The following is a 144,179-nucleotide window of genomic DNA, read 5'->3' as shown; positions in this document are numbered from 1 at the left end:
CTCTTGTGTTCAACTAATCGTGTTTTGATTTTTCTTGTTGTTTGTCCCACGTATGAAAGCCCACATGGGCATTTCAACATGTAAATTAAATTTGAGCTGTCACATGTTCCATTCACTCTAAGTTTAATTTTGGTACCTTGTGACGGATGGTTTATTTTGTTGCCCTTAATGATTGAATTGCAGTTCCCACAATTATGGCATGGGAGAGTACCTTTGTATTCTCTTGTTTGTGAAGGTGTTTTTTGATTCAATAATTCTTTGATGTTTCTAGTTCTTTCGTACGCAAATATTGGATGGCTGGTGAAGAGTCCTTTAAAATCCTCTTCTGTGGAGAGTAACGGCCAATGTTTAAGGATTGCTCTTTTGATTTGATGGCTACGAGTGGAATATTTTGATACGAATACTGTCCTTCTTTCTTGCTCCTTAATGGTTGGTGTGAGTAGTTGATTTCTGTGTAAGATCTGTACTCTTTCGGCTGCCCGTATCAGGGTGTTCTCAGGGTATCCTCGGTTTTTTAATTTGTTCATGGTCACTGTTTCTTGTTCTTGAAACTTCCTTTGTGATGATGAAATGCGTATGACACGGAGTAATTGTGAAAATGGTAAATGTCTTTTTAATGATGGTTGATGGAAGCTCTGATAATGGAGTAGATTGTTCCTGTCTGTGGGTTTCTGATAAACGCTGGTTTCTATTGTGCCTTGTGTATTGGTTACCATCACATCCAAAAATGGTAATTGGGTTGTACTGTGATTGTGGGTAAATTGTATTCTTTGATTCACCTGATTGAGTTTCTGAATCATGGTGCTGAGATCCGAAATTGATCCTCTCCATAGGATGAAGATGTCATCAATATACCTCTTGTATAGGATGAGATTTTCTTTCCAACCGTTTTGGCTCAAGATATGATCGGTTTCAAACTGGTGCATAAAAATGTTGGCATATGCCGCTGCCGCACAATTTCCCATCGACGTTCCCGAACACTGGGAAAAAAAATCATCTTCCCGCTGGAAGTAACTGTGGAACAGTGTGAAGTGCATAAGTTCCATGAGTAGCACTTGTAGATTTTTTTCTTTATCACTGTTCAGTAAAATCGTTTCTACTGCAGTGAGTCCAAGGTTATGCGGGATGGAAGTATAGAGTGCTTTTACGTCGATTGTGCACATGATCATGTCGGAGGTAAATGTAGGCTTGTACTCCTCCAAAATATTCAAAAAATGAGTGGTGTCCTTGATGTACGTTGGAATTTTTTGAACTAGAGGCTGTAGGTGTTTATCTATGAATTTCCCCACCGGTTCATGAATGGAGTTAACCGTTGAAACTATTGGTCGACATGGTGGTTGGTGGGATGTTTATGTATTTTCGGAATCATGTAGATATAAGGGATGGATGGGTTTGATTTGATTAAAAATTTTTTTTCTTTGTTGGTGATGATGCCATTCTCAATGGTTGTATCAATGATTTTGGTAAGAATTTTGGTAAACTCTTTAGTTGGATCACTCCTCATTTTCATGTAGGTGTCTTGGTCATTTATGTGTTCTTTCACTCTGTTTTTATAGAAGTCAGTGTCCATGATGATGAGTGCTCCACCCTTATCGGCTTGTCATATGGTTATGTCCTTATTATCTGCAAGATTTAATATGCACTGACGGTGTGAAGTGCAAAGAGGTGGGAAAAGAGGGAGGGAGGCCATCAGCACCAAGTTAGTCCTTATAGAGCACTTTGTGCCATGTACCTCACACCCGTAGGCATCCACGCCTTCCAAGTGCAAAGGGGGGGGGATTCCTCCCTCTAATGGCACTTCTGTCACCAAATCACATCATGCCTCAGTCCTTCTGCCTCCAAGCCAACTATGCCAACTGTGATTCAGTCATGTCTCCGCGATGTAAAAGCAAGCAATAGACAGATAAGGGATGAATACCATGTTGCATTTGCTTCCCCTGGCCCAACCTCCGCTAGATGCAAGTAGGCTGGGGCAGCATGGGTAGCCAGGTGGGCAAAGGTCAATGGTGTGAACTCGCACTTTTGGCTGGAACCGGAGGGGTGCTGAAGTGCCTTGTTGAAGGGTGTCTCAAAATGGCTCTTCTCACCTGGTTTGGCTTCTCTGTTTCATCCATAGGGTTTCCTGCATCTGAAGGGGTCACACCATTCACCTCAACCCTACAGAGACACCTCGGAAACTCATTGTTAGGTGGACCTCTGGAGCATCACTGCACCAAACCGTAAGGGCGTGCAAACTGCCATCCTTGGTACAATGCCATAGTTTCTCTGATCTCACTTGCCTCAGAAAACATGTGCAGCAGCCACCTTGCCAATGCTGGTCTCGGATCCAACAGTGCACTAACTTTACCTTTATCTCCGGCTAAGATCCAGTTGAAGAAAGAGATGGCAAACAGCACCAGTATCTTGACCCAATGTTTGATCTTGATCAGAATTGTAAAGAATGCATGGGCCAGTTGACAGAGTGCCACTGAGATACGTCCACCATGTTTGCTGAGCATGCCATGCCTCTTGTTAACCTACTTTCAAAGGGATAGGACAAATCATCTGTTTTCTAAACAGCACTGGAGTTATTCTATAAAGATCTCCAAATTATTGCTCAGAGTAGTGATATATATGAACAGGTGCTGTAAGGAATACGAGGTGAGAATATTGCCACACAATTAATGTGAAGGTGGTGAGTGTAGGGAGCTCCTTTAAAAAAAATAATGGCTGTGGTGTGCCTTCTCCTCGATCATTAAAATGTTTTTTTTCACGTTCCTCTTCATTAAATTTATGTCAACCTATGCTCAGTGTGTAGAATATTCTAATAACATTATAGCTCTTCAGCCTCAGGGTGATCCCGTCATTAATGGACCTATTTCTATTGATAAAGCCCTCAGCATGCATCTCAAGCACCTGACTAGACAACAACAACAACAACAAAGGAGCTTATAAAGCGCCTGGTGACGCCATCACGGCGTGTCCCCGCGCTGTGGAGAGAAAGTCAGGACCGAAGAAGGGTATTACAGGGGAAACAGGTAAGTTTTTAAGCTTTTCCTGAAGACGGTCTCCGAGTCTGCTAGTCTAATCTCCATAGGGAGAGCGTTCCATTCCCTAGCGGCCATAGCCCGGAAGGAGCGGCCACCCATTCTGGCTTTCCTGATACGGGGTATTTTGAGCAGGCCAGTTCCCCCAGAGCGAAGAGCTCTATTGGGCTCATAGGGAATAGCTAGGTCACTCATGTAAGGAGGTGCTTTTTGGGAGATGATCCTATGGCACATTAAGAGTGCTTTAAAGAGAATTCTTTTTTTTATAGGTAGCCAGTGGAGAGTGTCTAGAGCAGGTTTGGAGGGTGCTCTCTTGGGAAGTCTAAGAACTAAACGTGCTGCTGTGTTTTGGAGGACTTGAAGTCTCCTGATGTTGTTTTGAGTTGTTCCAAGCAGAAGCACATTCCCATAATCTATCCTAGAGGTCACTAGAGCCTGTGTCATAGTACGCCTAGCTTCAAGGGGAAGGAGATCAAGGGTGCGGTTCAGGGTCTTCATGACCCCATAGCATTTTCCGACCACCTTGTTAACGTGACAGTCATAGGATAATTTGGGATCAACCCAAATCCCCAGATTCTTGGCCGCTTCACAGGGGGTGGGTAAGGGCCCCAGACACGAAGGCCACCACTCCTTGGTCCAGCTCGTATCCCTACCTCCCATGACCAAAACCTCTGTTTTCGAACCATTAAGCTTCAGGCAGTGTTGGGTCATCCAACCTGCCAGAGCCTGCATGCAAGATTTAAAGTTGTTTGCAGAAGCAGAGGGGGCTTGGGATAGGGAGATGAGAAGTTGGGTATCGTCGGCATATGAAACTAGTTCAATGCCGAACGATTGAACCACTTCAGCCAAAGGGGCCATATACAGATTGAACAGGGTAGGGCTCAGGGCAGAGCCCTGAGGTACCCCCTGTTCCAAATCAATGCTTTCAGAGAGAAAAGCGCCTCTCTGAACCTGGAAGCAGCGATTGGTGAGGAAGGCTTTAAGCCAGCCCAATGCTTCCTGGATGACCCCGGCTTTGTTCAGACACTGTAGCAGGATGGAGTGAGCCACAGTGTCGAACGCCGCACTAAGGTCCAGCATTATAAGTGCCATAGTCTGTCCTTCATCTACACCTGCCCGTAGGGTTTCGGTCGCTCTCAGAAGGGCGGTTTCGGTGGAATAACCTGACCTGAAACCTGATTGGGAGTTGTGGAAGGCAGTGTTAGACTCTAGATGGGCCATAAGTTGGCTGTTAGCTATTTTTTCAGCCACCTTTGCCAGGTAGGGTAGCAGAGAGATGGGCCGGAGGTTTTCCAGAGTGTCCTGACTGATGTTAGGTTTTTTCTTTATAGGCAACACAATGGCTTTCTTCCATTCCATGGGGAGGGTAGCCGTGGAAAAGGAGAGTTGGAGGATGTGCCTGAAGTGTCGCTCAAGGACCTCCAGACTGGCTGCTAGTATCTTGGGGGGGGCAGGGTCCCGAGGAGAACCAGATTTAATGTTTTTGCAGATACTAGTTAATATAGTAGTGTGAGGAACAGCAAAGCTTGTCAGGCATTTTTTAACATGGATAAGCTCCAGATTTTCAGTGAAGTCAGAGCCTGATGGCAGGTCGGTGGAGAAATTAGAGTAGATTGTGATAATTTTATTGGCAAAGTATTTGGCAATATCATTACATTTCTCAACTGAGTCATTATGGGTATTGCTCTCGTTGGTGACTACCGAGATTTCTTTAAAAATTTTAAAAAGCTCCTTAGAGGAGTTTTCTGCTTCACCAATACGGATCTTATAATGTAGTGCTTTAGCGGAGCGTATCAGTTTGTAATATCTCGCTTGCTCTTTCTTATAGTGGTCTTTTGCTGTGGGGCAGAAGTTGACACGCCATTCGCGTTCCAGTCTTTTACAAGCGGTTTTAGCATCTTGAAGTTCAGCTGAAAACCAATGGGATGGTTTTCTCAGTTTCTTATTGGCCACTGATCTACGGATGGGAGCGGTCTCGTCAAGGGCAGTTAGAATAACATTTTTTATGCAGGTATAGGCGGTCTCACAGTCGGAACCATTAGGGGGTCCAGCCATTTCAAGTCTATCAGTAAACGTGTCTAGGTTAAAATGTTTCCATTTGCGACATTGATAAGTCTGCAAGTTTCCGTTCTTGACTTCAGTCTCTGTCGCTAGTAAATGTAGGGGAATTACATAATGGTCAGACCAGGGAATGGGAACTGGAGGGAGCACTTTTACTCCACTCCAGTTACCAAATACGGGGTCGAGTAGGTGACCTTGTCTATGGGTAGGGCTCTGATGTTTAAGATCTAGATGCAGAGAGAGTAGTTCTGCTTTTAAGCAGGCGGCGTCTTTATCCCCGACGTCGTCAAAGTGTAAATTCATGTCGCCCAGTACCAGGAGTCTAGATTTCCTTAGAGCGAGATGAGCTGTGGCCTCTATAAGGCTGGTGGTAAAGTCAAACAGTCTGCCCGGGGGTCTATATAAAAGGATGCCAGAAAGGGAGTATTTAGGACCCACTGTGATAGTGAAAGACCCAGCTTCGCAGTGATCAATATTCAAAGGAGATAGAGAGCATTCCAAAGGGGCTCTGACTGCAATGGCTATTCCACCACCCCTACCATCCTTCCTATCAAGCCTGGCGAGGGAGTAACCTGGAGGCATCGCCTCGATGACGTCAGGATCAGAATGTTCATCAAGCCAGGTTTCAGTCAGTAATAAAATCTCCAAAGCTTCATCCTCAAGGAGGTGATATATTTGGGTACTATGTTTGCTGAGAGATCGACAATTAAGTAGTGCAGCTTTTAGTACGCTATTGTGGGGGTTGTCGGAGGAGCTGGTTCTAGGAGTGAAATGGCATGCAGAACAGTAGTGTAAGGATAACGCTTTCATAGAGTGTAGGCAGGATGACGTAAGGTCCGGACGTAGATTAAGCAGAGTTTGTTTATCATACCGTAGTCGAGGGGGCTGTGGTTGACCAGGGTCCCTGGCCCCGCGCCCCGTCCTGTCGCGGACGGGCGCAGACGGGCTGGACTTTGGCTCGACTTCGGCTCGCTTCCGGCGCGCCCGCTGCACGCGTCCGCTGCGCGGCCGCGGTCCTCTACACATTTATGGGAGGGGTAGGGGTGACTAGAGCGCGGATGTTGCAGCCCTGAGCCCGGAAGTGTTGGGCTCCTCCTCCACCCTCCGCAACAAACGTCCAAGATGGGCGCGGCGGAACGGGGCGGGAGTAGACAGTCAAAGGTACCCAAACAAATGATGTCAGCCAACAGGTAAGGCACAGTTACAAAGTTAAACACAACAGTACACTGATCAAAATAAAATTAGCAGAAGTCGCTAAGTTTAAAAACGCTAGTGAATCAGCGCTCACAGTGCATGCTGTGTGCACAAGCGTCAGCGGATCGAGTCAGCCACTGCCACCGGCTAGACTCCTCTCCACAGCGCGAGTGCACTCAGTCAGGGTATTTTATAAAGTTACAATACAGCGCGACTAGAGCGCGGATGTTGCAGCCCTGAGCCCGGAAGTGTTGGGCTCCTCCTCCACCCTCCGCAACAAACGTCCAAGATGGGCGCGGCGGAACGGGGCGGGAGTAGACAGTCAAAGGTACCCAAACAAATGATGTCAGCCAACAGGTAAGGCACAGTTACAAAGTTAAACACAACAGTACACTGATCAAAATAAAATTAGCAGAAGTCGCTAAGTTTAAAAACGCTAGTGAATCAGCGCTCACAGTGCATGCTGTGTGCACAAGCGTCAGCGGATCGAGTCAGTCACTGCCACCGGCTAGACTCCTCTCCACAGCGCGAGTGCACTCAGTCAGGGTATTTTATAAAGTTACAATACAGCGCAACTAGAGCGCGGATGTTGCAGCCCTGAGCCCGGAAGTGTTGGGCTCCTCCTCCACCCTCCGCAACAAACGTCCAAGATGGGCGCGGCGGAACGGGGCGGGAGTAGACAGTCAAAGGTACCCAAACAAATGATGTCAGCCAACAGGTAAGGCACAGTTACAAAGTTAAACACAACAGTACACTGATCAAAATAAAATTAGCAGAAGTCGCTAAGTTTAAAAACGCTAGTGAATCAGCGCTCACAGTGCATGCTGTGTGCACAAGCGTCAGCGGATCGAGTCAGCCACTGCCACCGGCTAGACTCCTCTCCACAGCGCGAGTGCACTCAGTCAGGGTATTTTATAAAGTTACAATACAGCGCGACTAGAGCGCGGATGTTGCAGCCCTGAGCCCGGAAGTGTTGGGCTCCTCCTCCACCCTCCGCAACAAACGTCCAAGATGGGCGCGGCGGAACGGGGCGGGAGTAGACAGTCAAAGGTACCCAAACAAATGATGTCAGCCAACAGGTAAGGCACAGTTACAAAGTTAAACACAACAGTACACTGATCAAAATAAAATTAGCAGAAGTCGCTAAGTTTAAAAACGCTAGTGAATCAGCGCTCACAGTGCATGCTGTGTGCACAAGCGTCAGCGGATCGAGTCAGCCACTGCCACCGGCTAGACTCCTCTCCACAGCGCGAGTGCACTCAGTCAGGGTATTTTATAAAGTTACAATACAGCGCGACTAGAGCGCGGATGTTGCAGCCCTGAGCCCGGAAGTGTTGGGCTCCTCCTCCACCCTCCGCAACAAACGTCCAAGATGGGCGCGGCGGAACGGGGCGGGAGTAGACAGTCAAAGGTACCCAAACAAATGATGTCAGCCAACAGGTAAGGCACAGTTACAAAGTTAAACACAACAGTACACTGATCAAAATAAAATTAGCAGAAGTCGCTAAGTTTAAAAACGCTAGTGAATCAGCGCTCACAGTGCATGCTGTGTGCACAAGCGTCAGCGGATCGAGTCAGCCACTGCCACCGGCTAGACTCCTCTAGACTAGAGGGCTTTCAATGACAGGTACAACCCTTGACATGGTAGTATCAAGCTATACTATAATTCTTTATGGAATACTGAGTTTAATTCAGCTAATCAGAATGCATAGAATGCTGACTTTAAATTCTAATGTTTATTGCATTCTAAGCTCAATGAGAGTGTGACTCAGGGGTGTGGAACAGATAAGAATAGTTGCTCTATTTGTTGGTGTGTGCTGTATGAGATTTGGGTGGCTGTTAATAATGGCCATATTTTCTGCAAGCAGTAAGGAGTTAAAATGTGTTAACTGCCTTTCTTTCCTCATGCACTCTCACCATGAGATGAAACTGAACAATTATGAGTGGTTATTGTACTTAGCCATACGCATTAACTGCAATTAACCTCCTAGACACAGGTTTTAACAACTTCTAGAGGCTTATCTGCTTGACTGCTTTAACTATGGGTTTTCAGGCGAATTTAAACCTTTTTTCATAGGTACTCTAATAGAGAAAGAGAAGTCATAACTTCACTTTGTGTTTTTCTGCCATTGTTTTGTTGATACAATGCATACCTCTTTGTTGTGTACATGCCTGCAGGGGCCAAACCCCTGCTGTCTATAGCATTCAGCCATAAGCAGTCAGGTTTCACCACAAGACCTGGCCTTGGGCCCGGGCCCTTTGCCCAACCCAAAGCAGATGCCCAGTGTCCTGTGTACATGTTATTTACTAATGTGAATCAAGGATTGGGTTTATGGCATTATCTATGTCCAGACCCTGATGCCAAAACTCCATTTGCGACCAACTCCCAGCATGCATGGACTTTGCCCATGTGCACTGGGGTTGGCAATAGGGCTGTTGCCAATGCAACGGGTGTTGGCCACAGGCTAGCACTGTAGCCAAAGCACATTATACACAGCCAGGGCTGGTCCTGGCCCAATTCATCTTACAAACAGTCCAAAACTATGTCTATTAGGGTTGAGTATCTGATGGGTTAGGAGCGGAATCTGTCCACAGACAAGCAGACATGCCCTGCATCCATTTTAGGGGATAGCCGTCCACAGCTGCATATAGTATTCTGCTGTGTGCAGCAGTAGTTCACAGCAATACCTCACATTCTGCTGGGGTTTACACTGTTTCAACTATTACACAGTAATATAATTTGTATACTAGTATTACAGTGTAACAGGTTGCAGACAGTGATTACTATGATCTACTATGACGACTACTTTAATCAAACAAAATTGGAAAATGGCCACTGCACCCTTAAGCTAAAAAGTATTGCAAATAAGGTGGGAAAAAAAGAATTATGGGTGAAATAACTTTCTATGCTACTGGAGTAGTATCCATTGGATCAGAATGTTCTCTTTGTTACCAAATGAGGTGGTGATTACGATGTCAGGTAGACCAAGGTGAAAACAGCACCAACTGACCTCAGGTCAGCGGGCCCGACTGCCTAATCACAATGCGACCGAGCACTGTTCGGTTGCATACTCCCAATTCTTTATGGTAGCTCATGCAATGGCCAAAAAAACAGCTATAACACAAGCTCCCATAGAAGAATTGGAGTCAGTGTTGCAGGGATGAACATGGGGGCACCATACGTGCACCCTCAGTCCCCAACCGGAGGCTACTGAGGCAAGGGGACCCTGCTAGTGGCCCCCATACTCGCTCTCGGACAAAGCTTTTCATGTTGGAAAGCCCAACATGGAAAGCCTGCTGGAGACCAAGGCCTAGATGTAGGTCATTTTATTTTACCACTTCTTAAATACCGAATTTTACCAATTCGGTATTTAAGAAGTGGTAAAATAGAGGGGGGGGGGGTGTAGGTATTACAGATTCGGTAAATACCGAATCGTTAAGATTCGGTGTTTAGCGATTCTGTAAATATCGATTCGGTAATGCCCATTGATTCCTATGGGCATTGAAACCCATAGGAATCAATGAGCATTACCGAATCGGTATTTACAGAATCGGTAAATACCGATTCCAGCAAGGGTGCAGGGGGTGTCACTTTGACACCCTCTAGCACCCCAAATACAGGCATGTGTGCCCTAAGGGCATGTCTGTCTGTCACATGGCATAGGTGTGCATGCACACATGTGCAAGCACACCAGGATTCGGTGTTTTACCACCCAATTGGATTGGGTGGTAAAATACCGAATCTGAAAGGCCTTTGGGACTCAGAAGAGTCCCACCTACATCTAGAAGTTACCGAATCGGTAAAAATACCGAATCGCTATTTTACCGATTCGGTAAATTTACCGATTTGGTAAATTTACCGAATCGGTAAAATTGGCCCCCTACATCCCAAAAACCCATTTACCGGTCGGTAACGACCGAAATCGGCCGTTACCGGCCGGTAAATGGCCACCTACATCTGGCCCCAAGTATTGTAATCCCAAGGCGGAAAGGCTGCCCTTTGGGATTACAGGCCATTCTCGATGAGCCCGTTGGAAGCAAGCCGTAATGACCGGCAGGTTTAATTTCTGACCAAAAGCATCGTAATACAGCAGTCGGAAATTAAACAAAGATACGGCCTGGAATGGCTCCGACTGATGGTTGGAGCCTTTCCGTGCCGCATCGTAATTGGCTCCTATGTTTTTGAACCAACACAATTAAGTGCCATCCTCCCCGGATCAACCATTGACCATTTTCCTGCTGTATGTCAGCCAGATTGGTAGTTTGTCCTACAATACCCTTTTCCCTTCTGGGCACTGCATTTTCCCTGGATGAAGTCATGTCTAACTCTCAGGTGTAGACACAGGTTTGTTGTACTAAATGAGTATTTTCCATACCTTCCCTAAAAGAGTTCCATTTCACCAAGTTCAAAACAGATTTTGCTAGCATTTATTGTTTTTCATCTGGAGAATGGGAGAAGTGCTCGAATGACCAAGAGTTCTTAGGGATTTCTCCCTCTTCTAATGGGTCTTTAATGTTAATTGCATCTCCGGAAGGTTCACTGCAGAAATACCAATAGTGTGAAGTGTGATGAACTTCCAGATGATTCCTGCTGTAAAGCTTTCTTCTCCCCTAAAGCAGTAAAAGTCATAATGCTCTCAAGTTGAACAGAGATGTTTCTGTGACACCTCTAAAGCAGAATTATATCAATGCACTATGGAAGGGCTTTTTTACTTTCTTCTTTTTGTTCTAATGAAAGAAAATTAATCTGTTATCCAGTCAGTTCATTAGTTTGCTACAATTTTGTGAGCTTTCTATATCACACAAAGTTTTATGGCAGTTCGTTCCCATTTCAGCTTTTGTGTTTCTGGGTCTAGGCCCGCTAACTTGTGACATTAGGGATGAGTCTCAGAATAGTTCTACAGTAGAACTGGACTAAAAGGCTGACAACCAAAATATTGAGAAGGTAAGTCTATAAGTATATGTTTACTGTGCCTATCTCTACACGTAGCTTGAACACACACACATCCACACATAAACATACACACAGACACAAATACACAGCACAAATACATCAATTATAAAAAAATGAGACTTATGTTTTAAAACGTTTAACATTGATCTTCTTAAAAAATTGTTTATCAATTTCTTTTCCTAAAAGTATTTTTTCAAATTAGTGAAATCAAAAATTATGACTTTTTTATTGGGTTTTTAAAAAATTATAGCTCTAAATATGTGCTCTAAATTTACAAAGCAAATCTAAATCATTATAATAATATTTTTCACATTTTTGTATGATCACCCCCAATTTCATGGACTGATGCTGCTTTTTTTTTAATCTGAGGGTGCCCTGAGGCTTGCTAAAAAAAAACTCAGTGCCATTGCTCTTCCCCTTAAAAGGCATTTTTGTGAGTCCCTAATATATGGTACAAGCGGTACTCAGGCCTGTGAGTTAAAGTGTTTATTATGGACTGCAGCATGTATTGCTTCATCACAAGTGTGACAAAGGAAAGTATGACTCCCAGCCTGCCATTACTGACTGGCAGGGCAGTTTTCAACTGCAAACTCTACTTTGCCATTTAAAGCCATGGCAAAGTCCATACCTTCCTTTTTAATATTTATAAGTCACACCTAAGGATAGGCCTACCTATCCCTAGGTTTATCAAAAAGTAGGACATGTAGTTAATAACTTTACATGCTGTTTGTAGAGGGCTATTCGGGAAGGCGGGGGTCACAGCTCCAATAGTATAAATAAGTTATGTTATGTCAAAATGATTTGTATGGCGCAACTAATCACCCATGTGGTTATCCAGGTGCTTCAGCAGATGTGTAGGTGTGGAACTAGGGTGAGTGAACCACAGAATTAGTCGAAGAGCCAGGTCTTCATCTTATTGCAGAATTCAATTAGTGAGAAGGAGGCCCGATGTGTTGAGGGAAAGTTGTTCCAGGTGTTGGGTGTGATGTAGGAGAATGCTCGACCTCGCGCTCTGCTTTTGTGGATGCGAGAGCTGTGTGCAATTGAGAGTGCAGCTGAGCACAGGTGTCTGGTGGGTTATTGAAACTGAAGGGGGTTGTTCAGGTATGTTGGTCTGATGCTGTGCAGTGCCTTGTATGCATGCATGATGAGTTTAAATGTTCTGTGTTTGTAGATGGGGAGCCAGTGGAGCTCTCTGAGGTGTAGTGAGATGTGGGTGCATCATGGTAATTCGGGGATATGTCTCACTGCGGTATTCTGGATTGTTTGGAGCCGTTCCAGTCTCAAGTGTAGGAAAATATCTATTGATGAATACCCTCCCAATCCCCTTAAAGTGGTACAGTGACATAAATGCACTTGCTAAATTAAGGCCACCCCCCAAAGAGGACGTTCTCAGTCACAACCACATGACTCTTTTCCTTTCAACATGGATATATATTTAAATAGTAGTTGTTGCACTTTTAAGGCAACATTAAATTAAATGTTTTCTGTATAACATGCTTAAGAAAAACAGCATATTGCACAAAGCAAACAGCAGAAAGAAATCAGGCCCTTGATGTGTGATTCCCACAAAAAAAACAAGCATTGACAAAACCAGCAGTTCTCACTCTAATGAGCTAACTTCTGCAAATAGTTATGAACAAATCTTGCTTGCACTCATTAGCACATTAAAGACAGCCTACTGGCTTTGGCAATGGTTGTCTTTATTTATTTTTAAATCCAAGTATCCGGGTCCACATATCCGAAACAGTGCAATGGATCCAATGTTGTGTTGAAAACTTAGCACTTTTATTTTTGTTTTTGGGGAACAGTGTCTATCTTTCTGCCACCTCTGCATCCTCCATAGGATCAGTGGATTGTTCCCCTCTCCTAACAAGCACATACATATTTGTTCTGTGACATAGTGTCCACAGGCGTGCCCAGATACCTCGGATTGAAAAATGGCAACTGTACAAAACAAAAACAGTCATAGCTAGTAAGATTGAGGGGATTTGCAGTGTCTTTGGATCTGAATATCTCTCTTTTGACCAAGTGAAAAATGTTATCTCATCCAACTGTATTAATTAATTTTTCAAATGTAATTGACTGATTTCAGCAATTTAAAATGTCTGCTCCAATTGTCAAGTTAGCTCTAGTTTGCATACGTCATTTACTACCTATTTAATTTAGCATTTTTATTTAACACGTTGAAGGGATTTTCAGCAAACCACAAAAGATCACAACTTGGAACAGACTACTTCACATTATCGCCATTTTGGGGAAATCATTTCTTCACGTTTTGCTATAGATTTGACAGTATTTTTTTCAACTGGAAATTAACTTAGGGCTTTGCACATTTTAGGGCTCTCCTAAAAATGTACTCATCGCTATTGATCTTCACGTCTTCTTGTACTGAATCTAATTAAGGACTGCTAAAACAGATTTAACATTCACATTCTTAACTAAAAGTTACATAAGACACATTATATGCAATGCGATCAAACTCGGTAAGTTTTACAGTGGTGTACAACAACTGAAATCTTGACAAAATAAAATAATGTGCCATGGGTTTGACATTCAGAAGTCCTTTCTAAAAGGTTTAATGTAAAATGAACAGTTAACATTAGTTGTCGTCTCTAAATCTAAGTGCAACAAAACAACAGTTTTCTGAAGTGTTGCAGTGTTTGAGCAATCACAAGGTTGTTTTTGCTGTAATTTCAAAATCATCTCAGCAGGGGGGTTTCTAAAAGGTTCTCTTTTCCTGGTATCCCACTAATTCCACATTTTGACATTATTTGTCCACCTGTTTTGGTGCTTGTCCACGCAGAGGTTACACCTCCAAGTTCAATTGAAGTGAAAAAATAAAATGTTTTCTCTTTATTGTTACACTCAACTACCGATTAATCTTTTTGTCTATCTGCCCGACTCTCATTATTTGCTTTCATTTGTTACAATGATGGCAGCGTCCTTAAATCACACTTTAAAGTCTGCGCTCCAACAAATGCAGCGCTTAAACTAAATGTTTGTTTTGTAGAGCAATACCATCAGATGTTGACTCAGATAGTTGATTTCCCTTTCTCACTATTCTAATGGTGTAATTTGCAATATGTGAATTAAAGTGATTTTACGGACTTGTATGAATTGAAGATTAGTTGTCTGAATCTCAAACTGCACTTTGTAGTATGTTTTGTAGATCTATAAAAATGTTTAACACCTTCGCTGTGGTGCTAATTCCCCTGTGGCGCTGGGGGGAGGGGGGACGCGCGCAGCACCACGGTGCTCGTGACGAGCTCGGCTCGTCACGCTGCACGGTGCCGCTGTGCACAGCGGGGGAATTAGCCCCGCGTGTGAGCGCCGCGCGTGTCATGATGAACTCAGCTCGTCATGAGCACACGGCCACCGTGCCTCATGTCGAGCTGAGCTCGTCATGAGCATGCAAGTCTCAGTGCATTGAAGAGTAGATATTAGTGTTAAATTTGAGTGGGGGACAGGGAAGGGCTTTGACAAAAGGGCAGATGTACTCCAAAGGAAGATGGGATTAGAGGGAAGAAAGAGGAGTTTCGGGAGATTCAGAGAGGACTATAGGAACACGTCACCCACATGCTCAAAATTAAGCCAATCTCTATACTTCGGGGTTGAAGACATGTAACAGTAAATTTACACCAGAATTTGTGAGTACCAAAGAGTAGTAAACTTACTTCATAGTGTAAATTACTCAAAAAAGTGAGCTACCATTGTGAATTAGGCCCTCAATATTTATTTCAGGACTCTATAACACTGTGGTTGGTGTGTCTAAATGTGGGTGTGTGTAAATAAACATAGATAGATAGATAGATAGATAGATAGATAGATAGATAGATAGATAGATAGATAGATAGATAGATAGATAGATAGATAGATAGATGTACCATCAGATCAGAATATAGAGTATAGAATGGGGGAAATGTGCATAGTAGAACTAGGGGCATGACTAGAAGTAAATTAAACAATAGATCAGAAGGGAAAGGGTGCAGGATGTCAAGGGAGATTCAAGGAAAGCAGAAGGGTAAATGAGGTAATAAAGGAAATGGGCTGTGTAGAAGAAGCAAAAGGAAAGTTAAAAGAAGAAAGAGGACAAGTGGAACATGAAGAGAGATCTTATAGTTTAAAAGGGCAAAAGAGTATGTGAGTAAGTATTTTATTAAGCAATAAGTTTTAGAAAGGAAGTTGAGGAATGTGGAATAAAGACAATGAAAGAGAGCATACGAGGATATGGTGAAGAATAATGGGTAGTAATTTCAAAAGGGCAAAGCAGAATTGGAAACCTCAATATAAGGTGAAGAGACACTGGAGAGAAACAATAGTGCTCCTGTGGACTACTGCCTACTCTACTCTTAAAAAATGTTAGTAATATTTTTAATTGTTTTATAAATGCATCCCATTTTCCTTTAAAGAAAAGGGATTGCATTTAAAAACCAAACTCTTTATTTAAAAATTAATCACAGGCATGGTTATCTGATGACCTCAACTGGTCACAACCCCTGTGATGGCTGTGATTCCTAGTGTGTTGCACTTTGCAACCTACCTCATTAATGTTCATAAGGTATGTTGAATTGTGACTCACTAGGAAATTGTATTTTGCAAACCAACCTGTAAGTGCATAGGTTGGTTAGCATAATACCACATTGGTTGCAAAAATACTGGTCACGAGTTCCAACAAAAAAATTCTTGACTGGTTGAGCATGTTACAATTATCAGGGCAACCGTTGGTGGGCAGAAAATTCATATTTCTCCGATTCAGATCTTTTCCCGACAAAACTAATGAGCTTCAGTTGGACTTCATCCAACAGCTATCTGATTTTGCATTGTCTTTTCTGAATACAGGCTGCTGCCTTGTCTGCAGGAAGACTTTTCCCTACATTTTTCAAACTAAGGGCCAGATTTATCGAGGGCTTGCATTGCCCTAGTATCACGCAAGGCAATGCAAGCCCTTAAGTGAGACTTACTATGCCACGCAGAGCGACCTTGCTTGGCTCTGCTTGGCATAGTAAATCTGGAGTAACACACAGGAGCACATGTCTCTACCTTACGACAGTCTGCCTTGTGAAGGTGTTCTATCGGTATAGTGGGCGTTTTCTCACACGTTCATGGTTCATGGTATTTGGTGCATTCCCAGATTTACTTACACAAGTAAACCTGGGACTGTGCTATGCCTTCCAAGGTGAAGCGTAAACATTTTCCTCCTCGTTTTTATCTCTTTCTACTTGGGCTGCCCCCTGCAAAACACATAGAAAGAGAAAAATGCCTTAGAGGATTGCTTTTGTGCAGCAAAGTGTCCCTTCCTGCACAGAAAAAGCATGGTTGTAATAATAATAATAATAATAATAAATTGAATTTATAAACCGCCTGGTTACACCATACTGGTGTGTCCCCATGCTATAGAAGCCAGCGTAAAGCCGGCACAGACACAGACACACTTGCACCATGGCGCAAGGGTTGCCTGCACTGGCTCTGGGAGCACTTAGCGTGCCAGGGCAGGAAGAGAGCAGAAACGCACCATATATTAGTTGATATGGGGAATTCCTGCCCTCTCCCTGTCACGCTAAGCGGAGTAGCAAGGTGTCGTGCTGTGTTTCATTGCATGGCTAGTTCATAAATCTGGGCCTAAATCCAAAGTTAAGTCATTGACTGGGCTGTCCCACTTGATGTATCTAACCTCGGGCCCCATCATGGTTCCCCTCCAAGTGCGCCTAGGTCCTGGTCTACAGCAGCCATAGACTCTCATTGGGGTTTAGTGCTTTTATGATGCCTTTTTCATTTAAAACTTCATACCTCCAGTTCTCCTTATTGGATTTTCGTCATTTTATTATTTTGTTTATTACATTTCAATCAATCAATACATCAAAACATTTATAGAGCGCGCTACTCACCCGTGAGGGTCTCAAGGTGCTGAAAGGGGGGTGCTACTACTGCTTGAACAGCCAGGTCTTGAGGTGTTTCCTGAAGGAGAGGTGGTCATGGGTCATTTGTAGGTGTGCGGGGAGTGAGTTCCATGTTATGGCGGCCAGGTAGGAGAACGATCTTCCTCCGGCGGTGGTTCCGCGAATCCGTGGGATGGTGGCGAGGGCGAGGCTGGCAGAGCGGAGCTGGCAGGTGGGAGTGTAGAACGAGAGGCGGCTGTTGAGGTATTCGGGGCCCATGTCGTGGAGCGCTTTGTGTGCGTGAGTGAGGAGCCTGAATGTGATCCTCTTGTTGACAGGGAGCCAGTTCAGGTTTCTCAGGCGGGCGGAAATGTGGCTGTGGAGAGGGATGTCGAGGATGAGTCGTGCGGAGGCGTTCTGTATGCGTTGTAGTCGTTTCTGAAGTTTGGCGGTGGTTCCTGCGTATAGGGTGTTTCCGTAGTCCAGTTGGCTGGTGACAAGGGCCTGGGTGACCTCTTTCTGGTTTCGGTGGGGATCCATCGGAAGATCTTTTGGAGCATGCGCAGGGTGTAGAAGCATGATGACGAGACGGCGTTGACTTGCTTGGTCATCGTGAGGGAGGCGTCCAGGATGAAGCCCAGGTTGTGTGCGTGGTCCGAGGGTGTCGGCGCGGAGCCCAGTGCTGAGGGCCACCAGGAGTCGTCCCAGGCAGAAGGGGATTGTCCGAGGATGAGGACCTCCGTCTTGTCTGAGTTCAGCTTCAGGCGGCTGAGCTTCATCCATTCTGCGACGTCTTTCATTCCTTCCTGTAGGTTGGTTTTGGCGGTGGCTGGATCTTTGGTAAGGGAGAGTATCAGCTGGGTGTGTCGGCGTAGGAGATGATGTTGATGTTGTGTTTGCTTGCGATGGCGGCGAGGGGGCTCATGTAGATATTGAAGAGAGTTGGGCTGAGCGAGGACATTTCACTCTATTTTACTCTATTATTATTGGAGTGGGATTATTTATAGTTTGGAGTTTTGACCATATTACTGTTTTGGTACTGTATACATAATTTACACATTGCCCTAAGCATAGCTGATCTATGCTATATCTACTGGGGGGTTGAACTCAAATTTATTTAGTGACTTTTGCGGGTTCACCCAGACAAGTTAGTGTTATTATTGCTTGAAGTGGGCTACCACCCACTCCAAATGACAATCCACTTTCTTACAGTAGTGTTTACAGGTGAGAACCAGAACTTTTGTTTTGCAGTACCACACCGTAATTGTAGGTGAAATTTAAAACTTCCTTCTAAATTGACAGCCGAAATGGGCTTTTTGGACTTTTAATTGGCTTTTGGTCTTAATTGGGTCATTTGTGAGTTTTTTCCTAATATGCAGTCTTGCACTCAGTTTTCGCACTTTAAGGCAGTGGGAAACATGGAAGTCGATCTGGGTGCCCTGGCTACACTTACTGTAGCTGTGATGACGGCCCACTGCAAGGAAAGAGAGCTCAAGGTTAACTTAAATGTTAATAAGGGGCAGTTTAGAAAAGCACTCAGGGAAGAAGCTCACTAAACATAAATCACCTCAGAAGGGTATTAGGACCAGAGCAAGAGGAGGAGTTTCTCCCAGGATCACGATGATCTGTGTTGTCCAGGGCAGGGAACAGTGTGTTCTTCTCTCAAAGCCTGACACCATCACAGCTGAAACCTCACAGCTACTTGCTATATATCCAGTAATTCCCCAGATATTACTCCTGGCAGCCAGGTTAATTGAGAGGACTTTTAGGTTATAATTGCCAGCTCTTGCCCTGAAAGAGAAATGGGAAACCCTGTAATTGGAGGCGAAACAGGCAGCAGCAGCTTTAGTGCTGGGGAAGAAAAGTTTCATCTTACTTTAGAAGGCCATGCTGGTGCATGAGAGGAGTCAGGGGAGGATGGACATTCAGTTCTAGCGAGGATCAGAGTCTAGTGATGATGGTGGCAATGATTCAGAAGTACCTAAGAAAGGTAACTACAAGGCCTACATCCCAAAAGACAAAGGGACTGACTAACAAAGGTAAACTTACATTTTTATCAGTTTACACTTACTGTATTAACTTGACCACTTTATAGTATTGAAAAACTATGAGTGTAATTTTACTATAGGCAAAATTACTAGTAGTAAAATTACACTCATAGGGCCAGATTTACAAAGGTAAACTGAGACAAAAGTCTAACTTTGCGACTTTTGATAGTCACAAAGGGTATTTACGAGTACTATAGTTAGACTTTTTTCTCAGTTTAACTTAACCTTTGATCTTAAGTTTTACTGAAAGTCGTAATTTTGGACTATTGTCTCAGTTTACCTCTGTGAATCGGGCCCAAACTGTGGTAAACTTACTAAAAAGTGTAAGCGTACCCTTGACAATCAGGCCCTGTGGGTCTGATTCACAAAGGTAAACCTACACTTTGGAGTGAGTTTACACCTGCTGTTGTAACTTCACAATGTTTGGGACTTGCAAACTACTGGCCTGATTAACCAAGGCAAACTTACACTTTTGTATTAGTTTACTATATTTATGACATATTCTAAACAATGAGTTAATAGTAAGTTTATTACTGCGGGTACTCTACAGTAGCCGCAGAGAACTTCATACATGAAATGATAGGCCTATGTGCTGAATTCCCCACCCTGACTGTGGAATCCGCGCAATCATAAACTCACTATACATTTGTAGTTTGTGTATAGCGAAAAGACAGTAAACTTACACAAATGTGTAAGTTTAGCTTTGTGAATCAGTCCATTAGTGCCTCATTATGTAGTGGGGGACAATACTGATAAATACTTTGCACTTATTACGTGGCCATACATTTGTACAGAGCTCCAGAGGAACACTAGGGGCTTTGCCTGTGTACTCACATTCCTGTTTTAGGCAGGGACGCTCTAATTGCAACTGACCAGGTTAGATATAGCCCCATGAAGAGACCCTAACAAGCACATTTGGTTTTATCCAAGAAAAGTGTCACCTGAGGGTCAGGGATTCTTAGAAGCAGTAATGCCCCTCTTGGTAGGATTTGGTGAATTTGTCCAATAAGGCACTTGATGGTTGGGTGAAGGTTAATAAAGTAAAGGATTATGATGCACTATATAATTTGATTATGAAGTGCAGGCGCACATCTTCAGTAATTGTTTTACAGATTTACCAGTACCTGATAGTTTCTAAACTCACTTTTCCTAGGCACCTTGTAAAGGAGGTGGAGCACTGGCTCATCACCAGAGTGTCCAAGAAGGAACAATGGGGGGCCACAAGAAAGGAGTGAGTGAGTAAGGATAACAAAATGGAGTTCCCTGAATGGCCCCAAAATAGTTTTTGGGGAAAGGATCACCCTACCACTTTTGAGCAGAAGAAGGGGGAGTTTCAGTTGAAGAAGCCCATGGTGTCATATTACCAGGCCAGTTACAATGACGGTCTGCCAACAGGGTATATGAAAGGTGACTCTGTTTGTCTAGAAAGCTGGCCAAATGTGGGAAGTTCCCAGGGATTGTCAGTGTAGAGCTGGGAAAGAGGTTGGCCCAGTGAGAACTGTGGGGTGGATAGAGGTTACACTAGTGTACCTGGGTGAGAAGTAAATGGAACCCATACTCATCATCCCTTGGGACTCTAAGAAGCACAAGCAATGGCCTTCAATTAATGGAAAAAGGGGAGAGGCTCTGTGAGACACAGGCACCACCATGTCTACTGCTAGGTATCATTTGGTGCCTGCGGAGCAAATCTTTCTCAATGTACCCCACCATGTGGTGATTGCTGGCAGTCAGGTCAGCAGTCAGCAATCACCATCCTGGTGCTCTGGTTTTCTAGGAATGGGGTGAGGTCTCTCATCCTTTGAAAGAAGCTGCTAGCCCTGCTATTCCTGTAGGATGTCTGCTTGGGAATGACCTGGAGCATACCATCCAGAATGAGGTTGAGCTCAAGGTCCATGCAGAGATTTTGCGATTGCCTGAATGTGTGCTGTTGACCACATAGTCTGTGGTAGCCAGGCATGGGAGTCAATCAATCAATCAATCAATCAATCAAAGCATTTATATAGCGCGCTACTCACCCGGAGGGTCTCAAGGCGCTAGGGGGGGGTCCGCTACTGCTCGAACAGCCAGGTCTTGAGCTGCTTCCTGAAGGCAAGGTGGTCCTGGGTCAGGCGGAGGTGGGTCAGGAGGGAGTTCCAAGTCTTGGCGGCCAGGTAGGAGAAGGACCTTCCTCCTGTGGTGGCTCTTCTGATGCGGGGGACGGCGGCGAGGGCGTGGTTGGTCGATCGAAGCTGGCGTTTGGGAGCGTAGAAGTTGAGGCGGTTGTTGAGGTATCCTGGGCCTTGGTTGTAGAGGGCTTTGTGTGCGTGGGTGAGGAGACGGAAGGTGATTCTCTTGTTGACCGGGAGCCAATGCAGATCTCTCAGGTGTCCGGAGATGTGGCTGCGACGGGGGATGTCCAGGATGAGTCGTGCTGAGGCGTTTTGGATCCGCTGGAGTCTTTTCTGGAGTTTAGTGGTGGTTCCGGCGTAGAGGGAGTTGCCGTAGTCCAGACGGCTGGTGACGAGGGCCTGGGTGACCGTCTTCCTGGTCTCGGTGGGGATCCACCGGAAGATCTTACGTAGCATGCGCAGGATGTTGAAGCACGACGAGGAGACGGCGTTGACTTGTCTGATCATGGAGAGGGAGGAATCCAGGATGAAGCCCAGGTTGCGTGCGTGGTCTGTTGGTTTGGGTGCGCTGCCTAGGGCGGGGGGCCACCAGGAGTCATCCCAGGCGGAGGGTGAAGATCCCAGGATGAGGACTTCCGTCTTGTCTGAGTTCAGTTTCAGGCGGCTGTTCATCATCCACTTGGCTACGTCTGTCATCCCTTTGTGTAGGTTGGCTCTGGCGGTGGCGGGGTCGTTGGTGAGGGAGAGGATCAGCTGGGTGTCGTCGGCGTAGGAGATGATGTTGAGGTTGTGTTGGCCTGCGATGGCTGCGAGGGGGCTCATGTAGGCGTTGAAGAGGGTTGGGCTGAGCGAGGAGCCTTGAGGAACGCCGCAGATGACTTCGGTGGGTTCTGATATGAACGGGGGGAGGCGGACTCTCTGTGTCCTTCCGGTGAGGAACGAGATGATCCAGTCCAGTGCCTTCTCCTGGATTCCAACGTTGCTGAGGCGCTGCACTAGGGTGCGGTGGCAGACAGTGTCGAAGGCCGCGGAGAGGTCTAGGAGGATGAGGGCCGCTGTTTCTCCGTTGTCGAGCAGGGCTTGGATGTCGTCGGTGGCTGCGATCAGGGCGGTCTCGGTGCTGTGGTTGGCCCGGAAGCCAGACTGCGAGGGGTCGAGGGATCCGTTCGTCTCGAGGAAGGCGGCCAGCTGCTTGTTGACGGTCTTCTCGATGACTTTTGCAGGAAACGGGAGCAGCGAGATGGGACGGTAGTTCTTGAGGTCGGTGGGGTCGGCTGATGGCTTCTTTAGGAGAGCGCTGAGTTCGGCGTGCTTCCAGCTCTCCGGGAAGGTGGCGGTGTCGAAGGAGGTGTTGATGATGTCCCGTAGGTGGGGTGCGATGACAGCGTCGGCCTTGTTGAAGACGTGGTGGGGGCAGGGGTCGGTCGGAGATCCGGAGTGGATGGAGTTCATCGTGCGGACGGTGTCTTCGGTGCTGATTGGGGTCCAGGCGCGGAGGGTGGTGGTGGGGGGCGGTGGTTCCGTTGTGGCGTGCGTTGGTTGAGTGCTGAAGCTGTTGTGTATGTCCGCGATCTTGTTGTGGAAGTAGGAGGCTACGGAGTTGCAGAGGTCTTGTGAAGGGGTGATGTCGTTGTTTCCGGCTTTGGGGTTGGAGAGCTCTTTAATGATGTTGACGAGTTCTTTGCTGTTGTGGGCGTTGTTGTCCAGTCGTTCCTTGAATGCTGTTTTTTTGGTGGTGTGGATCAGTTGGTGGTGTTTTCAGGTGGCGAGTTTGAGGGCAGTCATGTTGTTCGGTGTTGGGTCTCTGCGCCAGGCTCTCTCGAGGGCTCGTCAGTTCTTCTTGGAGCTCCTGAGTTCGTCGGTGAACCATGGGGCTTTCTTGCTGCCGGGTCTGCTAGGCGGGGTCTTCAGAGGGTCGAGGTCATCTGCGCAGTTGCTGATCCACTTCATGAGGTTGGTGGCCGCCTGGCTTGGGTTCGTTGCGCTGGTGGGAGGGCTCATGTTCAGGGAGGTGGCGAGCTGGTCGGCTGTGATCTTGTTCCAGCTTCTGCGTGCAGCCTGTTGCTGGAGGTGGTGGTGGATCGTGGTCCTTCCTGAAGCTGAAGTGGACGCAGCTGTGGTCCGTCCAGTGGAGTCCGGTGGCGTGGCTGAAGGAGATGTCCTTGCTGGAGGAGAAGACCGGGTCAAGCGTGTGGCCAGCGTAGTGGGTGGGGGTGGTAACCAGTTGCTTGAGTCCGAGGTTGGTGAGGTTGTCCAGCAGGGTGGTGGTGTTGCGGTCGTTGTTGTTCTCCAGGTGGAGGTTGAGGTCCCCGAGGAGGATGTAGCTAGCGGAGAGGAGGGCGTGCGGGCGGATGAAGTCGGCGATGTCTTAGCTGAATTGTGTGCGTGGTCCCGGGGGTCTGTAGATGAGGGTGCCTCTGAGGGTGGTCTTGGGGTTGATGTGAATCTGGAAGTTCAGGTGTTCGGCGGGAGCGAGGGTGTCGTCGGTGTTGGTCGTGACGCGGATGGTGTTCCTGTGGATGATGGCGATGCCTCCTCCCGTCTGGTTGATGCGGTCCCTCCGGATGATCTTGTAGCCGTCCGGGATGGCGATGGCGATGTCGGGCGCTGCGGAGGCGTTCATCCAGGTTTCCGTGAGGAAGGCGACGTCTGGGGCTGTGGAGTCGAGCAGGTTCCAGAGCTCGACAGCGTGTCTGTGGATGGAGCGGGTGCTGAGCAGGATGCATTTGAGGTGGTTGCTGCTGCTGCTCGGCTTGGTCGGCGCTGGTGTAGTGCAGGTCCTGATGCAGGAGAATTTGCAGGGGTGGCAGCAGAAGGGTCCGTGGGTGCGTCTCGGGGTGGCTTGATAGCAGCCCGGGATTCGATCGGCGTTGAGTGCGTGGAGTTCGGCGGCGTCGTAGGTCCTGAGGGTGGGCTGGTGTTGGCGGGAGCCAGGGGTCCCGGCCCTGGGCGCGGTCCGCGCCTTCGGCGCGCGTAGGGCACGCCCGCTGCGCGTGACCGCTGCGCGTGACCGCTGCGCGTTTTCCATTCTGCCATAAGTGGAGAGTGGGGGGGCAGAGCGAGGGAGGGGCAGCTGGGAGGCGGGAGCGGGGAGGGCACAGAAAGGAAGAGGGCGTGGCCACGTGAAACGGCGGTGGGAAGCGGGGAGCGGGGGGGAGGGCACAGGGGGTACAAGCACGAGAAAAACAAAATACTAAAACAATAAAGTACAGGAGTCACAAAACAACAGTGCAAAATACAAAACCGGGCTACAGAATGCTACCTGGTATGGCGGAGCCGACACAAGGGGAGAGAGCGCTCACAGAGTGCGAGCGTTGCCTAGCAGCAGTTCAGGCCGCAGAGGAAGGCGGGCCTGCGGGGCAGAGGGCTGAGCGAGGCTGCGAGCAGCAGCGAGGGGAGAGGGCACCGGCACAGCTGGTGGCCGTGCGGCACTGGAGTGTCCTGCGAGTCAAGAGGTCCTAACATGTTAAATTACTTAACTGATGACTTCTCAAATAGCATCATTGATGACATCACTGATAGCAAAATAGTCATATGCAGCATGAAGTTACTGAGTGTAAATATATGGGCCCATAGCATGGAAATAGCATAAGCCCTGGAGGCAAGGGTGATTGTGCTTGGCGAAAGTTAGATGGTGCACTGTGTACAAATCACTAAGTTTGGGATACAAACAAAGTAGAGCCTGAGTGCATCTGATATAGGTTGTAAATATATGTTTTAAAGTAAGTTAAGGCTTAAAGCTGAAGACTGTTCCAGAAACTCTGTGAGAAAAGTCACAGCTTCTGTAGACAATATATTATCCACTAGAGGATATCTGGGAATCTGCCCATGTTTAAATAAGTGTAACACAGTGCTATAGACAAATTCTTTATAGAAAGGATATTTATATAATGTAGGTCTTTATTTCTATAACTTTGCTGAAGATTTTGAAGCATTGAAGATTGTTGAATACTGTTAAATATAGAAGTGTCCCACTTAAAAGTGGTTTATCTCACACTAGTGTTATCAGCATGGCACTATGGTTGCATGTCATTGTGTAACAAGTATGACAAAGTCGTAGTCGCACTCCTCGTAGTTAGATGTGATTGTGGTTGGTAACGTAGATGGTGCTATCGAAGTGCAGCCCTCTGTGCTCAGGGCAGTTACAATTCCAAAAGCGGCATATCCCTTAGGAGTGACGTCCCTTCGATGCACTCAGAAAACAAATGTTCATCTCATTCATTCAATACAGTTCAATAAAGTTCAATAAAGTTCTTCCACAAAATGCCAGATGCTTGTTCTTTGTTTTATTTCATGGTCATTATTTCTTGTTTCGTCATTACTGCATAACGTTATTCAAAACATTCATCATAATTGTGCCCAATGCATTTCGGGCATTTGCCCTTCGTCAGGGGACTTCATTAATGCTGTAAATTCATAAAAAAGGTAACGTAAGTTCAGTGAGCTAGCATTCTACTTTAAATCTAATCGCATATTTACACTTCGAAAACATGCAAGAGGAGAATAGGAAGGGCAGAGTTATTATTATTAAAGGCTTTTATAGCGCGCTCAATTACTGAAATAGTATCCTGGCGCGGGATGTGAAATACAAGCAGACTGTTAGGGGAGGAGAAAGATAGAGAAATCAGAATCAGGTGCCTACTACCAAAGTTTAAACAGATGGGTTTTGAGTCTTTTCTTAAAAATCTCGATTGACTGAACCGATCTAAGTGTGAGAGGAAGGGCGTTCCAGGCCCTTGCCACCCTAACTGAGATCGATTGGCCTCCTATTCTGGCATATTTGAATTTTGGGACAGCCATTAGGCATTGATTCTCTGACCGAAGGGAACGGGATGGGATGTATAGGGCAAATCTTTTCCTCAAAACACTGGGGCCAGTCTGATGAATTGCTCTGAACGCAAGTACTAGCATTTTAACCCCTTCAGCGCTGATGACAAAGCCAGCTCGTCCAACTTAGTCAAGGAATACTTGAAGTGCATCTGTAGATTAATTTTTGTAACACAGCACTTATTATTTATGTATTCTTTTGATTGGTTGTTTTTGACATTTTTTGAAACATAGGTGTCTACAATGAAGTACCTTGTTTAAATGTCTTTATGAGATTGACTGTGCATTATTGTTGTACCCTTTTTAAATGAAAATATATCTTTTTGAATACATGATTTCCCCGTGTTCTCTCTTGTTTTCTCTTTATCACTATATATTAATTATCGTGAGAAGTATGATTGATTAACAGCTTCCTTACTAAATTAAGATCGAATATCAGTGATGGATTAATTTCTCACTGACAAATATCTAAAAATAATCAGTGAAATAAATTCCCTTGTAGGCACACTATACCTATCTATACCAGTCCTTACCCAAGCCCACAAGGGTTTATTGGGTTCCCACTTCACTTTGTCGGTATGTGTTTTAGGCAATACTGAAAATGGAAAATGTTAACAGGCAGAGTGATTGTTCCATGCATTATCCATTCAGTAGCTGGTTTCTCTGCTACCGTAAATGGCAATCTTTCCAGTTTTTCAATGCTCTGCACCGTATGGTCTGCTCCCCTCTGTGCCAGTTTGATCTGTTAATCAGTGATATCAAATTCTGAAAACAGTGACATGGTATTTATTAAACGCCAAGGCACTTTGCCTGAATTAAGGTTTTGCAATGACCAGCCTAATAGTATGATAGAACGTAATTGCAATTGACCATGTACCAACATGACCAAGTCCTGTTCCATGATGTCTATTGCAGAAGAAACTATGCTGTCCAATGAATATATCGTGAACGATAGACCCATTGTCAACCACAGAGAGAGTTTTGTCTAAATTAATACAATCAATTTCTTGTATTATTCCTGCAGTCTCTACTTACGTACTCTTCCATGCTTCATTATAAGCAGCATAGATACCGGCATATTAATAAGCTTATGATACGGTTTTCTTGGTCCTAGCAAGAATTCCACAAGATCAGCACCATCTTTAAGTAAAGATAAGTGTTTCTTTACATCCTTAAGGGTAGATCTTTGTAGCCAATCAAGGCAGAGCTTCCTTACACTGCATATTTTTACTATTCCAGGATGCTGTCTTTGAACATATCTTGGGTCTGGCCTATTGAATGTGAAACCCTATGTTTTGTTCAGGAATCCATCTTGACAGTTGTTTGTGTCTGTGGGCCAGATTAACCATTTATTCCAATCTGGATCTGTTCTGTTGTGATACAAAATAGTATGTACGTCGACCTCCCCCTCTGAAGTGTTACTACTGTCAGGTGTAGGTGTAGGTATGGACGGATTGTTCATGTCTTGGATCTTGGCTAATCCAAGATAAGACGTCTGTTGGACAGTGTCATTCAAAAACATAATTTGCTCAGGGAAGATACAGGCTCTAAACATAGCGTCTATCCCCTGCTCCTGCCAATCTTTTGTACCATAGACAGTTTTTGTCTCAATGTTGTCTTTCCAAAAGTCGAAACCTAGTTTAGACAGTTGTGCATAAAAGGCTTCAGAATAAATCTGCTTGGTATTTGTTAACATACTTTTCATTCCTATTTTGTTTACACTTTTAAAGTAAAATGATTGAGCATTGGATACAATGAACCCTGAAAAGTATTCAAATTTCATAGCAAAAGTTATTGAGTTACCCTTTGGTGGCGTAGGACAATGTTCCCATTGGTTATACATTAAAACATTTCTAGAATTTGCAAATTTGTGCAAGAAATGATGACCATAATGATTATAACAATACATTTGTTCATAGACTGATGAACCTTCTAAATATTCATGATTTGTGAAAACTGATGACATTTCTAGATAAGACATCATATTATTAACAGTCTCGAAGTCCCAATCATCAGAAAAGGTGAAACAAAGTAACTTAATGAAATCTTGAATAAATGTGGAATCTTTAACAGCTCAGACAGGCCAAAAATGTCATATTCTGATTTGTCCCAAGCTATGCCACCTGGTATAGGAACGGCTGTGATGTTCACTGATGACAAGTCTCTCTGTTCACAATGGGGTGATTTGTGTGGCTTGAGGAGTAAGTTGACGTTCTTACTTGCTGTGTCCAATTTGACATATCTTCCATTTATCAGCATACCCAGAGTTATTACCAGAGTCAACCAAAGTAGAAGAAAAATTATTCCCAACACAATCCAAAGTTCAATCCATGGTGAAACCAGATAAGTCTTTTCCAGGTGATGAAAAAGGTCATTTGCTTGTTCTTTGAAAGTTCTTTTAGCTGGGGTAGTTTCAGGTTCGCTGGGATCCTCAGAAAACGTATCAAAGTTATTGAAATAGCCAGAGGCAGTTCTGTCAATTGTTGGGATTGCATCAGGATTCGTTGAAATCGCTGGAACCGCTTGATCACTTGTTACTTCTTTGTAGACTGGAGCTACTTTGTTGTAGACAGGTGTTTCTTGACGTACTGTTATTTGGGTCTCAATAAGTACAAGTTCCTTAGCTTTGCTGCATTGTCCTTCTTTTCGCACTGCAGATTCCTCAAAGGTGAGGAGTCTCTCAGTTTGAACCTCTTGGATTGTAGCTAGAGGTGCCCACCTGCTACATTCGCGGAGTTCACTTAGCTTACTGTTTAGTATCGGCCACATAGTGTGGTTTTATCAGGTTGATGGACACAAACTTGTTCTCCTTTTTACCAGCAAGGGGCGGCAGTAATACTGTTCTTGATCCATGGATTGATAGGACAGGTACTGGTTGTCTGTAAGAAGGCACAACTTTCTTCTTGTCCGTGATCTTTTCTCTGGCTAGATCACCAAGCTTTGGTATCCAGACAGGCCTTGCTGGGACGGTTGTTTTTTCCCCAGTGGTGGTTGGCTTCAGGAACACGTTGCTTTGTTTCGTTCTTAATTTGTTTAAGTCCTGTAAAACAGCAGAACGATCCTTGACATCAAATTTCTTTTTGTCCAACACTGATGTCTGACAATTAAGTTTCGCGACCAACATTCTTGTCCCAAAAAGGACCTCATATGGAGTGATACCCCCTAGAGAACTTCTTGGCAAGTTGTTAAGACTATGTTGGACACTTATTAGATGTTTGACCCACCCATCACCCAAACAAACCTAATACCCTAGCTGTTATAGATTGTTTTATGTCCCGGTTTTTTTCTCCACAACCAAATATCCCTCAGGATGGAATGGACTACAATACCGCAATGCAACACCCAAATTGGCCATGGCCTCCTTGTAAGCTCGATAGCTAAACGCAGGGCCCTGGTCAGAATGTAGCATGCCGATTGCTTATGTGCTGATAAAGACTCGCAAATCTTTTATAACAGTCGAGCTTGAGCCGAGCGCTGAGTCCACATCCTAAATGAACCTTGTCTTAATATTTGTGGGACATCATTCGTCCACAGGACGTCTGCGTGTAGAAAGTCTAATGCGGTCTAACAAGGGTGTCTGTACTGGGCAGGCTATGCTATAGTCAGGTATCTGGCGGTGTTCTGTGCTGCGATCTCTATTGCAGTCTATCCACTTAAAGAAAAACATATGAATGTGAGCATTTATCCCTGGCCACCAATATGTCTCCTTTACAGTTAATATTGTTTTAGAGATCCCTTGATGTATCAGACCCTCTCCCAAATGTGCTTCGTATATCAAAGCTACTCTACATTTCCTGTTTGGAAATACTCTATCCCCCACTCCCGGGAGTCGAGCAAAAGGAACGCTGTTTGCATCAATTATATATGATTATTTGAGTGGAAATTTATTAGGCAACACTTCCCCGCTGCCTTTGCATGTAGCATTGACAGCCAGCCTTATTTCGCTGTCTATTTTAGTTTTTGAACGAGTGATTGCAGCTACGGAAGCCGTTTGCACAGCTGTCTTCGTGGCTTCATCAGCCAATGAATTCCCTTCAACGTGAACGCCATCACGTTGATAACTCAGCATGTGTGTCACGTGAGTGTTTTGTAGTCCTTCTTGTAAGAGCACTATTAGTTCCCAAAGCGTTTATGCTTAATTGTGCCACCTTTTGCATCTTTGAAACCGTTTTGAAGCCTATTCTGTAAATATCCATTGTAAGATTGGCCACAATAAAACAAATTGCACACTGTGAACTGTGTTCTCAAGTGCCATCTTGAATGCTTGAAATTCAGCTCGCTGAGCTGTACAATCTCCTAAGGATTGAGTTTTAGTGACCATTGGTCTAAATTTGCCATCACGCCAATGACGATTAAAGATTGCACAATCAGCACTATAGGCTTGTTTACCCCGGTAGCGGGTTGAGCTGATCCATCAGTATAAATTATACATTCAAACTGGTCAAGAGGGAGAATTTCAGTAGGCAGAGGACATTGTTGTTCATATTGTAGAAATACTCGTGTTTTTAAATAAGGATCAAAAACATATTCAACATCTGTTGCTGTAAGAGAATTAACCCATTGTATGCATATTGGATGTAAAGCTTTAGCATTAGGAATGCTCGCTTTTGTCACTGCTTCTAAGGCAGGTACAGGTGTCACGACCATAATTCGTTTTCCCTGTGCGAGGTCTCTCTCCTTTGCTACTGCAGTTTGAACAGCTCTCAGAATTTTTTCTGTTGAAGTGAACTTCAATTTCTGCTTGTGTGTACAAATGTGATTTGTATGCTATTGGTACTTTTTCACCTTTGTTAAAAGTTAAGTAGGTGAATCCGCATTGACCCGGAATTATTCGGATCACTAAGTTGTGTACCTTTACGCATGTGTGCAAATGTTTAGTTGCTAACTTGTCAGTTTGGAGTGAACACAAAATTTCTGTGTGTTTTTGTGTCCAATTTACTGTTTTGAAATTAGGTTTGATTAATTCGTAGAGAGCTTTAACCCTTTCTGAGCAGTTTAGAATATGAGTTCTTCCGAAATTCAGGAATCCTAGAATTGACTGTAAGTTCTTCAGCATTTTTGGAGGTTGGAGCAGCGCACACTTTTCTAAAAAGTTGGCTGCCAGGCTTTTGCCTTCACTTGATAACTCATATCCTAGGAAAAGGACATTAAGATGGGCAATTTTTTATTTTTTTTAATTGAATTTGTACCCTTCATAGGCGAACCCTAATATAATGGTGTTCACCCTGTTCAAGTGCCTGTCCAAGTAACCATCTGTCAGATAGATGTCATCGACATATGACAATGCCTCGTCATCATAGATTTGTAGTAACTCTGTTACCCTTGCTGAAAATAACCCAGGACTATTCTTAAATCCCTGAGGGAAACGACAGAAGTGACGCTATGTCCCTATAATTGAGAAAGCTGTCAAATACCTACTTTCAGTTGCAATATTTTGACAAAAGAAACCGTTAGAAATATCTAATGTGGTTTTATATTTTTTACGCACAATGTTATTCATTAATGCTGTACTGTTTGCATTCTGCACTGCAAATGTTTTGCAACAAGAATTTAGATGTCTGTAATCCAATACTAGACGATATGTATTGTCTGGTTTGGAAACAGGAAACAAAGGATTGTTCATTGATGAGGTGCATGTTTCAATCACCCCCTGGTATTCAAGTTGATCTAAGATCTCCTTGACCTGTTTTTTAGCTTCTTCCTTACTGGGTACTGCCTTTGTGCAGTTAGTTGATTTTTTAATTGGATTTTATGGTGAGGTGAGTCCTCATCCCATCCTACATGATTTTTGTATAATGCTGGAGCTTGGGCTACTGCCCATTTACTGGCATAAGTAGATTTTAAATGTATAGGAATATGATTAGAGAAGACTGGCATAATGATGTCTTCGCCATGTGGGCACTCCTTGACAAATTGTGGTGGCCAGTCTTGTTCAGCTAGAAGAATATCATAAACCTTAGAAAGTTGCTTTAAAAGAGTGCTTTCACTTTTCCTGGTATGTCTCCCTTCATCCGAAGTATTATTTCATATAACCTATGTGGAGAACTAACCCTGGTATCTGCAGTTTCAACTTGATTGAATTAATTCAAGTCCACTGTCTCCAGAAGACCCTTCAGGTTCTGGCGAGCTATTGTGACTTCTGCTGCGCTGTCCAACATTGTCTGAGCCCATTCTCCCTTCTTGAATTGTGTCCTCAAGATCCTCGGCATGTCAGATTTTTAGACCTGTCACCTTCTTTTTTGTGATTTTAGGTTTTATGTTTTTCTGAACATGTTTATTGCGTTTGGACTTCACGCGTTCTTCCTTGTGTTCTGACCATCTTCTTCTTTTGGATTTCTGTGACGAAGTCTGAAAGGTACGAGAGGAACGTGTATCAGTATCTTGATATCTGTCAGGTTTATTCTAATTATCCCTATTACTGAGGTTATACCTCCTTTCAGAGGGCTCCTTTTGAGGAGATCTACCTCTGGAATGAGAATGCTTCTCTTTAGAAGTTTGTTTGCTATTTTCCGACTTCTTTTTAGAAGGAGTAGAAGTGTTTTTAGAAAATACCTTTTCAGGACTTTCAGACAGCTGTGGTTTCACTGGTTTACCACCCAAACTGTCTCTGCCTAATACTTCATAGGATTTTTCAATTATTCTGGCTAGTTCCTGTGGTTGCTCAATTACATCAAATTCCCTTAAATTCTGGCGGATCACCACTGATGCTGCTTCTCCTTTAATATTAGCTAATATTATTGTTGAGACCTGTTTGAAATCTTTCAGGAGTTTCATACCCAAATTTAAAGCAGGCTCTTCCCAGTGTTAGTATTGAATCTGTTTCAGGACGTCTGGTATTACCGCCATAGTCGGAACACCATGTGTTTTAGTGTAGATTGCAGCGAAGACTGTACTCCAAGTAGTGCAGTCCTCCAGTTGTGGTGTGATCCCCATTGGTAACTAGATCGTTAAAATTCTGTGTTTCTCATGAGGGCTAGTATTAGGAAATATGGCTTTGATTTGAGTAATTTTTTTAGCTATCCAGAATGGAATTTGTTCACATTTTGTAGGTAATTTACCTATGACTGAGTGTAAAGTCTGTGGTGTAATTATTAGTGTATTCCCCTGGTAAGAGGTAAGTTGTGGAATAACTACTGCAGGTTGGACTGTGAGAGTCTTCATGACATATTGAACCAAATTCTGATTAACTGTTTGAGTTGAGTTAGTAATTCTGCATCTGACATGTCGTCAATGTCAGGATTGAGTGTATAGCCGGCTAAAATCGGCCATGTTGCTCCTGGTCTACCTAGTGGACCGAGCATGGTAATATGATTTAAATGTTTTAGGGCGCCTTTAAACCAGAGCTCATGCACCTGGTATGTGAGTGGAATTTCAATATCCTCAAAAGGAATGTATTCCTCTGGTGGATCATCTTCTTTGTAGAAGTGAAACATGTGTGCTACTGGATTTGCTTCTGGGAAGACTATCCATGAATAGAATACCTCTGTCTGGTGATATTCATGTGCCTCTATCACAAAAACTGCCCTACCACCTCTTGATGTTAGGCCATGTTTTATAAGTTTTATAGTGATGGCTTTCCTTAAATGTTGAGGAATGACTACAGCATTCTCATCGGTTTCTTGGAAACCTGTATAGTTTAAAGCTTATATGGCGTCATCGTCTGTAGCTCCACTGGCCCCTTGATTATCTTTGTCTGCCATTTTGTTGACTGAAAGTTTGCAGAGCAAGTTTCAAGAGAACAAAGGTAAGGTGCACAATATTTTGGAACACTGTATCCTTCAACGTTCAACAAACCAAAAACTAATACATAGGGTTTTTCATCCTACTCTGCTATCGTGGATATTATCTTTTACCCACTCCAGACGTCTATTGGAGTATTATGGGAAAAGGGGTCTCTGACAGAAGCACGACTGAGTTACTTCAGTATCTAGCGTTAAATCAGTGCTTTACCAAACCGTTGGGCGCCATGTAGTGTAGTTCGTATATTCACAATAGGCTCTACGCATTGGAATGATATACACTATAAATTTGACAAAGCACTGAGGTCATTATGTCTTTATCGAGTATACTAAACTTAATAGTGTGTGCCAGCTAACTCAGAGCTCACTAGAAACTTTTTCGAGTAAAGAAGAAGGGATTAGTCTCTGATAACCGCATAAACATGACAACCTTGTTTCCCCTAGAACCGGAACAATATCTTCAAAGCCGTGGAAACAATAGATAACTATTTCACTCAGTCAATCGTGCATGTTTCGTTTCTAAAGAGTTGGACAGAAATAGAGAGACGGGCGTTTCAATAAAAAGGGGTTTATTGAACAGTCTTTTTTCTCATGCAAGAGAGATGAACTGCTACAATCGTTAGACAGAATGCGAAGTATAATGCGTACAGCGTGAACAGTAATATAAAATAATGCTGTAATTGCATTGTCTGTTGCTATGACATATATAAAAATACATACATAAATAATACAGGCTAAAATACTCAACTGGTGCTTCTAAAATACGCCTACCCCGGTGTACCTAACCTAGGTCTAGTACGAGGGAAGAAGTAGGTTCTGTCTTTAGCATAGGTTTAGTTTTGCCAAGAATTGCCAAAGGTTTCTCTAGGTTCTAATCAGCTCCATACCTTAGAATGAGAGAGGTTGGTATCTCTTTGCCCCGGACTCGATTTCCCAACACCCTGCGAGGGGAGTCAGAAACACTGGAGCTGGATTCTCGGCAGGAGGATGACAGCTTCTGGTCAGTGCGTCAGCTGGAGAGTTGGCTCCTTTGGCACTTGCGGTAGCAAGCTGTGTCGTGCAAGTAGGTAGTCGAACTGCGCTGAACCACACCGTGCTTTGCCATAGCAAGTGAAGGTATATTTATACCTTGAAGGTGTTTAGGAATGCCAGTATTGATGTAAAGTCGGGCATATGAACGTCATGAATGAACCCCTAAGGAATAGATGTTCATGCATAATAAATGAGTTCTTGGAGAAATCAATATCCAGGCAAGGGGAAGTACCTAACTGCTTAAGAGTCTGGTTTTCCAAGAAATCGTTGTGACGTAGATGAACGGATGGAAGTAGCCATGCCTGTATTTGGGTAGCTTGGACTATGCCTAAATAAGGACTGGATTTCTATGCTTATATAAGGGCAATACAAATTGAACCTATATAAGGGCATGAATCGGGAACTTTATTCGGAATCTAAAATCGAACACAACACCCACTCCACTTTCTTATGTATGACATTACTAAATTCTAAACATGTTTAACATATCTAAAACATATGTACACGGAGTATGAAAACCCACCCGAAACACAAAAAATACATAAAAAAATGGTTGTACTGGTTGTATTAGATGCATAGGTGTATACAGACATTAAAGCAAGGTTTCATTCTAAGCATATATTCGAAATTTGAATGCTAACGAAATGAATCATGAAAATATACATTTATGAAATGGCTCGTGAATACAGAAGAAAAAAGGCTGAAACCATTTCATGTCAGGTTTACCTAAAACTGTTTGTTTGTGGACAAGCGTCATATATTGTCTCTGGAAGTATTCAAAGAATGCTTGTTCTCTATGAATAGTTCTACTTTAAGCAGATTACTTGTGCCAAAAATGAAAAATAAAAATTTTGAAGAAAAAAAATAATCATAGGATAAAGTTCTTTGTTTTCAACAATGAAGATCAAATTCAAAATCTCTCGGGACACTGTGTGCTGAACTCAAATGTCAGTGCTAGTGCTTGGAGAAAAAATGAAATCCTCTAAGTCTGTAAAAAAATTGTCTATCATTGTAGGTGATAGTTGAATTACCTCGTCCAGAAGATTAACCGCACATAGATGTGAAGCATCGCTGTCAGCATTGTTCGCATTAGCAATGTTCGAATCGGATGTTACCTGCATGCCTGCAGTTTCCTCTCGTACCTCAGCATCAGCTTTTTGCGTCTGTGAGATCTCAATGAATGCCGTCATCAGAATTGGTAGCCGCTGGGGACAACGCTGTACATGGGCCGTTACCGCATCCAGTAAAGTATCCACATCCGTTGGCATAACTGATGGAAGTGTCAGACAGATGTCTAGCACGCATTCTTCTCAGCATAGCAGGCAGCGTAGAAAAAGTAAGATGCAATCTTGCCAGATTAGCCTGAATGACAGAAACCATGAGGTATGTAATTCTCGTAGACAAGATAATCCCAAAATTTGGACGATGCGCTCATGACACTTCATCTCCACTAGAGCTCTCTCTATGGTTCTTGGAGTGGCGCTGGTGACTTGACTTGCCATATCGTAGCAGAAGGAGCAAAAATAGTATCCCTGCAATGAGTCCCAAAAGGAGGGGAAGTCCGCCAAACACAGAGTGCAAGAAGTTTGGAAATATTCTGAGAACTGCTTGAAAAGGTGCTAACAGTTCGGAACATACGTTCTTAAACAGATGTACAATACCGCTCGTATCAGACATGTTTAAGATACGACTTAATATTTTCGAGAAATGTATAGGGCAGTTTGTAGTTAAGAGGGCATGTATCTCGGCAGAAGTTCTTGCGACTTGTAGATGATAGATCTCTTTGGCCGAGGTCAGTGGCAGAGTTTTTTGCCAAAGAATGGCTTTCATTCAGCTTAAAGTATCAATTTGTATAGAAGAGACGTCAGTGAAGGCCATAAAGGCGACTCCCTGTCTGTCTTGGTTTTTGGAAGCAATACTTGCATACAGCAAGTGACCCTGGCTGACACAGTTACTAGATATGGTATACCTGGCAACATGCCACAGCAGCTGTGATTGTTCAACATGAGGTAACTTCCATTTGAAAGTTGTCCAAAAATTGGATAAATCACTGCAGCTGGGGAACCTTGCAGGTGACAGGATAAGTTGTTAGAGGAACCATCGCAGGCCCCATGTAAGTTTCTACACTGACAAAGGAGAGATCCGCTTAATGCGTTTCCACAGTTTTTACAGCTAAGAAACTCTTCCCGCCCCCCACTCCAACATCTGTGTGTGGTGTACGGTAATTCCCAGGATGTCTTGATGTATTCTTTACCCAACCTTTCATATGTGCCTGCTGGTATGTGTTTTAGATAGGTATAGTGTGCCTACAAGGGAATTTATTTCACTGATTATTTCTAGATATTTGTCAGTGAGATAATAATCCGTCACTGATATTCAATCTTAATTTAGTAAGGAAGCTGTTAATCAATTATACTTCTCACGATAATTAATATACAGTGATCAAGAGAAAACAAGAGAGAACACAGGGATAATATGTATTCAAAAAGATAAGGGTACAACAATAATGCACAGTCAATCTCATAAAGACATTTAAACAAGGTACTTCATTGTAGACACCTATGTTTCAAAAAATGTCAAAAACAACCAATCCAAAGAATACATACATAATAAGTGCTGTGTTACAAAAATTAATCTACAGATACACTTCAAGTATTCCTTGACTAAAGGGATTAGGGAGGTATAGTCGACGTTTCGATCTTCTTGGTGTAACTCTTTCAGACCATCTTCAGGACTATGAGATAATATAACAACAAAGGACCCTTAAAATAAGTCGTTCCTGAGAGCCTGTGTTCCAAATAGGTTTTTAGGAGAGAGGGCACACTGCTTTTGGGACCATCCGTGAGACAGGAAAACAACTTTCTGCTGCTCAACATAAGGGGCCGTAATTGAGGGTCTCTTGAATTCGTACTCCTCACTTATGTAATGGTGTAATCGGCGGATTTCAGAGAAAATTTGGAAAAAAGAAGCAGGTAGCAAAAACCGGGTGAGCATGCATGCATGCATGCATGCTGAAGGGAAACGGCAGCCGGTTTTTGCTACCCGTCAACTATACCTCCCTAATCCCTTTAGTCAAGGAATACTTGAAGTGCATCTGTAGATTAATTTTTGTAACACAGCACTTATTATTTATGTATTCTTTTGATTGGTTGATTTTAACATTTTTTGAAACATAGGTGTCTACAATGAAGTACCTTGTTTAAATGTCTTTATGAGATTGACTGTGCATTATTGTTGTACCCTTTTTAAATGAAAATATATCTTTTTGAATACATGATTTCCCCGTGTTCTCTCTTGTTTTCTCTTTATCACTGTATATTAATTATCGTGAGAAGTATGATTGATTAACAGCTTCCTTACTAAATTAAGATCGAATATCAGTGATGGATTAATTTCTCACTGACAAATATCTAAAAATAATCAGTGAAATAAATTCCCTTGTAGGCACACTATACCTATCTATACCAGTCCTTACCCAAGCCCACAAGGGTTTATTGGGTTCCCACTTCACTTTGTCAGGATGTGTTTTAGGCAATACTGAAAATGGAAAATGTTAACAGGCAGAGTGATTGTTCCATGCATTATCCATTCAGTAGCTGGTTTCTCTGCTACAGTAAATGGCAATCTTTCCAGTTTTTCAATGCTCTGCACCGTATGGTCTGCTCCCCTCTGTGCCAGTTTGATCTGTTTATCAGTGATATCGAATTCTGAAAACAGTGACATGGTATTTATTAAACGCCAAGGCACATTGCCTGAATTAAGGTTTTGCAATGACCAGCCTAATAGCATGATAGAACGTAATTGCAATTGACCATGTAGCAACATGACCAAGTCCTGTTCCATGATGTCTATTGCAGAAGAAACTATGCTGTCCAATGAATATATCGTGGACGACAGACCCATTGTCAACCACAGAGAGAGTTTTGTCTAAATTAATACAATCAATTTCTTGTATTATTTCTGCAGTCTCTACTTACGTGCTCTTCCATGCTTCATTATAAGCAGCATAGATACCGGCATATTAATAAGCTTATGATACGGTTTTCTTGGTCCTAGCAAGAATTCCACAAGTTCAGCACCATCTTTAAGTAAAGATACGTGTTGCTTTACATCCTTAAGGGTAGATCTTTGTAGCCAATCAAGGCAGAGCTTCCTTATACTGTATATTGTTACTATTCCAGGATGCTGTCTTTGAACATATCTTGGGTCTGGCCTATTGAATGTGAAACCCTGTGTTTTGTTCAGGAATCCATCTTGACAGTTGTTTGTGTCTGTGGGCCAGATTAACCATTTACTCCAATCTGGATCTGTTCTGTTGCGATACAAAATAGTATGTACGTCGACCTCCCCCTCTGAAGTGTTACTACTGTCAGGTGTAGGTGTAGGTATGGACGGATTGTTCATGTCTTGGATCTTGGCTAATCCAAGATAAGACGTCTGTTGGACAGTGTCATTCAAAAACATAAATTGCTCAGGGAAGATACAGGCTCTAAACATAGCTTCTATCCCCTGCTCCTGCCAATCTTTCGTACCATAGACAGTTTTTGTCTCAATGTTGTCTTTCCAAAAGTCGAAACCTAGTTTAGACAGTTGGGCATAAAAGGCTTCAGAATAAATCTGCTTGGTATTTGTTAACATACTTTTCATTCCTATTTTGTTTACACTTTTAAAGTAAAATGATTCAGCATTGGATAAAATGAGCCCTGAAAAGTATTCAAATTTCATAGCAAAAGTTATTGAGTTACCCTTTGGTGGCGTAGGACAATGTTCCCATTGGTTATACATTAAAACATTTCTAGAATTTGCAGATTTGTGCAAGAAATGATGACCATAATGATTATAACAATACATTTGTTCATAGACTGATGAACCTTCTAAATATTCATGATTTGTGAAAACTGATGACATTTCTAGATAAGACATCATATTATTAACAGTCTCGAAGTCCCAATCATCAGAAAAGGTGAAACAAAGTAACTTAATGATATCTTGAATAAGTGTGGAATCTTTAACAGCTCAGACAGGCCAAAAATGTCATATTCTGATTTGTCCCAAGCTATACCACCTGGTATAGGAACGGCTGTGATGTTCACTGATGACAAGTCTCTCTGTTCACAATGGGGTGATTTGTGTGGCTTGAGGAGTAAGTTGACGTTCTTACTTGCTGTGTCCAATTTGACATATCTTCCATTCATCAGCATACCCAGAGTTATTACCAGAGTCAACCAAAGTAGAAGAAAAATTATTCCCAACACAATCCAAAGTTCAATCCATGGTGAAACCAGATAAGTCTTTTCCAGGTGATGAAAAAGGTCATTTGCTTGTTCTTTGAAAGTTCTTTTAGCTGGGGTAGTTTCAGGTTCGCTGGGATCCTCAGAAAACGTATCAAAGTTATTGAAATAGCCAGAGGTAGTTCTGTCAATTGTTGGGATTGCATCAGGATTCGTTGAAATCGCTGGAACCGCTTGATCACTTGTTACTTCTTTGTAGACTGGAGCTACTTTGTTGTAGACAGGTGTTTCTTGACGTACTGTTATTTGGGTCTCAATAAGTACAAGTTCCTTAGCTTTGCTGCATTGTCCTTCTTTTCGCACTGCAGATTCCTCAAAGGTGAGGAGTCTCTCAGTTTGAACCTCTTGGATTGTAGCTAGAGGTGCCCACCTGCTACATTGGCGGAGTTCACTTAGCTTACTGTTTAGTATCGGCCACATAGTGTGGTTTTATCAGGTTGATGGACACAAACTTGTTCTCCTTTTTACCAGCAAGGGGCGGCAGTAATACTGTTCTTGATCCATGGATTGATAGGACAGGTACTGGTTGTCTGTAAGAAGGCTCAACTTTCTTCTTGTCCGTGATCTTTTCTCTGATTAGATCACCAAGCTTTGGTATCCAGACAGGCCTTGCTGGGACGGTTGTTTTTTCCCCAGTGGTGGTTGGCTTCAGGAACACGTTGCTTTGTTTCGTTCTTAATTTGTTTAAGTCCTGTAAAACAGCCAAACGATCCTTGACATCAAATTTCTTTTTGTCCAACACTGATGTTTGACAATTAAGTTCCGCGACCAACATTCTTGTCCCAAAAAGGACCTCATATGGAGTGATACCCCCTAGAGCAGTGGTTCCCAAACTTTTGACTCCTGAGGACCCCCATTGAGTCACCACTGGAAGTCGGGGACCCCCAAGCAATTTGTAGGATTTAAATTTCAAACATTAAAACAGTAATTCGAAAAAAATGAACACACGTGTGCACACAAAACAAATACTTGAATAACTAATGATTTTAGGGAAATATTTACAAGCCCCTATCACCATGGAAAATCACTTTTTGTGACGTTCCCAGGGTGATAGGGGCTTCGTCTTATTTACAAGGCAGCGTTAAGCCACTTAACGTGGCTTAACGCTGCCTTGTAAATAAGACCCCCGTTCACCCAATGCTTAGCATTAAAGGGTGGGCAGTGGGTGTTGCAGTGGGCGTTTCCCCTGCAACACCCATTGATTTTGACACTCCCCCCTAATTACAAGGGCAGCGTAAATGGGAGGCAGCGCCAAAATTGAGACCATCACTTTTTGCGACGTTCCCGTGGCGATAGAGGCTTCGCCTTATTTACAAGGCAGCGTTAAGCCACTTAACGTGGCTTAACGCTGCCTTGTAAATAAGACCCCAGTTCACCCAATGCTTAGCGTTAAAGGGTGTGCAGTGGGTGTTGCGGTGGGCATTTCCCCTGCGCCTAAATTGAGACCAGGGACAACCGGATCTTAACTTGGGGAAACAAGGAGAAATGCTTAATTTCTACTCGTCTAAATGCCTTGGATTGTTTATCTTCAGGAAGGTGACCCTTCCTGCACCTCACCAATCTTTAAAAAGAAAATGTTATTTTATAACTTTCATGTGTGCTGCATTAAGCAGCGCACATTGAAGTGACAAAACGACACTTCAAGATTGTTTATGTCCAGGAAGGGGGACCTTCCTGTACATAAACAACCTTCCCCTGTTAAGTGTAGGGCCAGCGCAGGGGAAACGCAGGGCTGCACCATATTCCTGTAAATATGGTGCGGCCCTGCGCTTCTGAAGTGGCAGAGTGTGTTGTTAAGCCAAGGTGGCTAACGACACTCTTCGCCACTTCTGTTGTATTTTATATTGAAAGAATTTGCAAGAAAACAAAAAAAGTTAATGGGAAGGTTGGTGCTGCGTGTCCGTGACTAACTTTTCAATGGTTGGCTTTATTTTGCAGTACAAGGCACCTGCTCCTGCCAGGGCCAAACCGGAACCCCCAAAGCAGCCCTTGGCAAATGATTTCAGACCAGTCCACGTACGGTGCACACCAAGTGCAGTGAGTGAGCCTGACCACTACAAAGGCGACTTTGGGTGGTTCTCCCCCCAAGCATTAGGAAATAATGGTGCAGTCTACAACACATATCATTATATATTGAATTGTAGTAGCTTGTCAAGAATAGTAAATGAAGACCTGACTATGCACCAGAATACGACAATCTTTCTGGGGGTTCTTCAATAATTCCCCCACTATCACCCTCCAACAGTGCTTCTCATCTCTCCATAGCCCCGCTCTGTCATGTGTATTTCATTTTTTATAGCATCTCTCATACCATTGTAGGATGTCAGAGCACTTTATATCACACATATAGAGACAGTGAATCATACATGTAAATCAGTGTATAGAAAATGTTCATAAGGCAAAGGGGACTACAAGGTGTAGAATTCACATGTCATTCATAGTGGTAGGCATTTTTAAAGAGTGCTTGTTCTGGAGAACCACAAACCCTGGATTCAGAAAATAACAGTGGTTAGCATGGAATTTAACAATAAAAATGTAGTTCCACCCAAATAAACCTTTTTAGCAGCATACGGATAATGAAAGACTGGAAAAAAACATAAGTTACTAACTAGCAAGCAGCTCTTTGATGACAGTTTATAGGTCTATTTTCTAGATTACAACTATCACTTATGAACTGCAGAGTAACGAAAGAATCCCTGTGGCAAAAGCATTAACCCACTGACCTATGCACATAAAATACTGTTTCTTAAAATTCATTGTACACTTCCTTGCAGTAAGCATATTAACCCTCTGTGCTACATTGGATAAGTCAAACCTGCCACCAGACAAAACTCTCATCTCTCTCCAGCAGGGACATTAATCACTGGCTTTATCTCGACACTTTTATTGTTCTTTGAAAACTGCTAATTAAACAAGATACTTTGCAGTGCTTTTAAAACTGCTGCCTGCGGACCCCCTGGGAATGTGTCAGGGACCCCTGGGGGTCCGCGGACCACAGTTTGGGAAACACTGCCCTAGAGAACTTCTTGGCAAGTTGTTAAGACTATGTTGGACACTTATTAGATGTTTGACCCACCCATCACCCAAACAAACCTAATACCCTAGCTGTTATAGATTGCTTTATGTCCCGTTTTTTTTCTCCACAACCAAATATCCCTCAGGATGGAATGGACTACAATACCGCAATGCAACACCCAAATTGGCCATGGCCTCCTTGTAAGCTTGAGAGCTAAACACAGGGCCCTGGTCAGAGTGTAGCATGCCAATTGCTTATGTGCTGATAAAGACTCGCAAATCTTTTATAACAGTCGAGCTTGAGCAGAGCGCTGAGGCCACATCCTAAATGAACGTTGTCTTAATATTTGTGGGACAGCATTCGTCCACAGGACGTCTGCGTGTAGAAAGTGTAATGCGGTCTAACAAGGGTGTCTGTACTGGGCAGGCTATGCTATAGTCAGGTATCTGGCGGTGTTCTGTGCTGCGATCTCTATTGCAGTCTATCCACTTAATGAAAAACATATGAATGTGAGCATTTATCCCTGGCCACCAATACGTCTCCTTTACAGTTAATATTGTTTTAGAGATCCCTTGATGTATCAGACCCTCTCCCAAATGTGCTTCGTATATCAAAGCTACTCTACATTTCCTGTTTGGAAATACTCTATCCCCCACTCCAGGGAGTCGAGCAAAAGGAATGCTGTTTGCATCAATAATATATGATTATTTGTGTGGAAATTTATTAGGCAACACTTCCCCGCTGCCTTTGCATGTAGCATTGACAGCCAGCCTTATTTCGCTGTCTATTTTAGTTTTTGAACGAGTAATTGCAGCCACGGAAGCCGTTTGCACAGCTGTCTTCGTGGCTTCATCAGCCAATGAATTTCCTTCAACGTGAACGCCATCACGTTGATAACTCAGCGTGTGTGTCACGTGAGTGTTTTGTAGTCCTTCTCGTAACTGCACTATTTGTTCCCAAAGCGTTTATGCTTAATTGTGCCACCTTTTGCATCTTTGAAACCGTTTTGAAACCAATTCTGTAAATATTCATTGTAAGATTGGCCACAATAAAACAAATTGCACACTGTGAACTGTGTTCTCAAGTGCCATCTTGAATGTTTGAAATTCAGCTCGCTGAGCTGTACAATCTCCTAAGGATTGAGTTTTAGTGACCATTGGTCTAAATTTGCCATCACGCCAATGACGATTAAAGATTGCGCAATCAGCACTATAGGCTTGTTTACCCCCGTAGCGGGTTGAGCTGATCCATCAGTGTAAATTATACATTCAAACTGGTCAAGAGGGAGAATTTCAGTAGGCAGAGGACATTGTTGTTCACATTGTAGAAATACTCGTGTTTTTGAATAAGGATCAAAAACATATTCAACATCTGTTGCTGTAAGAGAATTAACCCATTGTATGCATCTTGGATGTAAAGCTTTAGCATTAGGAATGCTCGCTTTTGTCACTGCTTCTAAGGCAGTACAGGTGTCACGACCATAATTCGTTTTCCCTGTGCGAGGTCTCTCTCCTTTGCTACTGAAGTTTGAACAGCTCTCAGAATTTTTTCTGTTGAAGTGAACTTCATTTCTGCTTGTGTGTACAAATGTGATTTGTAAGCTATTGGTACTTTTTCACCTTCGTAAAAATTTAAGTAGGTGAATCCGCATTGACCCGGAATTATTCGGATCACTAAGTTGCGTACCTTTACGCATGTTTGCAAATGTTTAGTTGCTCACTTGTCAGTTTGGAGTGAACACAAAATTTCTGTGTGTTTTTGTGTCCAATTTACTGTTTTGAAATCAGGTTTGATTAACTCAAAGAGAGCTTTAACCCTTTCTGCGCAGTTTAGAATATGAGTTCTTCCGAAATTCAGGAATCCTAGAATTGACTGTAAGTTCTTCAGCGTTTTTGGAGGTTGGAGCAGCGCACACTTTTCTAAAAAGTTGGCTGCCAGGCTTTTGCCTTCACTTGATAACTCATATCCTAGGAAAAGGACATTGAGATGGGCAATTTTTGATTTTTTTAAATTGAATTTGTACCCTTCAGAGGCGAACCCTAATATAATGGTGTTCACCCTGTTCAAGTGCCTGTTCAAGTAACCATCTGTCAGATAGATGTCATCGACATATGACAATGCCTCGTCATCATAGATTTGTAGTAACTCTGTTACCCTTGCTGAAAATTACCCAGGACTATTCTTAAATCCCTGAGGGAAACGACAGAAATGATGCTATGTCCCTATAATTGAGAAAGCGGTGAAATACCTACTTTCAGTTGCAATATTTTGACTAAAGAAACCGTTAGAAATATCTAATGTGGTTTTATATTTTTTACGCACAATGTTATTCATTAATGCTGTACTGTGTGCATTCTGCACTGCAAATGTTTTGCAACAAGAATTTAGATGTCTGTAATCCAATAATAGATGATATGTATTGTCTGGTTTGGAAACAGGAAACAAAGGATTGTTCATTGATGAGGTGCATGTTTAAATCACCCCCTGGTATTCAAGTTGATCTAAGATCTCCTTAACCTGTTTTTTAGCTTCTTCCTTACTGGGTACTGCTGTTGTGCAGTAAGTTGATTTTTTAATTGGATTTTATGGTGAGGTGAGTCCTCATCTCATCCTACATGATTTTTGTATAATGCTGGAGCTTGGGCTACTGCCCATTTACTGGCATAAGTAGATTTTAAATGTATAGGAATATGATTAGAGAAGACTGGCATAATGATGTCTTTGCCATGTGGGCACTCCTTGACAAATTGTGGTGGCCAGTCTTGTTCAGCTAGAAGAGTGTCATAAACCTTAGAAAGTCGCTCTAAAAGAGTGCTTTCACTTTTCCTGGTATGTCTCCCTCCATCCGAAGTATTATTTCATATAACCTATGTGGAGAACTAACCCTGGTATCTGCAGTTTCAACTTGATTGAATTAATTCAAGTCCACTGTCTCCAGAAGACCCTTCAGGTTCTGGCGAGCTATTGTGACTTCTGCTGCGCTGTCCATCATTGTCTGAGCCCATTCTCCCTTCTTGAATTGTGTCCTCAAGATCCACGGCATCTCAGATTTTTAGACCTGTCACCTTCTTTTTTGTGAATTGAGGTTTCATGTTTTTCTGAACGTGTTTATTGCCTTTGGACTTCACGCGTTCTTCCTTGTGTTCTGACCGTCTTCTTCTTTTGGATTTCTGTGACGAAGTCTGAAAGGTACGAGAGGAACGTGTATCAGTATCTTGATATCTGTCAGGTTTATTCTAATTATCCCTATTCCTGAGGTTATACCTCCTTTCAGAGGGCTCCTTTTGAGGAGATCTACCTCTGGAATGAGAACGCTTCTCTTTAGAAGTTTGTTTGCTATTTTCCCACTTCTTTTTAGAAGGAGTAGGAGTGTTTTTAGAAAATACCTTTTCAGGACTTTCAGACAGCAGTGGTTTCACTGGTTTACCACCCAAACTGTCTCTGCCTAATTCTTCATAGGATTTTTCAATTATTCTGGCTAGTTCCTGTGGTTGCTCAATTACATCAAATTCCCTTAACTTCTGGCGGATCACCACTGATGCTGCTTCTCCTTTAATATTAGCTAATATTATTGTTGAGACCTGTTTAAAATCTTTCAGGAGTTTCATACCCAAATTTAAAGCAGGCTCTGCCCAGTGTTAGTATTGAATCTGTTTCAGGACGTCTGGTATTACCGCTATAGTCGGAACACCATGTGTTTTAGTGTAGATTGCAGCGAAGACTGTACTCCAAGTGGTGCAGTCCTCCAGTTGTGGTGTGATCCCCATTGGTAACTAGATCGTTAAAATTCTGTGTTTTGCATGAGGGCTAGTATTAGGAAATATGGCTTTGATTTGAGTAATTTTTTTAGCTATCCAGAAAATACAAAAATATGTGGTGTAATTATTAGTGTATTCCCCTGGTAAGAGGTAAGTTGTGGAATAACTACTGCAGGTTGGACTGTGAGAGTCTTCATGGCATATTGAACCAAATTCTGATTAACTGTTTGAGTTGAGTTAGTAATTCTGCATCTGACATGTCGTCAATGTCAGGATTGAGTGTATAGCCGGCTAAAATCGGCCATGTTGCTCCTGGTCTACCTAGTGGACCGAGCATGGTAATATAATTTAAATGTTTTAGGGCGCCTTTAAACCAGAGCTCATGCTCCTGGTATGTGAGTGGAATTTCAATATCCTCAAAAGGAATGTATTCCTCTGGTGGATCATCTTCTTTGTAGAAGTGAAACATGTGTGCTACTGGATTTGCTTCTGGGAAGACTATCCATGAATAGAATACCTCTGTCTGGTGATATTCATGTGCCTCTATCACAAAAACTGCCCTACCACCTCTTGATGTTAGGCCATGTTTTATAAGTTTTATAGTGATGGCTTTCCTTAAATGTTGAGGAATGACTACAGCATTCTCATCGGTTTCTTGGAAACCTGTATAGTTTAAAGCTTATATGGCGTCATCGTCTGTAGCTCCACTGGCCCCTCAATTATCTTTGTCTGCCATTTTGTTGACTGAAAGTTTGCAGAGCAAGTTTCAAGGGAACAAAGGTAAGGTGCACAATATTTTGAAACACTGTATCCTTCAACGTTCAACAAACCAAAAACTAATACATAGGATTTTTCATCCTACTCAGCTATCGTGGATATTATCTTTTACCCACTCCAGACGTCTATTGGAGTATTATGGGAAAAGGGGTCTCTGACAGAAGCACGACTGAGTTACTTCAGTATCTAGCGTTAAATCAGTGCTTTACCAAACCGTTGGGCGCCATGTAGTGTAGTTCATATATTCACAATAGGCTCTATGCATTGGAATGATATACACTATAAATTTGACAAAGCACTGAGGTCATTATGTCTTTATCGAGTATACTAAACTTAATAGTGTGTGCCAGCTAACTCAGAGCTCACTAGAAACTTTTTCGAGTAAAGAAGAAGGGATTAGTCTCTGATAACCGCATAAGCATGACAACTTTGTTTCCCCTAGAACCGGAACAATATCTTCAAAGTCGTGGAAACAATAGATAACTATTTCACTCAGTCAATCGTGCATGCTTCGTTTCTACAGAGTTGGACAGAAATAGAGAGACGGGCGTTTCAATAAAAAGGGGTTTATTGAACAGTCTTTTTTCTCATGCAAGAGAGATGAACTGCTACAATCGTTAGACAGAATGCGAAGTATAATGCGTACAGCGTGAACAGTAATATAAAATAATGCTGTAATTGCATTGTCTGTTGCTATGACATATATAAAAATACATACATAAATAACACAGGCTAAAATACTCAACTGGTGCTTCTAAAATACGCCTACCCCAGTGTACCTAACCTAGGTCTAGTACTAGGGAAGAAGTAGGTTCTGTCTTTAGCATAGGTTTAGTTTTGCCTAGAATTGCCAAAGGTTTCTCTAGATTCTAATCAGCTCCATACCTTAGAATGAGAGAGATTGGTATCTCTTTGCCCCGGACTCGATTTCCCAACACCCCGCGAGGGGAGTCAGAAACACTGGAGCTGGATTCTCGGCAGGAGGATGACAGCTTCTGGTCAGTGCGTCAGCTGGAGAGTTGGCTTCCTTTGTCACTTGCTGTAGCGAGCTGTGTCGTTCTAGTAGGTAGTCGAACTGCACCGAACCACACCGTGCTTTGCCATAGCAAGTGAAGGTATATTCATACCTTGAAGATTTTTAGGAATGCCAGTATTGACGTAAAGTCGGGCATATGAACGTCATGAATGAACCCCTAAGGAATAGATGTTCATGCATAATAAATGAAACAAATTGAACCTATATAAGGGCATGAATCGGGAAATTCATTCGAAATCTAAAATCGAATGCAACACCATGACCTGGGGGAGTGCTCTTCCAGTGGAACATATATTCCCATATAGGCATTGTTAAGAGCATAGCCTGCAGGATGTTCCTTTGAGCTTACCTTCCCAATGCTCCTTTCAGGTATGGCTGGTAGGTAGTGGCTTTATGTGATGTTTCGAGCCCCACTGCTCCCAGGATATTTCTGAATCCACTGATGTCCTGCTCCCTTGACATGAGCTTGCTCTGCTCTTTTAGGGTCCTCTTTTGATGATGTGTTGTTACAAGTGGATCAATTAAACACTTTGAGGTCACGTTCAGTGAGTCTGTATTGCTGCCAAGTTACCTTGACTAGCTACTTATATTATCCTGGAAAATCACTTGCAATCACCTCTCATTTAGTCTGGATCTGCCCTGTGCACATGATGATTATATTTAATTAAATCATGTTTGCATTTTATGTCTATTTTCACTAGGCCATACTCTAGGTGGATCAGAGTGCATCTTGTTGTTTTGGGGAGGTTGAATATTTTCCTGTATGTAGATGTGTGACAGAATTCTAATGTCTCTATGAGCAGACCGGGGAACACGAGGTGTCCATAATTTATGGTTGGTAATAGTTTAGCACACATTACTCTTCGTATCCCCTGCGCCAAGTGACTAGTAAATTTGGTTAATGAAAACGTGGTTTTAGCTGCTTTTTTTCCTGCCAAGTCCTTGGCATGCAAGAATGATTTGTTGGTGTCAGACGACCAGATGCCGAGGTAATTGTATTTGTAGACCATGCTTATCTTTAAGGGGACCAACTGCAATTCTAGCTGATGTTTCATTACTCTTTGACAAGAAACCAGGACTTTTGTTTTTGCAATGTTTGCATGCAGGGCATTCTAGTATTATATGAAGTACACTCAGGGCCATCTTCATTCAAATTCATGTTTGATCCAGTAGCACCAGGTCATGCGCATACTGAATAATGGGTAGTTTGGTATGACTTAACGTGGGAAGATATTTCCCTACAGCAGCTCTGCACCTAAGTCAGTTGTGTATAGATTGAACAAGGTGGGAACAATGATGCACCCCTGCCTCAGGCCATTGTTCATATATAGTTTGTTGCCTTGGCATTGGTTTGAGTTATCTTAGTCTGGAACCAGGTGTCAGTGTACAAAGCTGTAACAGCTGCAGGGAGTTGCCTTGGTATTCCCCACTCCGCTAATTTCACCCAGAAGGTGTTCCGGTTGATACCATAAATGTAGAACTATAATTGACGAACAGGAATAAAGCAGAGGCGTGGGTGATTCAGTGGGTCACCAGGTAGGAAAGAGCTATCATTTTGTCCATAGAAGATTAGTAGGGCCTAAACCCAGTCTGATACTATGGGATGATGTTGTTGCAAATATTCCAGTCCTCCAGCTCATGCAGGAGCACCTCCGCGAAGGCCTTACCATCTCTGTCTAGTCGGGCTATTAACCTGTAATTTTCAGATGAGGTGTTGGTCCCATTTTTATGAATAGGATGGAAGATGGAGTCTTTCCATGATTCCGGAATGTCATAGCCATTCACCTGAACTCCAAGATGTTTCTCTGGGGAGACAATAGAACCCTACATCCCTTGGGACTTTACAAGGTAGCAATGACAAAAGTAACATCACTTTATCAGGTAAGGTCCCAAGGGGAAGGGAGTTTGGAGGGGAAAGAGAGAGATAAACAGACTGCATTGGACCATGGGATGTCTTATCATTATGCGGATGCTCATGTTGAAGGTCAGGGGTCTGGCGAGTGCTGTACCTTGGAGCAGCTGTTTGGGAAGTGCTGGATTTAGGAAGACTAGTGTAATCTGTAGACAACAAGACTCAATAAGGGTTTGGTACAAGAGAGACAAATAACCCAGACTCAGTAGACATCTGACTGGTAACCAGTCTCAAAGTAAGCATACAAGTCTTATTTAAATAGTTCCAGAAGAGTCCTTCAATTCCTATAACATTATTGTCCATGCATGCTGTGGGAACCCTTCTACAACATAGTTCATTTTTATTTAGCACATACACTATTCCTTTAACACAATCTGCAATTTGGTAGACTATGTCTCTGCTCCTAAACGTTGCTGAGTACTTAGATGCTGTTTGTAACAGTCTGCAAAATCAGGGTGCAAATAGTTATGCTAAGTTTATATCTTGGTATCAGTGATAGAATTGTACTTCAGTGAATTTCCAAATTTGCATGTAGTCCATGGGAAATGTGCTCCCATCAAGCCCGCCAGCAGTAATCCGCAGTACAATTCTATCACTGATACCAAGATATTAATAAGCCCGAAGGATGTTCGGAAAAATTCTTTTTCTTGAACCAAACGAGTTGGCTGGATGTCTTTCATGTGTAAATATTTGTTTCAAGAGAGAAAATTTGGGATTGGAATGGTTTCTGAATTCTGAATCTGAATCTTACTGGAAATAAATATATAAATACTTTCCTGGTGCACCAATCCATCCAAAGTATTTTCTATCTGCGACTCAGTGGCACCGAACAATGGCAGGTACAGGAATTGCAGTGAACAGGACGTCACTTTACTGAAAGGTGGAAAGAGGTGCAGGATCTGAGGTCTGTCCTTGGTTACTTGGATTTCTTTGACTTTTGAACAATGAACACTGCATACCAATGAACATCAGTGAATATTTACCAATTAACACTGCATATGAAATACCACATGAAAGTCTCAGGGAGAGGGCCACACTCTTAATAATGCAAGAAGGGGAATTTACCTATGCCTCTAATGTTATTTCAGACAATTAATGGATGAAAAGGGTAAACAAAACTTTATTAGTTTTTCCTGACACTTTATTTATGTCATTTTGTTTTTTAATTAATTGATGATCTTAACTTTTTAGTTTGCCAGAGAAAGAACATTATCAACTGAACGTCTTGCCATACAGTTGCAAATTGGTGAATCACAAAACATGAATCTTACAGTGAAACACAAAATAACATACAAATATATGCCAGATACGAAACAAATACAATAACAATTTTCACACAAGTAAATACACAGTTGCCAAGGAAAAAAGAAGAAAACAATTATGTATTCAATTCCCAGGGGGTGAGAAAAACTTTTTATGAACACCCCGAAGCCCTAATCAAGTTTCACATTCAATCTTTTCAATTGATCAGGGAATTAATGCCTTCTGGCAAACAAATGCCGTTATCGTTAAATATCTTTAGCGAATGAATTCCGTTGCCGACGCGTTTCAAGTCCTGCTATATGAATCACAGGACTCTCATCAGGGCAGGATAAGTCATTTCCGTGGTGAACTTTTATGTAGCCAAAGTTGCGCTGACCTTTAACATGTCGTCAGTGCCGTGGGTGTCACACTTTATCCTGTTGAACTAGGCGACGTGCTGTGTGGCCGTCATGATTTTCAAATTATGCTCGGGGTACCGATTCTTCAGTTACATTTTTGTCAAACGATGGAGGTGGAGCGGAAATGAATACCGCTGCTTGTCGGTTTCCTTAAAGTCATGTTTCCTGCAAATGGCAACCAAACTCTTAATAATGGCATGGGGCTGGAGGTCATGACACTGGCTTTGAAAACTAGACCCAGTTAACTCTTTTTGTTAGTGGAACGACATTGGTTGGTAATGGTTCACCAGCTGGGAAGTGTCTCCTGTGTGTCGCTGCACTCACGATGAACACAATACTTAGTGGATGATGGTTGCTTTCAATGCTAGGTTAGACTAGGTATGTCTCACATTTGCTTATCTGGTTCTTGCTTAAGAAGATGTAGTCCAAAGTTGATATACTTTTGAAATTGGGCTTTAGTATGTACTCTACAATGTCTTTTTGGTCAGCCAAGCCCAACTCAAATTCACTCATGCAAGCTTCTAATATGATGTGGGTTCAATCCCTGCCATGTTTCCCATGTTAGCATGCTTTGAGTGTTACAGTCACCTGCCAGTCTGCACTCATGACCAGGATTCTGGCAGAAGAGAGTTTTTATCTGGTTGGTGCTATTCCACACGTTCTCAGTTTGCGCGTCTCTGTGCGGATTGACGTACAGGTTTACCATCATGACGGGAGTGGATAATCCATCCATTGCCAGGTCTTTGAGTTTGAGGACCTGCACATTGCAGGAGGAACCTGCAAATCCAGTTTCCCGTAAGTGGAGCGCCCTTCCATTGGTCTCCCGACAGAATTTTCTTTTGAGCTACTCTGTGGGTTTCATGGTACCCGGCGATTGAGATAGGCACGGTCGACCTCGTTTCTTACAGGAAAAAGATGTCCCCAGTGGCCAGATATTCTATGTTATTTTTATTGCCCATTGAATAATTTAGGACTATCACATTCCAACTTATCTTAATCGAGTTGACTGGGGGTGAGTGCTTGCAATGTTCAATACTCCATCCATCTTCCCCTTTGGTTTTGCTTTGTTTGCCCTAAGTTAGCAGGGTATGCCCAGACGTGGGTCCCTTGTTCACTTTGCCACTGGATTCAAGCTAGACTGGCTGATGACGGCTGATTAGCCGGAAACCGGTCCCAGGATGCTTGTTTTCGGTCCAGGGAAGACATGACTTGGTAGTTCGGGCTGGACTGTTTCCATGAAGCACAGGGTCAGACTGATTTGCATATGGCCATGTCTGAACTGGGGTGGCGGAGTGAGCTAAAGAATGATGATGGATTAAACCCAGATCAGTTGACTGGGGGTGAGTGCTTGCAATGTTGAACACTCCGTCCATCATCCCCTTTGGTTACTTTCTAAAAGTGGTGTTTTTAAACACAGAATGTAAAAATCACCTTCACTAAAATATGTATTTTTAACATTCTGAGCTCAGACATACAAAATTCATTTTTCTACCATGTTCCCTGGGTCAGTTAGGATTATCAGATGTTATAATCAAAAGGCACATTCTGGCCTGTGGGGACAGGTAGCCTTGCAATAGTGAAAAACAAAATTTTCTGTAATTCACTATCAGGACTTGCCACACACACCAAGGCATGTCCTACCTTTTACTTACAGTGCACCCCGCCCTTGGTCCTACCTTAGGGGTTACTAACATGTAGAAAATGGGAAAGTTTAGGGATTGGTAAGTGGGTGCACTTACCAAGTCGACATGGCCGTACTAGACTGCACACAGGCTCTGCAATGGCAGGCCTGAGACACACTTTACAAGCTGCTTCTGTGAATGGCACAATCTTTGCTGTAAGCCCACTAGCAGCATTTGATCTACAGGCCATGGGCACACATGGTGCACTGTACTAGGGTCTGACAAGTAAATCAAATAAGCCAATCATGGAGTCACTTATCCATTACAACACTCTACAATAGGGAGCACTTGCACCGTGGCACTGAATAGCAGTGGCACAGTGCCCAAAGCATGTAAACCAGCGAAACATATCAAAAACAGAGGAGACAACAGCGGAAAATGGAAGGGAGACTCACACCAGAGGTACCAGGTTCAACATTGAGGAAGTTTGAGTGTTGCGCAGAGTCCATCGCAGCATCCTGGGTTTTCCCAGGGGATGGAGCGGCGTTTCTTGAGGCTTTAAGTTTCCGGCTCATATGAGTTGTCATACTGGTAGTTGGCCTGGTGATAAAACATCACCTACACTAAAATGTCCTGCCTTTATGCAGATGTGCAGAGTTTGCTCCATCTGGGTCATCAATCTGTGAGATGGATGTGTAGATAGGCGCGTTTGGTCCACATTCTCGAATAATATGAGCCTAGTCTTGTATAATAGCTTTTGGGCTTATGTCCCTAGCATTCATTTTTGATTAGATCTCTTATGATCCCTGCGTCTCTTGACGGCTTGCTTGGGTTGTGGAGATTTGTCAAGTATTTTCTTTTTTCCACTGCAGTATCTGCCACCTCCATCATCTCCGCAATTATTGATTCTTCAAGTCTGGGGCTGGCTAAAATATCAGAAATGGAGTGTAGCTCCTTGTGTTGCCTTTGCGCTTCTGCCTCTAGTTGTTGAATAGTTTCCCTTGTGATTGTCCTTATCCTTGTGAAATACTTATGAATGGGATTTTTGGTTCAAATGGGCCATACCCTTGAGGTGTTCCAAGCCTAATTTCCCCTATTCAACCAGGGGCAGTCCTCTTGCTAAGCTGCAGTGCGACTCAGGTTCAGGCTCGTGTTGGTCATGTGTGTCATTATGAGCCATATGTTGCCTCAACCTGCCTGATACAGATACCCTTGTCGTTGCCCTTACTGTGGACCTTGCTATAGATCTTGGTGCTGCTTTTCTCTGTTCTTTTCTTGACTTAGCAATGTGCCTGTAAGTCTCAATTACTGTGTAGGAGAGTTTCCAGCTAGCAGAAAAAACTTGAAGGCTGCTGTGTGTCTTGCGTACCTGGTTTCTGAGTCTTTGTGCCGTGGAGTGCACCGGCAGATCTACTGGTGTCTTGGTGAAAATGGACATCATCCAGTCAGGACGAGCAATTGCTGCAGTGGCTTAACAATTTGCCATAGAGATTGTGATGGTGTGGTGAAAAATGCAAGGGGAGGGAGCTCACCTGGGCCACAGGCCGCACCTTAACCTAGTTGGGCCGCTTTTGTATCAGTGGGCTCAACCACACAGTCAAGCAACAAGGCCTGCCTTATTGACCATTTATTGTCCCCTTGCTACCATTGTCACCAACTACAGCCACTTCTGCTGCCTCTCCCTTTGTTTGGTGTTGATTTTTCGAAGGATCATTCACAGCCTGCCTCCCGCTCTCACTGCTGTCATGGGTAAGACACTTGGTGGGGTGCTGATGGAGTCCTGAATCATGCAGGGGGCTTAATGCAGTAATAGGCTTTGTGCCTTGTGCCTGTTCAGCATATAAAGCCTATAGAGCACTCAATCCACAGGTAATAATGGTCTTATCTGGGTCTTTCAAGTTGTGGCTGTGTAATTTTTGTCCAGTGCCTGAAAGTGTCTATCTATAAAGCACCAGATCCACTAAAAAACTAGTAAGCAGGTGCTGGTAGAGGTTGATGGGGCCTAGTGACGAGCGTGTGGGCATGTTGTCTTCTTAACAAGGCACAAGGTGCCCTGGCCTACCGCTGGCCGCCTCCGCACTCCTTGAGGAGTCTGCTGCCTAATGCCTGCCTACTCTCTTCACCCCATGTGCCCTGGACCGCCATGAACTGCTGCCCAGTTGCAACCCAATCCACTCTAGTTGACTTTGCTCCACAGCCACTGTTTCCGATCTCTAAGCTGCAACTGCAAGCGGGCCAGAGCAGAACCAGTGGACTGCGTGGATAAGCAGGTAAGGCCAATGCTGGGAAAGACTGTGAGTCCAACCCTTCAAACTCCTGCAGCCCAGCTGCCTGGCCCCAGTTCTACTCTGTGTTCCTGCACTCCTTCTCCTTTTTGATTCAGGCCTGTGGCACACCCATCTACTTCCACTATTCCCCACCAAGCTAAAAGTGGTATTCAAGGCAAAGACTTATTTCTTCAAAAAGCTGTACCAGGTATGGTTCTTGGGTAGTGGAATGGCATCTTGGAGAAGTCAGGGGAGCTTTGGACTCAGACTAGAGCAACACAGATGAGCACAAGCAGTCAGACCAAGAGAGCAACAGCACAGGCGATAGTACCGATCAAAGTCCGGGAGAAAGTACAGCGGGATCATGACCCAGACTGTTGAGGTGATGATGACCTGGGAGGAGGGAAATTCCCTGACTCAGAATAAGTCCTGTAAAAAAACAAATGGATCCACCCTTATGGGAAAGTATAAAAGCGTTCCTCCTACAATGGTGGAAAGCACACAGCTTTGTTTAAATATCCCTCACCCACCAAAAGGACCCTTGGTGGCATGCTCATTATCGGGGCCTTCCCGCCCACTGTGGGACGGGGCGTGCTACGACCTATGACTATGTGGGAGCACTGGTTATGAAAAACAATACTATATGTGGTGTAGGAGTGTGATTGGAATGGTCACCTAACTGAGTGTGACTAGAGTGACTTATATAAGTTGATAGTGAGCTGAAGCTGGGGAGTCACAGACATCAACCTTGTTTTACTCATTGTCCTGTCTATGGCACTGAAGCTTATGTTAAAGAGGCAATGTTTCATAGGAGTCACAGATGCTTCACAACTGGAAGCGTGAGTTGGGGGTGCTGGTTGACAGTGGATTTCATGTTCAGTTGGATTTTGAGTTTGTTTTTGGTATAGGCAACTGTATTCATTGTATGCTAACATTCCATAAATTGCTCTCCAGATGCCCTGCTCCTCCAGGACACCCACATACTGCACACACAATGCAAATTCACTGAATGACATAGCTGTACCAAGATTTTCCATTCAGGTTTTACCCAGGATTCCAGGGAAGGACCCATCCTTTCCTGACAGTCAATGCCCAACTGGCATGACAGTGAACCACAAAGAACTCCTCAGGTGTTTTGTGATATTAACCTATACTCTTGAGGTGCATTGATTGTCACGTGTGAATCTGTATGCCCCTACCTAATTTGTTTGAAACTGCCCTTCAATGGGAAGGAGGTGATTTTAATGCCCTCATGGACCGAGCAGTAGATGCCAGTAGGTCTATTTCTACAGACAGGCCTACATAATTGTTATAGTGGGTGTTGACGCTGGGGCTCTGTAACACCTCGCAGAGGTGGCTTATGGAGGAAATGTGATACACTTACCACTCAGCTCTTCATCACTACTCCTCCAGAATACACTACATATGTGAACAAGATTTCTGGCCAGGTGGAGAAATGGGAGGCCAATAACTTATTCTGTCAAAATAACTGAGGTATTTGTCTGCTCTAATATGAAATTGTATGGAAAACAACACCAGTCCAATGCAAAAATTGAACACCCTATTTAAAGTGCCCTTCCCAGGTAATCCTGCTCACATCCTGTTTGGCTTCAATTAGATCCAACCATCCCAATACTGAAGGCTATAGTTTAGATGACCTCTGGCAAGATCCCAGTCCAAATCTACCCCTGGGAGAATTATTTGGAAAATATGCCTCCACTATAACCCCCTACATACAAAAGATGTTTCAAGGAAGCATTACTCGTTGGCTACTATTCTAAGATTTTAAAACAGGACAACTCCCAAGTTAGTGCCTGCCTTACTGACAAATCTCATTGATCAATGTTGAATCCAAAATACTGGCAAAGATTTTTGCCAGCAGAGTTATCAAAATAATACATTCCTTAGTCTACAAAGATCTATGAGGTTTCTTGCCTAGACGGAATATATGCCACTGTCTATGGTGGCTACATATAGACCTTTCCCAAACAGAGTAGCTCCAAGGCACATTGAGGCTTGTTGACATCAAAAAGGCCTTTGATACAGTTCGCTGTCCATTTCTGCTCCACATTCTCCAAAGGGTGAACTTTGACCCACAAGTCCTGAAATATATATGTCCATCCTTTACGCTGTGCCATAAGCTCACGTCAGCAGTCCTCTCCTCTCACTTTTCTATAGACAGAGGTACCCAACAGGGTTCTCTACTCTCTCTCCTTCCGTTCATCCTGATTGTCTAACCACTTTCGGAGTGGAACTGGGGACATAAAGACATGTTTATACAACAGCCACACCAAAATGTCCCTAGAATAATCCAAATCCTGCAAACATATGCAGAAGCATTTATTGTCAAAGTCAGCTGGAGGAAGTTGATATTTGTCCCGATAAGGGACAGCCCCCTGCCCTCTTTGGTCTAGTGCCAAATGTGTTCTCTGGGGGACCAATCTAAGTGTCTAAGGATGTAGTTGACCACTGATCCATGTTGAAGTTGGGTCTTGGATGAGGGCCCTGTGCACTGATAAACAGAGCATTATCTGGAGAGGTGGACAACACTTTCTATTTCCATAATGGGATCAAGCACACGTTTCAAAAGGATGTATGATGGTACAATGCGGTACATAACACCGCAGTACCATCACAACGCAGCTTTTACAACACAAGTCGTTACCACGACTTGCGCTGTATGGTGCTGGACTTAGGAATAGTATGATTTACTATTCCAACTCCAGCCTAGGTACAGTAGGGAAGGTGTTGGAATAGTAAATCACACTATTCCTTAGTCTAGAGCGCCCCCCAGCGCAAGTTGTGGTAACGACTTGCGTTCTAAAATCCGTGTTGTAATGGTACTGCGGTGTTAGGACCGCGTCATAATGGTTGTTTCCCGCTTCAAAATATTGATTTACCCTGCTTTTGCTACACCTTCCAACCGATCCATACCAAAGCCCTCCTCAATTTTTCACTCAGGTCACTTAGATACAATCACAGGTCAACAAATTCCAATGGGTGGGTGGCATTTCTAAAGTCGTGCATCAAAAATTGTTCAGGCTCTAATCAATGGTGGGTTGGTAGTTGTTGATACCCTTATGCACTGGTGGACCTCAAAGTTGACCCTGCTTAATGGATGGGTGTTCTCAGATAGTCAAGACCCCATGGTGAGGCAGGAGATCAGTACTATGGAGAGCCCCAGTCTTCTTGCCATGTTATATGAAGTGACCAATCCACATACACTACCAGGCATGGCTAAGACCCTCTTCTATGTTGACACATTGCACTGAATTATATGGGTGGCAGAAAATAATTACAAAGGGGAACCCTCTGTTGCAGGTTAGCTTGCTTGCACATGTAGGGAAATTGAAAGCTTTTCATTTTTGATACCTAATTGATATGTCAATACTGGATGACATATGGACCATTAGCTACATTAAGACATTTGAGCAACTAACTGCTAAATTATCACTTCACAAGTAACAATTTTTTCAGTGCCTAAATTTGAGGCATGCTCAGGAGCAACAGAGATAAGCTGGTAACTGTTCAAGAATGTAATGCCTTAGCACCCAAGCTTGTAATGGAACTTGGAAGGAGCAGTATCACCAGACTACTTATCCTTGGTAATACTGTCACCCAATCATCTAAAAGAATTACGAGAGAGGTTGGACTCAGAGGCAGGGCCACTGGAAGAAGAGGATTAGACAGATGCCAGGAAGGCATCATGTGAGCTGGTCATCCCTGCATGCCTTAGACTCACACCTTTCACAAAGAATGTATTACTGTCCAGTATGGTCATGATGCATGGGTAGTTCTCATTATTCAAACTGCACATGTTCAAAGCAGGCAATTGGCACTTTTCTGCATGGTGTGTGGGAATGTCCGGTTATTACACACAATATTGCAAACAAATGCACCAAAGCTAAACAGAGTGGTGAGCAAATTGATTGACTTCCATCCGAAGCTAGCCATACTCATATAATGGAGAATTTGCAGGATCCCAGGTGTTCATACAGTTTGGTGGACATAGGTGTTTTGGATGCTAAGTGAGACACTGCACGCTGCTGAAGAAGTGACTCACTCCTCGCAGTTAGTGAATTGTTGAGGGATATGGACTTGGGCACAGCAGCAGAGGAAACAGCATATGCAACTAGAGGCTGAGCTAAGAAATATAAACATATTTTGGCACTGTGGTGAGACCTTTCTCATAAAATTCAACCTTCATTATGTCATGTACCTTAATCTGTTCAAAGTTGTGTAATGATGCCAAGCATGAATATAAAATAGCAATCAATCCTGTAATCACTTGCTCTTCCTGCCATGGTGTCCTTGATTCTCATGTTGCAAATTAAAACCATTGAAAGAATTGAAAAATATACAAAGGTTAACCGAGGACAGTGGGCCCGATTCACAGAACTAACTTAAGACAAAATCCTAAACTTACTACTTTTGGTATTCACAGTAGTTAGGATTTTGTCTTAAGTCTGTCTTGAGTCTGTCTTAAGACAAATTTAAGACAAAATCCTAACTTCTGTGAATATCAAAAGTAGTAAGTTTAGGATTTTGTCTTAAGTTAGTTCTGTGTATCGGGCCCAGTGTCACTAAGTAGTAAGCCATGGTGCACATCCATCTGACGTTACTAGGGCTATGTGTAATTTTTCCCCTGGGTCCGCCATGGCTAGACTGGTGGTCCTACATGGGAAACTGAGTGTAAATTGAGATATGATCGCACTGCCCTAAATAAGGTTGGTCGACTGTCTCATTGACCTGGAGAACCACTGGATAATGGGCCATCAGTTCAAAGGTTTCAGTCAGCTGAGCCAGTTGAGCCTCTGCCGTTGGAAACTCTGAGGTGTTCCACCTCGAACTGGGGTGGGGAAACAACAAGGTGGGTGGATGGCGAATATCATTTTCGCCAATATCCTTATGTACCGCAAGCTTCTACTAATTTCTAGAGGAGGCCCTTACTGTCTGCATTAAGAGGTTCAATTCAGGTTTTTTTCAATATAATTAACTTGTTTTCATTGCCTTTCCAGTTCCTGACTAGATTCCAATTCAGTCTCTGATAAATGTGCATACAATTTCAAATTTCTTCATTCAACTATGTTAATTATTAGGACGATTACAACATATCTTCCCTGAGACATAAAAATACCATTACATGAAGGGCACTAATCTAGTGCTAGGTGTGGACAAGGCTTATACCAAAGGTAAAGTACCTTAATTTACAGACATGGTAATCTAAGTTGACATTACTACAATGTCCTTCCTCACTATTGCTCAACAATAATGAAAGAGCATAGTTGGTTCTCATCTCCATTGATATTTTTCCACCTATCAATGTCATTCTACATCTCCTGATAATATAACTGACCGTTTACACAATATGGTAGGCGCCTATAAAGTGAGACCTATCGCCAACATAGACAATGTGGACTTATATTTAGCATTAGATTTGGGAACTCGTTTGTGCCCCTAAATTGAGTGAAGATTGATGGCTTTGGTTAACACTGCCACTGCCATTTTTGAGGTGGTAGGGTGCAACTGTGCTAGTGGTGGGCACGTACAACACTTACTGAACCATATATTCACTGGCAGTATCTATGGAGGGCTGGCTGTTGGAGCCAGTGTCTCTGAAACATTCTGGGAGACCTTGTACTATCAAAGGGACCATTGTCTAGGGACTTCATATACTCAAGTAGTGCCAGAAAATACCACAGCAGTAACAGGTTTTTCCCCTGCACTTCCCCATAAAACTGAATATCCATGTTACTTGCCAACGACGAAGTAAGTAAGTAATGGACTTACAGAGTGCACGAATGCCGAGGCGTCTTGGCGCTAGGATTTGCAGAGAAACGCGGAAAAAACAGGGGAGGCCAGTATCATAAATGGAACTTTGAAGCATTATCCTTTGCCTGGGCCAATTTGCCATTATAGGACCATATCTTTTTGGAACAGTGAGCATTGAGAGATTAACTTGTAATTTAATGACCTATTTAGAAAGAATGCTACCATCAACCACAGAAAGTAGACGAATGCTCATTGTGTAATCATTTCTCCATTAGTTACACACTAGTGTGAGTGTTTCTTTCTGCACTCTGGCTGAGTAATTCCTATAATTTATTCCAAGTTTGTTTAAGAACAACAAAATTATAAACCTATAAAGAAATGAATTTCTTCTTCAGCTAAGGAACAATGGATCTAAAGTTAATGATTATTTCTAAAAATCATCCAAGCGCTGCCATCCTCTGTTATTAATTGCAGCTTTCTATATTGTTTGCATCAACCTCATGTAGGGGAGTAGGAAATTTGTGGATAATATATGTTTCGGAGGAACTAATGGTGCTTCTTTCTAAAAGAACAGCTGAGCGGCTGGTGGCAAATCGTGTTCTTCATTACTAAACTCCACAAGTCTGTCTTAACAGTTCCTGATACTGGGTGATTGTAACTAAAGCATATTGTTTTAAAGAATAGTATTACTTGTAGTGAGTTTAATGCAACTTTGTAAATATAGTGATAGAGATAACTAGAAACTAGGCATTGCATAAAAAGTCATAATTTGTTTTACATCTATACACAATAGGTGACATTAAAAATCCTGAGTGATAGAATTAATTCATTACACCCATCCCACACATTATAAATATGCATTGGCAATTAAAACATCTAAATACTAAGTCATATTTATAAGCAGAAAACCACCCTAAATAAATATTTTGATTTACACTGGCGATTAATAGAATAGTTAGATGTTCAAACATGCTACAGTGTTGTTTACAAAACAAACATCATTGGCCCAACTCATTTTTATGAGACATTAGCCAAACAGTTTGAAAACAATTTAATATAAAAGTTACCGAAGCGCTCTTACCCTCAGTAAACAATATCATCTGAATGACAAATTATTTTAAAAAAAAATACATGCCATAGACAAGGTCATTTTTACTTGTTTTGCTCCATGTTTTCCTTCGAACGACACCGTTAAGAAACAATATTGTTTTCCATTCAGTGGCAGCAGGGGGCCGGGCTGTCATTAGGAGCGCACGTGCTGGCTTGATGTGTGTTCAGTGGCCATGATATCAGATGGAGGGTACAAAATCTTAAATGTACCTTTTCGATGTAGTCAAATGAACAGCGCACGTGCGTTGTTATCCGTAGCAGTAGTAGAATGAATGATTGCGCAGTAACAAGTACACGCGTGGCTCTGGGTCCTGTCACATAGTTAAAAACTGCAGGTTAAGCAAATCACCATAGGGACTCCGGCTCCCAGTCTGCCGCTCACCTCAGTGGATTATCAAGCACGCACCTTTCATTTTTAGCTGCATTTCTTTCTAAATACCTCGCCATTTAGCAGCCCAAAGGGAACAGACACATCAGTAACACCTTCTATGCACTGTCGAGTCCCAGCTTGAGCACACTAAACCCTGGCGCCTTTTGAAATCTTTAAAGCCAATCACACATTAGACGGATTCTGTATTGCAGGCCCGGCTAGCTGCACTTCAAGACAAAAACAATATTTCAAGCCTTCTGATATACACATGTCACTTCTATGTGACAAATGGCTTGTATTAATTAGGCGCCGGGCTTGGCGAGATTGCTGTTATTAACCGAGGGAAGATGGCTTGAATTTAATTGTGTGTGACATCAAAGTCAAGTGACTGATATTTCAAGCATCATTTAAAATGTTTGATATTGCAATCATTGTACTCGCATAAAGACTGGCGGAAAATATAAAGGAGGATGGTGAGAAAAGAGCTGGAATATATTTGTACAATGTATTTCGAGACAATGATCTCAGATGATATGGTGGTTTTCACTCAGTTCGCCTACTACAATACGCAATGTGCCTTTCCATAGTAGATACTGAATAAATATATATATATATATATATATATATATATATTCACTGAAAAAACCATAGGTTAGAGACCATATATAGTTAGGAATTAGCATTTACAAAACCTTGAAAATTCACTGAAAAAACCATAGGTTATAGACCATATATAGTTAGGGATTAGCATTTACAAAACCTTATTTTACTCGCACAAAACCATTGAAATTCGCACACCCGCAATCCACTGCTGATGATGTCACATATTACATCATTCATGACATGGTCAGTGACATCACTGATGACATCACTGATGACAACCCAAATGACATCACTGATGACATCACTGATGACATCAATCATGTGATAATACGATCAACCTCTTCAGACTCTAATATAACCTTAGATACATTCAGAGTAAACAGACACTCACAGACTATCACTCATCCATGGAGTTACTCACACACCTACTCAGTCATGCACTGAATCAATCACACCTCCATTTCCTCAACTATACAGTTATACACACCTTACTTATTGAAACATATTCTAACACATATTTACTGTCTTATACAATCACTGATACAAGTTCACAATGATCCATACAGCCACTCACACATTCACTGGCTCTTATGCACAGTTATTTATATATGTCAACTCTCACATGTACTGTGTTTTACATATGTACTTACTTTGACATGTAGCACTGAGATATCCATTCACTCACCAATACACTCATGCACACAGTCAACCACCCATACAGCTGTTTCCACATGCACTTTTGAACCCATACATCTAGTGAATCAACTGCTCACACATCTATGCACAGAGTCACACACTTCCCAGCCACCCCCACACACACACTCAGTCTCCCATACAAATACTTGGGCAACCAATCAATAACCCATATAGTTACTCATATAGCTACTGATCAACACATGCAGCAGTTTTCAGAACAACAGACATAATGATGCCCAAATTAAGACAGTTTAGTCACCAACCCATGCTCTCAGTGAGACACATTTAATCACTCACTCATACAGTCAGTCATGCACCTACTAAATCCTTCATCCAGACACTTATACATCCACTCATTTTTCAATATGTAAGACATATTTTAACTTTACAAAAACATACAGTCACTGGATGTCGTCATCAGTGATGTCATCAGTGATGTCACTGACCATGTCATGAATGATGTAATATGTGATATCATCAGCAGTGGATTGCGGGTGCGCGATATATAGTTAGCGCAACTCACTATATATGCGAATTTCAATGGTTTTGTGCGAGTAAAATAAGGTTTTGTAAATGCTAATCCCTAACTATATATGGTCTATAACCTATGGTTTTTTCAGTGAATTTTCAAGGTTTTGTAAATGCTAATTCCTAACTATATATGGTCTCTAACCTATGATTTTTTCAGTGAATTTCAATGGTTTTTTAATAGCAAATATGAAAAGCTGTAAAATGTATTTTTCTTGTAAAGGAAAAATATATTTTATATATTTTTGTATTATATTTTTTTAAATTAATTTATATTATAATTTAAATTATTTTTTATTTTTTCAGCCGGTACGCGAACCGGTAAACGTCCCGTTAGTGCAAGTACCACGTTAGAAAGCCACATCGTGACGCGTCGCGTAATCACAACGTATCGCGTTACTGCGTAATGCGCCTTATGACACCCTTCGTTAGCGCACCCGGAAGCGCTCTGGAACGCGAACCAAGGCGCGAAACGCAGAGCCCCGGAAACGATCCGAGGCGCGGCGCGGAGCGCGTAACGTAAGCATAACAGGTCATGTGACTAGTTCATAAAACTTTTCATTGGTTCATTTTACTTTTAGTTTCCTAATGATGGAACCTTTGATCATATGACGTAAAATAATCACTTTTCATTGGTTTACAACATTTTTTTTTCCCAAATGATGAAAGTCCCACTTTTTTTCTTCACTCCGACTTTCATTTTTATGAGAGAAAGACCTGTTTTTGCGTGCTTACTCATGGCATCTGTAGTAGCTGCAGCTGGTGGCTCCTCTCCACCTCCACCACCACCAAAGAAGAGAGGTCGAACTGGCCAGGTCATCTTCCAACAAGAGGAGGAAGAAGAGGAAGACGAGGAACAGGAGCAAGGGACAAGGGTTTTTTGGAAAGAAATGCCAAGGACGTCCCATGTTAAAGTCAATTTTATTTGGCAATTTTTTTCTTTGCCTCCACATGAAAAGAAAGTAAATGCCAGATACGTTACCTGCCTGATCTGCCACGATCAACTCTCCAGAGGGACCGGAAAAAAAAAATACAGTTATGGTAATTATACCATGCATCGACACATGGAGAGGTGGCACCCGCTTAATTATAGTGCTGCACAAATGAGAGATTTGGTGGCCAACCCCCGACCTGCCAGTACATCCACCAATGAAGTGGCACTGACAGCATCAGAGGCAAGGGAAATGGTCCCAAATATTCAGAAGAACTTTGGAAAAATTAAAATGACATGTTTAGATTGTGGCAAATTAATTTCATGTGGACAGATGAGTGTTACTCTAATAAATACAGCATATGAACATCATCAATGTTCAAAACGTCCCCGAAACTAAATTTTCTTTTTTTTTGGTTGCTCCTGTTGAGCCCTTTGTACTGAATCATTTTTGTTTCCCCCCCCCTCCAAAAAAACACAAAAAAAATATAAAACAACAAAAAAAAAAAAAGTTATTTTCAGAACTACCTCCCCATTATAAAAAAATTGCTAGAATGTTTAGCACTCTGGCAACCTCTATTTTTTTTGGTTCGCTTCCCCGTTTGCTCCCCGGTACGCGAACCGGGAGCGAACCAAAAAAATGTTGTAAATGTACATGTATTTATATAGCGCAAATCACCGACACGGTATCTAAGCGCTTGCTTAGGGAACCCGTCCTGGTATTCCCCTGTGAGATACCCCAGCAGGGTATACACAAGGTGAAAGCCAGGCATCCCGCCGCGAGGGGCCGTAGTGGAGATTAAGCAAGCTATTGCCCAGAGTCGCAGAGTGTGACCCCGTGAGTCGAGTAGGCACCGGAGCGAGAATTATCGAGTCTGTGGAATTTTAGAGCCCGAGACCCGCTGAGGCGGGGAATCGAACCCTGGTCCACAGCCGATCTCAGCTTCCGGGTCTGCCGCCTCTAACCACTGAGCCACACTTCTCCTGAAGAGTAAGTATAAGGGAAGTAAACAGAGAGTAATGTTAAAAGAAAGACAGCTATAGGGAGTAAACCAGAGATACTGTTTAATAGATTTATTTACCGAAGAAAAGATGGAAGAGGGTATAATTGTGAAAAACAAAATAGATAAGGAAGTGAAAGAAAAAAAAGAGAGTAGAAGAATAACAAAGAAGAGTTTCTTAGAGAATATGAGTGAATGTTCAAAATAAGATTAAAACATGTGGAATAACAGAGAGAAAAAACAGAAAGCAGAAAAGAAGAAGTAACAGAAAAAGAATAATTGAAACAGCAAAGATATGTAAATAACATAGGGCCATATTATCAACATAGGCAATAAAAGTTTTGCAGCTTTTATCGGCAGAAATGTGTCGCTAAAGCCGCTTTTGTGGCAGAAAACTGCCGCTAAAACCACTTTTGCAGCAGTTTTCTGCCGATAAAAACAGCAATAATTTTATTGGCTGTGTTCATAATATGCCCCTTAGTGTGCTTCAACTACACAGAAAAAGCATAATGAACAAGTAGTGAAAGAGTGATCAGTCAAAGACACTGAGAGTAATAGAGATGGAGTGAGTGAACAAGAGTGAGGAACTATGAGAAGAGAGGGACTGAGAAAAGGAGTGAAAGGAGTAGAGTAAGTAGGTAATAGAGAAAGGAATGAGGGAAGTAGCAAAGGCAGGAAACTGAGGGTTAAAGAAATGAAGCTGTGGAACTAATAGTAGGTGAATGTCATAGAAATGTAACGAAAAGAGTACAAAACATTTACCTTATAATTGTCGTTAACTTACTCACTTGTTATTTTTATACTTTCAATCTGTGAAAGAGATAACAAACATTTGAAAAATATTAAAACATGTATTTAAAAATTAGAAAAGACAAGGGAAAAGATTGAAGGACAAACAGTTTTTCAACAACTTTGACACTTACAGAAGCTTCTGCTTCTCCAGGCCCCCTACACAGTCCTAAAGATATACATTTTAAACTAACAGTATCTTGATGCAGATGAAGTGAGGCCTATCTTGGAACATGGTGCATCTTTTGCACTGCTGTTGTCTCACAAAAGTGACGCAATGGCAGCGCAAAAGAGGTGCACAATCATCATAAAACTGTTCCTAACATTTTAAATGATTGTTTCATGATGGCAATAAGGTGTGTCCTATCCAGACGTTTGTTTCAGGTGAGGCCTACTCAGGGTTGCAGATCAAATTTAGACTTGTTGAAGAGTACAGAGGAGATAATACATGTGCAGGCCAACCAGTAAAGTTCAGACTTCCTCTGTTTCCCTGGACAGGCCTAAACTTCATCTGCACAATGTGATTCGTAATGTTAGGAAACACAGGTAATGTATTTGAAAAACGTGCAATTTCTTTTGCTCATTTCACAATCACATCACTTGTGTTTCCTTTGGTTAGGTATCTCATTGTGCAGATGTAGTCCAGCATATGAAAGAGTACGCACTGCATGCAACAACTTTGACACTTACTGAAGCCTCAGCTTCTCCATACCCCCTACACAGTCCTAATTATATACATTTTAAACTGACGGTATCTTGCTGGAAATGAACTGAGGCCTATCTTGCAACATGGTGCATCTTTTACACAAAAGTGACGGAACAGCGGCGTAAAAGAGGCACACAGCCTTCATAAAACTGCCCTTAACATTTTAAATAATTGTTTCTAGATGCTGATAAGGTGTAACCTATCCACAGATTTGTTTCAGGTAAGTCCTACTCAGGGTTGCAGATGAAATTTAGGATTGTTGAAGAGTATAGAGGAGGTAATACATGTGCAGGCCTACTAACAAAGTGAGTCATGTCCACTGCACTCTTGAACAAATGTCAGACCTCCTCTGTCTCCTGGAACAGGCCAAAACCTCATCTACACAATGTGATGTGTAATGTTAGGAAACACAGGTAATATAATTGAAAAACGTGCAATTTTTTTTGCTCATTCCACAATCACATCACCTGTGTTTCCTTTGCTTAGGTATCTCATCGTGGAAATGTAGTCTATCATATGAAAGACTACGTAGAATGTGAGCACTGTATGCAACAACTTTGACACTTACAGAATCCTCACCTTCTCCATGCCTCCTACACAGTTCTACATGTACATCATAAATACAAACAGTACAGAATTAATTATACATGTTAAATGGTTTATTTTTGCTGTTCTCAGAATGTATCAAATTTCACTAAAAACAGTGACTTGAAGGTATTCATCATATAACAGCGGGGAAAAAAAAACACAATCAAAATGATTGTGTTTAAAAAACCCATATAACATAACCAATCAGAAATCAGAACTCCTCAAAAGTAACTTACTTTCCATGACGTCGAAGGATGTCCTATGAACAGCTTACACTCGGTTGTGCTGTTTTTATTTTTTCAGCCCGCCACTTTCTGAAAGAAAACCTCCATCGTTTTGAAAAATATGTTACATACAATAAATGACTTCTCGCTCTCTACCACACGTTTCCACAAGGCCAAATCATGTAAGAGCCATTTATAACTCTTGGAATTCTTGTAAGCAAATCCCGTCATTTTGTATTTCCGCAACTTTCAGAAAGAAAATGTTCAAGATCACTTTCACAATCCTGGACTAGTAATATCTTACCCTTCTTGCTCACTCATGTTCTACATTTCCTATGACACTGATACTGCTTACTATGAAGCAGACTTACACTACCTCTATGACTACAACAATTATTTAATTCTCTACATCACTTTTAATCACAAAGCAATATAAAACAGTAGACAGCATTGCAGACTTACATTCCCTCTACTCCATGTTTTGATTGACTGCTTGAATTAGCTTATAAAAAGAAACAGTTTTTCTGAACTCATTCAAAGTGCAGTTATTTTTCCATGACGTCAAGTGTTATGGTAAGAACTTATGTCTCTGTACTACACTTATCCTCAAGGCCAAATCGTGTAGGAGCCATTAGAACCTCTTGAAATTCCTCAGAGCACATCCCGAGATTCTTTCCCTAAAATTTTGGTTTTAAAAACACCAGGTGAGAATTTTTATGGTCATACGGCAATTTGTTTTTGAAAATTAAAACAGAATCGTTGCAGAATGACCAGCCATTTCTAGACTTTAAATAAGCTGTGTAATGTCCTGATGTTATTGAAGGACCGTCATGATATATAATTGCTGCAGTTACAAAAGTCCTTCCTGATATTGACAACTGCGAAGCCACAACATTTTTAATTAACGTTGTCAATTTTGTTCCATCAGGCCTACATCGTTGGAACATTAAAATGACATACTGGCCATATGTTCGTATTATTAATGTTGACATCATTTCAGATTTACATTGGCTACACTCCATGTTGTGATCAGCTGCTTTTACTAGCTTATTAAAGGAGACTGATTTACTGTCTGGCAAAGTTAAATATATAAATCTTTCTGAGTCTACACTAGTAGTACTTGATACCCTACAGTTCTCGCAGTCATGCTGCCATTGATAAAAAAGCCCAAACAGGTGATCTACATCTACACCTTCAGCATGCAATACATCAAGCATATACATTAAAAACTCCTGACAATCTTGCTGAATATTTTGAGAGAATTGTGTTTGACCTGAACATCTGTCTAACAGATTTCGAATTTCAGACATACTTTCTATTTTTGTTTTATCAGTGCTACATTTCTCTAACACAGAATTTAACAAACTGCAAAATCTTTGATCAGAATTGACCACAATCTCTTCTTTTACATTTTCTAGAGAAAACAAAACATTAACCACTACATTAGCATAGCAGTTGACACCAGAACTGTTTTCAAATTGAAAACCAACAACATCTTCAACAGAATCCTTTTTGTTTCTGCTTATAATTTCAGGTTCATCGACTTTTCGTCTTTTTGCTACAACCTCCCTAGTATTGGTCACATTTCTTCGTTTCCGGCCTACCACACGTTTCTCAAACAAAGGATATTGAGGCAAATGTGGCGCATACTCTCTTCTTAACCTATTGTATTCCTTAACACAATCTAGATCCGCACAAATGTTTGTGACATCACACTCAATCAAGTACAATCCCGATAAAGTTCTAACTCGTGACAATGCCACATATGCCATACCCTCTTTGAACACAGAACTGCCAATATTCACCAATGCACTGTCTACACTTAAACCTTGCGATTTATGGATTGTCACCGCATATGCCAAGCAAACAGGAAACTGCTTACGGCGAACATATAAGTCTTTTACAAGCAAAAATCTAGCAGAACAACGACCAATTAGCTGTACTTCCTCAATGCCATCAAATTTAATTTTTAAAAATTCAATTCCATCTCTATTTCTGTATTTCACAAAATCAACAACATTACCCATTGATCCATTTACCAGACCTCTTTCAACATGTAAATTCCTTCTTAAAATTATACGGCAATTTAAGCACACATTCAGAGACTTTTCAAAACCTGCAGTTTTAGATATAGTCTTCTCTAATGAATCCAATTTTGATTTCAAATTCTCAGACAAAATAATTGTTGATCCCATATGCTCTACTCTGTCAATAGCTTCCAGTTTCACAATCTCTTGGTTTTCTAAATGCAACATTTTGTTGTTGAAGATGGCACATTCTGCAAGAGTTGGCATCAAACATATTCCAGATTTCTTCTCAGTAATTTTCTGAAAAATATTCTCAGGCACAACGTCTTGTTCTGGATATAAATTTGACAGTAATCGTGCATGTAAAGCTTCCTTCCCATGCTCGGTCACTTTTCCAATTCTAACATCTTGTAGAATATTCTTGTAATCTTCATCCTTCGCCTGACGCATATTTTCATGCAGTTCAGCACAATTGAAGTTTAACCATATATTGACGTTGCCAATGCTCCCTAGGCACTTCCTGGTATCTTCATGCATGAGCATTTTGAACACAGGTTGTCCTTTCACTGGTGTCAGCTGCAGAAGATCTCCGAAAACAATGATGTGTTTGCCTCCAAATAACACATCATACTCTGTTTTGAGAACTTCTTGCATTCTCAAATGCACAAAGGCAAGCATGACATTGGAAACCATGCTTACTTCGTCAATGATAAGAAGTTTCATTTTCCTCAAGACTCTTGAAACTTCACAACAAGCATCTCCAGATAACTTGTGGTATTGTAATTTGTTGTCATGCTCCACTGGCAGCATCAGTAGACGATGCAAAGTAATACCTTTAATGTTATGTGCTGCCAGTCCAGTTGGAGCGGTGACAACACAAGACAGCGATGACTCAGTCCTTTCCTGCAAATAACATGAAATTGCTTTAATGAGGAAACTTTTTCCAGTTCCCGCTTCTCCACTCACGTACAGTCTAACAGGCTTCAACCACGTACATGAGCACTCTTTCTTCTCATGACTTAATCCATGATCAATTTGCTTGGTAACTTCGTCATATATTTTCCTCTGCTCAACGTTGAGTTGTCTTTCCAAGTCTTCTAAGTTAACCGCATCCTCCTGAGCATGTGCCATGGCTCTTTCCACTTCATTCATGGCAGTGGCAGCTTCATTTTCGATAACAGGTCCTCCTAGTGGATCCTGACTCAATGAAACAGAACTCTGACTGTCCTGAGAACTGTCTCTGGCAATCTCGGCTGCAATCGTTGCTTCCTGCTCGATTTCCGCATTCAACATTTCTAGATATTTGGGAAAAGCAGGACATTCTATGGTCTTCTTGGCGGCAGTGAAAGAGTCTTCGTAACAGAGGAAATCTCCAAGCAGTTCCTCTTCTGCACGCCAAGGCTTGAAAAGTTGCAAAAGTGCTAAATAGAAAAACTCCTTTTTTTCAGGAGATTCACCACTCAATTTTCGATGGTTTACCAAGTGGCATTTTCTTTGCTTGACCAGACATCCCTCACTTCCAATTACAGCATACACTCCTTTCTCAATATCTTCTTTGATGTTCCTCTTGAATATGTAATTTTGTAGAACCTCATACAGACAAACATTCTCGAGGTGACTGCTTCGATTTGGATAATATGTATCCAACATGTTGGTCTTCAAAATATCGGTACTGTTTGGCTCCTTTTCCGCCAAATACTCAATTTCCCGCACAGGTTTCAGAACTCGATTACGCGTTGCAGCAAGACCAAGACTCGCCCAAACGATACTCCTAGATTTGGCATAGAGACTTGCTGAAGACAACCGGTCAGAACATTCGTAAGCTCCGATTTCTCGATGTGACAACATCTTCAGACTGAAACTGTACAACTTCTTACTGAGGCTCTTTTCATGGGAAATGTCCTCCCACATATCCTTCAATTCTGTCTTTTCTTTTTTGGTGATGTAAGATGTCACATACCGAGCCACAGCCATACAGTTATCAGCCACAAACTGTATATCCATGTTAGCATTCCACATGGACAAAATCACTGGGTTGTAGTCGTTGATGTACTTGGACTCTTCGTTCCTCTTCAAATTGTATGTGTTTTTAGGTGATTTCTTCATCACATTATGTCGCAGCGAAGACATCAAACTGTTCACTCTTCCTTTAGAAATCACCGGTCGTGGAAAGGCGAAACGACATTTGGTGTAGAACTTGTCCTTGTTTCTGAATTTACGACGACAGTACTTTCCGCAACGATGGCTTTGGAAGCGTAGAACTTGTTCTCTTAGGCTTTTGTCCTCCTTTGCGTTTGGAACAGCACATGTAGAATACTGTTCTATGAAACTCATCACTAAGTCTTCTGGATCTGTTCCAAATTTAGGTGCATCCTTGATCCACATTAGCATATGTATATGAGGAGCACCTCTTGCTTGGTACTCCTTTCTCCAGAAGAAATCCAACACCTCTCCAAGAGGTGGATTTCTCTTGTTCATGATGAAAGACATCATAGCTTCAAATCTATGATTGAAGTACCTGCATACATTGACTGGATCCAAAGAGCACAGTTCTCCGGGTGTCTTGAATTCGATGTTTTCAATGTTTCCATTTGCCTCTCGTAGAAATTCAAGTAAGTCTTCCCAGCCATACTCGGCACAGCTCAGAGTGAGGAACCATGTGGGAGTTCCTAAGTTCCTCAGCATACATTTTAAATCACCATGACGACGGTACCAGTACTCATTAGTACCACGCTGACACGCCATGAGATTAATCAGGTGACAATCCAAAATACTGTCTTGGACATTGACTTTATCCATTAAGTCACTTGCCGAGATGTTTTGCATGTGTATACCACTTTTCAAGATGTGGTTCACTGCATATGACAGTCCAGACAGATCGCTTTCAAACAGGAGATGAAACAAATAGGGAATGCATTGTCGAAACCTAGCATCTCCTGCATACAATCGTAAAGTCCGGTATTCAGAAGCAGGAATTTGATGAGGTCGCTCATCATATCTTCCTCCCTGACCTGTTGGAAATAGCTGTGGGAAACACCGAGCTTCCAAACTTTCCTCCCAAACACTAATGGGACTCCCTTTGGCTTGTTTCATTTGAAACAACTCAATAGCATTCCCCATGATTTCCTTGGAATGCAAAGGATGAACACTATAATGTTCATATATTTCTTCACTTTTAGAGGGTTCTACTTTCTCAATTTGACCAGCACACAAATCGCTATCCTCTTCCTCACTTTCTTCCTCTTCTGCAACATATACATTCTTATAGTACTTATTATTTTTTTCAAATACAATGTTGCCTTTTTGACTTTCCTAACATCCACTAAATCTTGCCATATTTTCTTATTCTTTGTCGGAACCCCATTAACTAAGATAACCAGAGGTTCCTCTTCCACTTTTTCTACTCCAATTGTATTAATGTTTTTCTTCAAATCTAGAGGCAAATAAACAACTCTTCCCTTTAATCCTCTCTGTAAATTCGATGGAGGCAATTTCCCTGTCTTTGGCTCCATTCTTACAATAGCCTGAAAGGGATGGATACTTTGAATCAAAATAGATTCATAAGTATTTAAATCCTTCAATTCAGAAGGAATCTCAACCAATTCCAGATTATTATGAACCGCTCTAGCAGGCATCTGGTTTTGATTTAATTTGTTACAACAATAAGTACACACACGTTGATCCGATCCCAAATCAAAACAATTTTCTACCATCAAGTATGTTGCGAAATCCTTCCATTCACTATTATTTTCCCTTTCACTTTTTGCATATAAATCCACTAACTTAGTCTGATTCTTATAATAAGTGCGTCGACAACACACACAAGTGAAATTAGGCCTCTCACTTGATTTAACCTGAAACGTGGCAATTTCCTTCTGAAAATTATCTGTACTGGAAACCTGTACACTGTCCTCCACATTACCCTCTTCTTCTGGGTCAATTTCAACATTCTCCTCTTTACTTCCAAAGTAACAAAACTCAATTTCTTCACAAATATTCTTCACATCTATTTCAGAACCATGCAAAAGAGCAGCGCATAATTGTTTAAGCATAATTGCTGGACTCTTAGCATAATACAACATTCTAACTAATTTCCTCACTTTATTATGATGCACTGCTAGCATCCTGAAATGATGAAAAACACTCTGGCATACTCTCCTGGAAAGACAAGCCAGTGAATGACCATGCAAATCTGTCACTTCTCTCACTCTGCAAGGATCTAATTCTTGCAACAACATCATTTTCTGCTTCAAACTTTTCTTATTAAATGTCCGTACAAAATCACAAAGCAAATTGATGGAATCCTGTCGTACACTGCAAATACTACTACACTTCCAGGTGTACACAGGACTCTTAGGACGTCTTCCTAAAACCTCATTACCTAACACCTCTTCTGTCTCTGTTGTCACAAGTTTTTCTTTTTCAACTGGACAACCATCTTTCACTTCATAAGCTCGACCACTGGTGTCAACTGCATGCACCAAATCATTATCCTGGAAATAACTCTCCTCATTGAAAAATGCCTCACAACTTGAACTATGCATCCATTCTCCAGAAATAACTTCACAAAAATTACTACGATTAACTATTCTCTTCCAACTACTATTTCTTTTGAAATCATAAATTGCCTTGTTTAGCTTCCTAATTCTATTGATTATCAAAATAAATAACTTTCGCTTTATTTCAAATGCCTGATCAATAACTTTCTCAACTTTTTTTTTTCTCTTATAAAAAACCACTTTGTGTTGACCTTTCTTAATATTTTTTAACAAATTGCCAATTATCCTGTTGCGGAACATTCGTCTACGAATGTCCCTAAACTGTTGTTTCCTTCTACTATCATGCACAGAGTTATCTCTTGCTCTAGCAGTAACATTTTTGATTGGCCTTTCCTTTCCGTTTAAATTGCTTCTCTTTTTCTGGACTAAAACATTTTCTGTACTACTACTTTTTTTTCTACAAATGTTTCTTATGAATGTTTTCGTGGTCTTACCCGGTACTTTCTTGGTGACTTGACAAGTTTTTTTTGTAGAGGACTGCTGCTTTATTTCATGGACCTGCTGTCTTTGACGTTTTGCAGCCTTTTTAATTCTATCTTTGGTTGGCATTCTCAAATTTTGAAATGATCTGCAGTTGAATCTGTGGTAAAATATAATAAAAAATGTTATTAACCACTATTACCAAACAGTAAATCAATAACGGTCATCAAAAACTTAACACACTACTTGACATTTTTACATAGAATATTTTTTAGTGCTTTGGCAAATTTAGAATACACAAATAGCAGAAAAGAAATGGAATGCTTCTTCATTTTACCTGTGCTGTTTTATATGTGAATCTGATCTAATTTTATGAGCATATTTTAATATTTTATTGAAGACACTACACATAACCTGTTTTTGAAGGTGTGTTTAATTTTAAATGAAACGGTTTACATTTTTACTTTTCATTTATTATAAATTTTAAAAATAAATGTTTATAGTTCCATAGGCTCAAGCACGTCAGCTTCCCACCCTATATCATACAATTCTGACAAATCGGCATCCTCATCATGTTCTTCATCATCCTCAGGATTTAAATCATCCAAGGGATCTACTTCCACTGACGTTTCAATTACAAGTTCAATGATAAGGTCAAAATCAACTGATTGCTGATTGTCACTCATGGTTGATGTTGTCGTTATCTTTAAAGAAAGAGAACAACAATGAGATGTTGCAGAGTAAGAGACAAATCTCAGAGATTATAATAGTAAAATTGTTTAACAAGAGTAACATTTTGCAGCTATTATTTAGCCATGTCCAGCAATGCTGAGGAGGTGAGGCCTATGTCCAAGTTTTCAGTGAACAGGACTCATCTCTTCTTAACCTTGGATAAGCCTCACCGACTCTGTGTCCCCTGCTCATACTTAAATGTACAGGGGCAGATTTATGCTAAGTGGCGCATCCCCACGGATGCACCAGTTAATGTGCACCGCTGCTCTGCCACCCATAGTGTGCCGAATTTACAATGTGGAGCACCATTGAGCAAAAACAGCACAGATGCGTCACGCATCTGTGCCTCAAAAGCAGCACATTGCAGGAATCACGTCATAAGCGCGACATGTCTACTGCAATGCACAGGAGGAACCCTCACATTGCATGGTGCATCACTTCTTATGCCTGTTTCAAACAGGCGTAAGGATTTGATTCAGCAATGCTATAAAGCTGACTCAGTGAAATCTTCTAAATTTCACTGTGTTAGTTTTACAGGGCTTTCATGCAAATTAATGCATACCTTGCAACAAAACACCTATATGAAAACTGACACAGGTTTCATGTGGCACAGGACTTTACAGCATGACACATCTGCCTAGATGCATCAAGTTGTAAATATGTCGCCACATAGCAAATCTTTTGCACCGCCGCTGCGTCACAAAAGTGACGCACAGTGACACAAACGATTTCACAATCACATCACCTGTGTTTCCTTTGCTTAGGTATCTCATAGTGCAGATGGACTCTAGCATATCAAAGAGTACACAGAAGTTGAGCAGTGTATACAACAATTGTGACATTTACAGAAGATTCAGCTTCTTATCTTGTTGGAGATGAAATGAGGCCTGTCTTGCAACATGGTGCATGTTTTCCATCACTGCTGCACGGTTTCATGTGGCACGGGACTTTACAGCATGACACATCTGCCTAGATGCATCAATTTTTAAATATGTCGCCACATAGCAAATCTTTTGCACCGCCGCTGCGTCACAAAAGTGACGCACAGCGGCGCAAAAGAGGCACACACCTATCATAAATCTGTCCCTAACATGTTAAATGATTGATTCAGGATGACGATAAGGTGTGGCCTATCCAGAGGTTTGTTTAAGGTGAGGCCTACTCAGGGTTGCAGATTAAATTTACGCTTGTTGAAGAGTATAGAGGAGATAGTACATGTGAAGACCTACCAATGAAGTAAGTCATGTCCACTTCACTCTTGAACAAAGGCCAGACCTCTTCTGTGTCCGTGGACAGACCTAAACCTCATCTGCACAATGTCATTCGTAAACTTAGGAAACACAGGTGATGTAATTGAAAAATGGCCTGTCTTGCAACATGGTGCATGTTTTGCATCACTGCTGCACGGTTTCATGTCGCACGGGACTTTACAGCATGACACATCTGCCTAGATGCATCAATTTTTAAATATGTCGCCACATAGCAAATCTTTTGCACCGCCGCTGCGTCACAAAAGTGACGCACAGTGATACAAAAGAGGCATACATGGCTATGTAAGTTAAATAATCAAAATCTAAATTTGCCAAGCACAGATGGGGGCGTATTTACAAGGACCTTGCACCACGAGGAAATGTCTTTAATTAAAATGAGAAAAATAACATCAGAGAGACTCAAATGCCTTTTAAATATACCCCAAGCAACGTATGAAACTCTAGCACTACATATCAAGTAAACTAATTGATTTCAAAAATCGTTTTTAAACACGTCATCTAAATCAATGATATACCTACATTCAAGGGGAAATGACTTAAAATGGCCTAAGACACATGAAAGCGTTTTTTTAAGGCCCTTGCACCATTTCTGGGTCGCTTTTAACATGGCTATGTTAGTCAAAGAATTAAAATCTAAATTTGCCAAGCACAGATTAGGGCATATTTACAAGGACCTTGCTCTACGGGGAAATGTCTTAAATTAAAATGGGAAAAATAACATCAGAGAGACTCAAAGGCCTTATAAATATGCCCCAAGCAACCTATGAAGCTCTAGCATTACATATCAAGAAACCTAATTGATTTCAAAAATCGTTTTTAAACACATCATCTAAATAAATTATATACCTACATTCATCGGGAAATGACTTACAATGCCCTAAGACACATGAAAGCGTTTTTTTAAGGGTCACTTTTAACATGGCTATGTAACTCAAAGAAACAAAATCTATTTGTAAAACACTTGACACAAAGCAACATTTTAAATACAGAACTTTCTTCATAATTTTCTCCCTAAAGCATACTATTGTCTATCTAAATTAAATGAATCTTTTCTCACCTTAGCAAATACTTTATGAATTTCAAAACAGTCTCAGAAACACACCAATTTGTCTTCAGCAGAGCAAAAGGTATGCACTCCAGAGTCTGCAGCTATCAAAAGCACAGAAATGCTGTAATTCTTCACACATATCTCTCATGTCACCCAATCAAAACTCTTCCCTCACTTTTTTCAAATCAACACCCTTCCCCCCTCTACCCTTTCTGCCGTTTTTGCATAGCAACCACCTCCTGAAAGACCTCTGATGTTTGCAAGTTCACACAACAATGTTTCAATTGAACTCTGAACTCTCAGTGCACCTGCATATCCAGTGCAATCTTTCATAAAATGATTTTTTCTTGACCATTCAAATTACATCTTTCAAAAAACTCATCCATGCACCCTAACTTTCTGTTTTCAGCAATCAAAATCCACCAATCACTGCTACTGCTTCCTTAACACAGAAACTCCACAGTTTTTTTCATTTTAAACTCTTATTTTTCCAACTGCCCTTTCATTGCCACACTTCATCTGACTGCAGCAGAACCTTCTCTCACCATGTTTTCTGTCTGGATTGTTGGACATAGTTACATCTATTGGGCTCAGAGGTATGCTGAGAACAGAAATTTACCTAACCTCAATTTACAAGATGTGGAAATTAAGTGGTTTGGCCACAGAGGATTAAAATGTCACCAATTGATACCATTGGTGAAAACCTTTATGCATTTGCCTAAACCTGACCTGTTAATTTTGCACTGTGGAGGTAATGACTTGGGCACTTTGACTGGGGTAGGTCTGGAAATGCTTTTAAAGGACACCTTTGAGCAATTGATGGCACTTTTTCCTCAAACTGCCTTGGTATATTCAAATATATGCCAAAGACAGAAATGGAGGTGGTCAAACCAATTTTGTCCACAAATTGAGAAATCGAGGAAGCATGTAAACAAATCTGTTTCAGCTTACATGAGAGACCATGGAATGGGCTCCATGTACAACAATAACTTGCGTTACTACATGCAAGATATCTACAGAGGAGATGGAGTTCACTTCTCAGATGAAGGGAACAGAGTTTTCATTCTGAATTTAAGACTGTGCATTGGTACCTACTTATAAGTACCTAAATGTACCATAAACCCAAAAGCTCTTCTCAGAGCTACCCTACATCTGATCACTCACAATTATTATTTTACTCTAATTTTTTTAAATAATTTTCAACAAAGTACGCTCCCCGGAGCGCTACCCGGTACGCGAACCGGAAGCTAACCGCGCAAATTTTTTTTTAAATTTTTTTTTTTTTCGCACATATGGGCCTCCTCAGCCATCCTCAGAAAACCTAGGGGGTCAAAATACGTCTACCGTGTCCCCTTCTACCCATTCTAAACATTATTTGCCCTCCATCTTGTATCTTAATTCGACCGAAACACAAAATGGTGGACTCCCGTAACGCTGGGAAGCGCTCCATTAAAAAAGGTGGGAAAGTAATTTACAGAAGAAACCCTGGAGACACTTTCACCAAATATAGATTTGCTCATACTACATACCAATCCCTACCATTTTCACAAATTTGGTTGGAATTCCATTTAGCCATTTAGCCTGTAGACCTCTCTAAATACCCTGCGGTAAATTACTTCACAAAACACATCTGAAGTGTTGGAATTGACAACCAATGAAAATGTTACTTTCTTTTCCATTTTTTTTTTCCTGACATTTGATTGGTTATGTACCTAAATATAAAGGAAGAGAAGGAAACACAGCCATTTTGACTACTACTTCCTGGTGTACATTTCAATAGGATTTTCACTAAAAACTTCAACTTCTTTGTAAAGGTAAGTTGTTATTTTAAAAACTGAAGTATATTGTGCACTTTAAGTTAATATGGTAAACTTTTTCTGATAGTTATATACTATCCCTCTGTAGTAGTTATAGATTTAGATAGACTTCTCTGTTATAGTTATGGATGGAGTTAGGCTTGTCTTTTATAATTATGAATTTACTTACGTTAAATCACATACACTTTTTTATTATCCTACTTCCACTCTGATACTATACACTGCCCAAAGATAAATTCACTGTTAAAAACTGCATATCTAAAATTAATCCCAACAGTGCCCTATCTCTACTAATATATATTTTTTTATGCAAATTTCAGGCAAAATGGAAGGCAAACAGAAAGTATCATTTGAAAATGTCCTTGCAGAGACCAACGAAGAAATCATTGATCCAAATGATATTGAATTTATGGATGAAACTTGGGACCAAGAACTACTGCAATGTGTGCAATCAGTAGATGTCCTCATTTTACACACTCAAACATTACAAGCTATGTTCAATGAAAATAACGACATTTCAGACAGTGAAATGCTAGACATGTTATTAAATTTTGAAACACAATCACAATAATAAATAATTGTTTAAAAAAAAAAAAAAAAAAAATAATCAACAACAAACAATCAATTAACATACAATATTTGAAAAGTCTATCATTCTTTTTTCCTTATAGTACGCTCCCCGGGCCGCTTCCCGGTTCGCGAACCCGGCGCTCCCCACGCAAAAAAAACAAAAAAAAATTTATTTCTTTTTTTGCCCCGCGGGGCCCTTTTAAAGCCTCCACATCAAACCTAGGGGGTCAGGGAGGATCTACTATGCCCCCTTATGGTCATTTCCCCTTTGTTTTGGCCTCCTCTTGTCTCTCGATCCTACCGAGAGACAAGATGGCGGCCGCTCCGGACTGTTTAGAATGTTGACAGACACCGGAGAAAAACAAAAAAAAATGTATTTCTTTTTTTGCCCCGCGGGGCCCTTTTAAAGCCTCCACATCAAACCTAGGGGGTCAGGGAGGATCTACTATGCCCCCTTATGGTCATTTCCCCCTTTGTTTTGGCCTCCTCTTGTCTCTCGATCCTACCGAGAGACAAGATGGCGGCCGCTCCGGACTGTTTAGAATGTTGACAGACACCGGAGAAAAACAAAAAAAAAATTATTTCTTTTTTTGCCCCGCGGGGCCCTTTTAAAGCCTCCACATCAAACCTAGGGGGTCAGGGAGGATCTACTATGCCCCCTTATGGTCATTTCCCCCTTTGTTTTGGCCTCCTCTTGTCTCTTGATCCTACCGAGAGACAAGATGGCGGCCGCTCCGGACTGTTTAGAATGTTGACAGACACCGGAGAAAAACAAAAATGTATTTCTTTTTTTGCCCCGCGGGGCCCTTTTAAAGCCTCCACATCAAACCTACGGGGTCAGGGAGGATCTACTATGCCCCCTTATGGTCATTTCCCCCTTTGTTTTGGCCTCCTCTTGTCTCTCGATCCTACCGAGAGACAAGATGGCGGCCGCTCCGGACTGTTTAGAATGTTGACAGACACCGGAGAGCCAATCAGCTTCGCTTCGCGAAGTTCCGTTACGCGTCAAGTACGCGAACCGGAGCGCTACCCGGGACGCTGTCACAGATATATATCTTTTTTTTAACGTTAATTTCTCAAAATCCACTGGAGCACATATATTGAGACCTAGCAAAGGCACATCGGGCTAACAGTCCCTACAATTTTGCCAAGTTTCGTGCAAATCCATTCAGTCGTTCGGGCTAAAAGTGAGGCCAAACGCCCTATGGAAATTAACATGGGAAAAACGCGTTTTGGGACCCCCTTTTTTCTCAGCCCCCCCTTGACGAACCCCCCCCAAATTTTCAGGGGCTGCTCAGAAACAAAATGTTCCATTTTCCTGAAAATTTCAGCCAACTCCGTCCACAAACGCCAAAGTTATTAGACATAGAATTTTCAAAAATCCCATAGAGAAAAAATCCTAACTATATATACCTACTGGCGACCGCCAGTAGGTAATATATATATATATATATATATATATATATATATATAGGTTTTTTTTTACCTACTGCAGTCGCTTGTAGGTAGGTATAGTTAGGACCCTGTTCCCATAGAAAAAGCATTTTTTGACTAGCCTATATTTTTGTTGCCGTTTGATGAATCTTTCCAGAAAAAAGTGTCATAGTGAGCTTTGTTGTACATGGAAAGGTTTGAGTTGATCTGTCAAGCGGGGCCTGAGAAAGAGGGGTGTAAAAAAAATGTATTTTCTCATGTTAATTCCAGTAGGACCTTTAGACAGGCCTGCAGTCCGCACAGCTGTACGGAATTATACCAAATTTGGCAGAAAGGTAGATTGTGCCTTTTGGTATTTGGTTTAAATCCATTCAATAGTTCTTGAGAAATTTAACAGAAAAAAGTTAGTGAAATTGAAGCTGCAGAGGGGCCAGGGTAGAGGTACTCTGACCCCATGTTTGACAAATGACACTGCTAATGAAACAAGTTATGTGTTGAAAATTGATTTTTTTGACTATGTGTGAAATTCACAAATACGCCGTGACCAATGGCATGGCCCCTGTGTAACGCCGTGGAGAGGTGGCAAATACCACTATGTCTTCGCAAAAATAGGCAAAAAAAATAAAATAACGTACACCAACCCACCCTCAATTTTACTTATATGCTCACACACACAGTCAGAAACACTCATGCACCCAGTGACAGACTCATTCAGCGACTCATACACTCATTCACAGTCCCACTCAGAGACTCACACAACCACTTGCAGACCCACTTAGAGACTCATGCACCCACGCACTGACCCACAAAGACTCTAATGTACCTACTGACAGACCCACTCAGTCATTGATGCACCCAGTGACAGACCCGGTCAGAGACTCATGCACCCAGTCACATGCCAACTCAGACACTAATGCACCCAGTCACAGACCCACTCAAAGAATGAGACACCAACTGACAGACCCACTCAGGCACTGTTTCACCCACTCACAGACTCATTCAGAGACTAATGCATTCACTAACGCCCACTCAGACACGAAAGCACCCAGTCACAGACCCGGTCAGAGACTTAGACACCCACTCACAGACCCACTCAAGGAGTCATGCATCCAGTAATGCACCTACCCAGAAATTGATGCACCCACTCACAGATGCACTCAGAGACTCATGCACTCAGTCACACGCCCCTTCAGACACTGATGTACCCAGTCACAGATCCACCTAGAGAGTAAAATACACACTGACAGACCCACTCAGAGAATGATGCACCCACTGACAGACCTAATCAGAGACTCAGACACCAACTCATAGACCCACTCAGACATTGATGCATCCACTGACAGACTAATGCGGAGAATCAGACAACAACTCAGAGAACCGCTCAGAGACTGATGCATCCTCTCACAGATTAATTCAGAGACTGAGACACTCTCTCACAGATGCACACACACACTGATGCACTCACTCACAGAGCCAATGAGAGGGTCAGAGGCACACTCAGAGACCCACTCAGACACTGATGCACCCACTCACAGATCCATTGAGAGACTCAAACACCCACACACATATGCATGCAGACACTGATGAACCCACTCACAAAACGACTCAAAAGCTCAGACATCCACTCACAGACCCCTGCAGAGAGTGTTGTATTTAGTTATAGACCCACTCATATTCTTATCTAGTCACTCAGAGACATATACAGACTCTTACACACTCAGTCATAGACCAATTAATATTCTCACTGACACACCCCACTGAGACACACATGCATGCACTCAAAGATCTACTCACAGACTGATAGAGCCAGTGATAGACCCACTCAGATACTTACGCACCACTCACAGAGCCACTCAGTCATTCATAGGCCCACTCAGAGACTCACTAAAACACAGACGCACCCAGTCACAGTTGCCAGTGAAACAGTCATACAAGCTTTGACAGACACATTGAGGGAGTCAAACATGTTTTTTAGAGTCATTTATATAGTAATATATATTGTTTAATGCTTAGAATCACTGTTTTAAGTTATAAATGTTGAATGTGCTGTTGGCTAGTGCATGTCTTCTGTTGTTTTGTGATTTCATGAGGTATTCGCAATCATCACGATGGTGTCGCAAATATTTTTAAAAACTGAGAAAACAAGATATTTATAAGAAAATGAACACCATTTTGGGAACTAGGGTGTCTCTGATAAGATTTTTTGTGTTCATTGTGTGTATATGACAGCTACTCATAAGACCGAATGCAGAGTTTCAGGTTGTTTAGAAACACCATGTTGCCTTAGTTTGTAAAGGTAACTTCATGACTTCTATTGATCCCATGCATCTTGAAACGCAGGTTGTTGTTTGCAGATAGTTTTTTTTTACATCAACAGTGGTCCCATGCAAAAAAGGATACGAAAAAGCAATGAATATAGACACAATGGAAACTATATTGAGTAGTATGACCTGTCCAGCCGGACAGAGGTCAAGAATTTTTACTGTACATTTAATAAGTCACATAGAATACCTTCAATTCTTTAGAGTAGGACACAAGCCTGTGCCCCTACGCTTACAAATTGGCAAAGTGAGAAGGTAGTGAAGGGACAGAGAAGAGTATTTAGGCAGAGGAGAGCGATTTCTGTAAATACAACAGTGACAGAAATTCAGTTTACACCATTACAAGCATAGCACATTCGGTATACATTTTAGGTATATGGTGTTTCAACAAGTCGACGGCGTTTCGATCCCATTTACAAAATCACAGGGATCATCATCAGGACAAAAGGTATGCCTTAATAATACAAGCCACAATAGCCTAAGGAAGGGGTCTCCAAACCGGTCCTGGAGGGCCGGATCCATGCCAGATTTTTAAAATAACTACATGTATCTCAATGGGGATATCCAAAAAATCTGGCATGGATCCGGCCCTCCAGGACCGGTTTGGAGACCCCTGGCCTAAGGGGAAAAGGAAAGATAGAAAAATATTTTTAGAAACAGATCATGTAGTTGTATTTGAGGAAATAGTGGGGGTGATATCTAGTGAAAGTGAGATTAAAATGCACGCATCGTGAAGTGCTGATTTCTCATTCGTTCAGTGTCGGCAGAGATACAAGAGTACCAATACACATTGCCGTCAAATACCTAGCAAAACATAGTGGAGGGCGGTGAGGATCACGGGTGAGTACCGACTTGTCACATGCATAACGTGCTGAAGAATGGCAGTGACGTAATTACCGGCGTGTCTCAGCAGAGAACAAGGTTGTAAGGCCAGGGATAATTAAGTAAGACGGACACAATCGTAAAAGGGCACATGCATAACGTGCTGAGGAATGGCAGTGACTAAATTACCGGCGTGTCTCGGCAGAGAACGAAGGTTTAAGGCCAGGGTTAATTAAGTAAGACGGACATGATCGTAAAAATGGCTACCTGGTTGACTGCGAGTGAAACGGTCAAGCAGAGTAATATGGCGGGACATCACAGCATCTAGAGTGAAGGATCAGTGATTTATCAACATGGAACCGGGAATTATTTGCTACCCGTATAGGAGAAGAAATTATTTCTTACCAGTCACTATAAAGGTGATGTCAAACACCGGCCAGGGCTCGGTTATAGAAGAGTTGTTACGCGCGATAGGGCAAACAATCAGGTCATCATCCTAGAACAGATTGAGCAAGTAAAAACCGAGGTCGGACATGCACTAACACAAAATAGCTAGGAGCAGCAGTGAAGCTTACCCGTTTGGGGGTGAAGGAAGCGATGAGCCTAACCCGAAATAGGGTGTAGGTTACGCGCTAGCGGATGGCTTGGTCGCGTTTCACCGAGCCTGGTTGGGAGCAATGCAGAGGAGGAAAAGGGGGTCAGTATTCCATCTGTTGGAGGAAACCACAGAGCAGTCTTACAGCCGTCGTAGGCACTTACCGATTGATCAGGCTTCGGATGTCTTCCCTGGCAGTAGCGGTTCCATACTGCGAACCAGGAAGTTAAAACAAAAACCAATTGTGGAAAAGTAGGCGCTGATTGGAAGACGGTGAGCCAATCAGAAGGGCAGAAATAAGTGTAGGACAAGACGGTGGCCATCTTAGGTGAGTGAGGGCATGCACAAAACTCATGCATTGACGCAGTGCAAAGTAAGAGCAAGGGAACATTGATTAAAATAAGCAAGTAAAAATAAGAAAATACTGATATCTCAGAAAGAAGTAACCCACATTACATTAAATTAGTCCAATCCTCTTGCAGGTTAAGACCAGAGTTCAGACTGTCAGTACTCAGGATCCATTTGAGCTCCTCCTTATTCAGCATTTTGGACAAGTCACCTCCTCTCGCAGGTAGAATTACCTGACTGATTACGGTCCATTTGATTTCATTCTCCGAGTGTCCTTTATCAATAAAGTGTTCAACGAGGGGAGCATTTGCGGTTTTACACCTGATTCGACTCCGGTGTTGGGAGATCCTCAGTTTAATCTTTTGTTTTGTTTGTCCCACGTGACACCGACAAAACAAAGTCGCGACAAGAAGAAAGAATAATAACTCTCCAAAGACTTACAGGAGAAGAAAGCGACCACTGTGCAGCTTTACAGCCCCTCGCTGGACATCCGGACGGCGATCATCGGAGGGGACGAGGACAACCGAGGACGCAGGGGTGCTGCGAGACGACGCTTCGCAGCAACAATGATGATCAACTAACACCGGGGCAGACTCAGGTCACGTGAGAGAGCGGACCCCGGGAGTGCGGCGATGACCATCCGACTTCGACCACGCCGACAGCGGGACAGCGGGATGACCTCTGCGATGCCCCTTGGGTCGGGAGTGAGACCGGAGGAGGAATGATGACCAAGAGGATGTGGCTCGAGCCGTGAGAAGAGCGCGGACCCCCGAGGTGACACCGGGCAGAGACAAGGGACGGGAGCTGAATCGGGGGAAGGCACACCCCATAGCAAACTCCCGACGATCGCGGAGTGAACTCAGGTCTGCAGCAGTCTATTAATTATCTAAAGAGAAATCCCAAAACCGGCGCGCCTGACCTTAAAATGGCGGCCGCCTAGGACGAGTGTTGATCTGAATTGGAAAAGCTAAGACAGAGAAGGAGGACTAACAAATTTCTCCCGAGGCAGGAAGGAAGGAGCCATCCCTGACCTCAACATAATACAGGAGCAGGGAAAGAGGACTAATGAAGATTCCCTCAGGGACAGGAAGGAAGTAGTAATCCATGAACCCAAAAAGAGAGTGAAAAGAAAAAGAGGACTAAGACCGAAGGAGAAAGAAAGAAAGGGTGTAGGGCACAGAAGAACACCCAAATACGGCAGACATCTCGGAATGTAGCATACTCCAATGAATATAGAGGAAACTAAAGGGGAAAAAAAAATATACAACTGGAATTTATCATGGAGTATCACAATCTCCACGACTACTTATTACTAGTATACCAATATTGATTTGCTTATATAATACTAATGTCTTAATATGGGACCCAACGACAAATACTGCTACTAGTAATTTAGGTAAGAGAACTACAACACCAACTGGAAAGAAATTCACGTAGTCTTTAGAGAAGAGCCTACACAAGACCAACGAAGAGGAACAAACATGGACGGAATTTACATGGAGTCTGAGGGCCGGAATGCCCAGACCATAAAATATCCAACTAAGCTATCCAAAAATGCAGCAAAAAAATTCAAACATAACTTCTTGAGAAACAACCCAGACACTCAGATATCTGACCCCTACTTTAGCATAGATAAAGGCACTATTATGAACAACCTGATATTCTTCACAAATAAAACAGCTAAATGGCGCAATGCCTTTACAAGACTGCTTAACACTAAAACTTTAAAAAATATCCCACATGAACAAAAATGATGATCTCACCGTCAAAAAGATTCAAAGCGGAACTATGCATCACCATATATAAAACCGGAATAGTGCTGGTTCAAGCAGCCGACAGTGAACTAAACGAATTCGACAATGTATTTCCGTCCTTAAAGGAAGCTCTTGAGGGCGCAAGATGTCAACAACACCGGACCACACCAGAAGGCACTCCTGATAATAACAATACTATCAACAGGGACGGCAATCGAATTGGAGGACAACAGGACCAAGCCACAAGGGTAGGAGATAATATGGATATTGAAATAGGAGTGACAACATCTGAAAATGGGACAAAAAGGAAAGAGAGGCCCACGATGTATGCGAATACAGAAAAGAACCAACTCCAAAGAGAAGAGCCATCGCCGATCTCTAATGAAGAGACGTCATTAGAGGGTTCAAGATATCAACTACACCAGACCTCACCAGAAGACAATCCTGACCTATACAACACTACTTCTAGATTCGGTCTAAGAAATGAAGAACATCGGGAGCAAGCTACAAGAATAGGAGACAGATTTGAGATTAGAGAGACAACATCCGAGAAGAAGTCAGAAAGGCCTAAGAAGTCCACAAGAAATATGAATAACAAACAAGACCTATTCCTAAGGGAGGAAGTGATGCCGCCCCCAAAACAAGAGCCACTGCACTTAACGCAGACATCTCCTACGAGAGAACATTTCAACGATAACCGGGAAGTGAATAAAGTAGAAGATATCAACGACCCCCTACCTCTTTCTGATACCACACAAGAGACAGCTAGTACTTCACCCACAAATGCAGCTCCTACATCACAAAATACAGACAACACAACTCATACCACAGGTACTGACAATCTTACCGAAGATAAAAAGAAAGGGGATGCGGACAAAAGAACTGCTCAGAAACATAGGAAAGCAAATTGCAAATCTCGGAAAGAAAGGCTACACACCCCTAAGAGATCTCTCCAAAATCAGAACGACATCAAAGAGCTCCAGAAACTAATTGGCAACATGGCGCAAGACATACTTAATACTCGACAAGCAACGGAAAAAATACTGGAAATGACGGTAATCACTCAATCCAAGATCACGCACATCCAAAATCTGGTTCACTCCGCACAAAGAAAAAGCAACGAGAAGGCCATGCCACTATCATACAGGCACAACCGACCAGTTAGGACAAACTCAGGGTCGAAGGAGGAGACCCTTGCCCTGCTCCGATCATATGAACCATCAAACTACAAGAGAGGGGTGAGAATCAATACAGTATCGATTGATCCCAATAGATCACTCAGACGGAATGAAAGAAAACCCGACCTCAATAACTTACAACAAATTAAGCTAACTGCTGAAGTGAATGACTTGAACTCCAGAATCTCAGGGAAACCTATGAAATGCCTTCTATTCAACGTCCGTTCTGCAACCAAACATGCATCAGACATAGCAGACCTCATCATCAACAAGGAAATTGATTTAGCAATTCGTACAGAAACATGGCTTTAGGAATCATCATCTCCATCCATGGATCTCTTAGTACCGCCCCGGTAAAACATTATAAGGCTGGATAGACCAAAGAAGATAGGAGGTTTAGCCTGCATTCACTGATCGGATATTGAGATCAACCAATTGCACTCCGACCCTATACAATCGTGTGAATACCTAGGTCTTAATATAAGATCAACAGACAACCAAAGATGCAACCTACATGCGCTTTACCACCCACCAGGAGAAAACGCCAAGTTCATTGATCAGTTAATGGAGATCATAACGGCCAACTCTAACTCCGACGTCAATAACATTTTCCTAGGCAATCTCAACCTACACTGGGATGACTGCAATGACAAACTGGTCAACGCGCTCAAGGTCTTCCTCTTGGAACTAAACCTCACACAAGTATGCACGCAACCTACACACGTGAAAGGTTCAACGTTAGACTGGATTATATCTAGAAACGAAGGCACATCAATCCTCTCAATAGACCCGTGTGACTGGTCTGACCATCATGCCATAACATTCGTGATACCCACTTTTAAAAAAAGCAAGACATCTCAACCCATCAGGCACAAAAAATGGATTCGAGAGACTAAAGAGAAGAATATTGAGCTACTAGTAGAATGCTGTGAGAGAGACCTACAGCCACCTAGCAACCTGCAGAAGGTAAGCGATCTGACAGATGTCGTATGTCGTATACTTGTAAAGCGCACAGCTGCCCCAGCAAAGGGGCGTCCCGGCGCTGTATACCGCTGGGGAACCCGTCCTGGCTTTCCCTGTGGGATGGTCCCTACTGGGAATCCCCAAGGTGGAGACAGGCATCCCCGGCGTTGATGGGGCCGTTGTGGAGATTAGGCAAGCTAATGCCCAGAGTTGCCGAGTGGGACACCAGGTTAGAGTAGGCACCGAGGCGAGAATTGTGGAGTCCGCTGACCCTGGTCCACGACCCTGCCGCGTCGGGAATTGAACCCTGGTCCCGGGCCCACTTCTGCTCCCGGGTCTGCCGCCTCTAACCAGTGAGCCACACCACTCCACAGATCACTACACTACATCAATTGAGAAAATTATCAATAACACCATGCCACTAAAAATGAAAAGAATCACAGAGAAGATAAAAAATCCATGGTTTAATTGATTGCTAAACGAAGAAAGACGAAAACTGAGAATGGCTGAAAGAAAATGGAGACAACACCCATCGTCTCCGGAGTTGAAAGCCCTCAGAAATTCAAATTGTTTATTATGTTTTGGCTCTCAACCGAGGGCCACATAAAATGTACAAAAATACAAGCAATATGATGCATTATACAAATAAAATCTATCCAAAAAAATACCTAAATTGAAATCAAGCTAACATACACAACAGAACTGAGAAAATTGACAAGCCAAAAAGCATCTCCATGGATTATGAATAAATAGCTAAAAAACCTTTAAAGAATTTAAAAATGTAGAAGCAGAACATTTCATTGGGGGGACAATAAAGTGCATGGACAAAATCATTCAGAGTGAGAATGCCCAGACGGAGACAAATAACTTTTAACCATCGAGTGCGCAATTTACATAGCGCCGGGCAAATCAGTAAAACATGCATACAGTCCTGAGTATTCAAATTACATAGATTACACAAAGAGGAGGTGCCATACCATTTAGATAACAAAAGATTTAATGGTATTAGGTCGTAGCGTAGCAGAAACCAAAATCTACGAATACCGTGAGGAAGGGACCAACGCACATAAAATTGTGGCTGCTTCATCAGATAAGTGTCGAAAAGGATATCTGCATTCCTTTTTCCACGAATTAACTTTTTATCCGATTGGAAGCAAAGGTCCCAAGAGGCTGCTTTTAAAACAAGTTTTAACTGAAAAGGGGAATACACAAAAAGAGTGGTTTCATCTAATTTTAAAAGAGTTACGGCTTTTCTAAAATTACAAACCAGTTGAGAAAACTCTTTGAAATTACCCAATAATTCACTTTTGAGGAGAGCTCTCAATGTCCCGACTTCTGCTCTCGCAAGACAGGCCACCCATCTTACTAGGGCACATAATCCCTGTACCCAACTGCTCCTTAGACCATAGTCGAGCCTGCAGGCAGACAGAGAGCAAGCAGTATTTAAGGAAGAAAGCGATCTTAAAAGTTTCCCCTCAATCTTATGGCAAAAGTCCCACTTGTTCACCTCTATTAACTCAATACCATAGAGAATAGTTGCAGGGATTTTTGATCTATACACTTCCAATAGAATCGGAAAGTGCCGTTTCCCCGTTGCATGGTATAATGAGTTTAAGCCTTTGCCATGGGCTAGAGCTTTACGAGAGCAATGCTCTATATGCAGCTTCTCACTCAAATTAGCCGTAACGATTTTCCCCCCAAAAATATAAGACTTTACAACCTCCAGTTTTTGCCCCCCGATAAACCAACCAAAATCTGCCGCTCGACACCTCTTCTTGCCTACTATACACATGACTTTACTTTTGGTTATGTTAATCTTCATGCAATGAGCCACAGCATAACTATGGAGAGCATGCAGCCGATTTGAAAGTCCTTTGGGAGTTAAATCAAGAATAAGAACATCATCGGCATACATCAAACAAGATATTGGGGTCCCCCCCACCAGTGGGGCGATGCCCTCTGTGGCAGATAAAGCGGCGGGCAGGTCAGCCGTATATAAGGAGAACAGGAGGGGGGCTAATAAACATCCTTGTTTAAGGCCATTACCCGATGGAATTGGGTCAGATAGCCCCCCTTCACCCCCGAGCAGGACCCTACACCAAGTCTCTGTATGGAGAGCCCGCACCAACTCCAACAGATGAGACGGAAGACCAAGCGCAGCCAATTTTCTCCACAGGATTCCACGGTCCACTTGGTCGAATGCCGTGGAGAAATCTATAAAAGCAGCGTACACTGCCCCCCGCCTCACCTGTACATATTTGTCCGTGACCACATGAAGAGCGGTAAGATTATCCAGCGTTCCGTGGTTCCTACGGAAGCCAGTCTGTTCAAGCGGCAGGATATTATTTTCCTCAACCCAAGCGGAAAGGGATACTAAAAGACATTTCGCAAAAACCTTTCCAATTGAATCGAGGAGAGCAATCAAACTGTAATTACTTGGGCAATCCCTAGTTCCCTTCTTAAAGATGGGGACCAGGATACTCCCCCTCCAAGAGGCGGGTACCGTTCTAGAGATAAAGCAAGCTTTATACAAAGGGTACAGAATTTTACTCCACCTTACAGGATCCTGTTTGAGCACCGTCATGGGGAGTTCATCTGGGCCCATTGCCCCGGAGACACGCATATTTTTTATGGCCATCTCAATTTCCTTTTCAGAAGGATAGTTCATAAGGCCATCTGCAGTTAAATCGATAGTGATATCATCACCTATAATATCATCACAGGCGATAATATCAGAAGGACAATTCCCTGCATAAAGGTCCCGGATATAAATGGACCATACCTCTTCCGCTATAGGAATAGGGGAGGGGCTCAATCTAGACCCACACCCCTTACCAATTATTGCCCAAAAATCCCTAATCCTACCGTGAGCAACAGATTCCCTTAAGTCAATCCAGACTTTGTCTTCCTTGCCCTTTTTTAGTTTTGACTTAAGTCTGCTTCTCTTTCTTTTTAGCCTGGAGATCTCTTTTCCACGTTCCGTACCTCGATCTAGATATTGTTCCCGGACTAAATTGTTAATTTCTTTATTTAAGATACACAGTGTACTAGGAACTGCAACCCCTCTTCTCGATCTTGAAGATTTATTAGCACAAGAAATAATCTTCCGCAAAAATTCTTCAAAGAATACTATTTCATTTCCACGCCACTCATTTAAAACTAAAAGGGTATCGGATAGAAAGTCCTGCACCCCATTAATGGCTGATGAATTCCAAAAGCACCTTCCCGAAGAAACATGAAAGGCAGGATCACCGCCTATAAGGGACCACGGTGCAATAGGCAGGGAATTTAAGGAAATAGTTACAAATAGTATAGTATGATCACTCAGAGGGGTAGGTATAGTCTTAAGGTCAAGAATAAATGGAAACAGGCCATAGTCAGCGATGACATAGTCTAAGATGGAAGACCCAAAGGGAGACTTATGAGTGAATTTAGCAGGGACGTCCGACGGGAATCTCCCATTTAGTATAAGCCCATCGACAGCCAATAATTCTTTTAACAGGATCTTCCCTCTTTTATTTGTCACTGACTTTTCAGGAAAGAGAGCTTGGGGAACAAAATACGCCTCTTCCTTGGACTTATTCCTGAAGAGCTCCAGACTAACGTTGGAAATCTTACAATTCAGATCGCCCACAATCATAACTTCCGGGGGAAGTGGAACATTTTTAATTTGGTCAACATAACGAAATACCTGCTTCATTAACACATTAAAACGCTCTTCTGGAGGAATATACACATTTAAAATCACGATGGGCACTTTTATGCCAACATTAAACAGGTTTTCAATAGTTATAGCCTGGAAAAGTTTACTGGAATCAATATAATGGGAGAATCTCCATTGGAATTTATTAGATAATAAACAGGCAATTCCCCCCCTGGCGTGCCCTTTCTTGGAAGGGGCAGCAGGCACTTCCAAGACATAATAGTCCTTAGCAACATTCAACATATTGACACACCAAGTTTCCTGTAAACAAATCACATTAGCTCCTAACGAAAAAAGAAGTCCAAATTTCTCTGGGCTGCTATGAATCCCTGACGCGTTCCAGGAAATAATTTTCAGCCCTCAGAAATATCAGGAACCAATATAACAAAAAGATCATCAACTCCAAAAAAGAATTTATAAGATCAGAACTCGATAATGCCAAAAACAGACCGAAGAAACTATTCGAAATCTTAAAGCAACAATCAAATAAACTAGCAAAATCTGCCCATGAGAACACGAATATACTACTAGGCTGCGAAGAATTTTCATCATTTTTCACGGAGAAGGCCAAATCGCTCGAGAAAGAGCTCAAGAGCGCTGCAGATAACCTACCCACTCAACCAGTATCTACGATGGATATCAGCTTGAAAACAAACTGTAAGAAGGCCAAAAATAAGGCACAATGGGATACCTTCGAGTTATATGACCAGAATACCGTCGCCAAAACGCTCTCGGATATCAAACCGAACAACCACTATCAAGACCCGCTACCAGCGAAATGCCTAAAAGAAATCAGACATATTGTGGTACCAATCTGGACCAAAATTATAAATGCATCGCTAACACAAGGGATCCTCCCGGATTGCCTGAAAACAGGACAAGTCGTACCCATAATCAAAAAACCTACAGCGGATGCAACAGACCCGAATAATTTTCGTCCAGTGATCAACACCCCTTACTTGCCAAACTAATTGAGAAATGCGTGCAAGGCCAACTGAGCCAACACATCACCAACTTTTCCCTACTGGACGATTACCAATCAGGTTTCAGAGCAGGTCATAGCACAGAAACAGCGATCCTCCATATTGTTGATGACGCCCTACATGCCCTAGATCAAGACCAAGCATGCCTACTGATTCTCCTGGACTTATCTCCCGCGTTTGACACTGTAAACCATGAAGCATTACTGACCAGGCTGCAAGAGAGGATGGGAATATCTGGAAATGTGTTGAAGTGGTTCGAATCATTCCTGCAAAACAGAACACAGAGATTCCTGGTCAACCAAGCACTCTCATCATCATGCCCTAACTCAATTGGAGTCCCTCAAGGATCGACTTTATCCCCAGATCTATTTAACTTGTATGTTGAACCTCTTACAGAAATTCTCCGTAATTCACAGATATCCTATCACATGTACGCGGATGACACGCAAATATACATAAAGATCGTGTCCATGGAAGACATTGAACGATTGAACGAGACATTAAAAATGACATTGGAATGGCTAACAACCAATCATCTGAAGCTAAATGCGAACAAAACTGAGTTCCTATTAATCGCACCACCAAGAAACCACACGGAAATGAAGGAATGGACCAAGCTGGTGACTGCGCTAAACTGCTCCCCTACCCTAGTCAACTCAGCGAAATCGCTAGGAATCACCTTAGATGAGAACCTCGACATGCAAGCCCACATTAAGTCAATGGCTAGAAATGCGCGTTTCCACCTGAACTACTTAAGGAAACTGAAACCATACATATCAGAGGCGGATCTTAAACTGGCAGTCCAATCATTAGTTGTTTCAAGGATTGAATATGGGTGCTCCACCTTAGCCGGTCTACCAAAAATGTCCACAGCACAGCTAAAAGCTTGTCTCAACGCAGCGGCAAGACTTATCACTGGATCGAGGAAATTTGATCATATCTCTCCTCACCTGAAAGCATTAAACTGGCTACCCTATGAAGCCAGAATTCAACTAAAAATAGCATGTATCACCAATAAAGGGCTCCACTACAACACACCCAGATACCTAGCAGGGAAAATTGAGCTATCAGGGGGAAAGAGACCAGCCAGGAGTGCCAAGGAGCTGCTGCTGCGACCAGCCTTTTTCCGGAAGAAAAAAACCTACGATCGAGCATTCTCGGGAGCAGCCGCCAGAATTTGGAACTCACTACCCCCAAACATTAGGAAGATTCAGAATACAGGAACATTTAAGAGGGAAGTGAAAAGCATTTTGATGAGTAAATACCTTACATAGTGAAGATTGATGATCACTGATTGGAACTATTGTTGTCCTAATTCATTGCATCAACATAACTAAAAGGAAAAGATGCTGACTTGATCAAAGATAATGCGGAACACTGATTCGGGTCAGGAGTCTCTCCTGAGACTTAGTTGTATCCTTACTATTACCTCTTGCTAATACTTATACGCATATTTTGTATCCTTCCTATTACATCTTGCTAATATGTATACGCATATTTACCTAATCTACCTCCTGAATGCCTTATAACTACCTACCTCATAGTTATTCTAAGAGTGAACCATATGCTATATATCCTAACCTCTAATCTAACTCTTAATGTAAATGCTCATGCTATGTAAATGTATATATACTCCCAACCCCTAATGGCATATAAGGATCTACCTCAGTATTTCACACAAGTATCTACCTCATATTCTGATTGACTTTAAAAGTGTTACTACATATGTGAATTATAACCGACCTCATACTGTGAAGCGCTCTGATAACCACGGGTCTTGTTTGCGCTATACAAAACTTTATAATAAATAAATAAATAAATAAATACATAAAATCATGTCAAATGGGCACAGAATTGCAAAAATCAGATTACAACTGTTACAGTTTGTGAAGGTTATAAGTACATTGCTGGTGTCTTTGAAAACAAATTCCTTACTTTCAATGCAAAAATCACAAACCACACAAGAGCCACATTAAGGGGCCGATTATGATGGCGGACGGACCTGAGTCCGTCCGCCACCAAAGAGCAGGAGGGAACCTCCGCATTGCCTGCGGAGTTCCCTCCTGTGCAATTAGGATGTCACATCCTCTATTTTTACCATTGCGGCGGGTGCAGCTTTAAGCTGCATCCGCCGCAATGGTAAAAATGCATACATTGCATTTGTATGCAGAAAGCGACAGGCACTGTGCGGTGCCTGCCGATTTCTGCATACAAATGCAGGGGGGTACCATAGGTACCCCCCATGTGCACCCCCCCCTTCACCTAGGGGGCCCGCAACGGGCCCCCGCAGTGAAGTTACATATGCTTTTCCACGGCGGAAAACCCGCCGCGGAAAAGCATCTTTTAAAGCCCTTCCTAATATGGCGGACGGTGTCTGAGAGACACCGCCACCATATTAGAGCTTTTCCGCCGCGGTTGTAAGCCAACCGCGGCGGAAAAGCTGCGGACGGAAACCAGGACCCACCAGCCATCCTAATGTGGCGGTGGGTCTTTGGTGGGTCCGCTGCGGTTTTTCCGCATCCTCTGGGCCGGCGGTGGCTTCCGCCGGCCCGGAGGATGCGGAAAAACCGCAATCATAATAGGCCCCTTAGAGTGTCCCCTCAGGGGAGGAAGTGACCATAGGTCAATCAGGGTAGTATTGGCTGTTTTAGGAGGTGGGAGAGCTGCCCGCACCAACTGATCTTTTAAGTTTTTACTACGTTTGAAAGCGAATAGGGGGGTTTCTAGCGACAGGTTCCCTGAGTTGATAACATGCCAATTCTTTTTTATACTTTTGCGTATTTTGTTTGACACAGGGGAAAAGGTCGTAACACAAACTAATTTATCGGATGCTTTCTTGGCTCTAGGTTCTAGCAATGTCTCCCGTGGGCAGTACCAGGCCCTTTTCATGGCTATCTTAACAAGACGACATGGGTAGCCCCTGAATCTTAGTTTATTCGCAAGAATATTAGCCTCATGAAAGTAGTCAGTTTTTTGGAAACAGTTTCTTCTCAGTCTCATAAATTGGGAGTAAGGTAAACTATCCCTCAGGGCTCTAGGGTGGCAGCTACTGTAGCTTAGTAATGTATTCCTCTCCGTCGGTTTCCGAAACAGAGAGGTAAAGAGTAGGCCATCTTTATGTTGGATACATAGATCCAAGAAGGGGATACTTGTTTTGCTGTGAGTTAGAGTAAAGGTAAGTCCGTTACGGTTGTTGTTCAACCAATGTAGAAAGGGAGGGAGGACATCAACAGGACCACCCCATATCATAAAAACATCGTCAATATAGCGTTTCCACATATGGACGCCTTGATGGAAAGGATTGGTGGCTGGAAGGATGGTATCGCATTCGAGCCAGTCCATGTAGAGAATTGCCAGGGTAGGGGCAAAAATTGCCCCCATGGAAGTCCCTTTAATCTGTTGGAAATAGTCGTTTTCAAACATAAAAAAGTTCCTAGTAAGGTAGATTTCCAACAGCTGAATAATGAACAGAATGGGTACCGGATGTGGACGGGGTCGCCTATTCAGAATTTTTTCCATAATAAAAAGGGAGTCTCTTTGAGGGATGTTTATATAAAGAGACTCGACGTCTAGTGTGCACAGAGTTTCGCTATCAGGGTCAAAAGGGTGGTTTTCAGTGAGATTTATCATAAACATACTCTCCCTGACATAACAGTTTGTAGTAGGAACAAAATCTTTCAGAAAAAAGTTTACATAATGACCAAGAGGTTCCAACACAGATCCACAACCAGAGATGATTGGGCGTCCTGGGGGATCAATCAGGCGTTTATGGATTTTCGGTAGTGTATATATGACCTGTGTCCTAGGGTGACTTACATTAAGGAAATTGAATTCGGGTTTGGAGATGAAACCGGTCTCAAGTGCATCAGAGGTCACCTGCCTTATCAAGCCTTGTAGCTCTTTAGTGGGGTTGGTTGAGAGTCTGCAGTAATGGTCTGTGTTGGAAACCTGCCGTGATAGTTCAGTTTTATAGCTGTCTAAATTCTGTAACACAATACCACCCCCTTTGTCAGCAGGCTTAATAATCAAATCATTCTTGTCACGTAGTGATGTGATGGCATTTTTCTCATCGAGAGTGATATTGTAAGGAATAAACGTGTGGGTTTTGGCTAAGTTATTAGTTTCTTTGAGCATGACCTTTTCAAAGGTAAGAATCTCCTTTGGGATCATGTTGGACGTTGGGGAAAAGGTCGAAGGAGGTCGGAACGGGGTTACAACAATTTTTGGTTGGGATGGGTTCTGTTCAAAGAATGCACGCAATCTTATTTTACGGAAAAATGCCAGCAGTTCGGATTGAAGTTCCAGAAAGTTGGGGTAGGTGGTAGGTACAAACGAGAGTCCCTTACTAAGGATGGAGATCTCTTGAGAAGAGAGACTATGGTCAGACAGATTGAATAGTGGAATGGTCATGTCTGAAGTACCAGGATTGGTTACCATTGATAAAAATTTGTGTCTCGTTTGTCGTTCTCCGGATGGGTTGTGCCAACGGGCTTGCTGTTTCACCCTGCCTCTCTTGGGTGCCTCCCCCCTCCCTGTTCCTCTCCCTAAGAAATGGGGATTAGGGTTGCGGGCAGCAGTACTCGGGCCTTCACCAGCATCAGAGTTATCAGATGAATCAGCTGAGGAGTCAGTAAACCCCACTACTGTGTTCCTACGGTTAAATCGTCCCCAAGATCTAGGATTCTGAGGGTTTTGGCTGAAATTACGGTTCGTATAAAAATCTTTCTGAAGATACGGGTATGTTCTTTCTGGGGTAAAGGTTTTAATATCCTTTTTCACTTTTACAGATTTTTTATTCTGTTCAATGCGGTGGAATTCAGTTATATTCTTCTCGATTTTGGCATCAGTGATAGTGTCGTTTTCAGAGATTTGTTTCTCTAGATCTTTAATAATATCAGCTAATTTCTTGAGTTCATCACCCGCTGTTTCAATACCCAGAACTAGCCAGTGTCTGGAGCACGTCGTTCCTATATGGCTAAAGCCGGTGATGTACCTTGGGTTATCAGTAAAGACCCTGGGATATTTCGCACCTGTAGCCCTAGAGGAATGGTTTTGGACCTCAAATATTCTGTGAGCATTAGCGTCATCAATTCTAAGCGGACACATTTTTTCTTCTGTTTTTCTAGGTCATCTAAGAGATTTGAGCTATCAGCCACTGTAGTCTCATCTTGATCTGTAAATAGCGAGCGTCCAGCACAAATTATGTCAATATACTCGTTCGAGTATAAAGGGGGTGGGTCAGACATATCAGTATATCCGCGTGGGAAGGAAAAAAGGTTGAAGTATGTCAATAAGACCTACGAAAGGGCAGAGAGGAAAGTTTCCCACTCCTAGAAGTGGAAGGACATAAGTAGCCCTTGCAATCATTCGATTGCGCAAATTGCTGACTCGTATGGGTGCCCTTGTTGTTCTGGATACGTTGTTTGTAGATAGAGCCCAATTTTTGGTCTATGAAGAATGCAGAAATTATTTTATCAACATGTTTCCTGGTTTTGTCAATCTGTGGACAGAATTGATTTGCCCACTCCCATTTCTGCCTTTAGTATATGTTGGAATACACCAAGACAGTGTGAGGGAAAAGTGTCATAAATTGCACAAAGGTATCCTTCATTAGGATTTCCAGTCCTACCCTACTCGTTGTGCCTAGGTCATTGCTACCACAGTGCACAATCATGAGGTCAGGGGGTTGGAAATCCACAATGGTTTTAACCAAAGGCAACAATTGATAACACTTTAATCCTATCTGACCAATCCATTTAATATCCACATTAGACAAACCCAAGTCTCTGTTCAAGCCACTCCTTCTAGCAGCTTCTCTAGCGCAGAAGACATAGCTGTGGCCCACAATACACATTCTACAATTTTGAAATGAAGCAGCAGGAGCAGCCAGGAGAAGGCTAGAGATGAATGAGACAGTTTTCCAAATGAAAGGCAGTTAGAATGGAGATGTTGCTAAATAGGTGCACTGTAGTGTTAAAGTCATAAACCTATGAAGGTAAATATGTTTTTTGACTCCCGTTTTATTTCACAAATTCATCGCTTTGTGATGAAGTCCCTATTACACACAAAAAGGCATCTATTTTGGTGGTCTTTGTAAAAGTGAGTGAAAGGGTTAAGACATACTAATCAATGAGAAGTGCAGTTACACACTAAATTATGAATTCAGCAGACATAGTTACCTGAGCTAACTATAGCTTACACACCTGCAATGTATTCTAATATTACATCACTCATGACATGATCAGTGACATTAATGATGACTTAACTGAAGACATCTCAAATGACATCACTGATGACAGTGATATCACCAGTGATGCCACTGACCATGTCATGAAGGATGTAATATGTGTGGTGAAAAGCAGTGCATTGCAGGGCCCTGAGTTATAGTTAGCTCAGGTAACTATAGCTGCTGAATTACTCTGTTTTTGTACAAGTGCAATCTGATCCTAACTATAACGTTCCTGTAACCTTTGGTTTTTCATTGAATATATATATATATATATATATATATCTATGTCTATCTAGTCCAAAAGTCTTTTCAATGAAAATTAATCTACTCTGTCTGATACTCTAGATATAGGATCACAGGACCCTATGGGCACATCAAGAACCCTAATTTAGCAACTAAACACAAATGAGAAATTGTTAAAAGGGGAAATTAATAGGGTTTGGGAGGTGATGTCTCTAGAAAACTACATCGAAGTGAGGAGGGTCCCTAGGTGCCTGAGGATATTAATTACCCCCACATATCAGAATCCAATCCCCAAGCTTCTAGAGGAATGGTTCACTCTGATGTCTTCTACATGTAAGAATTGATGGGTCTATCAGCTAAATATGCCACTGTGGCACCGGATTGGACAATTGAGGAAATAATCAAAATAAAAGCGATGATTGATGAACATCCTGAACAAGAGGAGATAAGAAAGTTCATATCCCTCATGGATGCAGATTGAAAAGATATGAAGATGGAACTAAACACAAGAATAAAATGCAGATTTTTGAACGACAAGCAAGATTATGCCCAAGGCTGGATTCTAACCTTTGGGCATAAATTCAATGATGCTATTGGCCAATATCAAAACGTGGGAGCTTTGCATCAGCAGGAGCTGGCTACGTCCAAATCAAGATCTGATAACTACTATTATGTTATGTTATGTTATGTTAAAAGTGCTTATATAGCGCAACGTTCACCGGATTGGTTTCTTGGCGCTTCCAACTGACCACTTACTCAACTGACCTTGATGAGCAAAAACTCATCAGGAAGACAGGAACCTGTCTCCTTCACAGTATTGGATAAGTAGAGTTTTTTACAAAGCAATCAAACTATTCTGTGAAGGCCACCCAGAGTAAGAGGAGGACACAGAAGAGAAGGAAGACAACAAAAAGAGGTGAAAGAAATAACAAAAGAAACATTGCCGCATGGGAGACTCACAAGGCAAACAAAGAAAAAATAATGGATGAGAAGGCCTTGACTGTTATCAATTTGTCCCCCCATAATTTGACTCCTGATGAGCAATCCGTATTGGAATTGGGCTTGACTTTCTGTCCCACAGCGAACTTTGACTTTTGCAGAACTAGGATCGATATATTTTTATTTATACAGAAATTAAGAACTGAAGAATGTGTTCCTTCAGAATCCTAAGAAAATAGGATCTGACCACAGTTCTGCACTAGTCTCGGTTCAAAACACTACTGCTGTTGATCTGAGTCTTGGTGACATAAGGGGTCTCGCTACCTTGGTGGAGTTGGAGGGTGATTCAACAGAGTGGGACAGCAAAAGAGACTTTTTGAAATCTCTTGACATAGAGCTAAACAGAACCATTAGCTCACCTTTCAAACCCAAATCCATGTGTAACCCTCTCACACCACATGATATGATCAATACATTCCATGAAGTAGTGATGAGAGATCTTTTTAAAATATGGCATGCTACCAGGGATAACTATGCATCTAATATCACTGGGGCCAAAGGGAAACCCTTAATATCCTACAGAATGGTTGTAGCTTTGTGATAAAGCCCTCGGATGAGGGAGGGAATCTGGTGCTTTGGGATATTACTAACAAGTACAATCAGGAGGCTTTTAGACTGTCCTGCGATGATTGCCAACCAGCCAAACACTGCGGGAGCGAGGAAGAATCCCACTCCTCTTTCCTAACACTCACCGCCAACACCACATATAAATACAGTGATGGCAGGTAGGTACAACGGAAGAAGGTGGGGAACAAAACACAACCTTTTCGGATATCTCTGAACCAGCAACAGCAGACCAATGGACCCCAGAGCACCTGCAGAAGGTGAGAAGGAAAAGAAACAAAAAACAGATGTACACCATACATCCAATTGCATACGTGCTTGCTCAGGCTAAATGCGCAGGGAGCCAAATATAAATCTTACCTTAACTATAAGAGTCCAATCTTTTGCTCTGTGTCAAAAAGGAGCTTTGAGGATAGGTGCTTCCTTATACCCTGGTTCAGATTTTCTTAATTTGGTATAGACTTTTCAAATGTCAAACTGTTCCATCACAGAGACCAAGAAAAATAGAACACCTTCTTTGGTCCTGTTACTCCGAAAAAGGTTAAAAGGGTAACAAATGAGTAAAAAACGCCAAATTTACAATGGTGAAAAAACCCCTCTATCTACATTTACAAAAATATCGGGTGCACCCACTCTCACCACGCTAGAATCGTCGTGGGAGATTACATAAATCCCAGTACCGTCCGTCAAAACAGAGAAGAAGAACAAAAAAGCTTCCTCGCAGAGAACGCAGCCGCGTAACCCTGACAGAGGAATCTGCAGCTAATAGGATCCCCTATATCAGCGGTATATGCACAATATTAATGTTCCCAAAACTGGAGCCATATCCCAAGTAATAGTAAGAAAAGACATACGTCTGTCTTCTTAGATCCTCGAAAAACACCAGCAAACTCCAGTTGTAAGTCCCGTAACAGCAAAAGTATCATAGCTCCTCTCGAGGGAATCCATAAACCGGAAGTCAGGCAAATCAACTCCAACAGGAACCCACGAGGAATCCTGAAGACTTAGGAGAGACCATCCAGGTCACAGGACCGGGTAAGAAACCAAGCGCCGACTCTACAGGAGCCACGCTATTCAACAGTCCCTACGCCTGCCATGCAAGCACGCACACCCGGACTGCAGGTAAAGGGAAATAAAGAATGAAAACCTCACTAACCTAATTCCCAACAGAGACAACTCGACCACAGCAGGGACAATGAAAGGACCAACATACAGGCCTACAAACACTCTGTAGACACATATGTTTCAATGCTACAATGATGAAGAGACAATGGGTAGCTCACCATGGAGGAATAATAATTTTTCGCATGTTAAATATCCGGTGGTCCCCTGATTTTATTGATAGCCTAAGATTCATAAGGACAAGGTGAACCCTCCTAGTAGACCTATTGTTTCTGTATCTGGTAGTCTCCTTGAATGCACTTCCATGTACCTAGACTTTTTCCTGTTGCCTTATGAACTGGCTTTGCCATTTAATTGTAGAGATAGCCCTGACTTTATCACCAAGGTCCAAAAAATTCCCTGGTAATCACATTACTTTTTGGTCACTATGAATGTGACCGCATTATATGCTTGTATTGATCCCACTTTAGGTATCAAGTATGCAAATTCTTCATCACAGGTAAACCTATCTCAAGATTTGATCACTCAATGATATTACTTGAAATGTTGGAATTTTGTCTCGCCAACAACTTTTTTGTGTTCAATGACCGGCAATATCATCAACTGGTCGGCACTGCGATGGACAGTTGCTTTGTACCAAGCTATGCCTGCACTTTATGGGGTGGTGGGAGACCAACCGTATGTAGCGGGAAGAGAATGAAAAGTGGACAAAACACATCACACTATGGACTAGGTACATAGATTTATTCATCATATGGGAAGACCTGAAACATGATTTGGAAGATTTCCTAAAACACATTGAAGATAATGACTTAAATTTGTCATTTATCTTCAGGATACATCAGACTAGAATTAACTTTCTAGATGTCTTGGTCGAGATACATGATGGGCAAGTACACACCAATCTTTTTAGGAAAGAAACAGCAGAGCAAACTACAACTGAAGCACCGATGTTCTGTATGAGGAAGAAAAGAGTAGGATGATTTCAAGATTCAGAGCAAAAGGTTATCCTGATAAAGTCCTGAGAATAGCATGCGAGAAGGCATTCAAGGTGGCTAGATACACTCTTCTGGTCAAGAGAAAAAAACAGGAGGGCAACCAGGAACCAGTGAGACTTATCACCACTTTCAACAGTGAGAGTCAGTAGATCGGGAAAGTAGCTGCCAGACACTGGCACCTTGTCAAGAGTGATCTGATCATTAACAGAGTAGTCAGCCCATCTCCACAAATAACCTATCGCAAACCTAAAACATTACGTGATACGCTTGTACATAGCTACCCCAACACACACATCAGGAGTGATGGTTGCTTACATGACCATAGTGGAATTTGTATATGTGGCAGATGCAAGGCTTTTAAGAGAAGTAGCAACATGAGAGCTTACAATGCTGCCACTGGAAAACAAAAACAAACAACCAAATTCATTACCTGTGGCAGTGATTTCTGTATCTATGATCTTTTTTGACCTTGTGGTCTTCGATACGTGGGAAGCACCATAGGCCCCATGAAAAAACATATTTTAGAACATTACAGGTCAATCAAAAATCGTGATCATGCATATCCTGTTGCTAGACGTTGGGCTACGATGCATCAATGCAATCCTGATTTGCTTGTTTTCTTTGCTGTTGACAGGATCAAAAGGACTGTCAGAGGTGGAAACAAAGAGCGACATCTGCAGTAAAAAGAATCCGAATATATCATTCTGCTTGGCAGCAAGTTCCCAGGAGGTTTGAATGAGAGTAAGGAGCTTCATATACACATCGGCTGATGTGGTACTTTACTGAAGTTTTTTCATTCCATCTTTTCTCTAGTTCTGGATGATTCCCTCCCTTTTGTCCCCTTTTCTCCCCAATTTTGTTCCCCAGTTTGTGATTATTAGAGGACTCTCCCTCCCAATGTTTCTTGAGGGACCTCACAAAATGTTTCTTTTGGTCCTCCCCCATGGACCCTGTGCCCGGTTTATACAACTCCGGCCTACCCGGCTTGAGCTGATTTTCACTAATATATTAACTTTATTGCGTTAATGGGGGGCGGAGCTAGCCGCGCTTAGAAATGGCCGTGCCGTAGGCGAGCTCTCTGGATCGAGCCACAATCCTGCTAGAAATCCTGGGTTGAGAAGTGCCTCAACACGCTGAATACACCTACCTGCTAAGCGATCTGTCTCGGCTACCGACTGGTACCATCCTTGGAGAAAAGGGCCGGCATCGACGCGAAGGCGCCGCCACGACCCGGGTGTGAGGAGGCGCCATCCCCGACCGTGTGTGATCACGTACGAGCTACTCGAGCCCGCGGCTGCGCGAGGGTGCTGTAGGCCGTGTCGGCCTGCAACGGACACGGAGTACTGCATTCGCTCCTCACCTGCAGCCCACTGGCGGATCGCGCTGTGCTCCTGAGATACTCTCGTGCAGCGGCGGATGGTGCTGGAGACAACGAGATAGAGGTGAGGAAGCGCTGCGGTGCCGATCGGACCTGGCTCCACCATCTCTCCCCAGCAATGCGGGCGGCACCTGGACACTGGGCACGCTGCATGTTGGACTACTCCTACTCTTCCACTCTCCTGAGGGGCCGAGCTGGGGAATCACGCACACGGCACTCGACAGTGACCAGGCCTGCCTGCCATATCTGCCATATTGAGCGCCAAGAAACCGATGGTGATAGTGCGCGTTATAAATAATTTTTAAAGTAAAGGTAAAGTAAAATATCCCCCAACACTGAGTGTCTGCCTGCTGGCGTGATACTTTGTGCGGACCCTGCTGTGGTGGCCGGGACTGGCCGAAGCACTCTCCCAAACCTGCCCTTCATCCCTGACGACAAAAGCCTGCGGAGGGTCGGCGCTCATTCGCGCCACAGTCGGGTACTGGCTGGAATACATTGACTTCTACCTCCACTAAGTGCTATTCCCCCTACTCGGCCGCGGCCTTACTATTGAAGCGTGCGGGGCTGGGATATACGGCAGTAACCCACGCCGACAACATGGGCAAACCAGAGAAAACACAAACGAAAATACAATTTGATAACCAGAGGAAGCTGCACACATCATCTGCCGACCGCCAGACGCCGCCCTGGGACTCTGTGCCCACTTCTACGGCTCAGACAACGCTGGATGTGCAGGCCATGTTTACCGCTATTCAGTCCACCCTTACCAATATAGATGGAAAGAGACACACTGACTTATCGGGTGGACCGCATGTCGGAACTCTTGGACAAAGAGGCGGAACACATGGACATGGCGGAACGCCGAATAACGGAGACTGAGGACGCAACGCAACAGCTCGAATTAAAACATAAGAAGGTGGACGCACTCTTGCAAGGCCTTGCGGCTAAGACGGAGGATTTAGAAGCGCGTTCGCGACGCTGCAATCTACGTTTCCTGGGCATCGCGGAGATGACACATATAAACAACATGGAGGCATATGTTGAGACTCTCCTAACCACCATCTTAGGCAAGGACATTTTTTCTGCGGTATTCATCGTGGAACGGGCGCATCGCACTTTGGCGCCCAAACCGGCGGTTGGAGCTAAGCCGCGCCCTCTCATAGCCAAACTGCTGAACTATAGAGATAGGGACGCCGCGCTCCGGCAAGCCCGCGAGCTCGGGTCTCTCACACATGAGGGCATGAATATCTCAATATACCCGGACTTTACGTCTCAGGTGCAAGAAGCCAGGAAATAATATATGGACGTCAAACGGAAGCTGAGAGAAAATGATGTTCCGTATGCAATGCTCTACCCGGCGCGTTTGAAGGTGACTCTTGATGGGAAAAGTGTGATCTGTAACATGCCGAGAGAAGTAATTAAATATCTGCCAGCCAATCACCCACATGTCCTGAGATGCAAATTACCACGGGGTCAACAACACGAACAAGATCCCCCTTCAGATGCGGAATAACTATTGTCTATTCGCTGGCAGTAACTTACTTGATGCAGCTGCCGTATACCGGAGGACATGTCTGCACACCTGCACATACTGGTACATTGTTGATAGATTGTCTATGTGTAATACAATTGCTGCAGCGTTTATAGAATTGTGCCCAGAATGTCAGTTTTGTTCGATTTTAGGTGGTGATATGTTATCCAGACTAGAATACTTGCTATGTGCACTAAGACCCAACTATCACTAACTCGCAATAACGCGAGAGGCTTGATCACCCAGCATACCAATGCTGGGCCCTTAGCGGGCTGCGACCGGCCCCCCCTGTGTGATCCACATTACCTGTCCGGTTTGAAGTTCCAAGTTCGTGAGCATCTTGATGTTTTGGGTGCTTACCTGTGTTTTATTATGTTCCGGGCAGACTGATTTGGGTATAGGCTTTGTCATGATTGGGATGACGGAGTGGGTGGTGGGTGGGGGAAAGGGTTTTACTATGGTTGATGCTGTCACAAATTGCTTCTGCCACAACGATGTTTCAGGTACTAGATGCTCCTATCTCGGTTGCAATGATACACTACGCCTACAGGTAAGGCGGAAATGCTCCAATGGTTATGGGTAGACGCTTAAAGTTAATGACATGGAATGTCAGCGGCCTTAACAGTCCTAAGAAAATCAGGCAGGTATTTGCTTATTTAGACCGTCATGCTATAGATATGGCGCTCCTACAAGAAACCCACCTCCTCCCTGGGAAGGCTAAAACACTGGGATACCGCTGGGCTGAACACTCTGTCTCTGCCACATACTCCTCCTATGCTCGTGGGGTGGTGGTCTTGGTGCGTCGCGGGGTTCAGCTTCACTTAGAGAGCACAGATGTAGACCACAATGGTAGATTTGTTATCGTTACTGGTACACTGCGCGGCACTAGAGTGGGAATTGTAAATATATATGGTCCAAATACGGATGACCCTGATTTCTATTTGTCTCTGTTCACCAAGCTGCGCGACCATCCCCCGGTAAAATGGATCTGGGGTGGAGATCTGAATGTTGCACTTGATCCTGCTCTAGATCGCTCGCATGATACTATTGAACATCATAAACGCGCAGCGGACGCTCTCAATCATGGCATTGACGAATTTAATTTACGGGATGTCTGGAGAGACCGTCACCCTACACACCGAGAAAGCACACACTCCTCCGCAGCGCACGCCAGTTGGTCACGGCTTGATTATTGGTTGTTATCAGAATGGGCCTCTACGTGGGCCACTGATGTCACACATCTCCCTAAAACACTGTCGGATCATAATCCGGTGGTCCTGTCCCTGGCTATCCCAGCATACACCCCCCACCCGTTCAGATGGCGCTTTAATACCTCAGCGCTTGTTGACCCTCTATATAAGGAAACACTACACAAGGCAATAGAGGAATTCTTTGCTATCAATGGCAAGTCTGTAGATAGTGCTGGCACGCTCTGGGAAGCTTTTAAGGCGACTCTCCGCGGGGTATGTATTTCCACTACTGTGGGAATCCTGAAAGATATTAGAACACAACTACAGAACTGCGTGAACGATATTCGGCGGCTAGAATCAGAGTTTGACTCCACACAAGATAGAGGGAAGTTGGCTGACATACGTGAGGCAATCACACGATACAACGAACTAGCGGATGATGAAATAAAATACACGTCCAAGAGGCATAGGGCGCGCAGGCTGGGAGAAGGGGGTCGCCCCGGTCGGGTACTGGCACAGAAGATATGCATGCAAAATAAGCAACAATTGATTACGCAATTAAAAGATGACCAGGGAGAATTGCACTTTGACACCCCTAGCATCTTACACACGTTTGTCACCACGTACCGTGAATTCTACACCACACAGCACACGGCCACCGAGTAGGAAATATTAGACTACATTGCAGTGTGGCATTGGCGTGGCTGTCAGACTCACATCAAGTATCCTTGGCATTACCTATAACAGTGGAGGAAACTCTTGCAGCTATTAAGTCCTTACCGAATGGGAAGGCCCCAGGCCCGGATGGGTTCACGGCAGAATTTTATAAGGCATATGCGGAGGACATCATTCCTCACCTCTTTGAAATGTATGATGAAGCCCACACTAATGGCGCTCTCCCACAAACGCGGAGGGAGGCAATTATAGTAGCGCTCCTCAAGCCTGATAAAGATGCCACAAGGGCGGACTCCTATCGACCCCTATCGTTAATAAACACGGATGTCAAAATATTAGCGAAAATAATTGCTGTGAGATTGCAACCACTCAAGCCCTCGATTGTGCTGCCTGATCAATCGGGCTTCATCCCGGACAGATCCACCACACACAACCTGCGCACGATCTTTGCGCTCATGCACCAATTGAGGCCGGACCTGCAAGCAGTGGCGGTGCTGCTGGACGCAGCCAAGGCCTTTGACTCGGTGGAGTGGACATACATGTTCGTGATACTGAGACAGATAGGCCTACCCTTACGTCTACTAACCTGGATCAAGTTGCTGTACACAGACCCCACGGCCCGAGTGAGGGTTAACGGCTATGTCTCGGAGTCCCTACCCATACAGCGTGGCACCAGGCAGGGATGCCCACTCTACCCGTTACTCTTTTCAATCGTACTGGAGCCGTTGGCCTGTAAAATACGCCAAACTTATGCTCACACTGCGCTTGGATTCCGCCTGCGACCTATACGCATCTCGCTCTATGCGGATGATATGGTCCTCTACCTGCGAGACCCAGATACTAACTTATCAACTGTACTCCGTGAGTACGTGAAATTTGGCAGACAGTCTGGCCTCACTATTAACTGGTCCAAATCTGCTGTGATTCCGTTGACCACGTGCACAAGTCCTCCGCAGATGGATTTCCCACTTGTGTGGCAAGATGACCCAATTAAATACCTGGGTGTGTGGGTGCACAGAGATGTGGAACTAGTCATCCGGAATAATTATGGCACAGTGGTTGACCACATTGAAACGCAGATACAGAGGTGGACAACAATCTCGCTCTCACTAGCTGACAGGATCTCTCTGTTGAAAATGGTAGTGCTCCCAAAGTTGCTATACCTCTTTGTTAACATACCGATCACTCCTCCCTCTTCGGTCTTTGCTAGACTCCGCTAGGCGTTTGGACAGCTTATTTGGGCAGGGAAACAGGCGAGAATCAGTCTCCGCACTCTCACTCTCCCATACAGCGCAGGCGGCTTCACGGTACCTGATGCTTACATTTACTACCTATGCGCGCAGGCGCACTTTGCATACTATTGGCACCACCCAGTACGGTATCTGCCACATCTAGCAGTTGAGGAAGGGGATACACACCCGATACCACTCACTAGCATTCTATCCCACAGTAGGCATCATCTAGCGGCACGGGAAATAAACACTCTCCGCACCACAACTCATGCTTGGGAACGACTTAGCACATTAGCTCATAAATCTCCTATCTATGCCCCAAACCTCCCACTGGCGTGGCATTCCGGTCTCTCTGTTACGATGGAACGGAATAACATGTCCATACTAGAACAGGCAGGCTTCTCGACCCTGGGAGACCTCTATCCCAACGGATCGTTTATTACGCAAGACGATCTTTCATATATTAGTAACCAAACCCCACTCTTCCGTTTCCTCTACTATAGACTGCGGGCCGCGGCTCGAGAGTTCTACCCCTCCTTCCCCGATGAACCCCAAACCCTTCAATCTTTGCAGTTGCTAATCGCTACACCCACTCGCGCTCACATTCTATCCAAACTATACAGACAAGTTCAGGATGAAATTGGTGCTAACACCGATCCGATGAGAGATAAATGGTCTACAATGCTAGAGGCCCCCCTCACGGAAGAGGACTGGACGACTGCTTGCACACTGACCTCGCTCCTCACCCCGAATGGGAACCTGCGTATTATTCATTATAAATATTTACACGAGGTATATCACACCCCCCTCAAGATGTATAAACTTAAACTGCGTGATGATGCAAAATGTAAGCGATGTAATATGAATGATGCGGACTTTACACACCTAGCATGGGGCTGCGCGAAGGTGCAGCAGTACTGGATCAAGGTCACTGCCCATTTGATGAAACTACTGTCCTGTGAAGTTCCATGTACTCCTAGGGTGTGTCTGCTGGGCCTAGATGTTCCACTCAGGGCGAAAGGCAAGAAACTCATGGATATCTTACTGCTGCTGGCGAAGCGCAGACTCTCTATACACTGGGGCGGCAGGCGTGCCCCACAGATTAAAGACTGGCTGATTGACGCTGCCTACTGCAGGGACAATTTCATGATGTACGCAGAGGAGCTACCAACTGCATCCAAACCCTCTGACATTTTCGGCCCGCTCTCGGAGTATTTGCGCACCAACCCAGATCTAACTGAAGAGACTCCTGACACTCCGACTTGTTTCTAAGTCGTAACTTATGCCATTTCTGACAGTAAAGTACCAGAGAATAAGTGTTTTGTATAGGATGACTACATGAGTTCATAATGATTGCCAAACTGAGATTATAGATATTGTATTTTGTATATCTCTTGAATATTGCTTGTGTCTGAAGTGTGACATGTATCTGTTAACTGTGTTTATGATAAAACTGAAAAATAAAAAAAAATTATAATAAAAAAAAAGATATCTCAACTTTATTGCGTTAATACTTCCTCCTGGGGAGGTTACACACTGTTTTCAGGATTGTGATTTTGTTTTAGGTCGAATTGTAAATTTGGTAAAAAGAACAAAAGCAATGTCCTAAGCAACGCTCATATATTAATGCCAACAATAAGTCTACACAGTAGTCTTCTCCAGTGTTCTTCCTGGTAGCACAGAGAGCCACAAAGACAACATGTGTTTCGTCTTTAGGCATTCACGCAAGACTTCAGGCATTCACCCAGGACTTCATCATGGCTATAATAAATAAATATAAAAGCTCCATTATAACACAATGAAGCGAGATATACAATAATCACAAACACTATCACCAAAGTTAGTGAATTGAGAACAAAGGATGGGCCACCGCAAGATAGACCATACTTTAGTCCCAGAAAATATGGGGTGAATTTGGTAAAACAGGCCACTTGGCCAAACTACATGATTTTTCTTATTAACTTACATTGTGTCTCTTTATTGGACTTATTGTTTGCTCCTATTTGTTTCATGGATCTTTTTGGTGTGACTTAGAGGGTATCATAATAGAATTATTGTGGATAATGTGACGCTTCCTTTAATACGACACATTATAGTATCAATATCCGGTGGCCAAGTAAAAATATAAGAATGGAAAATGCTGTTTATAGTTTGGCCACCGGGTCGTCACAGGACCTTGTTTTTGTTTTTGCCTTTTCCTAGTGATGCCATACTCCTGCTGGTAACAGGCCACTTGGCCATCATAACTGTGCGATATTTTCACAAAAAGTGTTTGGTCACATATATTATTATTATATGTTATTATATTTTTCCCACTAACACCATTTGACCTTTTGAGAATCGGAATTTCTAATTTCAATATTCAAATTGTATAATTCTGTGTGACTTGATACAATTCTACCCCATTGTAGTATCTTCTTTTAAATGTTTGTAAAGCTCTTTAACATGATCTGAGTATTTTTGTTTTCAAATGTGGCCGGGACAAAGACCTGTTTAGGTTGAAACGCGTTTCCTGAAATAAATATTTATGAAAGTAGTATGCTGAGTACAACCAATTTGTGCATCCCATATCCGTGAGGCGCCGCTTTTTTATATTCCACGGGACCCGTACCAGCTAGTTTGCCCCAACCCCGATAGGTAGCTTGGCTGTTACGGGACATACGCTTTCGATGTATATGGACATGTATATATTACAAACGTTTGGCTGACAGTGTCCAGGAGTACCACATCCTGTCTACGCTTCAGTTTGGGGTTAAACCAGGGTTGGGAATGGTTGAACAGTGCCTGAATTTTTGTTTAATAAATAATAAGTACACCATAGCTAAACGCTGTCCTCTTTACCTGGACTTTATGGACCTCTCAATAGCGTTTGACTCTGGTAATAGAACTAAATTGTGGTTAAAACATTTGGACATGGACGTAGAGCTATATGCAGTGAATTTTTTGTTTAATCTGCACTCTGACTTAGTTGCCCAAGTACGCCTTAACCCATATGGCAAAATGTCCTCCGTTTTTTGCCTCATGGGCGGAGTGCGCCAGTGCTGAATTTTGGCTCTTATGTTGTTCATTTTATACATTAACAACCTTGACCCTTACCTGACTTCTTTTCAGGTAAATACCCCTAGAGTGGCAGACACTCAGGTGCCTGCACTTTTATCCTCAGATGATGCAGTCCTTCTGGCTTGCACCCCTAAGACACTGCGTGTGTTTGGGGACCGCTTTGGCCAGTTTATGGACAATTTAGATCGAGTTACTGTTAGAAATGGGGGTCTTGAGTTGGCAATGGTTTGCACCTTTGTCCAAGTAGGGCCCCTTCTCCCTGGTTAGGATAAGGGGGATACTCTACTGAAATATTGATAAACTACTAACCCCCTTGGTAGCTTGGCAGGAGCAGTCAGGCTTATCTCAGAGGCAATGTGTAAAGCCTTTTCACCTAACGATCAGTAATACAGTGAAAACACTACAAAAGGACACCACACAAGTATAGAAAAATATCCAATCCTTTATATATTTAAAACATGACCAAAACAATAAAAATCCCACATACAGTATTTAATAATATGCACTTTGCAAGAATACCCATAAAAACGCAGTTCCTTGAAGTCGGTAGCTCCCTCCGGTGCAACTGCAGAGCTGAAAACGACAGAATCCAACAGTTCCGTCTGACTGCTTCGGTCGGGGTGTCAGCAGACTCGTAAACAGTACTTGTTTGTTGTGGTTGATCATATTGGTGGTGGCCAGTTGTGGCAACCATCGGGGTTGCGATGCAAAGTATGGCGATGTGGCATGCGATGCCCTCAAAGTGCTGTGCATGCAGCAGCTCGGTGAGGGTTGTCTAGTGGGGTTGGTGAGACCAGAGCTGTAATGCGGAGTGAAGGCGGTGCTTGTTGCAGTGCTGACAGATCATGGTGCAGGCGACAGATCCGGTTGCGGGGGTTGGCATCAGTCTGTCGGGATTGCAATGTGGGATGGGTCGTGAGACTTAAGAGCGGTGCCAGACTCCACTGTACGGTCACAGGTGACAAAGTCAGCAGGCAGGGACGGCATGAATGAGAACAGGGTGGCAAAGTGAAGCGAGGTGGTGCGGAGTGCAGTGCCCATAGGTCACAGTTCACGCAGTGGCTCGGTGACAGTGGACATCATTGTCAGTGAGACTAAGGTTGCGATGCGAGATGCGGCGTTGCCCTCTGCTGTACCCTCAGTTGCTTTCCTTCCTCTGTGACAACTGAAACTATGTCCCAGAGGCAGTACCCAGAGGATGTTGAAATCTTTGCAGTTCCTGAGACTTCAGAAGAGGAGGCAAGCTCTACTTCAAGCCATTGGAGATATTCAGTAACAAGTTGAAAAAGTTCAGTCCAGTCCTTTCACTGCCCAAGGCAGAAGCAGGAGCTGCAGGCCAACCCAGCAAAAAACAACACAGCAAAGGGGCAGTACTCATTCTGGCAGTTATTTCAACTCTTCTTCTTGACAGGTTGCTAAAGTCCTGGGGTCTGGACCCCAATATTTATACTTGATTTCTCTTTGTTCTCTTGGGCAGAGTGTGTCGGTGCTCAACCCAAGCCAGTTCTGTCCTCTCTGGCCCAACTTCTTGGCAGGAGGTGGAAACAGCATAGTTCACGGCAGACCAGGCCCATTTAGGTGCTAGCAAGTGTTCTCCCACTACTCTAAATGCAGCCCAGGTCTATTCAGCCCAGCCCTGACTCATTTAGGAAAGGCAGGAGACACCTTGTCGCCTCAGTGGCTGTCTAAAGAGAATGCACATTCCCAGCCTCTGTCACTCCAAGCCAGACAGTGAATCCACAAACCCAGAAGAGGCACACTTGATGGCTAAGCAGGAAAATCGCTATTTTTTAAAAGTGGTATTTTCAAACACAGAACACAATAATCTTCTTTATTAAAAGATGCATTTTTATATTCTGAGTTCAGGCATACTAAATCCCATATCCCAACTTGTCTCAATGGGAAGATACACTTATACGATTTTATAAGTAGAATCCCATTCTATCCTATTGGATAGCTAGCCTTTCCATAGTGAAAAACAAAATACACTGTAATTTACTACCAGGACATGTCACACACACCAGTACATGGACCCAACCTAGGGGTGACTTGTATATAAGAACAGGGAAGATTAGGGTCTGGCAAGTGGGTGCACTCACCAGTTCGATTTGGCAGTTACAAACTGTGTGCAGACACTGCATTGGCAGGTCTGAGAGCCCTTTACCGGGCAGCCTGTGTGGGTGGTACAACTAGTGCTGCAGGCCCACTAGCAGCATTTGTTTTACAGGCCTGTACCCTCAGTGCACTTTACTAGGGATTTAGTAGTAAATCTAATATGGCAATCATGGAAAAGCCAATCCATAACACAATTTACAATAGGAGCACTTGCACTTTAACACTGAACAGCTGTGAGAAAGTGCGTAGAGACACTAAACCAGCAAAAAAAGGAGTCAAAACCAGGAGGTCAGAAAACAAAAAGATAGGGGAACATTCCAAAAGATGCCAGGTCTAACAGTTACCAATTATTGTAAATCTCATATTATGGCCTGTGGACCGGGAAGAATCGAAACCCGCAGGTTACATATAAAGGGGTAGTTGCTATCTAGTGTGAAGGATTTTATTTACCTGGGTGTTACTTTTAGTTCATCAAGCTCATGGCAGCCACAGTTGGCCAGCTAAAGTCAGAAACTCAGTTGGTCAGCAGGAGCCATTTTTAATCTCTTAGGACAAAGGGAAAGGGGACGATTTTGCCTCTATCATAATTCTATAATGCTCAATGTGCCACTATGGCTATGTATGGGACAGGGATATAGGCCTCTTGCAAGAGCTCTTCCATTCAGCAAGTGGAAGATCATATATGTAGGAGGTTTTTACAGCTCCCCCAGCCTCAGGTTTTTTTTACACACAGAGATCAAACAATGTTTTATCGAGAACTGTGTATGAATGCCCCCCTACTACTTTCGTTCAATATATGGCCAAATTCCAAAGCCACATTCTGTAGAGAGATAATTTCAGATTGTCTCCATTTGGTTAATTGTCGTTCTATCCCGTGGCTGAAATATATCAACACAACCTTTCAAGTGCTGGGATTATCTCTGCTGTTTCTGTCTCCTATGTGGCTACAGAAAGGAGACAAATCTAGGTCAATAAGTCTATTTTTGAAACATTGTGCTGAGGTAAGAATTGAGAAGGACCTGGCCAAGAGATCTCTCTCTACTTACTACAGTATCCTTGAGAGTCCAGATCTCATTCCTTATCTTTCTCTAGAATTAATGCAATGGGAAAGGTCCCTTCTTTGTTTCGGGTCAGGCTTGGTATGGCAGTTTATGAGTTTTAGAATGCCAACTGACACCTTGGGTGGCTCCTCCAGGGATTGTCCCTGTGATGGGGTTTTCTCAAAATCAATAAAGAATTACTTCCTTTTCTTTAATTATTTTATACGCCCAGAGACTCATTTTGAGAATGCCTTTAAAATCCTTGGGGCACCGAAGCTGTGAACAGGCCTTGCACAAATTTCAATGTTTAGATACCCCAATCGTCTGTGCTAAGGTGTGTTCTTCCCTTAAAGCAGCTGTTTTAGCTAGGAGAACTATGGGCGTGTAGTACTGTTCATTTTAATGTGATCTTATTATTCTAATTTTAGATATTTACTGTACTTGATTACTTTATATTTTATAGATGCAATATGTACTTTATATGCGGATATGCAAATTGTTTTAAAGAATTCATGTGTTATAATTTTATTTTATTGTTATTATGCCTTATGGTTATTGGATCATGTAATTTATTCATTTTGACGAGGTTGGAGTTTTATGATCATTCAAATGCTCTGTATTGTTTTTGTCTGTTATGGCCACAGACGGCCGAATCAGCAAAAAAAATAATAAATAAAAATGTATATATATATATATATATATATGTCCAAACACAATCCTGGATAATGAAACCACCAAGGAAAGCAGCACTCGCAGGGGGTTGTTCCAACCAATTTATTACGGTGGAACAAACAGCAACTAGTTGCTCTTAGAGTTTATAAAGTACTGCTTGTTCAACAACATCTTTTTGTTCCAGGGACAACTATATAGACAGACCACGGGGACTGCGATGGGGACCTGCTTCGCTCCCAGCTACGCGAATCTTTTCGTCGGCTGGTGGGAGGAGCAGGTCACCCAGAGCCCCAAATTTGAGAAATGGGCAGAAAATCTAAAACTGTGGTATCGATATATCGATGACCTTTTCCTTGTGTGGGAAGGGTCAGTAACCTCTGCAGAAGAGTTTGTAGCTGAATTAAATCAGAACAAAATGAATCTAAGATTCACAGCGGATATAAATGTATCAACAGTAAATTACCTGGACCTGAGAGTGACTTTAAGAGGTGAGAAAATTGAAACAGAGCTTTTTAGGAAAGTGACAGCCGGCAATTCGGTATTACATGCCGAAAGCAGCCATCCTCCTTCATTGGTGAGGAGTATCCCATATGGGGAACTCCTTAGAATTAAAAGGAATTGCTCAAGGAATACTGATTTTATAAAAGCAGCTCAAGAGAGCATCAGTAGATTCCAGACTAGAGGATACAACAAAAACCTCTTAGAAAAGACCTTTAAAAGGGTAGAGAGAATTCCTCGAGAAGAGTTACTTAAGGAAAGAGAAAGAAACCAAGAGAAACATGGAGGCAAATTCAGACTGATCACCACCTTCTCAGAAGATTCAAACTATCTGAGAAACATACTTAAGAGAAGCTGGCATATCCTTAAAACTGATCAAATCATAGGGAAGGATATTCCAATCTCACCCTTAATCACCTTCAGGAAAGGGAGATCAATCAAAGATAAAATTGTACACAGCCATTTGGCTGACAAAATAGACACTACTGGGAGAATAAGAGAGATGCCGGGCTTTTTCCCTTGCGGAAAATGCAAGGCATGTGAGAACAGCAAGAGAGTAACCACCTATGAGATACCAGGGATGAGTGATAAGAAAAGAATATCAAAATTTCTCACATGTCAAACTACTCATGCAGTATATTGCCTGATATGTCCATGCGGACTGAAATATATAGGCAGCACTGTCAAGAACGTCAAATTACGAATACTTGAGCACCAACGAGCCATAGTCAATAAAGATTTCAATTACCCTGTAGCAAAACACTTTGCCATCAGACACAAGAGTAAAAGAGAATTGCTACAATATTTTGCACTAGACTGTATACCTGTGGACCCAAGGGGTGGAGATAGGTTACGGAGACTAAGAAGGTTGGAGTCCCGTTACATAATAGACCTACAAACCAAGGTCCCGACAGGTCTCAATAGGAATGAAGAATTATCATCTCATCTAGGAAAGTAAGAGGTGGAGAACTTTGCCCCAAATTTTAAATATGAAGTTATACCCTGTGAGAAATGCCGATCCACGGCTTAATAACACACCTACAAAGACGACTATAAAGTGCCTGTAAATGAAAGAAAAGGCATAGTAATCAACTGATTATTTAGGTCTCCTAATTAAATTATATAAAGGAGAAAAGTAAACTGTAAATTCTGTATGTATGAATTTCAATGTGTGTCGTCTATATAACGATATTAGAATGTAATAGACAACGATATAACTTTGCTCACAGGGTTTTACGTAAGTCTCCTTTCTATGTACATGCCTACGATGACGAAATGTCTTTTAAACCTGCCTCCTTCCGTGTCAATGGTAGACACTGACGAAGGAAAACCGAAACGCGTTTGTCTGCTTAGTGTTTGTTGTCATTAAAACGAACCTAAATACTTCTTCCACGAGTGCCGGATTTCTTTTGGATTTAAAGGATATCAGAGCGGCAATATATATATATATATATATATATATATATATATATATATATATATATATATATATATATATATATATATTCACTGAAAAAACCATAGGTTATAGACCATATATAGTTAGGAATTAGCATTTAAAAAAACTTTTTTTACTCACACAAAACCATTGAAATTCCATATATAGTTAGTAGTACTAACTATATATTGCGCACCCGCAATCCACTGCTGATCATGTCACATATTACATCATTCATGACATGGTCAGTGACATCACTGATGACATCACTGATGACATCTCAAATGACATCACTGATGACATCACTGATGACATCTCAAATGACATCACTGATGACATCACTGATGACATCTCAAAAGGCATCACTGATGACATCACTGATGACATCTCATTTGACATTACTGATCACATCACTGATGACATCATTCATGTGATAATACGATGAACCTCTTCAGACTCTAATATAACCTTAGATACACTCAGTGTAAACAGACACTCACAGACTGTCACTCATCCATGGAGTTACTTACACACCTAGTCAGTCATGCAAAGAATCAATCACACCTCCATTTCCTCAACTATACAGTTATACACACCTTACTTATTCAAACATATACTAACACATATTTACTCTCTTTTACAATCCCTGATACAAGTTCACAATCATCCATACAGCCACTCACACATTCACTGGCTCTTATGCACAGTTATTTATATATGCCAACTCTCACATGTACTGTGTTTTACATATGTACTTACTTTGACATGTAGCACTGAGATATCCATTCACTCACCAATGCACTCATGCACACAGTCAACCACCCAAACAGCTGTTTCCACATGCACTTTTGAACCCATACATCTAGTGAATCAACTGCTCACACATCTATGCACAGTCATACACCTCCCAGCCACCCACACACACACTCAGTCTCCCATACAAATACTTGAGCAACCAATCAATAACCCATATACTTACTCATATAGCTACTGATCAACACATGCAGCAGTTTACAGAACAACAAACATAATGATGCACAAATTAAGACAGTTCAGTCACTAACCCATGCACTCAGTGAGACACATTTAACCACTCACTCATACAGTCAGTCAAGCACCTACTAAATCCTTCATCCAGACACTTCTACATCCACTCATTCTTCAATATGTAAGACATATTTTAACTTTACAGAAATACACAGTCACTGGATGTTGTCATCAGTGATGTCATTTGAGATGTCATCAGTGATGTCATCAGTGATGTCATTTGAGATGTCATCAGTGATGTCATCAGTGATGTCACTGACCATGTCATGAATGATGTAATATGTGACATGATCAGCAGTGGATTGCGGGTGCGCAATATATAGTTAGTACTACTAACTATATATGGAATTTCAATGGTTTTGTGTGAGTAAAAAAAGGTTTTTTAAATGCTAATTCCTAACTATATATGGTCTATAACCTATGGTTTTTTCAGTGAATTTTCAAGGTTTTGTAAATGCTAATTTCTAACTATATATGGTCTATAACCTATGGTTTTTTCAGTGAATGTCATTGTTTTTTTAAAAGCTAATATCTGTAGCTGTAAAATGTATTCTTCTTTAAATCCAAAAATATATTTTATATGTTTATTAATAATTTTTTTTTTTTTAATATTTTTTTTTCTTCGCTCCCGGTTTGCGAACCGGGAAGCTTCCCGTTAGCTCATCTTGATGCCGCGACCCAGTCCGCGAACCGGTAAACGTTCCATTTGCGCAACTGCCGCGTTAGAAATCAACATCGTGACGCGTCGCGGAAGCGCGACGTATTACGTTGTCGCGTAATGAGTCTTATGACGCGCCGCGTTAGCGCACCCGGAAGTGCTCCGGTACGCGAACTGAGACGCGAAGCGCAGCTCCCCGGAAGCGATCCGCGTCGCGAAAGCGCGACGTATCGCGTTGCCGCGTAATGCGTCTTATGACGCGCCGCGTTAGCGCACCCGGAAGTGCTCCGGAGCGCGAACCGAGGCGCGAAGCGCAGCGACCCGGAAGCGATCCGGGGCGCGTTCCGCAGCGCGTAACATAAGCATGAGAGGTCATGTGACTTGGTAATAAAACTTTTCATTGGTTCATTTCACTTTTGGTTTCATAATGATGTAAGGCTAGGTCAGGTGACCTAAAAATAACACTTTTCATTGGTTTAGAACTTTTGTTTTTCCCAAATGATGCAAACCCCTCCTTCTTTCCTCACTCTGACTTTCATCTTTGTGAGAGGAAGACCATTTTTGAGAGTTGAGCAATGGCTTCAGTAGTTGCTTCAGCTGGTGCACCCCCACCACCACCTCCACCTCCTCATGGGAAGAGAGGACCACCTCCCCAGTTTTTCAGCCAGACAGAGGAGGAAGAGGATGAACTAGAGGAAGAGGAGACCGAAGGACCACAGTTCTTACAGGAGGTGCCCCGGGTTTCCCATCGGAAAGCCAGCTTTATTTGGCAGTTTTTTTCACTCCCTCGAGGGCAAAAAAAAGTAAATGCAAGGTATGTCACCTGCCTGATTTGTAAAGACCGGTTATCCAGAGGCACTGACAAAAAATATAGCTACGGAAACTATACAATGCATCGTCACATGAGCAGGTGGCATCCTTTGAACTACAGTCGGGCGGAGATACGTGACATGCAAGAAAACCCAACAACAACTCCTGTGGCCAGGTCAACATCACTAATATCGTTGACAGGAGCAGAGGCACGGGAAACCGTGCCAAACATCCAGGAGAATTTTGCACATATGAAATTTACTTGTATGTACTGCGGTGCATTGCTATCATGTGGTAACATGAGCATTACGTTAATCAACGTAGCTTATGTAAATCACAATTGCCCTAACCGCCCCAGACAGTAATTTTTTTTTTGCTCCTGTTGAGCCCTTTTCAATGCCTGTTTTTTGTTGTTTCTCCTCCATCAAAAAGAAGAAAAAAAACATAAAACTGTTCAAAAAATACAAAAAAAAACAAAAAATAAAAAAAAATAAAAAAAATATATAAAACAACAAAAACATTTAAAAAAAAGTTCTTTTCAGAACTACCTCCCCTTTCAAAAAAAAATTGCTAGAATGTTTAGCACTCTGGCAAGCTCTATTTCTTTTAGTTCGCTTCCCAGTTCGCTTCCCGGTTCGCGAACCGGGAGCGAACCAAAAAATTAAAAAAAAAAAAAAAGAAGAGTAAGTATAAGGGAAGTAAACAGAGAGTAATGTTAAAAGAAAGACAGCTATAGGGAGTAAACCAGAGATACTGTTTAATAGATCTATTTACCGAAGAAAAGATTTAAGAGGGTATAATTGTGAAAAACAAAATAGATAAGGAAGTGAAAGAAAAAAAAGAGAGTAGAACAATAACAAAGAAGAGTTTCTTGGACAATGTGAGTGAATGTTCAAAATCAGAGTAAAACATGTGGAATAACAGAGAGAAAAAACAGAAAACAAAAAAGAAAAAATAACAGAAAAAGATTAATTGAAACAGCAAAGAAATGTAAATAACATAGAGCCATATCATCAACATAGGCAATAAAAGTTTTGCAGCTTTTATCGGCAGAAATGTGTCGCTAAAGCCGCTTTTGCGGCGGAAAACTGCCGCTAAAACAACTTTTGCAACACTTTTCTGCCAATAAAAACAGCAATAATTTTATTGGCTGTGTTGATAATATGCCCCTTAGTGTGCTTCAACTACACAGAAGAAGCATAATGAACAAGTAGTGAAAGAGTGATCAGTCAAAGACACTAAGAGTAATAGAGACGGAGTGAGTGAACAAGAGTGAGGAACTATGAGAAGAGAGGGACTGAGAAAAGGAGTGGAAGGAGTAGAGTAAGTAGGTAATAGAGAAAGGAATGAGGGAAGTAGCAAAGGCAGGAAACTGAGGGTTAAAGAAATGAAGCTGTCAAACTACTAGTAGGTGAATGTGATAGAAATGTAACGAAAAGAGTACAAAACATTTACCTTATAATTGTCATTAACTTACTCACTTTTTGTTTTTATACTTTCAATCTGTGAAAGAGAGAACAAACATTTGAAAAATATTAAAACATGTATTTAAAAATTAGAAAAGACAAGGGAAAAGATTGAAGGACAAACAGTTTTTCAACAACTTTGACACTTACAGAAGCTTCTGCTTCTCCAGGCCCCGTACACAGTCCTAAAGATATACATTTTAAACTAACAGTATCTTGATGCAGATGAAGTGAGGCCTATCTTGGTTTTTTTGCACTGCTGTTGTCTCACAAAAGTGTCGCAAGACACTAACATTTTAAATGATTGTTTCAAGATGCCAATAAGATGTGTCCTATCCAGAGGTTTGTTTGAGGTAAGGCCTACTCAGGGTTCGAAATGAAATTTCGAGTTGTTGAAGAGAACAGAGGACATAATACATGTGAAGGCCTACCAATGAAGTAAATCATGTCCACTTCACTCTTGAACAAAGGCCAGACCTCTTCCGTGTCCGTGGACAGACCTAAACTTCATCTGCACAATGTCATTCGTAAACTTAGGAAACACAGGTGATGTAATTGAAAAATGTGGAGTTTCTTTTCCTCATTTCACAATCACATCACCTGTGTTGCCTAGGCTAAGGTATCTCATAGTGCAGATGTAGTGCAGCATATTAAACAGTACCCAGAAGTGCACCACTGCATGCAACAACTTTGACACTTACAAAAGCTTCAGCTTCTGCATGCTCCCTACACAGTGCTAATTATATACATTTTAAACTGATGGTATCTTGCTGGAGATGAACTGAAACCTATCTTGCAACATGGTGCATCTTTTACACAAAAGTGACCCACAATGGAGCAAAAGAGGCACACGGCCACCATAAATCTGACCCTAACATTTTAAATGATTGTTTCAAGATGCCAATAAGATGTAACCTATGCACAGATTTGTTTCAGGTAAGTCCTACTCAGGGTTGCAGATGGAATTTAGGTTTGTTGAAGAATACAGAGGAGATAATACATGTGGAGGCCTATCAACGAAGTGAGTCATGTCCACTGCACTCTTGAACAAATGTCAGACCTCCTCTGTCTCCAGGAACAGGCCTAAACCTCATCTACACAATGTGATGTGTAATGTTAGGAAACACAGGTAATATAATTGAAAAACGTGCAATTTTTTTTGCTCATTCCACAATCATATCACCTGTGTTTCCTTTGCTTAGGTATCTCATTGTGGAAATGTAGTCTATCATATGAAAGACTACGTAGAATATGAGCACTGTATGCAACAACTTTGACACTTACAGAAGCCTCTTCTTCTCCATGCCTCCTACACAGTTCTGCATGTACATCATAAATGCAAACAGTACAGAATTAATTATACATGTTAAATGGTTTATTTTTGCTGTTCTCAGAATGTATCAAATTTCACTAAAAACAGTGACTTGAAGGTATTCATCATATAACAGCGGGGAAAAAAAAACACAATCAAAATGATTGTGTTTAAAAAACCCATACAACATAACAAATCAGAATTCAGAACTCCTTAAAGTTAACTTACTTTCCATGACGTCGAAGGATGTCCTATGAACAGCTTACACTCTGTTGTGCTGTTATTACTTTTAGACCGCCACTTTCTGAAAGAAAACCTCCATCGTTTTGAAAAACATGTTACATACAATAAATGACTTCTTGCTCTCTACCACACGTTTCCACAAGGCCAAATCATGTCTGAGCCATTTATAACTCTTAGAATTCTTGTAAGCCAATCCCGTCATGTTGTATTTCCGCAACTTTCACAATTAAAATGTTGAAGATCATTTTCACAATCCTGGACTAGTAATATCTTCCCCTTCTTGCTCAGTCATGTTCTACATTTCCTATGACACTGATACTGCTTACTATGAAGCAGACTTACACTACCTCTATGACTACTACAATTATTTAATTCTCTACATCACTTTTAATCACAAAGCAATGTAAAACAGTAGACAGCATTGCAGACTTACATTCCCTCTACTCCATGTTTTGATTGGCTGCTTCAATTAGCTTATAAAAAGAAACAGTTTTTCTGAACTCATTCAAAGTGCACTTATTTCTAGATGACGTCCAGTGTTATGGTAAGAAGTTATGTCTCTGTACTACACTTATCCTCAAGGCCAAATCGTGTAGGAGCCATTAGAACTTCTTGAAATTCCTCAGAGCACATCCCGAGATTCTTTCCCTAAAATTTTGGTTTTAAAAACACCAGGTAAGAGTTTTTGAGGTCATACGGCAATTTTTTTTTTAAAATTAAAACAGAATCGTTGCAGAATGACCAGCCATTTCTAGACTTTAAATAAGCTGTGTAATGTCCTGATGTTATTGAAGGACCGTCATGATATATAATTGCTGCAGTTACAAAAGTCCTTCCTGATATTGACAACTGTGAAGCCACAAAATTTTTAATTAAAGTTGTCAATTTTGTTCCATCAGGCCTACATCGTTGGAACATTAAAATGACATACTGGCCATATGTTCGTATAAATAATGTGGACATCATTTCAGATTTACATTGGCTACACTCCATGTTGTGATCAGCTGCTTTTACTAGCTTATTAAAAGAGACTGATTTACTGTCTGGCAACGTTAAATATATAAATCTTTCTGAGTCTACACTAGTAGTACTTGATACCCTACAGTTCTCACAGTCATGCTGCCATTGATAAGAAAGCCCAAACAGGTGATCTACATCTACACCTTCATCATGCAATACATCAAGCATATACATTAAAAACTCCTGACAATCTTGCTGACTATTTTGAGAGAATTGTGTTTGGCCTGAACATCTGTCTAACAGATTTCGAATTTCAGACACACTTTCTATGTTTGTTCTATCAGTGCTACATTTCTCTAACACAGAATTTAACAAACTGCAAAATCTTTGATCAGAATTGACCACAATCTCTTGTTTTACATTTTCTAGAGAAAACAAAACATTAACCACTACATTAGCATAGCAGTTGACACCAGAACTGTTTTCAAATTGAAAACTAACAACATCTTCAACAGAATCCTTTTTGTTTCTGCTTATAATTTCAGGTTCATCGACTTTTCGTCTTTTTGCTACAACCTCCCCAGTATTGGTCACATTTCTTTGTTTCCGGCCTACCACACGTTTCTCAAACAAAGGATATTGAGGCAAATGTGGCGCATACTCTCTTCTTAACCTATTGTATTCCTTAACACAATCTAGATCTGCACAAATGTTTGTGACATCACACTCAATCAAGTACAATCCCGATAAAGTTCTAACTCGTGACAATGCCACATATGCCATACCCTCCTTGAACACAGAACTGCCAATATTCACCAATGCACTGTCTACACTTAAACCTTGCGATTTATGGATTGTCACCGCATATGCCAAGCAAACAGGAAATTGCTTACGGCGAACATATAAGTCTTTTACAAGCAAAAATCTAGCAGAACAACGACCAATTAGCTGTACTTCCTCAATGCCATCAAATTTAATTTTTAAAAATTCAATTCCATCTCTATTTCTGTATTTCACAAAATCAACAACATTACCCATTGATCCATTTACCAGACCTCTTTCAACATGTAAATTCCTTCTTAAAATTATACGGCAGTTCAAGCACACATTCAGAGTCTTTTCGAAACCTGCAGTTTTAGATATACTCTTCTCTAATGAATCCAATTTTGTTTTCAGATTCTCAGACAAAATAATTGTTGATCCCATATGCTCTACTCTGTCAATAGCTTCCAGTTTCACAATCTCTTGCTTTTCTAAATGCAACATTTTGTTGTTGAATTTGGCACATTCTGCAAGAGTTGGCATCAAACATATTCCAGATTTCTTCTCAGTAATTTTCTGAAAAATATTCTCAGGCACAACATCTTGGTCTGGATATAAATTTGTCAGTAATCGTGCATGTAAAGCTTCTTTCCCATGCTCGGTCACTTTTCCAATTCTAACATCTTGTAGAATAGTCTTGTAAACTTCATCCTTCGCCTGACACATATTTTGATGCAGTTCAGCATAATTGAAGTTTAACCATATATTGACGTTGCCAATGCTCCCTAGGCACTTCCTGGTATCTTCATGCGTGAGCATTTTGAACACAGGTTGCCCTTTCACTGGTGTCAGCTGCAGAAGATCTCCGAAAACAATGATGTGTTTGCCACCAAATAACACATCATACTCTGTTTTGAGAACTTCTTGCATTCTCAAATGCACAAAGGCAAGCATGACATTGGAAACCATGCTTACTTCGTCAATGATAAGAAGTTTCATTTTCCTCAAGACTCTTGAAACTTCACAACAAGCATCTCCAGATAGCTTGTGATATTGTAATTTGTTGTCATGCTCCACTGGCAGCATCAGTAAACGATGTAAAGTAATCCCTTTAATGTTATGTGCTGCCAGTCCAGTTGGAGCGGTGACAACACAAGACAGCGATGACTCTGTCCTTTCCTGCAAATAACATGAAATTGCTTTAATGAGGAAACTTTTTCCAGTTCCCGCTTCTCCACTCACGTACAGTCGGACAGGCTTCAACGACGTACATGAGCACTCTTTCTTGTCATGACTTAATCCATGATCAATTTGCATGGTAACTTCGTCATATATTTTCCTCTGCTCAACGTTGAGTTGTCTTTCCAACTCTTCTAAGTTAACCGCATCCTCCTGAGCATGTGCCATGGCTCTTTCCACTTCATTCATAGCAGTGGCAGCTTCATTTTCGATAACAGGTCCTCCTAGTGGATCCTGACTCAATGAAGCAGAACTCTGACTGTCCTGAGAACTGTCTCTGGCAATCTCGGCTGCAATCGTTGCTTCCTGCTCGATTTCCGCATTCAACATTTCTACATATTTGGGAAAAGCAGGACATTCTATGGTCTCCTCGGCAGCATTGAAAGAGTCTTCGTAACAGAGGAAATCTCCAAGCAGTTCCTCTTCTGCACGCCAAGGCTTGAAAAGTTGCAAAAGTGCTAAATAGAAAAACTCCTTTTTTTCAGGAGATTCGCCACTCAATTTTCGATGGTTTATCAAGTGGCATTTTCTTTGCTTGACCAGACATCCCTCACTTCCTATTACAGCATACACTCCTTTCTCAGTATCTTCTTTGATGTTCCTCTTGAATATGTAATTTTGAAGAACCTCATACAGACAAACATTCTCGAGGTGACTGCTTCGATTTGGATAATATGTATCCAACATGTTGGTCTTCAAAATGTCGGTACTGTTTGGCTCCTTTTCCGCCAAATACTCAATTTCCCGCACAGGTTTGAGAACTCGATTACGCGTTGCAGCAAGACCAAGACTCGCCCAAACGATACTCCTGAACTTGGCATAGAGACTTGCTGAAGACAACCGGTCAGAACATTCGTAAGCTCCGATTTCTCGATGCGACAACATCTTCAGACTGAAACTGTACAACTTCTTGCTGAGGCTCTTTTCATGGGAAATGTCCTCCCACATATCCTTCAATTCTGTCTTCTCTTTTTTGGTGATGTAAGATGTCACATACCGAGCCACAGCCATACAGTTATCAGCCACAAACTGTATATACATGTTAGCATTCCACATGGACAAAATCACCGGGTTGTAGTCGTTGATGTACTTAGACTCTTCGTTCCTCTTCAAATTGTATGTGTTTTTAGGTGATTTCTTCATCACATTATGTCGCAGCGAAGACATCAAACTGTTCACTCTTCCTTTAGAAATCACCGGTCATGGAAAGCCGAAACGACATTTGGTGTAGAACTTGTCCTTGTTTCGGAATTTACGACGACAGTACTTTCCACATCGATGGCTTTGGAAACGTAGAACTTTTTCTCTTAGGCTTTTCTTCTCCTTTGTGTTTGGAACAGCACACGTAGAATACTGTTGTATGAAACTCATCACTGAGTCTTCTGGATCCGTTCCAAATTTAGGTGCATCCTTGATCCACAGCAACATATGTATATGAGGAGCACCTCTTGCTTGGTACTCCTTTCTCCAGAAGAAATCCAACACCTCTCCAAGAGGTGGATTCTTCTTATTCATGATGAAAGACATCATAGCTTCAAATCTATGATTGAAGTACCTACATACATTGACTGGATCCAAAGAGCACAGTTCTCCGGGTGTCTTGAATTCGATGTTTTCTATGTTAGCATTTGCCTCTCGTAGAAATTCAAGTAAGTCTTCCCAGCCATACTCGGCACAGCTCAGAGTGAGGAACCATGTGGGAGTTCCTAAGTTCCTCAGCATACATTTTAAATCACCATGACGACGGTACCAGTACTCATTAGTACCACGCTGACACGCCATGAGATTAATCAGGTGAGAATCCAAAATACTGTCTTGGACATTGACTTTATCCATAAAGTCACTTGCCGAGATGTTTTGCATGTGTATACCACTTTTCAAGATGTGGTTCACTGCATATGACAGTCCAGACAGATCGCTTTCAAACAGGAGATGAAACAAATAGGGAATGCATTGTCGAAACCTAGCATCTCCTGCATACAATTGCAAAGTCCGGTATTCAGAAGCAGGAATTTGATGAGGTCGCTCATCATATCTTCCTCCCTGACCTGTTGGAAAAAGCTGTGGGAAACACCGAGCTTCCAAACTTTCCTCCCAAACACTAATGGGACTCCCTTTGGCTTGTTTCATTTGAAACAACTCAATAGCATTCCCCATGACTTCCTTGGAATGCAAAGGATGAACACTATAATGTTCATATATTTCTTCACTAGTAGAGGGTTCTACTTTCTCAATTTGACCAGCACACAAATCGCTATCCTCTTCCTCACTTACTTCCTCTTCTGCAACATATACATTCTTATAGTATTTATTATTTTTTTTCAAATACAATGTTGCCTTTTTAACTTTCCTAACATCCACTAAATCTTGCCATATTTTCTTATTCTTTGTCGGAACCCCATTAACTAAGATAACCAGAGGTTCCTCTTCCACTTTTTCTACTCCAATTGTGTTAATGTTTTTCTTCAAATCTAGAGGCAAATAAACAACTCTTCCCTTTAATCCTCTCTGTAAATCTGATGGAGGCAATTTCCCTGTCTTTGGCTCCATTCTTACAATAGCCTGAAAGGGATGGATACTTTGAATCAAAATAGATTCATAAGTATTTAAATCCTTCAATTCAGAAGGAATCTCAACCAATTCCAGATTATTATGAACTGCTCTAGCAGGCATCTGGTTTTGATTTAATTTGTTACAACAATAAGTACACACACGTTGATCCAATCCCAAATCAAAACAATTTTCTACCATCAAGTATGTTGTGAAATCCTTCCATTCACTATTATTTTCCCTTTCACTTTTTGCATATAAATCCACTAACTTAGTCTGATTCTTATAATAAGTGCGTCGACAACACACACAAGTGAAATTTGGCCTCTCACTTGATTTGACCTGAAACGTCGCAATTTCCCTCTGGAAATTATTTGTACTGGAAACCTGTACACTATCTTCCACATTACCCGCTTCTTCTTGGTCAATTTCAACATTCTCCTCTTTACTTCCAAAGTAACAAAACTCAATTTCTTCACATATATTCTTCACATCTATTTCAGAACCATGCAAAAGAGCAGCGCATAATTGTTTAAGCATAATTGCTGGACTCTTAGCATAATACAACATTCTAACTAATTTCCTCACTTTATTATGATGCACTGCTAGCATCCTGAAATGATGAAAAACACTCTGGCATACTCTCCTGGAAAGACAAGCCAGTGAATGACCATGCAAACCTGTCACTTCTCTCACTCTGCAAGGATCTAATTCTTGCAACAACTTCATTTTCTGCTTCAAACTTTTCTTATTAAATGACCGTACAAAATCACAAAGCAAATTGATGGAAACCTGTCGCACACTGCAAATACTACTACACTTCCAGGTGTACACAGGAACCTTAGGACGTCTTCCTAAAACCTCATTACCTAACACCTCTTCTGCCTCTGTTGTCACAAGTTTTTCTTTTTCAACTGGACAACCATCTTTCACTTCATAAGCTCGACCACTGGTGTCAACTGCATGCACCAAATCATTATCCTGGAAATAACTCTCCTCATTAAAAAATGCCTCACAGCTTGAACTATGCATCCATTCTCCAGAAAAAACTTCACAAAAATTACTACGATTAACTATTCTCTTCCATCTACTATTTCTTTTGAAATCATAAATTTCCTTGTTTAGCTTCCTAATTCTATTGATTATCAAAATAAATAACTTACGTTTAATTTCAAATGCCTGATCAATAACTTTCTCAACTATTTTTTTTCTCTTATAAAAAAACACTTTCTGTTGACCTTTCTTAATATTTTTTAACAAATTGCCAATTATCCTGTTGCGGAACATTCGTTTACGAATGTCCCTAAACTGTTGTTTCCTTCTACTATCATGCACAGAGTTATCTCTTGCTCTAGCAGTAACATTTTTCATTGGCCTTTCCTTTCCGTTTGAATTGCTTCTCTTTTTCTGGACTGAAACATTTTCTGTAGTAATTTTTTTTTACTACAGATATTTCTTATGAATGTTTTTGTACTCTTACCCGGTGCTTTCTTGGTGACTTGAGAAATCTTTTTGTTAGAGGACTGCTGCTTTTTTTCATTGACCTGCTGTCTTTGACGTTTTGCAGCCTTTCTCAGTCTTTCTTTAGTTGGCATGGTGAAATCTTGAAATGATCTGCAGTTGAATCTGTGGTAATATATATTAAAAAATGTTATTAACCACTATTACCCAACAGTAAATCAATAACAGTAATCAAAAACTTAAAACACTACTTGACATTTTTACATAGAAGATTTTTTAGTGCTTGGCAAATTTAGAATACACAAATAGCAGAAAAGAAAAGGAATTTATATTCATTTTACCTGTGCTGTTTTATATGTGAATCTGATCTAATTTTATGAGCATATTTCAATATTTTATTGAAGACACTACACATAACCTGTTTTTGAAGGTGTCTTTATTTTTAAATTAAACGGTTTACATTTTTACTTTTTATTTATTATAAATTTTTAAAATAAATGTTTATAGTTCCATAGGCTCAAGCACGTCAGCTTCCCATCCTATGTCATACAATTCTGACAAATCTGCATCCTCATCACGTTCTTCTTCATCCTCAGGATTTAAATCATCCAAGGGATCAACATCCACTGATGTTTCAATTACGAGTTCAATGATGAGGTCGAAATCAACTGATTGCTGATTGTCGCTCATGTTGATGTTGTCTTTATCTTTAAAGAAAGATAACAACAATGAGATGTTGCAGAGTACGAGACAAATCTCAGAGATTATAATAGTAAAATTGTTTAACAAGAGTAACATTTTGCAGCTATTATTTAGCCATGTCCAGCGATGCTGAGGAGGTGAAGCCTATGTCCATTTTTTCAGTGAACAGGACTCATCTCTTCTTAACCTTGGATAAGCCTCACCGACTCTGTGTCCCCTGCACATACTTAAATGTAAAGGGGCAGATTTATGTTAACTGGCACATCCCCAGGGATGCACCAGTTAACGTGCACCACTGCTCTGCCACCCATGGTGTGCCGCATTTACAATCAGATAGGACAAAGCTGCGTCAAAACCCTGCGCCTGCTTGAAACAAGCATAGGTCTTGACGCAGCATTGTGGAGATGGGGCACCCCTGAGCCTTGCTGGAGCTGCATCGCACTTGCGATACAACTGCAGCAATGCGCCACTTTTACGGCACAGATGCGTCACACAACTGTGCCATTTTTGCCCCATTCTGCGCCGCATTGTAAATGCAGCACACCATGGGTGGCGGAACAGCGGCGCAGGATGACTGGCACATCCCTGGTGATGCACCAGTCATCATAAATCTATCCCTAAGCTTCTTATCTTGTTAGAGATGAACTGCCATATGTATCATCAAACTATTTTGCATTTCCTAAATAGCGAATTTTAAGGAATAAATAGCGATTCTTTACCATTCCTAATTTGCGATGAGCAAATTGCTAATTGCAAATTACCCATTCATTTCCATGGGCCAGGAGGCCCATAGGAATGAAGGTGCAATTTACGATTAGCAATTAGCTCATCGCAAATTAGGAATTTTTCCAAGGCTGCAGGGGTGTCTCAAGAACACCCTGCTGCACCCCTGAAAAAGAAATTTGGGGGCATATGGCGCACATACATGCCCTGAGGGCATGTATGGGCGTCATATGGCACCTTTTGTTTTTTGGAAAAAAAGCTTTTTGAAAAGAATTCGCAAATAACCACCAACTAAAAGTTGGTGGTAATTTGCAAATCCTTAATGGCATTTTTTGTATATTTTTTGTTTGATACATTGCATTTAAGGAATCGCAAAATTTGCAAATCCTTAAGTGCAATCGCAAAATAAGGAATAGCAAATTTTGCTATTCCTTATTTTGCATCAAACATGTTTGATACATACCATTTGTCTAATTAGCATTCGCAAAGGCCGAAATTCGCAGAATTTTGGCCTTTGCGAATGCTAATTAGCTTGATACATATGGCCCCAAGTGAGGCCTGTCTTGCAACATGGTGCATCTTTTGCATCACTGCTGCATCGGTTTCATGTGGCACGTTTTTTTTACACCATGACACATCTGCCTAAATGCATCAATTTGTAATTTTGTCGCCTCATAGCAAATCTTTTCCACCGCCGCTGCATCAGAAAAGTGACGCACAGTGGCGCAAAAGAGGCATACACCTATCATAAATCTGTCCCTAGCATTTTAAATGATTAATTCAGGATGACGATAAGGTGTAGCCTATCCAAAGGTTTGTTTAAGGTGAGACCTACTCAGGATTGCAGATTAAAGTTACACTTGATGAAGAATACAGAGGAGATAATACATGTAAAGGCCTACCCATGAAGTAAGTGATGTCCACTTCATTGCGCCAGTCATCATAAATGTATCCCTAAGCTTCTTATCTTGTTAGAGATGAACCGCCATATGTATCATCAAACTATTTTGCATTTCCTAAATAGCGAATTTTAAGGAATAAATAGCGATTCTTTACCATTCCTAATTTGCGATGAGCAAATTGCTAATTGCAAATTACCCATTCATTTCCATGGGCCAGGAGGCCCATAGGAATGAAGGTGCAATTTGCGATTAGCAATTAACTCATCGCAAATTAGGAATTTTTCCAAGGGTGCAGGGGTGTCTCAAGAACACCCTGCTGCACCCCTGAAAAAGAAATTTGGGGGCATATGGCGCACATACATGCCCTAAAGGCATGTATGGGCGTCATAGGGCACCTTTTGTTTTTTGGAAAAAAAGCTTTTTGAAAAGAATTCGCAAATTACCACCAACTAGAAGTTGGTGGTAATTTGCAAATCCTTAATGGCATTTTTTGCATATTTTTTGTTTGATACATTGCATTTAAGAAATCGCAAAATTTGCAAATCCTTCAGTGCAATCGCAAAATAAGGAATAGCAAATTTTGCTATTCCTTATTTTGCATCAAATTTGTTTGATACATACCATTTGTCTAATTAACATTCGCAAAGGCTGAAATTCGCAGAATTTCGGCCTTTGCGAATGCTAATTAGCTTGATACATATGGCCCCAAGTGAGGCCTGTCTTGCAACATGGTGCATCTTTTGCATCACTGCTGCATCGGTTTCATGTGGCACGGTTTTTTTACAGCATGACACATCTGCCTAAATGCATCAATTTGTAATTTTGTCGCCTCATAGCAAATCTTTTGCACCGCCGCTGCATCACAAAAGTGACGCACAGTGGCGCAAAAGAGGCATACACCTATCATAAATCTGTCCCTAGCATTTTAAATGATTAATTCAGGATGACGATAAGGTGTGGCCTATCCAGAGGTTTGTTTAAGGTGAGGCCTACTCAGGATTGCAGATCAAAGTTACACTTGATGAAGAATACAGAGGAGATAATACATGTAAAGGCCTACCAATGAAGTAAGTGATGTCCACTTCATTGCGCCAGTCATCATAAATCTATCCCTAAGCTTCTTATCTTGTTAGAGATAAACCGCCATATGTATCATCAAACTATTTTGCATTTCCTAAATAGCGAATTTTAAGGAATAAATAGCGATTCTTTACCATTCCTAATTTGCGATGAGCAAATTGCTAATTGCAAATTACCCATTCATTTCCATGGGCCAGGAGGCCCATAGCAATGAAGGTGCAATTTGCGATTAGCAATTAGCTCATCGCAAATTAGGAATTTTTCCAAGGGTGCAGGGGTGTCTCAAGAACACCCTGCTGCACCCCTGAAAATGAAATTTGGGGGCATATGGCGCACATAAATTTTAACAACATTCCTTTACCTCAAAAACGATTTTCAAGTCATAATTTGAAAACACTGCACATGGGGAAATGACTTAAAATGTCCTTAAGACACATGAAAGCGTTTTTTGATTGCCTTTACAGCATGTTTGGGTCACTTTTAACATGGCTATGTAACGCAAACATTCAAAATCTAAATTTGCCATGCACAGGTGTGAGCATATTTACAAGCAATTTGCTCCACAGGGAAAGGTCTTACATTAAAATGGGAAAAATAACATCAGAGACACTCAATTGCCTTATAAAGAAGCATACACCATTATGTCCTTGTCATAAATATTAAAACAATTCCTTTTCCTCAAAAATGATTTACAAGTCATAATTTGAAAACACTCCACATGGGGAAATGACTTAAAATGTCCTTAAGACACATGAAAGCGTTTTTGATTGCCTTTGCAGCATGTTTGGGTCACTTTTAACATGGCTATGTAACGCAAACATTCAAAATCTAAATTTGCCATGCACAGGTGTGAGCATATTTACAAGCAATTTGCTCCACAGGGAAAGGTCTTACATTAAAATGGGAAAAATAACATCAGAGACACTCAATTGCCTTATAAAGAAGCATACACCATTATGTCCTTGTCATAAATATTAAAACAATTCCTTTTCCTCAAAAACGATTTACAAGTCATAATTTGAAAACACTCCACATGGGGAAATGACTTAAAATGTCCTTAAGACACATGAAAGCGTTTTTTGATTGCCTTTGCAGCATGTTTGGGTCACTTTTAACATGGCTATGTAACGCAAACATTCAAAATCTAAATTTGCCATGCACAGGTGTGAGCATATTTACAAGCAATTTGCTCCACAGGGAAAGGTCTTACATTTAAATGGGAAAAATAACATCAGAGATACTCAATTGCCTTATAAAGAAGCATACACCATTATGTCCTTGTCATAAATATTAAAACCATTCCTTTTCCTCAAAAACGATTTACAAGTCATACTTTGAAAACACTCTACAGCTCCTATGCACATAAAAACCCTGTCAGTACTAATACTTCACATTTTCTCCAATTACAATTTCTCAAAGAAACAAAATCTATTTGTAAAACACTTGAGACAAAGCAACATTTGAAAAACACAACTTTCTTCATAATTTTCTCCTTAAAGCACACTATTCTCTATCTAAATTAAAGAAATCTTTTCTCACCTTAGCAAATACTTTGAGTTTCAAAACAGTCTCAGAAACACACCAATTTGTCTTCAGCAGAGCAAAAGGTATGCACTCCAGAGTCTGCAGCTATCAAAAGCACACAAATGCTGTAATTCTTCACACATATCTCTCATGTCACCCAATCAAAACTCTTCCCTCACTTTTTTTCAAATCAAAACCCTTCCCCCCTCTGCCCTCTCTGCTTTTTTTGCATAGCAACCACCTCTTGGAAGACCTCTGGTGTTTGCAAGTTCACACAACAATGTTGCAATTGAACTCTGAACTCTCAGTGCACCTGCATATCCAATGCATTCTTTCATTTAATGATTTTTTCTTGACCACTCAAAATACATCTTTCAAAGAACTCATCCATGCACCCTAACTTTCTGTTTTCAGCAATCAAAATCCACCAATCACTCTTACTGCTTCATTAACACAGAAACTCCAAAGTTTTTTTCATTTTACACTCTTATTTTTTCAACTGCCATCTCATTGCCACACTTCATCTGACTGCAGGAGAACCTTCTCTCACCATGTTTTCTGTCTGGATTGTTGGACATAGTTACATCTATTGGGCTCAGAGGTATGCTGAGAACAGAAATTTACCTAACCTCAATTTACAAGATGTGGAAATTAAGTGGTTTAGCCACAGAGGATTAAAATGTCACCAATTGATACCATTGGTGAAAACCTTTATGCATTTGCCAAAACCTGACCTGTTAATTGTGCACTGTGGAGGTAATGATTTGGGCACTTTGACTGGGGTAGGTCTGGAAATGCTTTTAAAGGACACCTTTGAGCAATTAATGGCACTTTTTCCTCAGACTGCCTTGGTATATTCAAATATATGCCAAAGACAGAAATGGAGGTGGTCAAACCAATTTTGTCCACAAATTGAGAAGTCGAGGAAGCATGTAAACAAATCTGTTTCAGCTTACATGAGAGACCATGGAATGGGCTCCATGTACAACAATAACTTGCGTTACTACATGCAAGATATCTACAGAGGAGATGGAGTTCACTTCTCAGATGAGGGCAACAGAATTTTCACTCTGAATTTAAGACTGTGCATTGGTACCTACTTATAAGTACCTAAATGTACCATAAACCCAAAAGCTCTTCTCAGAGCTACCCTACATCTGATCACTCACAATTATTATTTTACTCTAACTTTTTTCACTAATTTTCAACAAAGTACGCTCCCTGGGGCGCTACCCGGTACGCGAACCGGGAGCTAACCTCGCTAAATTTTTAAAAAAATGTTTTTTTTTCGCACATATGGGCCTTCTCAGCCACCCTCAGAAAACCTAGGGGGTCAAGATAAGTCTACCGTGCCCCCTTCTACCCATTCTGAACATTATTTGCCCTCCATCTTGTATCTTAATTCGACCGAAACACAAAATGGTGGACTCCCGTAACGCTTCAGGTTCGCGTACCGGGGCGCTCGCCAGTTCGCGTACTGGGGCGCTCCCCGGGAAGCGCTCCATCAAAAAAAGGTGGGAAAGTAATTTACAGAAAAACGACTGGAGACACTTTCACCAAATATAGATTAGCTCATACTACATACCAATCCCTACCATTTTCACAAATCTGATTGAAATTCCATTTAGCCATTTAGCCTGTAGACCTCTCTAAATACCCTGAGGTAAATTACTTCACAAAACACATCTGAAGTGTTGGAATTGACAACCAATTAAAATGTTACTTTCATTTTCTACTTTTTTTACCTGACATTTGATTGGTTATGTACCTGAATATATATAAAGGAAGAGAGAGAAACACAGCCATTTTGACTACTACTTCCTGAACTACATTGCAAGATCATTTTCACTGACAACTTAAACTTGTTTTTAGAAGGTGAGATATTATTTTATAAATTTGAAAACATTTTCAGATAGTTATATACTATCCCTCTGTAAGAGTTAGACATTGAGAAAGGCTTCTTTATTATAATTATAGATTGATTTAGATTTCTGTGGTATAATTATGAATTTACTTAGGCTTCTTCACAGGCACTTTTTAATAGTACTACTTCACGCCTGAAACCATACAGTGCCCATAGATTACTTCTCTGTTATAAACTCACAAGTACCTGTCTGAACTTAAACCCAACAGTGCCCTATCTCTACTGATATATTTATTTTTTATGCAAATTACAGCAAGAAAATGGAAGGAGAGCAGAATATTTCCTTCGAAACTGTTCTGGAGAACAACACAGAAAAAGATATTGAGGACAATGATGACTCAGATTTCATGGATGAATCACGGGACCATGAATTAGTTCAATGTGTAGAATCTGTGGATCATTTACTTCATTATGATGACGGTCAAATGTGGGAAGTTATGTTCACTCAACAAGAGGACATATCTGACAGTCAAATGTTAGACATTCTATTAAATTTTGAAAAACAATCCGAAAAATAAAATTATATGTAATATTAAAAAATTATTTGAGTCTTTAATCATTTTTATATGTAATACATAAACTAGTGAAATGTTAGAAATGTTATTAAATTTTGAAACACAATTACAATAATAAATAATTGCTTAAAAAATAATCAACAAAACCAACAATCAATTAACATACAGTATTTGAAAACTCTATCATTCTTTTTTCCTTATAGTACGCTGCCCAGAACGCTTCCCGGTTCGCGAACCGGGCGCTACCCACGCAAATGTTCTTTTTTTTTGCCCCGCGGGGCCCTTTTAAAGCCTCCACATCAAACCTAGGGGGTCAGGGAGGATCTACTATGCCCCCTTATGGTCATTTCCCCCTTTGTTTTGGCCTCCTCTTGTCTCTCAATCCTACCGAGAGACAAGATGGCGGCCGCTCCGGACTGTTTAGAATGTTGACAGACACCGGAGAGCCAATCAGCTTCGCTACGCGAAGTTCCGTTACGCGTCAAGTACGCGAACCGGAGCGCTGCCTGGAGCGCGCTTACAGATATATATCTTTTTTTAAACGTTAATTTATCAAAATCCACTGAAGCACATATATTGAGACCTAGCAAAGGCACATCGGGCTACCAGTCCCTACAATTTTGCCAAGTTTCGTGGAAATCCATTCAGCCGTTCGGGCTAAAAGTGAGGCCAACCGCCCTATGGAAAACTCAATGTTAAAAACACGTTTTGGGACCCCCCTTTTTTCTCGACCCCCCTTGACAAAACCTCCCCAAATTTCCAGGGGCTGCTCAGAAACAAAATGTTCCATTTTCCTGAAAATTTCAGCCAATTCCGTCCACAAACGCCAAAGTTATTAGACATAGAATTTTCAAAAATCCCATAGGGAAAAAATCCTAACTATATCTACCTACTGGCGACCGCCAGTAGGTAGTTATAGTTAGGACCTAGCTACCATAGGAAATCCGCAACATTCTATTGGGAATAACTGTGGCGCCGGTTGAGGAATTTGCGTGTAATTTTCCAAAATTTAGGCCAGCTCCACTTCGCTCCTGCCCTGAAAGTTTCAGGGGGATTCGTGAAGTGGGGGATGAGAAAAAAGGGGGGTCCCAAAACGTGTTTTCCCCATGTTAATTTCTATAGGACGAATTGACAAGGCTACAGCCCGAACCGCTGAACGGAATTACGCTAAACTTTGCAAAATTGAATGGACTGGTACGCAGATGTGCCTTTTGCTATATTTGGTGAAAAATGCTCCAGTGGTTTTTTCGAAAATTGACTTCAAAAACACATATATATCTATAGGCGCGCTCCGAGCGCCCACCGGTACGCGTACCGGGGAGCGCACCCGGCGCGCTACGGGAGTGCGCGAGCGGAAAGCTGGTTGGCTGTCAGATGTCTGTCAACATTCTAAACAGTCCGGAGAGTCCGCTATCTTGTGTCTCGGTAGAATCGAGACACAAGAGGTGAAAATAAAAAGGGGGAAATGATTAAAAGGGGGCAGGGTACACACCCCCTGACCCCCTAGGTTCTCTGAGGGGGGCCTAGAAGGACCCTGAAGGGCAAAAAAACTATTTTGTTTTTTGCAATTTTCACGGGGTAAGCGCTAGGTGCGTTCCCATATATGCTCACCGGTACGCGCACCCTGAGCGCACTGCGGGGGAAAACAGTGTAAAAAATTAGAGTACAAAAATAATTTAGCGTGCTTAGAGGTAGGGTAGCTCTGAAAAGAGCTGTTGTGTTATGTGGGTGTTTTTTGCACCTACAAGTAGGTACCAATGCAGAGTCTCAAATTCAAGAGGAAGACTCTATTCCCCTCATCTGTAAAATGTACACCATCTTTCCTATAGATGCCTTGCATGTTGTAACGCAAGTTGTTGTGGTAAATGGAACCCATACCATAGTCTCTGAGGAAAGCAGAAACAGATTTATTCACATGTTTCCTTGCTTTCTCAATCTGTGGACAAAATTAGTTGGACCAGTTCCATTTTTGCCTTTGGCATATATTAGAAAATACCAAGGCAGTTTTTGGAAAAAGTGACATCAATTGCCCAAAGATGTCCTTTAAAAGCATTTCCAGACCTACCCCAGTCAAAGTGCCCAGTTCATTGCCACCACAGTGCACAATTATGAGGTCAGGGTGTGGTAGATGCATAAATAATTTTATCAATGGTATCAATTGGTGACTTCTTAATCCTCTCTGTCCAATCCACACAATGTCCACATTTGGTAAATCAAGGTTGTAAATACCTCTGTTACTTGCAAATTTTTCACTCCAGTAGACAAAGCTATGACGCACAAACCAGACTTTTGGCATCTTGAAGGTAGATGTGGTTGTATTCAGATGAGTTGTGGAAATGAAATGGCAGTTTGAAAGTAGGAATTATGAAAAAAAGTGGTTGAGATTCAGTGCACTTGAAAAACAAGAAAATTAGTGTGCATGCTTTTTTTTTTAAAGAAGTCATTTTAATAGTTGAGAAAAAGTCATTTAAAGAAACATTGCATATGATTAGCTAGTACATTGAGATGTCAAACACCCTTGCTGGATTCTTTTGCAACATAGTATGATGAACTTTTCAACTGTGTGCTGGGTTAGGTGGGAGTTACCATGGTAACAGGGTGAATGAGCACTGGGGGGATGGGTGAATATTATGTGAGTTTCAAAGTGTTGAAATGTACAACCAAATAAAATGTGCAGTTTGGTTTTGAATTTGTGTGGGAAGAATTTTGATTGGTTATGTACAAGAATATGGGTCTGAAATGAGAGGTAATCTGTGCCATTATTCTGAGGCTGCAGTGACAGAAACATTATTCAGAGATTCTGCTTAAGAAAATCTGGTGTGTGTGACGACACTGTTCTACATCTTCCAAAGCATTTTTAAAGGTGAGTAATGATTCTTTTAATAAAGATAGACTGCTGTATGTACTATGGGGAAGATTAAGAAGCAAATTGTGCTTCTTTATTCCTGCATTTTGTGTCATGTTTTTTGTAATGCTGTTAAAAAATGTAATGGTGCATATTTGAAATGTATTTTGGAAATGAGTTAGGTTTGTGCCTTGTTTTGTACTGGTCATTGAAATGGGCTGTGCTCTGTGTTAAAAATGATTTACTATGGAAAATGTTTTCTTGTAAAATGTCTGGCTTTTAAATTTTGGTCAAGGATTACAGTGAGTGTCTGTGTGAAATAAGGAACTATGTTTTCACATTTTTCAATAATGTCACCTGTGTCTGCTGTCAGTTTGCCTCTCTTAGCTTAAAAAGTAGTC

Source organism: Lissotriton helveticus, chromosome 11, assembly GCF_964261635.1.
Source record: "Lissotriton helveticus chromosome 11, aLisHel1.1, whole genome shotgun sequence".
NCBI lineage: Eukaryota > Metazoa > Chordata > Amphibia > Caudata > Salamandridae > Lissotriton > Lissotriton helveticus.
This window is presented reverse-complemented; position numbering follows the sequence as displayed.